This window comes from Rhipicephalus microplus, chromosome 6 (assembly GCF_043290135.1).
Source record: "Rhipicephalus microplus isolate Deutch F79 chromosome 6, USDA_Rmic, whole genome shotgun sequence".
NCBI lineage: Eukaryota > Metazoa > Arthropoda > Arachnida > Ixodida > Ixodidae > Rhipicephalus > Rhipicephalus microplus.
In genome coordinates, this window is record NC_134705.1 from 137,888,455 (window position 1) to 138,014,649 (window position 126,195).

The window sequence follows — 126,195 nt, forward strand, 5'->3', positions numbered from 1 at the left end:
ATACTTACGTGAAAAAGCTCCGCGATGAATTATGAAACCCATACTTCTCTCAATTCATCTAAAGTCTACGTCCCTTGCTCAATTAATTGCAGCTCCTGTACATAGTATATCAAAATCTCGATGAAGAGTGTGCTAGAGGGCAAGACATTTACTCCAATCTTGGCTTATTTTTACTCACAGTGTATGCCTGCTTCATGCACGATACCTTTCTGCGTCAGCCTTGCTTGTTCTTTGTCACAACACCAGTGCCAAATGCATAGAAGGTTACATGTGGTTAAACGTTGTTTCAATTTATCCGACGCACCAAGTTGCCCACAGCGTAGAAGAATTGTTCAACATTTTATTCATACAGTGTATAAGTGTTACGGCTACGGAATGTAGTAGGCAATGAAATTCTGTTCTTTAGAGTTAGCAATAACAACGTGCGACTGCACACATGCTCAAAATGTGAGCACCGTGTTTCCCATTGTTAAATGAAAGGCCTCCGCCACAGTTGTCAATATAAAAGAATTGCGGGTAAAGCAGTAAACATTTGCATCAATCATTTTTCGGTGAAGATTCGGGCAAACGGTCAATCGCCATTGTCATTTCTTGAAATTGGAATAATACAGTTCATGCAAGAAACTACGTACATCATGGTCTCGAGAACTTCCTCCGTATAAAGGTCCAATCGTAGCGCTGATATATGTTTATTTTCGCCTTTTACGACGTGCATCAACAGGAGCACCATGCAAACAGGGAATGGCGTCGTACTGCTCTTGGTTATTTTATCTTATTTGACAGGATTTGGCCAGTCAATATTCATAAAGGAAAATGATTTCAAAGTGGTAAGCTATGCTCATTGTTTTTCATATTTTGCCTCACTATATTAGCACGCATTGTGATGAAGATAACGTCAACTGTGCCAGCACATCTGTTCATTTAGGCGCTGTCTAAAATTTCCGGAGTTCCTAAGCAGTAAGAAGCATTAGGCAGCAAATCGGTGCCGTATTTATATAACGATTGAGTAAAAATGGTACAGTGTAATAGAGAAATAAACACATGTCTCACGTTTCCTTTTAATATTTGGCTGCTAGAACACCAAAAGACAGAACACACGCATTTTTAAACGATGTCTCATTTTGTTCAAAGCAGTTTCAAGAATCATCGAGTCATGATTATTGTGGTAAAGCTTCCATGTTCGATAGGGTTATCACGGATTTGACTCGATAAGCGTTCATGCAAGTCTGCTGCTATTTTTTGGCCATCGTCACCTGCAAGTGTGTGTGAATAGCCTTGATGCCGCAATTCTTTCCTTACTGCACTTTTTTTAAATAAGCATATTTTTCACGCAAAACGTTCCGTGTTCAACCTACACCTTTTGATGCGATAACAGTCGTATTTTATTCCGCGTTGCTATGCGCTTAGCGTCGTTTTTAACTGAAGAGTCAGCCTTTGTTAAGCTGAATGGGTCCGGCTAGTTCAGAATACCAATAAAAGCTTTGAAAAAAAACGTTAGTTAGGTAGCTGTTAGTACCTTTATGATAATTGCACAAGGATACACAGCAATGCTCAGGCATAATCTTAACCACACAATTTATATATTTTTTTAAAACACGTGTTTATTTACCGAATTTACGACACTATTGAACACGCGTGCAATCCGCGCGTGCACATCAGTCTTGCAGCGTTGTCTGCTCATCTAGACATAACAAATCTGACACTGTTCTGGTAACGCCTAATGCATTGTGCTGTGCATTTCACACAAGGATTGATTCCCAAAGGCTGTAACCTTCGTGGGGCCCCTGCGGCTGCTGCATATGACTACCGGTGCGTGACCTCTATGCTTGAGTTGCCATCGTCTGCAGTCCCCCTACTATTTCACATCCACATGAAATGTGCAAGGTTATGTGCGAAGTTGCCTATTTAGACCCCAGAACATCACAAAGTTAGGAACGACTACAGCAAAAGAAGTGAACATAAATTACTAAAACTCTACTCATCTGGCATATACTACGTACCACTGGTAAAGCTTTATTGTCATTAAAAGAAGGCGTGGTGTTGTTCCCTTTGCAGTATTATCACACAATAGCAGTTCAGTTTGAAGTTGGTCCTGTGTAGCATATAGAAATTATCGTCAGCATGACACCACACGTATCACCTTCGTTATCTGCTTCATCGCCTTCCTCTATTTCTTCTTCGGTTTTCTATTAGAAGACGTATGCCGGTTTGTCCGGCAACAAACAAAAACTTGATGGGCAAAGTAATGAATTCTGAGAGACGTAAAGAGAGACAGAGAGATAAATATTTGCAAGAAAGCAAAAGTGATAAGTTTTGGGGTGGATTGTCTTTTGCCGAGTTGAGGTTACGACTCTTGTTTTCACATTTTAAGTGCGTGCGTCCTTACCACTTGGTTGTCTAGACAAGCTGTCATTGCAAAACTATGCCTTGTACATCACAATAGAGCAAAGTTGTGGGAGAGGGCAGTGAGGGTCCACAATTGGACGCAAAAGAGGGTGGGAGACCAAGTACAGCGGGAGAAACAAACTGTTGGATCGAAAAATACTACGATAATATCTGAGATTTCACGCCCTAAAACAACGACCGAGTTATCAGGGTTGCCGTAGTGGAGGGCTCCGGAAATTTGACCATCTTGTGTTTATGAACGTGCACTGTAATCGCTCAATGGACGGGCTTGTAGCATTTAGTTTTCATAGAGATGCATACGCCATGCCCAGGATCTAACCTGTGACAATCGCGTTAGTAGCCGAGCAACGTAACCAGTACACCGCCGCTCTGGTAATAGCAAGAATTGAAACCAGAAAAATGAACAGAAAGGGAGTGAAGTAAAAAATCGGCCCCGTATCTCTATGTTTGTGGTTTGAGGTTTGAGGGTGATTTATTTTCCTGTACATAGCAAAAAAAAACGAAGCAAAAGCGAGAGGCTGTAAAGCCTGACGGAGGCTTCTGCTCCGATATACAGTCTGGTACACAACCACAAATGTCATCGAAGACGATAGTCTTGTGTGTGGAGAGAGTGAACAGAACGTTTATTTGATGTTCTGCGCGAGAAAGTTGTATTCTGGAAGCCCTGCGTTAGAGTCTCGATCCGTGCCCCGAAGGCGAACGAGCACATCGAGGCACGTTAGACACGAGCGCTATCTGGCAGTTATCTTCGAAAACGAAGAAAAGCGTGTGTGCCTACGGAGAAAGATGCGCGCGTGTCTCGGAGGCGATAAGGTGTAGAACGCAAAACGATGGGCAGGTGCCACCACCATGTCGTCTTTGCAAAGCATTGGGAACACTTCCCTTTTTGAGCATCGCGTTGCACTGTAAGCGAAGCGTGATAAACGCTACGGTGCTTAAATTACTAATGTTTGCCTCCTCTAGTATAAGCCACACATGGGAAATATTGAAGTGTGGTTATGGCGCCTCAGATATGTGGAATATTTGCTTTTTAATTTACAATCGCACAATTATGAACGCTGACACTTGAGCAATATTGTTGGGCACTACGGAAGGGGTTGGCCGTTTGGGTATCTTGGTCGCCTTGGTGCCGTTTGAAGTATCCCTGCGGCGGACAAACAGACAAATGTACGGACAAACAGACAAATGTACGGACAGACAGACAGACAGACAGACAGACAGACTAAAATTTTTGCGTCGAAGTATCCCAAGAACGATTATCGTGTTTGAAAAAAACACCGGAGGTCAGAGACCAACTACAAAGAGAGAGACTAAGAGAGACAGGAATAGACACAGGCGCAATTAGAAATGAAACAGAACTTTAAGGAAGACAGCAAAAGATAGAAGGCAAGAAACCACAGAAATATAGATATAAAAGGCAATACTAAATAAAAACAAGAGACAAAGACCTACAACACCTAGAGTCGATCTGAATGTGTAGAGCACAAAAAAAAGACATAAAAAACAGAAGGAAGAAATGAGACAGAAAGTGAGAACGAAAAAAAAAAGTGGCCCCCTATCTGCATGTTACACTGGAAATGTCGTCGAAAGACGACATTCTTTCGTTTGGAGAGAGTAAACAAAACATTTATTTGATGTTCTGCGCAAGAAAATCGGTGAATGGTATTCTGCAGGCGCTGCGTTAGGGTGCCTCGACAGTGCAGCAGAGGTGAACAAGCGCATCAAGGCTCGTCACACGTGAGACATGAGTGCTATCTGGCAGTTATCTTAGAAAATGAAGCACGCGCTCTCTGCGCGCCCATCTCGGAGGCGACAAGGTGTAGAACGCAAGGTGACGGGTAGGTACCACCACCGTGTCGTCTTGGCAAAGCATTGGAAACACTTGCCTTTTCGTGCAAGCGTTGCCTGGTCAGTGCAGCGTGATATACGCTACGGTCCTTAAAATTGCTTATGTATGCTTTTAAGTGTGAATACACTTTATAAGCGACCCCAAACCACCTACCGCCGTCGGCGGCGTCCGCAGTCTTCTCTCTATCTTCAAAAGAAAGAGGACTTGGCGGGCCGCAACGCGACGCTCTACCGAATAAGCCACGAACGCGACGCTGATATCGGTGTCAGTAACGCGCCTTATACCTTTAACGCCGCTGCACGCGTCCCCCTCCCCCTTCGCTCGCTCCTCCGCTCTCCTCGCTCGCTGCAGCTGCGCGCGCTCTCTCTCTCTCTCGCGCCCGCCTTCTCTCTCAGTCTCCCGTCGAGAGCGGGTCGTGCGATGGATGTCCCGGAGGCTACGCTACCATCAACAACGAATTCGCACTTAACCATGTTCACCCTCGGGGAAATGCTTGGGAGTTTTTTTCTAGTGAGAGACTCACATACAGAATATTGACATGTTGTTATGGTGCCTCAGATATCACAATAATTGATATTTAACCGACAATCACACAAGAATGAACGCTGAATCTTGAGCAATATTTGTGGGCGCTGCGGATGGCGTCGGGCGTTTGGAGTATCATCTGGCCATTTTGGTGCTGTTGGGGTACCGTTAAAAGCGCACAAACAGACAAATGTACAGAGAGACTGACAGACAGATCAAAAGTTTTGCGTCGAAGGTCCTCGAGAAAGACTATCGTATTTAAAAATGCCCTCACCTCTCCGAAAGGAATTGTGAGGAAATGAGCGTGCGTTTCTGGCACCGGCAGCAGACGGCGTAGCAATTTTATTGGCGTAAATGATTGACGAGACAAGGATTTGTACCGTACCAATTTATTTACACATTCATCAGCGCCTGTTCGTGTTGTCATTGAACCTCACTGCCAAAATATCTGCGTCTTGTCAAAACAAACGCTACAAAAATGTTACAAACGCATTTCAAGCGCACTGCATTGAGGGGTGACAAATAACGTTCAGCTCAGAAAGTGGTGGGGTGGGAGGGGGCTGCGGTTGCTATGGGCGAGGATAAGCGAGCACCTGCAGCTGTTGCTGACAGCTGCCGACGCCGAAGCGTGACATGGAGGGGGTTCCAATGCTCGAGACGTGCACGCCCACACCTGTTGCTATGGGAGAGGGTGGTGGACGGATCTCGATGGGCGCCTAACATAGCCCGACTGAGAAATGCATTTGCATTTATAAGAAATAGACGGAGACAGGAGAAGGTATAAAGCAACACACACGAATGGAACTTATTTAAAGGGGAAAAAAGGATAGCCATATAAAATACCCAATAGCAAGGCAAGTAGGATTTGTCGTACAGTGTAGAAAAACTCATCTTCGTGCATCGGCACGCTCTCTTTTCGCAATATTCCGCACCTTTGTCCTCACCGGCATTCAGCCCGCCATCTCTGTTATGATTGTTATGACATCACTTATGCAACTTTGTACAAGCTGCGTTAACTTTGATAGTATCTTTGTCTATAGAGTGCACATGGGATGACGATGAAGAGGAAGAAACAGAGTTCAGCGTCCGCACTGTCTTTGTAATTTTTCGTCGCCGTATGGTCTGCGCTGTATCAACCAAGACAAACGCATACCAACTCGCTCAAGCTTCCATTCCTAAAACTTCAAGGGCGCCACACTTTAGGCAGTCATAGGCTGTTGTATGCTGTCATCGTCACTCAGTGAAACGCTCCACTAGAACCATATTGAGAGCGCTCTCGTACCAAAAAGACATCTTCTCTGTCATGCCCTTTGAGCGCCTTCATTATTATTAGACAGTGCGCGCTCACACCGAAGAGATGTCTCCGCTCAGTGTACCACTCGCTCCCCCAGCACATTGATGTTGATTCCCTATCATATTCATCATCAAAAAAAACAATGCCCTTGCATAACACAGGCAAAGCTACATATACAAATAGAAAAAAAGGAGGAGTAAGCCCGTAATTGCAATCAAAAGTGGAATTATGGGAAGAAAAACACGAACAACAAGAACGAGAAAGAAATAAATAAACATAAAGAAGCAATTATTATCGGAATAAAGCCGTGAATGAAGAAAGGAAAAAAAACAGATTAGAAGAAAAGAGAAAGTGAGGAAGGCAGGAAAAGCAAACACGAAAAACAAGAAAGGCTACCTAGCTCCTGAATCCCTTCCGTGATCGCTCTTTTAGTTGTTTTTTTTCGTTTTTTAAGATGCCATTATCATATTTCGATCAACTTCATGTATGAAGTGGATTTACCTACCCTCTTTAGCACGGCGATAATGCTGTAACACGAGTGAGACAAACATATCCTCGCGTTGTGCGTTCTCTGATATTAACTGTTCTCGATATGCAAAATGGGAGTTCCCATGCGCGACATATTTCAACGAGCGACCTAACACTAGTGACACAGGAACCATGAATTTAGATTATTATATACTTAGTGCATGCTGACTTCTTGCCTTTTATCCAAAATTAAATCTTCTGTTGTCCAATGTTATAGTAACTATTTCGGTTCATCATATTATGCGTGTTATCAGCTAAGGTGCACCCAAAAAATGTCTAGGTTTTGTTTCTAGTGCGCTTATTGTATAAACAATAAAATGCGGGCTTTAAAGGTAACATTGTCAAGAACAGGCCAAATTGCAACAAACGAAAATGGGCTTTGATTTTGTTTCAGTTCTTAAACACAACGCAACCCATATGGACCTTCAACACGACAAACAAATACAACAAGAATTACTGCATTGTGGACGTTACAAAAAAACTGCTGGGAGAAACTGTCATGTATACTCACTCCTTCTATGTCGACCCCACGAGAAAACAGAGGTATAGTCCGATTTCACAAAGTCTTCCTCACCACAGTTCACATGTACTTATGCTTCATTTACAGGGTTTCTGTTCATATGGAAGGTGCCTTGAAATATAGCAATAAAATGGTTGCCACGCAAAAAGGTATGACTGTGTGAAATTTTTTCATGCAATTACACTCGCTAACATGAAGTAGGCTTCAACACATGCTCTTTTTTTGTTCTATTTTTTGGCGTAATGCACGTGCACATACTGCATGCTGGTCTAAGATCATTCTAAACAGCTTTCTGGTCATCTGTTTGGTGCGAGGGAGCCAACGAGAGCAGATTGGTTTATTTTCAAACGATTTCTACTACCATCGATAACGCTAGAACCCTTGACGCCTCTTGTATAAATTCCCACGCCCTTTGCCGCAGATCACATCATCGACGCACAACGCTTTGCTCGCCGATATCCGTGTATAGCATACGTATATTGCTCTCGTTTGAGTTTCCGTTTTGCTGCCCCAAGTTCGGCCAAATGTTGGGTTTCACCTTCAACAAGCCTACTTCTGTTGTAGTTCATGCCCTGACCCCATGACATTATTGTATCTCTGCTAGCAAAACCGTGATTGTTAAAAAGATTGTCCGTTGCACGAGCGTACAAACTAAAATACAATCCATAGATGACTACCCGATTAAAGATGTGCCCGTAATTTGTTACCATAACTCACTGTGATACGTATTCTAGATTTAAAACGCCCAAAACAACAGCGTCCAATCGAACAACATGAAAACCTCGAAAGTTCAACGCTTAGGGAGACGCTAGGTGGCGCCCACAAGAAGTGTCGTGCCTGCATGCGCTCCGCAAAGTTTTCAGCTTTCTTGTGGAAATTTTTGTGTACGGCCAATTTCGGCTATTGCCATGGCTTCCTGAAGTTTTTGCGCAATTACTGACACCAACCGCAGCTGTAAGTGACCGGAACGTTTATTTTAGAAGCCCGAACGCACCTGCCTATTGTGCGAGCTCGACAAAGCCATTGCCGCCATGTAGGTGGCTGCAGGAACGCTATCATGGGTCTCGCTCTCTGGATTTCGTGCCGACCGGTTGTGCCCCTGCGATCTCCGATGACAGCGCAGGTCTGGCCGACTGGCCTCGCCCTACGCCATCTCCTGACTCCGACAAGAGCTCTCGCCGAGTGGTGCCCCGTCCTCGGACTCCTGCGACCATGTCCATATTTCCTATCTCCTCTTTACTTCCGTAGTTTTCTGTCATTCGCTGTCCCTGCGCCTCGCTCTCTCCTTTCTCTCTCTCTTTACCTTTTAATCCTATTCTTTTAATCCTTCCTTTACCCCCATCCCCCGTGAGCTACTGTTGAGGTGTCACACTCTGATGCAGACAGTCAAGGGGCTCATTTTTCTTTTCTCTTTAAGAACCACATAAGAACGCTACCGTGCGCGTCGCGCGCGTGCTCGATGGCTCTGGCGAATGAACCCTCAGACGCCATCGCGCATCCCAGACCCTCGCGAATGACGGACACGTGACGCCAAGACCTTGATAATATGTATTTTCAAGAACCTACAGCTAACAGCCTCTCAACGCCAAACGGACCCAGCGATCAGAACGCCGGGTCCAACAGCCCAAACCAAGTGGATGAAGCCTGGCAAACAGTGCTCACTCTGCGGCAGAAAAAAGCTCTTGCAAAAGAGAACAAGACCAAATCCATGGATTTTTCGATGACCTCGAACCACCGACAAATATCCACTGCTGAAGCAACTGGAAAATTTAAATACAGGCCAGCCTACAGGCAGCTACCTCCCTTGCCCAGAGACGACTTCAAAATAGTGGAGCGACCACACGAAGGGCTACCGGTGAAGAACCTGACTAGTCCACTTCTGGTATACGCTGTGATAGCAGCTTGCTGTCAACAACTATCTGGTGAACAATTTTTGCTCATAATCAAGCGAGGTTCCAATATTTTCATTGTTTCGACGCCGTGACTTTTCAGCGCGACGATTTTCGCGACTCACTCAGAGACCTCCCACACCTCCAAGACATGGGAAATACACCGCGGCATAATGGAACCTGGTAAAACGAAAACGGCAGCGAACCAAACTCTTAAGAAGCTCGCCGGGGATTTTCCAGGAACATAAGACGCCCTCCTCACTAAGCTCCGAGACAAGTACATACGCGCAGTCACCACTCCCCTGTGCGCTTTAGCATACTAAGGCCAAGAAAACGCAGTGCTCGACACACCCATAACCAAGGCATAACTACTCACGGCCGCGCAAGCAGCAAAGCGCAATATTGCCCCTAGACCTGACTAGCTAACAAACGCGATGATTTGGAATCTGAGCGACGAACACCTGGAACAGCTTACACGGTATTTTAATTATTAGGTATGGCAAAAAAGAGTGATTCCACAACACTGGAAGGAAACCAAAATTAATCTTATTCCGAAGCAAAGAAACACACACGACCTACAAAATCTAAGACAAATATCAGTAACATCTTGTCTTGGCAAATTATTCAAAGAGGTAATTCACACACGTCTCGCGACTTTCATTGAAGATCGGAACCGATTTCCAACTAGCATGTTTGAATTTCGCCAACATTTGTCAACGCAGGATGTTTTCCGTCTACTTCGGGAAGAGGTACTCTGCAATACCACGGTTGGTGCAGAACATCTCGTCGTAGCTCTTGATTTGAAAAGCGCATTTGACACTATGTCCCATGAGCTCATCTTATCTGAGATAAATGACATCGGTTGTAGGCAAAAGATATATGACTACGTTCACTCTTTTTTAACCTCTCGCACTGATACAATAGGCCTAGGCAATACACGCTGAAATCCATTTGCTATGCCCAATAAAGTCACACAACGAGGGGTGACACTACCCCCTTTTTTTTCAACATCAGCATGACACGTTTACCAAAAAGACTAGACTGCGTTTCAGGGCTAGGGTACTCGTTCTATGCGGATGATTTACCCTATAAGCCAACAGTGGCTTTTTGGGACAAAAAGAGCTAATCCTACAGCACGCATTGACCACTGTTGACGACTTCGCGTATCACAGCGGAATGAGCTGTGCTCCCAATAAACGTGTATTTATTAGAATCCGAGGCAGAGGCCGTCACATTCACGAGCTGGTCAACCTCTTTCTAGGAGACCACAATGTAAAAGAGGTACAAAAAATGCGAGTCCTCTGACTGTGGCTACAAAGCAACAAGCGAGGGGACCACACAATCAAAACTCTTAGAACAACAGTGAAGCAGATCTCCCGTATGATGCATAGAGTCACCTTTACGGAAAAGTTCTCAAGGAATCTGAGACGCTCCAGCTGGTTCAGGATTTTGTCTTCAGTCGGCTAACATATAGTCTTCCTTTCCAAGAGATCAATAAAACTGATTTAGGGCCCTAGATGCGTTGATCCGAGCATCGTACAAGGCGGCTATCGGCCAACCACTTGGAACATTCACAAACGTCTCAAAGCCCTTGGTATACACCATCATTATGAGGAGTTACGCGCCGCGGAGCGCATTTCTCAATAGGAAAGGCTTGCCTTAACCACTGCTCGGAGAAAATTGCTTCGGTGTTATGTTTACTCAGCCCGTCCTATTTGGCGGGAGAGGAACTGGATTCCACAGCTAAACAGCTGCGTGAAAAGATTCTAGTATCCTCTATCCCAAAAAACATGAGCCCACGATATCACAAAGGTCGTAGGAGTGTACGAGCTGGCAAGGTACAGCGGCAATTCGGGAGTAATCCGGACACAGGGAACACAGATAAGACGCGGTGAACACAGACAAAGCCGCTATAACATTCGACAAATAAAGTTCAGTTGAGTCCTTGTTGTTGTTTTCTTGTGGACATGCCTCAGAACCATTTGATATAATTGATCGATTAGTGGGTGAATTTAATTATATTTTTAGTTTGTTTTAGGCAGACGCTATAGTTGGCAAACTGATTCGATGTACAAGTTACGGATATTGAGAAGTTCATAGAAAGGAATTTTGGTAGATTCTATTTTAGTTCTGCTAATGAGTTCCTCAATGAGGAAGAAAATATCCCTAATGCAGCATCCCTGCAGAGTAATGGCCCCGAATGATGCGTTACAGATTCTGAAGCTTCCACACCCGGCTTGCGAAAAGTTGGCACTTTTTTTTCACCAAGAAATGTACCAGCTCAGGATAACAAGAAGTAGCCAATAGTTTCCCCATCATCACAGATGATGCTCATAGCGAACGATAATAAACCTGTTATGCAAATAGAAGTTTAGGGAAATAACATGACAATAAATTTTCATTAAGCCATAAAAGTAGCGCAAAAAGAGACGAGGAAAAGAAAGTGAGCACCACAAGCGCTTACAACTGAAAGCTTCGTTGCTTGCACAAAAAAAAACTTAACATGTAAACTTGACGCTCGCTTAAAATCCGGGCATGCACATCGTGGGTGAAGCAAAAGAAAAACACATGTCCTGCAGCAACTACCCCCCCCCCCCCCCCAACGCGCTATCCCCTTTTGTTGAGTAGTATCACTGCCTTTTTTGAGAAGGCCAAAGAAAAATAACTGACACACATAGAATAGCTCGTGTTAATATGGAAGATCATAGCAAGTTTTCATGTCTCGCTATCATGGTGCTTAAAAAGATTCACACCATGGAGAACTGCACACCGCACTGGCACTTGGCGCAGTGTATGGCCATGTGCGTATAAGGGGTCCCCCCAGCAAGAAAAACTGACGCTCTCTTAGAGCATCCGCTGTCTGGCCGACACGGACACGACCACACGACAGAGGGATGCAATAGACGACGTTGGCCTCAGATGACACGAATCTAACTTTGTGGTTAATGAAACAACTGCGTGACCCGGAATTATCAAGCTTGTTGACGACCATTGAACAGGATCTGGCTAGCTTGTTACTAGTAGAAAAACCAACCTCAGGCCAAACCGCTGGGCTGTCTTTTTAAGCTGATGTTAAAGCGCGTGAACGTATGTTGTAACAGCCATTTAATCATTTTATCATTTATCAATTTGGCACCATAATTTGAAAGACCTAAGAAAAACCATTGAACCCTTAAGAAATTGTGGATAATGCAGAAAGCTTATTTTGGCTGGAGGTAAAGGCGCATGCAGCAAGAAATTCAGAGGATCAAGAAATCCACACTCGACCGTCGTCATTCTCCAATCAACGAGGACCAACTGTGAGCACTTGCTCGCTCGAGCAGTAGCTGTGAATTTTGGTTTAAGGAGTTCGGCAGCGATGACTGGTGCACATGCTATCTGGCCAAGCATCAGCTTTAAGCTCGTATAGTCTTCTACGGGTCGCGCTCTCAACGTGAAGAGACCATACAAAAAGACAATATCTACATAGAGTGGTCATATTTCCTAACAACAGTGTTTTTTGGAGTTGTGAGATATCGGAGTCAAGAGTTGGCTCACACCCTTACATCATGTAACATCACAATTTGCTTCTGTCACATTTATTGCCTTACTCATGTGGTAAAGGTGTAACTTTTTCAGCAGATTGTGCTTGCCGGTCTTACTAGGTTGGTGCATGGTACTCGAAGGTTTCTATTGCATCGAAGCGACCATGTTGAAAATGATTTAGAAGGTGGCAGATCATCTAATAAGGGAAATTATGCCTGGATATTTCTATTAAAGTTCTGATAGAGAATATGACTGACAATATTTCATGCAACAATGGATTGCACCTTCTTGCTCGGGTCAATTGGGAACTACATATTAACTCATTACTCTTGTTTTTTCAGGTTCGAAAGTGACTTTTAAGCACAAGCTCGTGTATCTTGACTTCGACAACATGTGCGCTGTGGTGAAAGTTACTCCAAAGCTTCCTATCCCTGGTTTGTGTTCATGTTTTTTTTCTCAAGCAATGTATCACTGATCATAATGTCACTAGTGATCTTTCGCAAACCTCTTTAATTGTAAAAAGACTTGTTTTGGGCTGAGTTGGTGCTTACATGGTGTAGATGACTGATGTACAAAGAACATTTCGTGAAACAGGGAGAACAGATTAAACGGAAAGAAACGGGAAGAGCAGCGCTGTTCTTTCTACTCTTCTGCTCTTCCCGTTTCACGAAATGTTTTTTCGCCACAGTTATCTGCACATTTTCTACGCTATTATCGTCAATTTCGCATAATAGTATACGCCATATAGCATATTTCAGCTTCATAGACCTCATGCGAAATTTCTGCCATCTGTCGACCACCGTGTGCACATCGCCATGTTAAAGGCTAAGCGCGGCGCATTACGCAGAGTGCGCATTTGTTTACGTATACGTAAGATATATCGACATGATGTGTGTTGGCTGATAATCGCAATGCTGACGTATTGGTGCGCCCTTTGCTTCACACAAAAAAGAACTCAAAATGCTTAAACAAAAAAGGTATAAGCCGTAAACATTGCTTCTTATATTCTCCCGCTGTCAACATTTACAGGATGTGCTCAGGCTACTGCTCCCAGAAGACGTCCATGCGTTCGTTTTCCTAAGCAAATAAGACGTGCAAAATCATTTATATTTTGTTCCCACCAATTGCTGCGTGCTCAATCAGGGCAGTTTTTGCAATTTTCTCACTAGCAGCCGTTTCCGAAGTAAAGGCAACTCGTATACGCTTCACGCAGAAGCCACTTTCACGCAACGGGCTTTATCGCGGCTAGTTGCACGTGCCTGTATTTCGTTGCATGTGCCGAGCACATCGAATGCCAGAAAAAAATACGCGCAGCAATGCGTCAGTCATTCTACTAAACGGCTGCTTGTAACACTCCAGAAGAGAGAACAGAACAGCACGAAACAAGGACGCTTTAGCATTGTTGCTCCCTTCTCAAAATGAACCGATGGCGCCCACTTGCATCTAGTTTAGCGTGTGCCGTTACCCACACGTGTTAAGCAAAACACATTCAACGAAATGTAGGCACACGTAGTTAGCTGCGATAAAGTTGGTTGCGTGAAGGTGACGTCAGCGAGGACCGTATGAGCTGCATTCAATTGGTAAAGAGTTGCTAGCGAAAAGATTGCCAAAACTGCCTTGCTTCGTCGTGCAGCCATTCATTGGAACACGAATACAAATGCTATTGCACATTTTACTTGCATAGAAAGTACAATGCATATACGTATTTAGGGAGCAGTAGCCGGAGCTCATGCTGGAAACGCCATCAGCTAAAAAAGGAAAAAGGGGCAAAGTTTACGGCTCACCTTTTGTTCCTTCAGCATTCTGAGTTTCTTTCTCTGGGCTCAAAGAAACGCAGCAATACGTTGGAACTGCAATTATCAGCCTATTATCGCCTGACGTCGATACACTTTACGCATACGTATACGTAAATACACGTGGACATGTCCATACTGCGCCGCACGGATCCTCTGACATGGCGGTTATGCACACAACGGCTGACAGATGGCAGCAATTTCGCAAAAGGCCTACAGAGTCGCTGCAACTTCCTAGATTCTGCCTTCTTTCACTGGAACTTCATTGCATAAATCTTCACGAAATATCAACACGCCGATGTAACTATTACGTCATATTGCCATATATATATATAAGTTACTTCTACGTATTCTGTCACGTTTCTCACAAATTTGCATGTCGGTATTAACCCACTAGGGACAATTCTACTTTACAAAGTACACTTGCTTATTCGGGCAAAAAATTATAACACAATATTCTGATTTTGCTCACTGTTAAATCGGAGGCTAAGGATTGCAGCTACTAGCTTGGCATATTTACTCTGTTCTATTTTTTCTATGAGTCGTTAATCTTTAGGACAACGATAGCTTGTCAAAGGCACGTGGTCAGTACTCCATTCTGGTAAATGTGTTTTAGGTTTCCGCTTATACGTTGAAAAAGACGAATTGCTTGTGCTTTAGGAATAATAATACATTCTCTGCGTAGCACGAGATGTATACAGAGTGCGTAGTTTTGCTAGGAGGCGTAATGAAATGCAGGTGTGCTTTTTATACTACAATGAGTCTTTGGGAGCACACACATACCTTGTGTTGTGCGCTGCTTCTGAAATTGAACCCACAATATTCTTTAAAAGAATGCTGTTTTTTCTGTTACCTGTGACGGATGCTGCTATAAATATGTGGGAGCCCGTCGAAGCTTTCATTGTATCTTTTGTCCCTAATATAGACACTAGCGAGAAAAGGCAAATGATGACAGTACAAAGGGGCTCTATGACAACAACAAAAAAATAGAAGAAAAGGAACGTGCGGACTATTGTTGCTGTTTTTATACCGGAAGCAGTTTTGTTTGTAAAGGTCGAAGACAAAAGCGCAGTTGCCATGCTGCTGGACAACGCAATAGTTTCTATGTTCTGTAACCACTTGACTATCCACTGAAAAGGAAACAAGAAAAAACATAGGGCCATTACCAACTCTGCTCAGCAGCCGTGAAAATGACATGAAACTGGCTGAGCTCTACGACCGTGCCTGTGATAACTACAAATATTTCATCCCTAAGACGAAGTGGTAGAGGCCCACAATTATCGAAATGGTATAAATGGTGGCAGACAAAGCATACAGAATCTTCAACTGCGCTGTGTGTTTCAGCAGACCTCTCATGCGTTGACTATTCTCGCTCAATCACATAATATCAAGACATTCATTTGCTGTTGTTGTACATAGAAGTTTCAAGAAATCTCTAGCGTCTACTGCGCTTGCAATTACACTCTGTTCATACCTATATTTTCTTTGCCAAAGCATGGAAAACAATGCAGGTAAGCCAAAATACATTGAAATATCTTGTTATGATGAGATGGCTTTATTTAAAGAGATGATGAATGCGAGAGTCCAGGAATCTGGTAGATCACCGCTCGTGCCAACCTCGTTCTTCTCTTCTTCCACGCGTCCCCTCAGTATCGTAGCAATTCCCCCTTTGCAGACGATGCCTACCGGGCGAGTTAGGCTTCATTGCCATGATGATAGCGTTTTAAACGGGCAACATGAACGACGTTGGTCTTGCTTGAGCGGCGGCCAGTTGACAACAGCTGAGGTATCACGTACGTGACATCACTGAGACGTTTCAGGACAACAAACGGACAAGTGTAGTTGACCAGAAACTTTGGGCAGAGGCCGCGCTTGCGAAGCGGCGTCCAAAGCCACACCAAATCCCCTTTCTCAAACAATATGTGCCGGCAACTTCTGTCGTAACAGTTCTTAGAGCGTTTCTGGGAGATTAAAATTTGAAGACTGGCGATGCGCCGGGCCTCTTCTGCGCAGAAAATGGTTTCGGCGAGAGTAGGTTGATCAGTCTCGGAAATAGGAAAGATAGTTTCAAGAGCTGTGAGGAGTTGGCGTGCGTAGAGTAGGTAAAATGGACTGTATCTCGTTGTTTCATGCTGTGCAGTGTTGTAGGCAAGACTTATAAATGGCAAGATCGCGTCGCATGTTTTGTGTCCGGAATCAACATACACGGAAATCATGTTGACGAGAGTCCTATTAGTTCGTTCCGCCAAACCATTAGCCTGTTCGTGATACGGGGTAGTGTGACGAAAATGGCATGAAGAAAGACGAAGGAGGTCTTCAACTACATCAGCAATAAATTGCCGCCCGCGATCACTGATGATGACATGGAGGTATCCATGGCGTAATATAACGTGTGACAGCGTAAACTGTGAAACATGAGTGGCCGTTGCCGCAAGAATTGCCCCAGTTTCGGCGTAGCTTGTGAGGTGGTCAATTCCCACAATAATCCATCGGTTGTCGTTCGTTGATCGCGGAAAAGGGTCGATCAGGTTAACACCAACGACGTCAAATGGTGAACTCGGGGATGCTATGGGATGAAGTGGTCCGGCTGGCGGAGTTGTAGGACGCTTGTGCGTTGACATTGCTCAGAGCTCGCAATATACACAGTCACACTTTTACGCATCTTCGGCCAGAAGAAGCGTTCTTGCATGCGATAAAATGTCCTAGAAGAACCCATATGGCCAGATGTTGGGTCGTCGTGCATTGCTCAAAGTACGTGTTGTCGCAGACTTGTTGGCACAACTTGAAGTAGGTGAGTGCATACGCCGGAATAATTCTTTTTGTAAAGAACGCTATCCTGTACGACGAAAGTACTTTGACCGTTCGTTCCAAAAAGAAAGAAAGAAGCTAGACTGTTGTCACGGCGTTGCTCTGCTCAAAAAGTTGTTAGGTCAGGAAACGGAGTATCCTCTACTACCAAATATTCATCAAAGTTGTCAGCACCACACTTGGTTGTCGGAAGTGGAAGCCATGAAAGGCAATCGGCGTCGGCATGGCGACAACCGCTCTTGTAACAGACTTCAAAGTCTATATGGGGGTCGGGTCAAACGCCATGCCTGCCTACCAGGTGACAAAGAACGAGAGTCTCCCGGCTGCTGAAGTGACACTTCTTAGAGTTCAGGGTGAGCTTAGCTCTCTCGAGGCAGGTGAGAACAATGTCTAGACGATGGTTGTGCTCATAGTGTAAAGCCAAAATTGTAATGTCATCCAGGTAACAAAGACAAACTTCCCACTTTAGCCCACGTAATATAGAGTCCATGAAGTGCTCAAACGTGGCTGGAGCGTTGCATAGGTCAAAAGGCATTACATCAAATGCAAATAGACCATCTGGGGTTATGAAGGCCGTTTTATCTTTGTCATTCGGGTGAATGAGGATTTGCCAATAACCAGATCTCAAATACACGTAGGAGAAGTACAATGCCAAGTGTAAACATCGATGACGTCATCAATCATGGGAAGCGGGTGAACATCTTCCTTAGTAACAGAGTTGAGCCGTCGGTAGTCCACGCAGAATCGCCATGTACCATCCTTCTTTCGGAGAAGAATCACCGGGGCAGCCCAAGGGCTACACGAATCTTGGAAGAGCCTTTTCTTTTTTATGTATTCTACCTGTTGAGCAATGACCTTGCGCTCCGCAGATGAGACACGGTATCGTTTCTGCCGGATAGGGTGAGCCGATCTTGTGTCGATCCCGAGGCGAGTACGCGACTCGGGTACACTTATTTGCTCTTCATTCTGCGCAAAGTCAAATATAGTAGCATGCTTCGCAAGGACTTCAACCAAAGCTTGACGTTTTTCTGATGATAGCGACATGTTTACCATACTCAGAAAGTTGGCTTATATAAAGTGCATTTCACTAATAGGATCTACGTTCTCGTCACCTAATGATGCAATAAAACTGTTCGCATTTTGTTCGAAGAGGGCAAGTCGCAATCCGCTGGGTAGCATGACAAATTCATTTGAATAGTTCTACCCACATGAGGCCGATCGCCTATCACTGATCGAAAGAACACAACGAGGAACGAGCACATTTTTCTTGGCGCAATTGAGAGGATTGGGCTTCACAATAACATCAAACGTGCCGGCGTCCGAGGCAGAGGCGTCAATGCGTACCTTATTCATCGAGTTGGGCGGCAATAAAACATCCTCAATGATGGTGATAGATCCTCGACAGCGCCTGGGATCGCCAGTAAATGCCAATAGCATAATCTCGCCAGCACCGCAATCTGCAGTAGCACCGCACTCGCGTAGAAAATCGATCCTTAAGATGATGTCAGGGGTGGAGCTGGTCAGGACAGCGAATTCAGCCTCGAATACCTTGCCGCTCAAAGTGACACTAACAACACACACACCGATCGGGCACAGCGTCTCCCCGCTCACTGCACGAAATGATGCACAACTGTTCCCGCAAAACATCACTTTATTTCCTAGCCGCAATTTGAAGTTAAGACTCATCACTGAAACAGCATCTCCAGTATCTATCAAAGCCATCATAGGAAGTCAATCAATAAGCGCGGGCACCTTATTTTGCGTCATAAAAATGGTTGGAGGCATAGGTGAATGTAGTGAAAAATGTTCGGTGACCTCACCTTCATTGGCCGCACCACCTAGTTTCCCGGAGGCGGGGAGATGACGCGTTGACCAGGAGATGGGCAACGGAACCGGCATGTTGCGGGGGGCGTCAAGCTTCGCTCGGAGGAAGGCGAGTCGTTGCGTGAATTCCGGCGGAAATTGCGTCCCACTTGTGTATCACTGTGGGTGGTTTGCGGGAAGCCGTCCCCAACGTACGCGTCCCGCATTGAGCTCATACCACCGCGCCAGGGGTTTTGTCGAGAAGAAGCTGATGATCCCTCGTAGTAGCACTGCTGGGGGCGACGCCTTTGACCGCAGAATCGAGCCACATGTCCATGTAGACCGCAGTATTAGCACACAGGGGCCTCACGCACGTCGCGAAACCTTCCACGAGGCGCGATGTGCCCAAGATCATCCCATGAAGACTCCATTTTAGGTGGTTGGCGGGAGGCGTTCTCGAAACCACGGCGATGATGTAGATTGTCGGTTGGGTGCTCTGGTGCTCTTGATTGGAGCACATCATATAGCGTGGAATTAACGGCAGCACACATTGCGTCGTATGGCGGGGAGGCGTTGCTAGCATGTGCCCTTGGTAGGTTGACAGCATCACGTCGTCCAAGTTCTTCGCGTATGATTTGTCTGATCATTGAGGCAAGATCACAGGATGATGTTGGAGGGACGTCGACACTTGCAACGAGGGTGACGTTGGCAAGTCTACCAAATTTGGAAGTGATGCGCCTAGCCTTGAGGGTCTCAAACGTGCGGCAGTGTTGGATTACGTTTGCTACAGACGCCAAGGTGTCCTTGCCGATGAGGAAATTGTAGACATCCTCAACAACCCCTTTGAGGAGACACCCAGCCTTGTCATCTTCTTTCCTGCGTGGGTCTACAGATATGCACAATTTCAGAATCTCTTCAATATACGTTGTGCATGTTTCACCGGGAGTTTGAGCATGCTGCATCAAAGTTAGCTCAGCGCGCTTTTTCTTCATCATTGGGACCCCGAGGCCGCTCGCTATTTCTTTCTTAAACGCTTCCCAGGTCGTTATTGTTTCTTCGTGGTTTTCAAACCACACGAACTCCGTGCCTTGAAGAAACAATCCGCCGTTGTACAACTGGGAGGCCGCATCCCAACAATTGTATTTACTCACACGGTTGAAGTGTTTCAGCCATTCGTCGACATCTTCTCCGACCCTCCCAGAGAAGCTTCGTGGTACCATGTGTCAAGGCCACGTAGCGCTAGACGAAGGGTGCGTGGTGTCGCCGTCAACAATCGGATCCATAAAGAGCGGTGGTGGACCAGTCAGTAGGCGGCTTCGGCGCAGTTCTTGAGGTATCTCTTCAGTAATTGTTCGCCTGGGATCGCTCCACTGTACCCCGCACCTTCCACCAAAATTGTTACGGTGAGATGCCTTTATTTAAAAGAATTGATGAATGCGAGAGTCTAGGAATCTGGCAGATCAAGGCTCGTGCCGACCTCGTTCTCCTCTTCATGCTGAGGCACTTTGTTGCTGACTCAACAAACACATATTTGCGGATTGCTTGATCAGAACGCGTCTCATGGTAGAATGGCAACTGGGTATTCGCATATATAAAAATGTTGGCAGATTCCACAGGAAGAGGGAATTCGGGATATGCAAAGCACAAATGAGGAAGGTTGATATGTCACTTAAAAATCAGCGCATTACGAAGCGGACGTAAATTATGCCGTATATGACTGCCATGTCATGATGATCATATTTAGGCATACCATTTACCATTGGCGTCTATCCATGCCACGTGATACAAAATTTAGTATATGTGGACCTAGCGAAACAGCCACGAGTGCGCTATGAGCCTAGCATGTAGTAATGTTTTACATGACACCTAAATCATGATTATCATGTTTGGATGTGTTATTTGCCTTCATCGTCTATTCACGTCACGTGATTCGAAATTTGGTATATGTGAAGCTAGCGAAACGCCTGCGAGCGCGTCATAAGCATGGTGTTGTCATGTTCTTACACGGCACGCATGCCATGATTGTGATGTTTGCACCAGCCATACCTTTATCATTCATTAACCTCAAGTAACACCAAAGTTCGTATATGGGAAGTTCGTGAAACGACTACGAGCACACTATGAGCGTATTATGTAGTCATGTTTTACATGACACGCATGTGACGGTTACTGTGTTTCGACATGTCATTTCCCTTCATCGTCGGTTCCTGTCACATAATACCACAATGGGTATATGTTAAGCTAGCAAAATGGCCGTGAGTTCACTATGAGCGTAGCATATAATCATGCTTTACATGACACGCATATCATGATTATCATGTTTAAACGTGTCATTTACCTTCGTCTTTCATTCATGTCAAGTAAAATCAAAGTCAGTACATGCGGAGCAAGCGAAACGTCTGCGCGTGCACTGTGAGCGTGGCATATAGATATGTCTTATATGACAAACATATTATAAAGGAGATTTATTAGGCAGAAAGGTTGATGCTTGGAAGGCTTGGAAGGCGATGCACCAGCCGCAATATCCGAGCTCGAGCCGCTGCTGCACACTCGATGCTGCTGCCTCTGCGCCGGAGTACTTCCTCTTCTTTACAATGGCCCCACGGAGAAAAAAGGAGCCATCCTGGTGACTTAGGCCTGGGCAGGCGGCGTTGAACCGTGGTATTGCTTGAGCCTCTGGATGTGTACAACCTCGCGGTTGCGACGTCGCAAGTCTGATGGTGGCGTAAGAGGCTCAATGAGGTAGTTTACTGGCGAAGTTTGTTCGACAATACGATATGGCCCATCGTACTTTGGCAGAAGTTTGGAACAGAGCCCAGGTGTGCGATGCGGCACTGACAGCCATACAAGAGAACCCGGAAGAAAAACGGGAGTTGAGGTGTGGGCATCATGAATTGCTTTTTGCCTGTTTTGGTCATCGCAGGTAAAGCGACGAGCTAACTGGCGGCATTCTTCTGCGTGTGTGGCGGCGTCCAAGATCGGTAGGCACTCGGAGGCGTCTGGTTGATAGGGCAAAATGGTGTCAATGGTGTGGGAGGGGTGACAGCCGTAGAGGAGGTAAAAAGGGGAGAAGCCTGTTGTTTTATTTATTTATTTATTTATACAATACTGCAGACCAATTTAATGGTCCAAGCAGGACAGGCAGAAAAAAAGAATTTTCATGCACATACAATGCAATGCAAAAAAAACAATGAAGCAACAAAACGCAGAATTCACTTAGAACTACAAAATAAACAAGCCACGGTGAAACCGACTTTTCGCACAAACATAGCAGGGTTTCCAATCCAAATAAAACTAGAAAATCACGCACAACTTCAAGTAACATTGCTAAAAACCCGATCGTCAGTAATTAAAAGTTTCTAAAATGATCGTGTAGGGCTGTCATAAAATTTCCACTAAAAATTCTTTCTGGCAATTTATTCCAGTCATCTACCGTGCGTGGAAAATATGAAAACTTAAAGGTATTTGTTCGGGCAAAGTATGGGGATAAATTGTGGCTATGTGTGTGTCGTGTTTTCCTCGTGGTGGACGGACTAATGAATGGAGTGGGTGATAATCCAGTCTTACACTTAATTAGGGATTCCATAAAAGCTAAGCGGGCAATTTGGCGTCTAATGTGTAGTGGTTGGATTTTATTGAGTGTCATGATACCTGACGGAGAATCACTTCTTTTATATTTATTATAAATAAAACGAACAGCCCTCCTCTGAACCTTCTCCAATTCGTTAATGTTTTTGTTTGTGTACGGGTCCCAAACAACCGCTGCATACTCCAGTTTAGGCCTAATTATGGAATTATACGCTAAAAGCTTAACGTTACTAGGTGTACCTCGAAGTTTATGCCGTAAAAGACCAAGTTTTTTTAGCGCTGAAGAAGTTACCTGCTGAACGTGGTCGTTCCAATCTAATCTGGAGTTCAATACGATACCTAGGTATTTAAACTTACTAACCTCCTCGATTAAGGTGTTTTTAATTTTGCTTGCGTTGCCGTATTATAGGCGTATGTAATGAATGGGAGAACTAAGTCCCAGTTAGAGTGGTCAGGCGTCACATACATAGATAGGGGACCACGATAAGAGGTCTTTACAGCTGCTGAGAAGTTGCGTGAGAGGTGATATAATAGAAGCGAAGTTTCGGGCGAATCGCCGGAAATACGAACACAAGCCGATGAAACTTCGAAGTTCTTTGATGGTGGCAGGTTTAGGAAACGCCGTAACAGCTCGCGATTTCTCGGGATCCGGGAGGATGCCTTCCTTGGAAACAACGTGGCCCAAAATGTTCAGTTGATGCATGGCAAATCGACATTTTTTGAGGTTTAATTGCAAACCGGCGTTAGTTAAGCAAGTAAGGACGTGCTGAAGGCGACGTAAGTGTGTGTCAAAGTTAGGGGCGAAGACCACGATATCATCGAGGTAACACAAGCATATCTTCCATTTTAGTCCACGCAGGGTGTTGTCCATCATTCGTTCGAACGTTGCAGGTGCATTGCAAAGTCCGAAGGGCATGACGGTGAATTCATATAAGCCGTCTGGCGTGACAAAAGCGGTTTTGGGGCGATCGGCCTCCGCCATAGGCACCTGCCAGTAGCCTGACCGCAAGTCTAACGAGGAAAAGAACTCAGCACCCTGCAAACTGTCCAAAGCATCGTCAATACGCGGTAGTGGATAGACATCCTTCAGCGTGATCTTGTTCAATCGCCGGAAATCGACACAGAAACGAATAGAACCGTCTTTCTTTTTGACGAGAACCACCGGAGACGCCCATGGGCTCTGTGAAGGTCGAATGACGCCTCTTCGAAGCATGTCGTCTACTTGGTCAGCAATGACGCGGTGTTCTGTAGCGGACACGCGATATGGTCGTTGTCGCAGCGGTGAGTGGGACCCAGTGTCGATGTGGTGTTCTACTGCTAAGGCACGGCCGAGAGATGTTTGTTCAACGTCGAAAGAGTGGCGGTAGCTCTCAAGAATGGTCAGGAGTTGTGAACGCTGTGAAGATGTCAAATCTGCAGCGATGAATGGTTGAAATATGTTTGCCGACGTTGAGTCAGGCGCTGAGACGACAGCCAGTTCACAGACGGAGGTAGAAGGCACCTCATCGGGGACGGATATAATTCTGGAAGAACTGATTGTCTCGACGTGGCCAAGGCACTCGTGACAAAGTAGGGATAAAGACGACGACTCATGATTATAAATTGGCATTGTGGTTGACCCTTCTACAAGATCGAGAGCAGCAAAAGGCAGGGGGAGGGCTCTTCGGGCGACGAATATTGGAGATGGTGTGAAGAAGACCGTGCCGTCGGATATGGCGCTGCATGAAACTGGCACGAACGCAAAAGAGCATGGAGGGATGTAGGTGTCATCGCTAACGACAAGTTTAGCGGCAAACTGGGTGTCGACGGACGCTTGGTCATCCAGTGAGCAAAATTCGACCTCAGCCCTAGCACAGTCGATTACGGCGTTATGACGCGACAAAAAGTCCCATCCCAAAATATTATTATGGGAGCATGATGAAAGAACCACGAACTCTATCGTATACAGAACGTCCTGAATTGTCACGCGGGCTGTACATACTGCGGTCGGTTGAACAGGTTGAGCACTGGCTGTGAGAAGCGATAATACGGAGAAAGGCGTCGTAACCTTACGAATTGAGCAACAAAATCCAGCATCTATAACCGAAACAGCTGCACCGGTATCTACAAGAGCGACAGTAGGGATATTTTCGACGAACACATCAATAACATTGGTAGGTGACAAATGAGGACTTGGGCAAACCGAAACTTGCGCAGTTCTTGCCTCAGGAACTGCGTCGTCTAGTTTTCCTCCTCGTTAGGTGCGGGCCGTCGACGCATAGGAGAAGGCGAGCGGCGGCGTGGAGAGGGCGAGCGAAGACGTCCCGGCCGAGGGCGGTGGTCGTCCTGGTAGCGGGCTGGCATTGGAGTGAAGGAACCGTATCGCGCGTTGGAGTCAAGCGGGAAGAAAGGCTCACGGTGGTTTTCATTGGTGATATGCGTCCGGTGGCGGCAATACCTTGCGACGGGTCCGGGGTATCGACAAGCGTAACATATCGGGCGATTATCGAGGGTGCGCCACGGGTTGGCGGTGTTAGTGCTGATCCAGTGAACTGGAGGTGGGGGATAGCTCGCGCGAGGCTGGAACGGAGGCGCAGGCGCCTTGCGAGTTGGCATGGCTGCAGCCGCGGCGTAGGTGAGAGGAGCAGCCACAAGATTAGGCTCGCGAGCAGCTGGTAAGGCCTCGGCGACCTCTCCTTGAATGACGTCACGTAGAGACGATGGTAAAGTTGTGGTAGCTTCTGGTGTGAAAGGCACCAAGGAAAGCTGTCGTGCAACTTCTTCGCGGACAAATGCTTTTATTTCGGCTATTAGTGACGCGTGGTCATGACCACTGATCACACTAAACAGCGATGCCAAATCCTGCGCTGGAGGACGTCTTGTCAGAGCTCGCTGCTTCCGCAATTCATCGTAGCTTTGGCAGAGGCTAATTACGTCGTTAACAGTGGTCGGGCTTTTCGCCAAGAGCATTTGAAAAGCGTCGTCGTCAATCCCTTTGAGGTTGTGCTTACGTTTTTCAGCTTCCGTCATTTCGGCGCTCATGCGTCTGCACAAATCGACGACGTCCTCTATGTAACTTGTGAAGGTTTCACCCGTTTCTTGTGCGCGTGTGCGTAAACGTTGCTCGGCACGAAGTTTTCGGATGGCAGGTCGATCGAAGACTGCTACAATCGACGTTTTAAATTGCCGCCACGTTCGGACGTCTGCCTGGTGGTTTCTAAGCCAAAGTCTGGCTACACCCGCGAGATAGAACGAAACGCGTGTCAACTTGTCCGCGTCCGTCCATCTGTTTAAAGCGCTCACCCGTTCGAAAGTCGAGAGCCACTCTTCAACGTCGTTGTCATCTGTTCCACTGAAGATTGGAGGCTCCCGCTGAGGAACACTGCCTGGACAGGTGGCCGGAAGAGATGGAAGCGTCTGCTGATCGGCGTCCGGCATAGCAGAAGGTAGCCGTCGAGAACGGGGTTCCAGGATGGTAGCGGGAAGGTGTAAGAGACGGTACCCGGCACGGCTCCACCAATTATAAAGGAGATTTATTAAGCAGAAAAGTTGATGCTTGGAAGGCTTGGAAGGCGATGCACCAGCCGCAATTTGCGAGCTCGAGCCGCTGCTGCACACTCGATGCTGCTGCCTCTGCGCCGGAGTACTTCCTCTTCTTTACAATATGATCATCATGTTTGGACGTGTCATCTACCTTCGTCATCTTTTCACGTCAGGTTATACCAAGTTTGGTATATGTGAAGCTAGCGAAACGACCGCAAGCGCACTATGAGCATTGCATGTAGTCATGTTTTACCTAACACGCATGCCATGATTATCATGTTTCAGCGTGTCATTTACCTTAGTCGTCCGTTCACGTCACGTAATGCCAAATGTGATATTTGTGAACCTTGCAAAACGGCAACGAGCGCATCATGGTCTTGGTATGTAGTCATCGTTTGTATCTCACGCATATCATGATTATCGTGTTTGCAGCAGTCATATACCTTCTTTGTCTGTTCAAAAAAGTTTGGTATATGTGAAGCTAGCAAAATGACCGCGAGCACACCATGCGCTTGGCGCGTAGTCATGACTTACATGACGCATGTCATGATTTTCTCGTTAGGTTTTCCTAAATATGTTTGCCATGCTGTCATGTCATATCATATGAGTTTTGCAAGGTGTCATGTGAAGGTAACCACCGAGAGAGCAGCAATGCCATGAAATGTAAAACATAAAATTCATGACATACATGCAATCATTTTCATGTAGACAGACAGACCGGCAGGCAGGCAGGCAGGCAGGCAGGCAGGCAGGCAGGCAGGCAGGCAGGCAGATAGATAGATAGATAGATAGATAGATAGATAGATAGATAGATAGATAGATAGATAGATAGATAGATAGATAGATAGATAGATAGATAGATAGATAGACAGACAGACAGACAGACAGACAGACAGACAGACAGACAGACAGACAGACAGATAGATAGATAGATAGATAGATAGATAGATAGAGAGATAGATAGATAGATAGATAGATAGATAGATAGATAGATAGATAGATAGATAGATAGATAGATAGATAGATAGATAGATAGATAGATAGATAGATAGATAGATAGATAGATAGATAGATAGATAGATAGATAGATAGATAGATAGATAGATAGATAGATAGATAGATAGATAGATAGATAGATAGATAGATAGATAGATACGCTCAACGTCACCGAAGTTGGCTGAGAAGTGCATCGCATTTGAAATATTAATACGGTAATACTGGGCTAATAACGGTAGTACTCGTTCAATTTTCGTTTTTTCAACTCTTGGTAACGAGCTTTATAACGGGCTGTGGATGCACTAGACGGTAATAAGAGAAATGCGTGAAGGAGTTCTTTGGTAAGCTTTGTGCTCTTGCTCAAAGGTTTCTTTATATAGAAGTAGTCTTACCACGTTACTCTTGCATTCCGCTTTACATTATGCAGTGTCTCTTACAATAAGGTTTTCATGTAGGCGTAAAAAAATCACTTTCTTTTTTGCAGGGCAGCCTTGGCATGACCTGCGAATGTGGAATTCCTCGCTTGTGAGACATCGCCACCCTTCGATAACCTGTTTACACTATTTCAATCTTGAAGCAAAGCATGGACGCCTAACTTATAAGCCTATATGCCAAAAACTCCTTTATCAAGTGAATCCGTATCAAAAGAAAATTCTTCAAGGGCAGAAGACGCCGCAGACATACAGGAGCACGAGCGTGTGAACTGTCGAGCATACTTCGGAAGTATGTAGCACATCAAAGCTTTCTCTAGTGGTTCACGAGAACCACTGGAGGCAGAGATGAATAACTTGTCTAGCCTGTGCTATAAATTTCCATGGGTAAAATGAACAAATCGTTGTCTGATTTCATATGTGTGGTATAATGCGCGCAGCGCTTACATAGATTGCCACAGCTTTCAAGCAGCAACACAACGTGCAACATAAATATGCTGAACCTTACAGATACGCAACCAATAAGTTTTAAATAATGTAAAAATCCACAGACAATGAAAGTACAAACTGTCGTCATATAGCTGACGTGAACGACTAGAGAATTAATATTGTTATTGCAGGGTTATATTGGTTTTAAATAAAACTTTTCGATGGTGCGGCACCATTGAAGATGTTCGTCTGTGGTTTCTCATGAGAATTCAAGCCTAGGCTGTGGCAGTGCCACCACCGAAATTGCTCATTTTTGTGCAGAAGGCTCACATAATCATCATCATCTTCTTCTTCATTGTGCCAGCTGCAAGAGAAGGCAAGCAGGTAGCTAAAGCTTTCTTTTACTTTTGAAAGTACACAAGGAATAGGACAGATATGAGGGGAGGTTACTACACTCGGTTGTGCTCCGCAACCCTCTCAATCCTACTCAGGATGACCTTCTGGATATCGGGTTTCAGGTTGCGCAAGGCAGCCTCCCACTGCTCTTCGTGATCTAATACTTTTCGGAAAGACGAAGAAGGCGGGTGTTTAGCGCACCCCCGCATTTTATGATTAAGATCTGCTTTTTTTAGGAAGAATATTTACAGGAGGACGACAGGTAAAAAGATGGGTACAGGAGGTGAAGAATATGAGAACAATAAAATTTGAGAGTCTGCAGCTGTCGCCACAGTACTTCGCACCTTCACATGGATAAGGCTAGTAGCGGCAGTAAAGTTTCATGGTTAGGGCAGTAGTGGGTTCAGGTGTCGCATAATGTAAGGAAGTGATCCGATGCACCAAAAGATGCTGTTGTAAAAACGGCGCTTGGCTCTTCCAATAAATGTGCATTGACCATAAGCCCTGGGGTGAGGCCCTGGCGTGAGCCGCTTCGTTAACGGCAAGACAAGCGTGCGCGGGAGTACATATTAAAGCGGTGTCTTGTTTCGGGGCATTGACCAGCAAAAAAGAGAGTGCTGTTTTGCACACCATACCCACTTTTGAATTATAGATAGTAATTTTTTAATCGCTGACAATAAGTAAATAATTTGTAATTGTAAAGACCAGAGCAATAGCCACTTCCTCCACCTCCTTAGAAGAAGCTCAATTATAATCAGTTGCTGTTATCTGACCTGCTGAGCTGACAACTGAGAAGTCAAAAAAAACTACGAAAACTGCACTCGGCAGCATTGACGTAGAGCCCCTTTTAGAAGTAGAAAATCGTTTTCAAGAGTTCTTGCAACGCTGTCATCGTTGTTGCTCATAGTGCACAGGGTGCATGCTTTTAGGGAGAGGAGGAATGTGTATTTTTGTGCATTTCATGCAGAATAGTACGTTTGGTATTTGTGGTTAGAGTTATCCTAATACTGAGGACATTGAGAATCTGTCTTTGACTATGTGTGTTGGAGAGACTGGAATATTGTAAGCGTCGGTGCGTTTCAAAGCGTACAAGTAAGGTGTTGAATGTACCTATCTTCATCAGCCGTGAGGCGCACGTTGGAACGGGGACTGCAAGAGCGAATTGGTAGATTTCGCGCAGCAACGTGTCTACGTCATTTTCTTCCCATTTCAGAAAGGACAGTTAAGGGAGAAAATAAGTTAGATATTGAGGACGATGGCTTGGACGAGGCGGAGGAGCTCTGCTTCTTGTAGCTCTCCATGTTTGTTATATATTCTGCATATGAGATGCGGAATGTGGTCCACGGTTGTATGAAGTGCTTGAACGGTGTTCGTGTTTAGTGGATTTCATTGTATGTGTAGTCCAAGCACCCTGAGCCTGTGAACTTTTGATAGGTGTGTATTGTTCAGTATTATTTGTATACCGGAGTAGTGCTTTTGAGAGCTCTGACGAGCAGAGACAAAGAGCCGTTTGGATTTAGTGGGTGAACAGACCGAACAGATATTACCCGCACAAAGCATCACTTGGTGAGAGGCAGTCCGCAGAGCGTCTTCAATGTAACCATCAGAGCTGCTTGTCATCAAGAGCGTATCGTCATTTGCGTTAAGCGGAAACTTGAGGTCTGGTATGGATGTTACGGTTTTAGCCAGAGGCATCATGGTGAGTTGAAAAAGGCGAAGGGCTGAATCTGATCATTCATGTGTGCCGAAACTCTCCAAGGAGCAAGAGCACGAATTTTCAGACCGAATGTGAACAGTCGCCGCACGGCTCGAAAGGAACGTATATATGTATTGTTAAGACGTTTATTGGTGGACACTTGGCGATGATGCGGGACAGCGACAGTCCATTTGAGGACCGACTCCCTGCACGAGCTGTTCCCGAAGAGGGTGAGCCACTAGAAGGCGCTGGAGAGGACAACCCACTGTTCGAAGCCTTCGGTACAACTACACCGGGTACGAAAAGGGAGCTGCCGGGCGACCTAACAGCTGGTTACTATGAGCGGGTCATGGTAGGCCTTGAGGTGCTCCACGTTGAAAATGTCGCGCCCTCGATGGCAGATGTCCGAAGATGATTTCATGGGTTCGATCATGTAGCTTAAAGGGGAAGCATCTTTGACGACACGGTAGGAACTTCGTCTTTGGGCAACAGTTTCGAAGATAGACTAGTTGCAGTGGTAGGGGTCGAGAGCCAGACGAGTGCTCCAGGGAGGAACGTGGGCGCATTAGTGCTGGCGTCTGCGCGAATGCTCTTCTGTCGCTCTTGATCATGCGCAGTAAAGGTCTTTGCAAGCTCTCAACACTCTTCACCAAGCTTGGCTGTAGCAGTAATAGGCGTGCACTCAGATGGATCAGGCTTGGATGGAAGTATTGTGTCGATAGTGTGTGACGGGGGCCTCCCATATAACAAAAATATAGGTTAAAAGCCAGTAGGGCTCTGAGGGATGGTGTTATATGTGTTGGTTAAGAACGGTAGAATGACATCCCAATTTGTGTAATCGGCGATGACGTACTTGGAGGGCATGTCGCCAAGCCTACGGTTGAAGCGTTTGGTGTGGCCTTTCGTCTGTGGGTGGTAAGCAAGTGCTTTGCGGTGAACAACGTGGCACTCTTTGAGAATGGCTTCGACGACTTTGGACAGGAAGACACGGCCTCTATCACTGAGCAGTTCTTGGGGTAGACCATGTCGCAGCATGAATCCCTTGAGCAGGAAGGAGGCCACATCACTCGCTCTAGCCGCGGGAAGAGCGGCAGTTTTGGCGTATTGTGTGAGGTAGTCTAAGCGACGATGGCCCAGCGGTTACCAGCCGACATTAGTGGAAGTGGCCCATACAAATCGATGCCGACGCGCCCAAATGGCCTGGCAGAGGAAGGTAGAGTCTGCAGACCTACCGGTGACAGGCGCGTTAAAGACGCTGACAATCTGTGCAGGAGCGAACGAATATCTGCACGTAGCGGTACATGCCACACCAAAAGTAGCGTTGGCCAATGCGGTGGTAAGTCTTCGATACCCTTGAGTGCGCACATTGCAGATCAGAATGAAATGATGCGCATATGTCAGCGCGCAGACTGCGTGGTATGACTAGTAGCCAGTGGCGGCCGTCAACGTTGTGATTGCGTCGGTGGAGGAGGTCGTCGAAAACGGCGGAATGGTGGGCTTGACGACGCAATGCGCGAGTGGATGAATTGGATGGATCAGTCAGAAAGTCTATCAGTGAGGCAATCTATTGGTCCTTGTGCTGTTCAGTATGCGATGGTATGAATGTTGATGGAAGAAACGGGAAGGTGATCTGCTGAGTTTAGGGCATTGTGGTCAGGCAAGGAAGAGCGTGGCAGAGCGTCAGCGTCAGCATGTTGTCTTTCGTTGCGGTATAGCACGCGGATGTTGTAGTCTTGTAGGCTATGTGCCCAACGGGTGAGATGGCCTGAGGGATCCTTCCATGATGACCACCAGCATAGTGCCTGATGGTCGGTGACATCAAATGGGTGACCATACAAATAAGGTCGGAACTTCGTCAGGGCCCAGACGATTGCCAGACATTCTTTCTCAGTCATGGTGTAATTAGTCTGAGCTTTTTTAAGCGTACGGATTGCATACGCCACGACATATTTCGGGAACCCTGGTTTGCGCTGCGCAATCACAGCAACGAGGCTGACACCTATGGCCTCCATGTGTACCTCCGTAGGGGCAGTAGGGTCGTAGTGGTGGAGTATGGGACGCGCCGTCAACAAACGAAGGAGCGTTGTGAAAGCGTCATCGCACTATGGTGACCATGAATAGAGAGGCCCACTACTTCAGAGGAGCTTCGTCAGCGGCGATATCATAGTCACGAAGTTCCGGATGAAGCGCCGAATGTAGGAACACAGTCCTACGGAACTGCACAGCTCCTTGACGGATGTCGGCTTGGGGAACTTGGTCACGGACCGAAGCTTGGCTGCATCAGGAAGAATTCCGTCCTTGGACATGACGTAGCCGAGTAATGTCAATTGCCGAGCTGCAAATGGGCACTTTTTGGGGTTCAGCTGCAGACTGGCGTCACTCAGACGCGTCAAAACATGCCACGGTCGTTGAAGATGCGTGAAGTCCGGAGCAAAAACGACGACATCATCAAGGTAGCACATGCCCATGTGCCATTTCAGGTCGCACAGAACGGTATCTATCATGCGCTCAAAGGTGGCAGGTGGGTGCATTGCACAGCCCAAACGGCATGACGTTGAATTTGAAAGCCGTCAGGGGTGACAAAAGCGGTCTTCGCTCCAGCGTCCTCAGCCATAGGCATTTCCCAGTAATCTGAGCGCAAATCTAGGAATAAAAAGAATTCGGCTCTTTGCTGGCTGCCCATCACGTCATCTATCCGCGGTAGTGGGTACACGTCCTTACGAGTGATCTTGTTGAGGCGTCGGCAGTCCACACAGAACTGCACAGAACCATCCTTCTTCGTGACGAGAACGACAGGAGACGCTGTTAAAGGGTCAAATAACATCGCAGCTAAGCAAGTCGTCGACTTGCTCGATCATTACACGGTGTCCTGTGGGAGATACGCGATATGGACTGCCGCAGTGGTGGTTGTGCGCCTGTGTCGATGCGATGCGCAACGTTATATGTGCTGCCGAGACAAGGGTGAGCGACATTGAAAGAAAAGCGGAATTTTTCCAACAGATCCAGAACCTCGGAAGGTTGGCCCGGCATAAGGTTGTTCAGATTGAAGGAACCGAATACATCAGCGGATGATGAAGCAGATGTAGAAACATCACTGAGCCTGCTGGAACTTGGGCAGTGCGCGTCATCGGGTTGATCCTTACCTTGTGCATCTTTGATGGGTTCCACGCTGCTGACACATTCCCCTCGCACCAACGTAACACTGTAAGGGGATGAGTTCAGAACAAAAGTAGTGGTGCTGCCGTGATTGACTTGCATGGTCGCGCAAGGAACCAGCAAGCCTTTCTTCATAAAAGCACGACGAGATGGCAAGAGGAGTGCAGCAGTGTCGGAAAGACTTGCGCAGTAGACCGACACCGCCATGTATGCGTTTGAAGGCACTTGCGTGTCTTCTTTGACGAGTCCAGCGCCTTGCTTGCAAGCGATGAAATATCAGCCGGCGTCAAAGAAGAAAACTTTGAGAGCTCTACTTCGGCTGGTGCGCAATGAATGACGGCGTCCTGGCGGGAGAAAAAAAATTCATCCTAGGATGACGTTGTGAGAGCATGCAGGAAATATTATGAATTCAACGGCATACCTCATGTTCTGAATCATGAGGTGGGCTGTGCACATTGCTGTAGGTTGAACGCTTTGGGCGCTGGCTGTACGGAGGGACAGCCCGGAAAGTGGTGTGGGCACTTTGCGCACTAATCGGCTAAGTTTTGAGCCCATGACAGATACGGCGGCTCCAGTATCTACAAAGGCAGATTCACGAACACCATCCATAAGCACGTCTATTACGTTCGATGGGCTTCTCCGAGGGCTTTCGCTGCTCGACAGGGTCACAGCCCTTGCCTCGTGGACTTCGACTACTAGTTTTCCGGGTCGCCTGCGGGTGGACGTCGCCGCATCGGCGACAGTGAGCGACGTCGCGGAGATAGCGAACGGCGGGAAGAAGGAGCGGGGCGGGACGACCATGACATAGACGCGGTTCGTATAATAAGGGCGGCTAGATTACCTGGAAAAGTCGGATGCGACCTGTGGTTGCTGCACACAATTTCAATAGCGTGCTACGTGACCGATGCAACCACTTGCAAAGCAGATGGCGTGATTGTCTAAAGTGCGCCATCGGTTCGCGGGTTCCATCCATGTCGCAAAACGCGATGGGTGAGCCAGCTGCTGATATAAATGCACGATGGGTGGCACTAGAGGCACGTGGATGACGTCGCCATATGTATGCGGCACAGTTTCTCCGAAAACCCGGTGCGTGACGATAGTTTCGTTGTAATTAAGGTGGCCAGCCACCGGAATGTGTGGGGGTGGCCTGGCGACAACTTGGGCGTACCTTAGCGGCACAGATACAGGAGGCGGCCAGTCGTATTCAGGAACGACCTTCACAATTTCCTGCTGAATGGCTCAGAAGGGGAAGCACAAGTGTAGTTGACGGCTGTGGAGCATGCTGCGGGGGAGCAAAAGTCCGTAAAGAGACCTGGTGGGCAACTTCCTCACGCACGAACGACTTGATTTCGGAGAGCAAAGTTGATTTGGTCAGGAACAGCTACAAGGCCGAGAGATCAGCGTCACGTGATGGCAGTTTACGGGTCATCAAGCGTTGCCGCTGCAGCTCCCCGTAACTTTGGCATAACTTTGGCTCTGCCACAGTGCGAGGGTTCCTGGCCAGGAGCAAAGTGAGGGCATCGTCGGCGATGCCTTTCAGAACATGCGGGATTCGGTCAGCCTCTGGCATGCTCACGTCCACTTTCTTGCACAAGTCAAGAATGTCCTTAACGAAACTTGGGAAGGACTCGCTAGTCTGCTGTGCTCGTTCACGTAAACGCTGTTCGGCTTGCAGCTTATGAACGGCAGGATGGCCAAACACGTCAATGACGGCGGTTTTAAAAGCGCATTAGGTCGGGAAATCGGGTGCGTGGTTGTCGTACCACATGCCGGCCAAACCCGCGAGGTAGAAAACCAGGTTCCCGAGTTTACCTGCCTCATCCCATTGATTGGGGATGCTCACGCGTTCGTACATGGCTAGCCAGTTCTCGGTGTCGGTGCCATCTGCGCCGGTGAAGACAGGAGGGTCGCGGATGCGGGAGACACCGGGACATAGTGTCGGCACAGGAGGAAGCGTTTGCTAAGCGGCGTCTTGGAGCATGGTAGATATCTCGGTATGAGATCGAAGCTCGGAGGGCATTGAATTTGAACCGAGGGTGCTTGAAACGCACAGCACTCTCCACCATTTCGTTAAGACGTTTATTGGCGGACACTCGGCGATGATACATGACAGTTACAGACAATGCGGCGACCGACTTGCTTGCATGCTTTCTTGATCCTTTTTTGTGGCTCTCACTCACTAAGGCGGATTGACCAAGAAGCCGACGGTTAATGTAAGTCAATACCTTAAGATTATCCAGGCTAGGGAAATATGATTACTTTGTTTTTACATCAAGGGATGAATTTGATACAATGTGAAAAAAGGGGGAAAGAAGAAAATTAATAGAACTTGTTTATTACCTGAAATGTAATCGTTGTATGAAATGCTTCTGAAGGTTAAGTTATTGCAGTTTATTAGTTAAATAATAAATGTTAGGTTGGCCAGTAAAAAAAGAGAGCTGATCAATGGCTCCAGCAAGTTAATCATCTTGTGTTACATAGGAATTCACAGAGAGCCCCGCAGATGTTCCTGTCACTGAGTCCTAACGAAGTAGCCCCAAAGGACAAACTATTAGGAGTAGTAAGTGACATTTCTGTTTTTTAAGTAAAATTTTGAAACAATGCTTTCTTTTTTTTGCAACGGTGACAAGTGAGAAGAAAGTGGCCGAAATTTTCGGGTTCATTACAGCTTCAGCAAAGAGGAGATGGCACCAGACCAGACCTGTTTAAGTAGAAACTAAGAGGTGGTACTCAGCGATGTAATTTTGATGGAGACTTCCAATTTACACGTGAGACACCATTTATTATTCCATGCGAAGGGCAGGTGTAAAAAATATAGATTCGGTATTGTAAGCTTTCATGAGTCTTCAAGAAAGGAAAGTTTTCTGAACCTCGCTGCTGTTACATAAGCTGTAAGAGGCATGATTGGCACAATAGGAAGATCAAGAGATGCTCGAGTGAGTGAGTTTGTCATCTCCTTTATAAGTATACAACGATGACCTGGCACCCATAGCTTTCGCACTAGACGAATGTTTGCTGGGATTAATTGTTTAAAAGTTTTCGCACTAGACGAATGTTTGCTGGGAATAATTGTTTAAAAGTTTTTTGTACTGCTGATGCCGAAGACGATGATAAAAATAAACCCACGCAATACGAGTCACTCACTATCACAGCTGTCGAATGAGTCGCAGGATGTTTACGAAGAGCTAGTATAATGAGTGTTAATTCCGCTTCAAATTTAGTGCACAACCTGGGAGGCGTGATGAAAAGGGCCAGAAGAATGAAAGGGAAAAATACGCACACCTGCTTTCTCGCCACGCATAGATGCATCCGTTCCAATTACTATATTAGTACATGATTGAGACAGGTGTTCTTCTATTAAGCCAATCAAATATTTAGAGGGCAAGTGTTTAGCATTTGTCGGGAAGGTGTCGTCAATTCTATTTGCACCTAGCCGATTAATTTGTCAGAAGATATGATCTCGAATATATTAGCATTTAAAGCATCTAGAAGTGTTTGAACGAATAGCACTTGGGGTTTATATACATAGGACAAATGCTCATTGAGAAAATACCGGGCTCAGCAGAGAGCATGGCCTATCGCCTTCTTAGAGTGGCTTCAGAGTGTTTTAAATAGGTTTTACCTGTTAGAATACGGAATGTGCAAGCAAGAGTGGGTATCCGACCTTCTTGATACAAAACAATGTTAGGTGTGAATTTTAGCACACCTAAAAAACTTCGAAGAACTTTCCGCTCTAAGAGTATCAAGGGGTTTATTTTATATGCTAGTCCGCCAGAGAATAGTAAACACCGGAATTCAAGAACCGGACCAACGTACATGCGGTAAATCATTACCAGCGTATCTCTGAGAAGACCGGAACCGAGCCGGCCAAGCCTACCTCTCACTGCAACAGCGCGTGTAGCCTTAATTTTATTATGTTCAATGTGATCACGCCAGCTCAGGTTTTGATTGTAAAATACACCGAAATGCTTAATACAGTTAACAGTTAATTATTTCTTGATTGTACTGAAGAGATATATTAACTGGTACGCCCAATAGAAAAACTATTAAAGCACTTTTAGTTACGTTCAGTTTCATACAAATTTCTTGAAACCAGGTTTCCAATGTTGCCCATTAAAACTGCAAAGTTGAATGTGGTAAATGAATATCACAGTCACATGCAAAAAACGCAATATCATCCGCATATACATATACTTGTACCTTATCACTCAGTGGTATTGAACTTAACAAAATGTGTAATAGCACTGGCCATAGAACAGAGCCTTGAGGAACTCCTCTTGATTGGCTATACTTCGGTGATGATGATGACGTTTGATGTTTTGTGGCGCAAGGGCCATTTCACGGTCAAAGAGCACCAGTTCATCTTACTAAAAATATGGACAATGATTGTGATAAGCGGCTGTATAAGGGCCATAAAATTCATCCCTGTAAGGCGGGTAAAAACATGCAAGTAATAAAATCATGACCATGCCGTGAAAAGTGTGCGTGGTGCGAATAGATGACAAAAGTTGGTGATAATACAAACGATGGTGGACATGTGTGGCATTAGCACAAGTGCCTCACTCGTTCATACCCTTGCGTCCAAGGGCCGTGAGGCAAGTGCTTTGTTGAGTAGCCACCGCAGCGAAAACCTCTCTAGCTGGAGAGGTCATGCTACGGAATGCCCGGGCATATGATATGAAAACTATGAATTTCTTTTAAAACGCTAACAATTATTTTTTACTAAAAAGCGGTTCCCTACCAACGAACATTGCAGGGTGTAAAGGTATATGTTGTCGGTAGGGTAATGGAAAGTGTTGTTTTCTTAGAGTTTCTAACTGTTTGCACTGGATTAACATGTGAAGAACTGTTAATGCTTCACCACATCTGTCACACAATAGTGTATCGCCACCGAACAGAAGATATGTGTGTGTCGTGTATGTGTGTCTTGTCCTGAGCCTCATTAGTATTACCTTGGTATGACGCGATTTTGATACTGGCAGCCAATGACCAAGGTGTGGCTTAATAATGTGTAGTTTGTTTTATGTGTGTCTATCCAACTTGCTCGGCCAGTAGTCCCTGAGGTTTCGTTTGACAGACGACTTAAGATCTAAGGTCGGGATTGATATGGGTGTAGTGGCAGTGCTTTCGTGGACGGATACAGCAAGCTGATCCGCCCTCACGTTGCCTTGGATCTCACGGTGCCCTGTCACCCAGCCCACTACAACATGTTTGAGTCTGTAGAGTGTGCATAAAATGGAGTAAAGTGAGACGATGACAGTTTTTTTTTGTTTTTTAAGAGTGTTCAGAGCCATTACCACACTGAGGGAGTCCGTATAAATTACTGCTTTTTGTATTTGTAATTGCTTGATGTGTTTGGCCACCACAAGTATTGCATAAGCTTCTGCTTGAAGATACTTGTGCCTGGATGGTAAAACACCTTACTGGATGTTGAAACACCTGGTGGTTTAACACCTTCGGTGTTAAAACACCTCGTTGGGAGCAATAAAAATTTCTGTTTTAAAAATTTGTAAATCCGATTTTTCATGTATACTGCAGAATGTTTAGGTCTTTTAGGGCATTGATGAGAATAGCATGTTCAACATTATCCTGTTGCTTGGCTAAATCAAGGGTTACTAGGGCCGCATATTGTCGTCTGTGGCAAACAAGCTTTATACAAGCTTCTAAACCAACGTGCGCCCACCATATAGAGTAACCTGGTCTAAATAAAATCTGGCGTGTACTGAGCATAGCATTATCTTTTATTTATTTATTTATTTATTGATTATATTTATTTATTTATTTATTTATTTACAGTACCTACAGCGCCCGCGAGGGGCATTAGTGTAGGGGGGAGATAACGATTTCGAAATGCAGAAAGGCGACAGTCCATTAACACTGAGTTGAACATAAAAGAAATACAGATACATAATAAAGCATCCAATGGTGACACGTAATAAACATTGACGTGTGTGAAGGTACGGCAGCAAGAAAAATATATATGTATATATAAAATGTATTCGCACACACATATATATACACACACAGATAAAAGCAGGCGGAAAGTGTAGGCAACTTTAATGTGTGCTCAGGCTACGATAAAATATGATGTTCCAACGCAGTGGCGAATGTTTCCCTGGACGCGGCTACAATTTCATGAGGTAGTTTGTTCCATTGCCTAATTGATCGCGAAGAAATGAATATTTAAAAAGGTTAATTCTGGTAGCGAACTCACGCACTTTAAGGGGGTGATCAGTACGAGCAGATATATACGTAGGCTCCGATATGTAGTTTTATTTGTGAATACCCGTTAAGCCATGGAATATTTTGTGAAACAGAGATAAAAGTAAATCCTTGCGCCTGTCTTCAAGAAGAGGCCATCCTAAAGTACTCCTGATTTCGAAAGATCTTTTAGAAAAGTTGTAATCACCCGTGACGAAACGGGCCGCTCTCAGCTGCACGCGTTATAGAGCGTCGATGTTCACCTTAGTAAAAGGGTCCCACGTGCTGCATGCGTATTCCAAAAGTGGGCGTACATTCGACATATACAGGATTTCTTTCAGGCTGGCCGGTGCTTGTTTAAAGTTACGTCTTAAGAAGTTTAATGTGTTGCTGGCCTTTGTTATGATGTAATTTATGTGGGCATTCCAAGTCAAATTGCTGGAAAAAAAATGACTCCTAAGTACTTATATTCTGTTAAAAGGGACAGCTGTGTTGTATTCATGACATAGCTTGCCATCAGCGGGTGTCTTTTGTTTGTGAGTCTTAAGAGGTTGCATTTGGACAGGTTGAGTGTCATGTTCCAAGTTGAACACCAAGACATGATTTTGTTCAGATCATTCTGTAGCAGTTGACTATCTGGTTCACTTGAAATTTCACGGTATATACAGCAATCATCTGCATATAACTTCACACGGCAAGACAAGTGTTCAGTAAGGTCATTGATAAATATAAGAAAAACAGGGGCCCTAAGACGGACTCCTGTCGCACTCCAGGTAATACAGAGAAATCAGGAGAGCGGACACCATGAAGTATCATGCGTTGGTTTCTATCTAACAGGTACGCTTCCAACCACTTCAGGAGGGTGTTCGGCAAGTTGAGGTAGGATAACTTTAGTAGTAACAGGGTGTGAGATACGGTATCGAAAGCTTTCTGAAAGTCTAAAAAGATGCAGTCAACTTGCAAACCTGAGTTAATAAATGCTGCGATGTCATAGCAAAATTCTACAAGCTGAGTGTCGCAAAAAAAGCCAGCCCTGAAGCTACATTGCGTTGGAATAATGAAGCTATTTTCTTGAAGGTGTGCCATTAAATTTGTATAAACAACATGTTCAAATGTTTTACAAGCAACGCTTGTGAGTGAAATGGGCCTGTAGTTGCACGTTCTTGTTTTTGAACCACTTTTGTGAATTGGAATAACATTGGCAGTTTTCCAGTCCGAAGGTAGAGCACCAACTTGAAGAGATATTTTAAATAACAGTATTAAAAAAGGGGTGACAGACAATGCAGAGTTTTTTAGGACAAAATTTGAAATAAAGTCAGGACCGGTAGCCGAGTGGATGTTTATCTTCCGTAGTAATAATGCGATACCATCTTCAGACAGCTCAGTTTCCCTCACCTGAGTAAGCTCTCTGACGTCATGTGATTACAAAAGTGCGGCTTTTGAGCATGAAAACACGGAGTGAAAATAAGCATTGAAGGCCTCTGCTTTTGCCAAAATATCTGCGCCGTAGGCTTTTTCATCTATGACGTCAGGGATAGCGTAACCAGAGATCTTTTTGCTCTTGACATATTTCCACATTTCTTTTGGATTAGTTTTTACTTTGTGTCCTAGAGTGAAAAGAAACTTTTTATGTGCATTGCGCATCAATCTCGCTATCGTTTTGCTCATTACCTTCATCTTTGCGAACAATGTAGGATTCGGCGAGTGGCAGTGCTTACGAAAGGCTCTATTTTTCCTGTTTAACATCGTAAGAATCTCTTTAGTAATCTATGGTTTATCGTTTCGACGCTGGGAAGTACTGACATGCGAGGGAATGAAGGTTTGTGTCAAGGACAGTATTTTGGTCTTAAAAAGATCCCACAATGCATTTATGTCTAGACACGAACATTGAGCCCTAAAGTCTGGGAAAAAATTGCCTAGTTCACATGATATTGTTGCGTAATCACCTCTTTCATAAAAAAAGACCTTGCGAGGCTGCGCAGAACGACAACTCTTGGTGGCACAGGACAACTTAGCGACGACAACATCATGATCACTAATACCAGGAATCAAGGTAATCGATGACACAAGATCAAGCACATTGAAAAAAAAATAAATCAAGTACATTTGCACTACTAGCCATAATTCGCGTTGGTTTTTGCACAAACTGTAGCAACGAATGGGCATTTATCATTTCGCGGAAGGTCGTGTACAGGAGGGATGAATTGACTAACACTGGTGTAAGCTGCTGCCATATCACATCTGGTAAATTAAAATCACCTGCCAAAACAATATATGTAGTTTGTAGTGTCAGCAGCACATTGCTTAAATTGAAAAGGGGCTGAGGGGCTCTCGTGCTGGGTGACCTGTAGAAGGGAACGAATGCCACAGACGAGCCGTTCTTCAAGAGTACTTTGCAGCAAACAATTTCGGTTGAGCCAGCTTCAACGTCAACGAGGAAGCTAGATATAGTATTGTGAATCAAAATGAAAACACTTCCCCCATGCGCGTTTCTGTCCTTCCTGTAGACAGTGTAGCAGGTTGGAAAGATTTTATTGTCATTTATTGTGTCGTCTAACCAGGATTCAGAACCAAGTACTGCATGTGGCTTTGTCGTTTCAATGAGGGCGGCAAGTTCTATAATTTATTTTTTACGCTACGACAATTTACCACAATACACACGATGTCATCCGGGCTGGTTGGTTGTCTAGAAGTTACGAGGGCCTTTTTTAGTTGCTATGTCTTGGTTTTAGTCACGCTGTCTGTTTCAGCATTATAAACAAAAGTTTCCTTGCCAATCTTTAGTTTGTTATACGATAGTCTGAAGTCCCCTCCCTTACTCTTCGCAAATTGAATTAATTTCCGCCTCTCTTGTCGAACTTTGTTGCTATAGTCTTCGCTAATAGCAAAGCTTGTACCTTTCAACCTCGAAGTAGTTGATAAAACACGCTGCTTTTCCTTAAACGACAGAAACCGAACTATAATAGGCCTGTTTTTTGTAGCCGAGAAGCGACCTAGCCTGTGGGCCCTCTCAACCGCATCAGCCGAAATAGCGACTTTTAACTTTTCCTCGCAAGAGGCGATCACTTTAGTCTCCGTATCTTGCCAGATTTCACCAGCTGCATCTTGAAAGCCAAAAAAGATAAGGCTGTTTCTTCGAGATCTATTTTTCATATCATCTTTCAATTCTTGCAGCTTCGAAAACGTGGCAGCAAGATTGTCGGTCTCCGCAGTTAACTGCATCACCTTGTCCCTTAATGGAAGCACCGATAGCAATGTGTCCTCAAAGACGTTCAATTTGTCCTCTATCTGCGAAAACGTTTGCTCGAGTGCTTCTTGCGGTGACGCTACGGAACAAAGTTCCCCAAGAATTTCCGTCTGCTTTTGCAGTACCGTGGGAATAGCCATGACAGCGGTGAACATTTGTTCTTCTTGCTCAGAAGTCAGAGGGTCTGGGTTTTGTTTTACATCACCTGCAAGCTGCTGTAGTTTTCGCAGATAACGTACACATAACAAACATTTGATTCGAACAAAAGTAATGCTGCGCGTACAAAAGTTCAAGGCGGAGTTGAGATCTGGCGCCAATTTTCGAAATGGTTTACCGTTAACCGGGCGATATAAAAAACCAATCTGAAGAAGTACGAGGCGTAGGTGACCAGCAGCCATGTCGGCGCCAGATCCCAAGATGGTATGCAGGGGCGGTAGCTTATGTAGTGTGACGTTGAGTTCCGATGTGCCAGGTTGCCAGTCAGCGTAGCGACAGTCGAACAACGACGGTAGCGCCGTCATATCCAAAGGAAGGTGCACTTCAGTGAAAACGTGCATGGCAGGGCATACATCCCAGGCGGCACCGTCTGCGTGGTCGAAAAGCCGCTCCGCTCCGGATACGTGGAAAGTCGACACCATCTGCAGAACCTGAAGAAGTACGAGGCGTAAGTGACCAGCAGCCATGTCGGCGCCAGATCCCGTGTTATGAACTTCATAATTCTAATGTAAAGTATTCTTTCTCTTAACAAAATAAGATGTTAAAGTGATTGACCTAATGTTATCTATCTGCATTCCTGGTCCCTGTTTTTTAAGAAGCGGTATTATTTTTGCAAGTTTCCAGTCAGGAGGTATCCAACTATTTCCAAGTGAATGATTGACAACGTTAAGAAGCTCTTCAGGAGAGATCTCTATCAGGAGAGATAATATTTTCAACATTTATGAAGTGACAACATCTGGTCCAGGACCCGTATTTGGCATAATACGAACGACGTGCACAAGTGCATCTCTGCTTACTTTAATAAAATTATTTCCGAATGAAGGTTTTTTAGGCTTTATTTGTATTTGTGATGTAAATCTCTTCTCTAATCCTAATACAATTTCAGCTAATATATTTTCCGACTCCTTCGGAGAAAGAATACCTGAGTCAATATTTACTGGTGCTGCCATAGCTTTAAGATTACAGAAAACTCTGAATAGAGCTTTTTTTTTGCCGCTCTCGGATAAATAACTATAACGTTCTTTTTCATAGTCGGCTTTCGCTAATGCAACTGTTCTCCTATATGTAGCTTTAGCATATAAATCATTTCTCAACGGAGCACACGGAGGCCATGGAGCGCACACGCGTATCGCATCGCTACGTTATTATCCTACGTTTTTTCGGCGAATTTTCGAATGTTTTGTAGAATCTGTCTCACTAGTCATTGATGGAAGTTACGAGGACCTTTCTGGTACCACTTTTCTGCAGGTGGGCCCATTTTCCGGTCATTTTTCTGTGTTCTGTGCCACCGCATCAGTGGCGAAAAGAAGCCTAAATTGAACACATACGATACCATTGCCAGGCCGCTTAGGCGGTAGAGCGAACTAGGCTTGACGTGTCACTGGACTTTTTCAAAGACCCCCGCAATTCATCAAAGTCGTTGGAGGCCCACTTAGGCGTAAATGGAAGTTGTACAATTCGAAGGACAGGAGTTAGATCCTGACGAGTTCCGTGGGGGCTCGTGATGGTGTGAAATCAAAAGACACAACAAAAAGCTTCAGCAAGGGCTGCAGCAGACGGCTACTTCATTACCACGGAAATCTCGACGGCTACCGGGATGGCGGCGAAGTGGAATAGGAAGAGCGCCCGCCAAGTTCGCAAGACAGTCAAGGCCAGCCGGATGTCAGATCTACCGACGAACGACTATAAAGTCGTCGTGCGCCCTCGAGGTGGCTATAACGTATCCGACTACAAGACGGACCCAATCTACTGCTGCTTGCGCAACGCAGTGGAGATAGGCCGCGAAGCAGTCGAAGAGGATAGCATCTGCCTCAACTACAAACAGAACACTCTGGTGCTCAGCACACCGTCGGAATGCCGAGGCAAAATATACGCAGCAATCAGCAAATTCCGAATGGGAAATCGAAAGTTCGAAACGAGCGCCTACAAAGCCGCCCCTGAAAACACTTCTAAAGGGCTCGTCATAGACATTTCCAATGAGGAGAGCCCAGAGAACATCGTCAAGAGCTTGGTCATACAGCGCAATCCCGGCGTGCTGCACGCCAAACTCATAGGAAACACCGAAAACGTGATAGTCCTCTTTGATGGTTTCTACGTGCCGAGATACGTGTACTACGGAGCTATGCTCATCAAGTGCAGCCTATACAGAAAGCATATCGACGTTTGTTAGGAGTGCAGCAGGCTGGGACATAGAGCCAACGTGTGCCCTAATCCAAACAACAAAAGGTGCCGTGGATGCGGCTAAGCAACCCATCACAGGAACATCGATGCGATCCGCAGTGTCAACTATGTGGCAAGGGTCACCTCATGGGAGACCGCCAGTGCAAGGCCAAATACAAGATCCCTTAACTGGTTAAACGGCGGCAATGGTAACGAGGAACGTGTGACGAAGATGACGCCGCGTTCGAAGCTTACGGCAAACGCTATGACAGCAGCGATAATGTAAGCTACTACCACGCCTGGCAAAATCGACACCTGAGCAGAGAAGGACGTTCGGCCAGCCGTGGGACGAGCGGTGGTGCCAGAAAGTCTCGTTCGAGATCCAGCGCACGCTCACATTCTCGATCGCTAACAGGTTCCCGTACATCGGAGCCGAAAAGCAAGTCGACAACGTGGAGTGCAGCCGGCCCAGGCATCGCCGGCTTCGCGGACTACGGCAACAGCAGCCAATGCGGTACCGGAAGCCACTCACAGCGACAACAGCAGCAACAACGCTACAATAGTAACGTACAGGAGGTAAGCTGGACGGACGTTGCTGCCTTCGCCGGCGCCAGCGGCGTTGCCGGCCGCCATGATGGTGTCGCGGTAAGTGGTGTGGGTGGCCCCGGTCCCGGTCGCATAAGTGGTGGCGTGCTTGAACGAGCCATACAGCAGCGCTGAGGGCCTCTAGAATATACAATTAGTAAATTCAATTCAATGTTACGAAGCCTAACATTTAATTAGTCAATGTTAGGCTTCGTAACAGTGGATGGCAGCTGTGGGATCGGCTGGCGTCAGCGACATCGATGCGGTGAGTGTCTGACGTTTTCCCCTCAGTTCACCAGGCTACCATAGCACAGGTTGCAGTAGTTTAGAGAAGGGCTGTGTGAAGCATTAGATTGAGCTTTGATCGTTTCAAGCCAAGTCGGAATGCTTTGAAACCAAATTAATGAGGAGGGTGTAAACCTGGCAGTGTTAAAAATTGCTTGCGCGTCTTGCTAGTAGACGTATAGTGGGTACGGCAAGTAGACTTTTCACAGGAGCAAAGAGCAAGAGGCTAGTGTGAACGATCGAGAACCTTAAAGTGAAGGAACTCATCGAAATTTGTGAGGAACTTGGCATTACTTTGGGCTGTACGAAACAAAAGCAAGTGGTCCTTGAAATGATGAAGGATGAAGGGGTGTCGGCCGAGGAAGAAGATGAGACCTGGGTGGATATCAAAGCAGGCAGCGAGGAGGATGAAAGGCGAGAAGTTCGCGAACGTAAAAAGCTGAACGGCGCGAACGTCACGAGCGTGAAGAGGCTGAGAGACAGAAGCGCCTCGAGTTGAAACAAACAGAATTGCCAATCCTACAGTGTTCGCAGGAGCTAGTGCAGCTCCTGCGATGGTTCAGGTCAGCGGTCATAGAATTCGGGACCAACTGCCACCGTTCGTAGTCGGCGAGGATATGTCCAAGTATCTCGTCAATTTTGAACACGTCTGTGAGCGAAATGCTTCGGAGCGGTCTCTTTGGGCGCAGAACCTGTTAGCTCTTCTTCCCGGTGAAGTGTCCGAAGTGATAACGTGCTTGTCGAGGGAAGCGTTTGAGAGCTATGCCGAGTTTAATGAAATGCTCTTGAGACTTTATAAGTTGTCACCCGAGGCTTTCAGGCAAAGGTTTTGGTATGCTAAAAAGGGAACGAGTCACACTTTGACTTCGCGTTTCGTCGTAAAGCCGATTTATTTGAATGGCGCAAGGGCGAAGGTCTTTATGACTATCGCGATGAAGTGGTAGAATGCATTGCATTGGAGCAATTCTACCTTTGCATCGAGGAAGATGTCAAGCTTTAGCTGCAGGACAAGCTTGACAAGTACAGCTAAACAAGGCAGCAGAGTTAGCTGAGGGGTAATACACTCGCCGAAAGTTGCATAGTAGGGCAGTGTGCGTTGAAAAGAATGAAAGAAAAGAGGGCTTTTCAAAGAAAACTGATCAGCGGAAACCCATTCCGCACCGTAATTTCAGGAATAACCTGTTTCTCACGAAGGACACTGTAGGGGAAGGGCAAATGGAAGCAAAGAAATCGAGTGAGAATCCTAAATAACGCACTGACAGCACACGGGCGTTTGAATCACGAAAGGCACTAATCTGCTACAACTGCAAAAAGGAAGGGCACATCGCGATAAACTGTAAGCAAAAGTTTGCTTTTGCAACTATCCGAGAATCGGAAACGAACTTGCGGTTGTTAGAGCCGTATCTTCAAGAAATTAGTGTGACTGGTAAAACGCGTCGAACACTTCGAGACTCAGCGGCAACCATGGACGTTGTCCATCCTTCGTTGTTGTCTCTGGATGACCTTACAGGAGAATGCGCGTGGATCGGGCAAGTCGCCGAGGAGCAGAGTGCTTGCTTACCAATCGCTACGGTTGTCATTGAAGGCCCGTTCGGTAGGCTTCGCACCGAAGTGGCTGTGTCTGCTGCGCTTCCCGATCGTTTGTCTTATCTTTTTTTTCTAATAACTCAAAGCAGCTTCTCAAAGAGCAGGGTAAATTGTTCTTCTCCAACTTAGCGTACATGGCCCTCACGTGATCACAAGCGCGAAAGCTTTCGTAGGAGCTTGATCTTGTTCAATGTGTTGAAGCACAAAGTTCAAAAGCTGCTGATTTGTGTGACCTTGGCGGCGAGTCGACGGAACCTCAGACAGAAAATTCTTCGTGTGAGTCATTTGAGCAGTCACTCGAGCGGCCCGTCGCCGAAGCGACTGGCGTGGTCTGTTTTGGCGGAGGCGACGACATAGCGCCATTAAGTTAGAGCGAAAGGGGTGCAACGCTCTCGCCTGTAGCTGAAAGTTAGAGTGAGTGGTCAAGGGTTGCTCGAGAAACGCTCATTCGAGAGCAGCGTGAGGACCACTCGATTAAAGCGCTAATCAAAATCGTAAGCTTGGGAAGAGAGGTAAAGAATGTTTCTTTTTATGAGAAATCAGAACTCCTATGTTGTAGTTACAAAGATTTGCAACGTCAAAAGCATTAGCAGATTTTGGTACCGCATAGGTATCATTGCCTAAAAGTGGCCGGTTACTGAAGTGGAGCATGATACTCCAACAGCACAACTTTGACGTTCGCTACAAAAAAGGAAAGCCAAACAGTAATGCAGACGCATTGAGCCGTGCGTTTTAGTTAGTACCTTCTCCACTTTTCGGTTTCTCGCTGGCGATTCGGGCAAAATTTTGTCCTCATCACGGCCTTAGCTGAGCGCTCTCGTCTAGAGTGATCCCAAGGGGCCAACTTTATGTTGCATTCTATTTCATTACGTTGTTGTAAAGGTAAAATTTGAGTTCTCAGTTTAATAGTCTTGTGTCTCACATTTTTGTGACCATGCTGGCATCTCGGCTTCGTAACAGGGGACATGCCAGATGAACTTCTTGAGGCTGCTCGCGAGCGCAATTTTAGAGCAGGAGAAACAACACAGCACGCAATGTATGAGGGATACAACCGTTAGAAGCTAGACGCGGAGTTTGGTGAAGCCGAAATTAGGGCGGTCTCAAGCAACCTCGACACCAGGTCTGCCCCGGGCCCGGATAGGGTAACCAACAAGACTCTACGCAACCTGGACGATGATTCAATTACGTGACAGACGAAATACGTTAACGACTGCTGGTGAGAAGGCTCTTTCCCCGATGCGTGGAAAAGAGCCCGCGCGGTCATCATTCAAAACCGGGCAAGCAGGTGACAATCAATAACCTAAGGCCGATCTCGCTCACTTCCTGCGTGAGTAAAGTTATGGAACACGCTGTCCTGACTGGCGTTACTGATTACCTAGAGGACGCTGAAGTCTTTCCAACCACGATGGTTGGATTTCGCCGCAGCCTCTCCGCACAGGATGTGATGCTGCAGCTGAAACAGCAGATTGTAGACAGCACTTCTAGTTCCACCAAGGCGATTCTCAGTCTTGATCGGAAAAAACCTTTTGGCAACGTCGAGCATGTGCGGATTCTTGACCGTGTTTGATCGCTGAGATTAGACTAAATATGTTATAACTATATACGCGACTTCCTCACTGGCAGGCACACGAGCATCGTTGTCGGCAACGCAGAATCACCAGAATTCAAAAGGGGTCATACGGGTACACCACAGGGCTGCGTCGTGTCGCCCATGTTGTCTAACATCGTCCTTCTTGGCCTGCCCGAGAAACTAGCGACAATAAAAGGTCTGCATCACAGCCTTTACGCGGACGACATCGCCCTCTGGCTCAACGGAGGAGGATATGATGGCCACGTTTAGCGAACGCTGCAGATGGGCGTTCACGTGGTGCAGGGATTCTTGAAAGGTACGGGCATCGAATTTTCGGTGGCTAATTTCGAGCTATTCATATACATACCCACGAGAAGGTGTCGCAAAACCGTCCTTCCCATTGGAGGGAGATCAGAAATCACAGTAATAACGGCAGACGATGTTCTCATACCAAGCGTAGAGAACATAAGAATATTAGGACTACATCTACAGGCCAACGGCCACAACGGTAAGACAGTTCGAAAACTTAAACGTTTGGTAGAGGACACGATTCGACTACTACTACGCATAACGTACAAACGCAGCGGTATGCGGGAAAGCTGTGCGATCCGCCTCGTACAGGCGTACGCGATCAGTCGCAAAACGTTCGTCGCCCCTTACCTAAAATGGCTGGCGTCCGAACAGAACAAGGTCAACTGCATGATTCGCAAGGCATTCAAGAGGGCGGTTGGCATACCTGTTAACACGAGCACCGACATGTTCTTTGAGCTGGGCCTACATAACACCCTGGATGAACTGATCGAGGTGCACAACTTTGCGAAATACTAGCGATTCTTCAAGTCCTAGACGGGCAGGCGCATCCTCGAAACTCTAGGTATAACATACCACACGCAATGCGGGGAAAAGACTATGGTTCCTATCACGGTTTGCGACTGTCTCATCGTCAACCGCTCCCCAGGATCATGCATCCGACACACCACGCCGGGCACCACAACAAAAGAGCGAGTGACCTCGAAAGACGTATGGAAACAGCGACGAAGCGGTGTACGTGAACGCCGCGCGATACCCAGAGGGAAGGCGTGCTCGCGTTATCGCCGTTGTGAATCGCACAGGAAAATACCTCGCGAGCGCCACTGTGCGTACGGAACAAAGAGGCGGCCGAAGAGGCGGTGATAGCTCTTGCACTGGTCGCCACACCGGAGGCTGCCATCGTGATCAGCGACTCGCAAGCTGCCATCCGTTGCTTCGCGCGCGGTCGCATCTCGTGTCTGGCGGCCCGAATACTACTATCATGTAATGAAACAAGGACAGGGGCAAGTTTCGAGGTGCGATGGCCTCGGCGTCGTCGTCCTCGTATCTCAAAACTGATACTGCGAATGTCTTCCTTCTGTGAACCCCGGCTCACACCAGATTCCCGCTCACAGGTAACCAGGGAGCCCACACCGCGGCTCGAGATCTCACTCACCGAGCCGCGGCTGATTCGGTGGCCTCCTTCACCTCCGAGAGCGAGGTTATGGCACTATTCATACGACAAACCAACTGGAACAGTCATGGGGTGATCGCCTGACCATATTCAACATGACATAACATTACAGACTAAACCGACGCAAATACCCACCACCACACAACAAATTAGACAAAAAACAGGCCGTAGCTCTGAAGTTATTGCAAATAAATACGTACCCCAGCCCTGCAAACCTACGCCTGTGTTACCTTCGTCTATACCCGACGGACACGTGTAAAACGTGCGGGGGAAGGGCCACACTGCAGCACATGATTTAGGAGTGTGTTGAAAAAGTTTACGTTACTGCCGCCGCTTCCTTCGTGACGCATGTTAGAAAGGGACGAAATCCGAGGCCAATTGCTGCTGCCACCACCGCGCGAGGGCAGGGGCCGGCCTCCGACGCGGCTGCGGTCACTGTCGCCGATCGGCGGTGTCGGCTGCGCGGCCGCTGGAAGGCGGCACTCACAAGCGACAAGCTGGCCAACCAGCTTTGGGCCTTCCGGCAAGCTGAAGATGCCGCCCGGGTGCAAGGACTTCAAGCGGTCATCTGGGGTACTGCCATCATAATCAACGGAGAGTGGGAAAGGACAGGCGTTTATCCCCTCTTCCCCCACCTCGCCCAGTAAACCGCCGGACTTCACATAACATCTATCCATTCCAATTAGTAACACATAAGTTGGTAAAGAGTTTTTTCCATGCAGATTTTCAGCGTCTATAATCTCTAGCACAATCCATATTCCACGAGGCAGATAAGAATTGTCCTTTTGTTGAAGATATTGTGAACTATAATTTTTATTTACACGCTTTAGAGTGTAAAAAAGGCTCCTTGTTTTACATTTGTTTCCATACTGGGCAAGGAAGACAACGTTGACTGTGAACTCTTATTAACTTCAGAGTTTTCTACAAAACCTGGTGCACCTGGTGGTCTACCTTCACTAAAGGAATGCTGACTTCAAATGTCAAGGGGCACTGATTACTACTTGTAGTGGTATCAAGAACAGTTCAAGACGATATGGTCACATCTGAGCTAGCAAATGTCAAATCTATCACGGACCTTGAATTACATCAAAGGAATGTGGGAACTCTGAAATTCAAACAAATAAGGTTATTCTGATTAGTCCATTCCGACAACCGTTTTCCGGATGAATCAGTGCGGAATCCCCACGACACATGATGGGAATTGAAGTCTCCCGAAAATATTATACTGTTTCTGCAAAAACTCACAGTTACATCCAGGACTCGTCCACCTAGTATCCCAGCTGGAAACTAGTTAGTTAACTATAGATAGTGGCACGCATTTGGCAAAATAAATTTCCAGATCCAATACTTCATAATCTTGTGATATTCGTTTGCAAACTATACGTGCTTTATGATAAAGTTTTGATGAAATGTAAAATAATAATCCTCCACCACGTGGGTCTCTGTCCAGTCGAAAGCACTGATAGCTTTTTAGATAAGAGTCTTGATCTACTGACAGCCAAGTTCTTTGTAGCATTATGCCGTCTGGAGATTGTTGAGAAATTAGGTATAATAAGTTTGTAGTTTCAAAGAAAATTGAACGGCAGTTCCACTGAAGTGCTCTAAGGCACCCTATGATGACAAGCAAGAAGTAGCAGCTGCTTGATCTAAAATACTGTCGTTTAAGAAATCCGCTGTAGTCCTAGGTTCCGGCACACAATTTTTTGTTTTTGGTTGAGAAGAATTATGAAATTTGCTAGTAGGTTATCTGGTGCTTCCTAACGTGAGCATCCATATCTACAGCCCGACTACTTATTGACTCTGAATCGGATTACTTTCCTGGTCAGTTGAGTTAGATCAGGAAGGTTTTGCTCCATTATCAATACGGACTCTTTGCACGAGCTGCTCTTCTTTTTACGAAGAGGGAAACCCACTAAAAGGCGCTGCAGAATACGACCCGCTCTTCAATATATATATATATATATATATATATATATATATATATATATATATATATATATATATATATATATATTTATATATATATATATATATATATATATATATAATGCAACAAAGCCTTCGAGCAGTGGGTCGTATTTGGCCGGTTTGGTTCCCGCCCACGGCAAATTATCTTTTCACCCACATTTCTTCAAACTTACATTAAAATTGGGTCTAGTAACTTCCCCTATACATTCCTTGGCCGTATTGTCTGTTATATCTCTTTCATATTGTGTCAAAAGACCGAAAACGGAGTCCTTAAGTATACACTTCTTTGCCCTCTTTATTAACGAGGGTCTCGTACTGGCAGACTTGGTGCCGTTACGTTGAATACTAGGGACTATTGGTGAGCTGCCAGCGCGTAATGAGTTCACGTGCTACGTGACGCCAAAAAGGCTCATAAAAAGTGTGCCACACTCACCGCTACGGCTACAGAAGGTGCCAACTGACACTCCCACGTTTAAACTCCGATATAAACCCAATGAAGTGTCTGGGGGATAGCCGCCGTGGTAGCTCAGTAGTTGAGCATCGAACGCGTTATTCAAAGGTCGCCGGTTGGGTTCCTGCTCACGGCAAGTTATCTTTTCACCCGCATTTTTTTCTTCACATTTACATTACAATTGAATCTAATAACTTTCCCTATACAATATTTAACAGTATTGTCTGTTAGATCTCATTATTATTGTGTCAAAACACGGAACGGAGCCCTGAAGTATACAGTCTTTTCTCTTATTTAATAACAAGGGCCTCGTACTGGCAGACTTGGTGCCGTTAGTTTGTATACGAGAGACCATTAGTCAGCTGCCAGCTCGTAATTAGTTACCGTGCTATGTGACGCCAAACATGCTCATAAAGTGTCTTCCACACTTACCGCGATGGCTACAGGTGGCGCTCACTGACACTCCCATGTTTAAATTCACATATACACCCAATAAAGAGCAGCGATGGCGTAGTGGTTAGAGCATCCGCCTTGCATGCAAAAGGTCCGTGGTTAAAATCCCGGTGCCGCGCAGTTTCCAACTGGATAAAAAAAAAATCCACGTGGTGATGGAACTGCATTAGGAGGCCTGGGGTGCGTCTTCAGCGGTAATCACCGCTGGGAACGCACTCCCTCACCAGAGAAAGTTTGGCTACCCTGGTGCAGTATCTGGTCACTACTTCCCACATGCATACGTAAATAACTCACGGCCCTCAGTCCCCAGCAGCTGCGAAGCAACTGACCACGGCAGCGATCAGATCTGCAACGCAGGAGAGGGTGCTAAGAATCTCTGGATCCGGACAGGCCGCCATTGGAACCTGAACTTGGCAACATTTAACGCTAGAACCTTATCTAGTGAGGGGAGGAGCTAGAGGGTGTTAAATTGGATATGATAGAGCTCAGGGAGGTTAGAAGGACAGATGAGGCCTATACGGTGCTACAGAATGGGCACGTTCTTTGCTATCGGGGCTTGGCTGACAGAAGAAAACTGGAAGTGGGGTTCCTAATTCACAGAAACATAGCTGGCAACATAGAGGAATACTATAGCATTAATGAAAGGGTGGTAAGTATTGTAATTAAACTGAATGAGAGATACAAGATGAAGGTGGTACAGGCTTACGCGCCTACATCCAGCCATGACGACGCTTCAGTTGAAAGCTTCTATAAAGACGTGAAATCGGCAATGAGTAAGGTAATAACACAGTATACTATAGTGATGGGCGACTTTAATGCAAAGGTAGGGAAGAAGCAGGCTGAAGACCAGGCAGTAGGATATTATGGCATCGGTACTAGAAACGCCAGAGGAGAGCTACTAGTAGAATTTGCAGAACGCAATAATTTACGGATTTTGAATACCTTCTACCGAAAACGAGGAAACCGCAAGTGGACATGGAGGAGCCCTAATGGCGAAAATAAGAACAAAATAGACTTTATAATGAGTGCACACCCAGGCATCGTGCAGGATGTGGAAAAGGTTGGCAAGGTACGATGCAGTGACTATAGAGTGGTACGGTCTCGAATTCGCCTAGACTTGAGAAAGGAACGACAGAAACTGATACGCAAGAAGCCAATCAATGACCCAACACTGAGAGGGAAAGTACAGGAATTCAGAGTTTTGCTTCAGAACAGGTGCTCGGCTCTTAGTGAGGAAACCAACCTTAGCATAGATAGAATGAATGATAGTCTGACAAGTGTCATTACGGAGTGTGCAGTGGAAGTTAGAGGCAGGGTAGTTAGACAGGACACTTGCAAGCTTACCCAGGAAAAAAAGAATCTCATTAAGAAGCGTTAAATCATGAAAGTATCAAGTACAACAGACAAAATAGAACTGGCAATGCTTTCGAAGTTCATTATTAGGCGTAAGGTATCCCATGTAAGAAGGCATATCATGCAGAGAATCGAACACGCTCTGAAAAATGGAGGAAGCGTCAAAGCAGTGAACAGGAAACTTGGGATAGGCAAAAATCGGATGTATGCACTAAGGGACAAAGAAGGCAAAATAACTACCAATATGGATAGGATAGTTGAAATAGCGGAGGAGTTCTACAGAGATCTGTACAGTAGCCGAGACAACCACGAATTTAATACTATAAGAACTAGCAGTAACCCAGATGACACCCCACCAGTAATGATAGAAGAAGTCAGAAAAGCTTTGGAGAGCATGCAAAGAGGCAAAGCTGCTGGTGAGGATCAGGTAACATCAGATCTGCTGAAAGATGGAGGACAGATTGTGTTATAAAAACTAGCCACCCTGTTTACGAGGTGTCTCCTGACTGGAAAAGTACCACAGTCTTGGAAGAACGCTAACGTAATCTTAATACATAAGAAAGGAGATGACAAGGTCTTGAAGAATTACAGGCCTATTAGCTTTCTCTCTGTAGTATATGAGCTATTTACAAAGGTAATTGCTAACAGAGTAAAGAAAACATTAGAATTCAATCAACCGAAGGAACAAGCAGGATTTCGAACAGGCTACTCAACAATCGACCACATTCATACTGTCAATCAGGTAATAGAGAAATGCTCAGAATATAATTCACCACTATACATAGCCTTCGTAGATTACGAGAAGGCGTTTTATTCAGTAGAAATATCAGCCGTCATGCAGACACTGCGGAATCAGGGCGTCGATGAAGTATATATTAACATTCTGGAAAAAACTACAGGGGATCAACTGCTACCATAGTGCTTCATGAAGAAAGCAACAGAATACCAATCAAAAAGGGTGTAAGGCAGGGGGACACAATCTCCCCGATGCTATTTACCGCGTGCTTACAGGAGGTTTTCGGAAGCCTAGAATGGAAACAGTTAGAGATAAGAGTAAATGGAGAGTACCTTAGTAACCTGCGCTTCGCCGATGACATTGCATTGCTGAGTAACTCAGGCGACGAATATCAACTCATGATTACGGAGTTAGACAAGGAGAGCAGAAAGGTGGGTCTTAAAATTAATCTGCAGAAAACGAAAGTAATGTACAACAACCTCGGAAAAGAGCGGCGCTTGGAAATAGGTAATAGTGCACTTCAAGTTGTAAAAGACTATGTCTACTTAGGGCAGGTATTAACCGCGGAGACGAATCACGAGACTTGAAGTAACTAGAAGAATAGGAATGGGGTGGAGCACATTTAGCAAGCATTCTCAAATTATGACAGGTAGATTGCCACTATCCCTCAAGAGGAAGGTATATAACTGCTGTATTATGCTGGTACTTAGCTACGGAGCAGAAACCTGGAGAAGTACAAAGAGGGTTCAGCTTAAATTGAGGATGACGCAGCGAGCAATGGAAAGAAAAATGGTAGGTGTAACCTTAAGAGACAAGAGGAGAGCAGAGTGGATTAGGGAACAAACGGGGGTTAAAGATATCATAGCTGAAATCAAGAAGAAGAAATGGACATGGGCCGGGCATGTAGCGCGTAGACAGGATAACCGCTGCTCGTTAAGGGTAACTAACTGGATTCGCAGAGAAGGCAAGCGGGTTAGGGGGAAACAGAAGGTTAGGTGGGCAGATGAGATTAAGAAGTTTGCGGGTATAAATTGGCAACAGCAAGCACAGGACCTTGTTAACTGGCGGAACATGGGAGAGGCCTTTGTCCTGCAGTGGACGTAGTCAGGATGATGATGATGATGATGATGATGATGATGATGATGATGATGATGATGATGATAAACCCAATAAACTGGCTGGGGGATAGCCGCCGTGGTAGCTCAGTGGTACAGCTTCAAACGCGTCATTCGAAGGTCGGAGGTTCGGTTCCTGCTCACGGCAAGTGACCTTTTCACCCACTTTTCTTTCTTCACAATTACATTACAATTGGGTTTAATAACTTCCCCCACACATTCCTTAGCAGTATTGTCTGTTAGATATCATTATTATTGCGTCAAAACACAGAAAAGGGAGCTCTTAAATATACATTTCTTTCCCTTACACACATACACTTACACACACATATATATATATATATGTGTGTGTGTGTGTGTGTATGTGTGTGTGTGTGTGTGCGTGCATGCATGCGTGCGTGCGTGCGTGCGTGTGTGTGTGTGCGTGTGTGTGTGTGTGTGTGTGTGTGTGTGTGTGTGTGTGTGTGTGTGTGTGTGTGTGTGTGTGTGTGTGTGTGTGTGTGTGTGTGTGTGTGTGTGTGTGTGTGTGTGTGTGTGTGTGTGTGTGACGTAAGAAGGCAGGGTTGGTTAGGAGGAGTAGATGAGGAACAAGTGCTTTATAATAAGCATGGAGTTTGAGCCATGCCACGTCTGTCATTCATTATAACGTCACACGAGTCGACAGGATCAAGACCTCGCAACGACTTCATCAACCGGCCATCATCATCGAAGACTTCGGCGAGACGCAGTAACCGAACGTGGACCACAGAAGTACAGCGCTACTGCACACCGTTGCAACCATCATGACGGAACCATCTACTGACCTACCCATCCCAAAGTACACCGGAGCAGCGGACGATGGGCCCGTGCAGGACTGGTTCTACCTGTTCAAGCTCCACGCTACCGCTGCATCATGGTCGAAACGGGAGATTATCACCAACTTGACTGACTGCATCTCCGGTGAGGCTTTCAAGTTTTACTTGACACCCATATATGAAAACGATGAACGATGGCGAAATATCAAAAAAAGAGGATCACCCGTTTTCGCGACTATGATGAAGACTTTATTATTGCTAACCGTCTGGAAACAATTGCACTCGATCGCTACAATAAAAAGCACTGCTCACGCACTGAAACACCAAGAATGAATCGGCCTTTGAAACAAGACCAATTAAAACAACCTCTCACTGATAGGCAGCCAGATATGTTTGCAGCAAGAGTGTACTCTCCACAGCACCGCGCTTTGCAAATGCCTGATCGAAAACCAACCTTTAAGTCATCACTACACCGTAGCACTCACCTTACAGAGCCAACCTGTGCACTGCACTCTCCGTCTCAGGCACTTCGACCACCTCCTGCTTTTCTGTTCCTAGGCTTTTCATTTGTTCACAACGCTCATGTTGCATCTCCCATGCTCACTACAGTTGATATAGAGGAGAGGAACTCGGAAGATACTCAGCCAGGCTCTGGCCCTTCTCTGCAGATGCATGCGTCAGAACAGCTTAACTTGTTAGTTACACACAAAGACAAACATTTCCGGCTAAAATCTGACCAAACCAAACCATCCAGTGCACGGACACCTGAGAGACTGAAGAACACAGAAGGCTCAAAAGCATGAAATCACACATGTTACCGAGAGCCAGAAGCATCCATTATGAACGGCGTCACTAGAGCCTCTGAATATCCTCCAATAAATTCTCAAGCACAACCTTGATTACCCGAAATGCCGCACAATATTCCAGAAACTACTATCTGCATTCTGGACACCATATCAAGTTGTCCAGAAAGTCAGTGACATGGTCAAAAACGGCTGGCACCTCAGCTATTTTCGCAGCAACACCATCATTGCCAGCAAAAGCGAACCCAAGAACAACAGTCTCCGAAGGCTACACTAACAAGGATGGCGATGAACAAAAATATCTTTGAAAAAAAAAACACTCAAGGAATAAACAAAGGCGTCTAAAGCGGGTCAAGTGAAGCGACGACAAATTCAAGATGTCTCGCTGAAGACAAGCATGTCAACTAATTCACGACATTTTCGTAAAAAGGAACATCGCACAAGTTTTCTCCAGAAGAGACCAAGACTCAGTCTACAATCAAAGCTGTTGAGACGACGTGACACAAAGCGACGAAGAAGCTGCAAGATCACACCCTGTATTCAGAAGGACGCAGAAATCACCGCATAAGTCTTGTTCGACAAACACGCATACGCGTGGTGCTTCATGTGTACCAACTAACGCAAAGAGCATGAAACCTACGCAAATCATGCTGCAGGTGCTCCAAAGCCTTCATACCACGTTCGTTCCTCGCAAGAATACAAGCAGTTTCATCATCTGCAGTTTGCATGTTCAAGATGTACTTGTGTTTTCCAGTACACTATAGTCAGCCTCTAACACCAGAACTTCAGCACTTACCGGACTGCTGCACTCTTCTGTGAAGCTATAGTTTGTTTACGTAAACTTCCTGGGACATGAAACAATGTTTCCTTTTTGACAGTGTTCACAGCTAGGCTGTGAATGTTCAGCTTTTGTTTTTGTTCGTCTGACGTGACTTCTTTCGGGGGGGGGGGGGGAGGCAGAATCCTGTGACATAAGAACTCAGGGATGGTTAGACGAATTAGATAAAGCAAAAGGTGCTTAACAATAAACACGGCGTATGAGCCAGGCCACATCTATTCATCATAGCATCACACACACACACACACACACACACACACACATACACACACACACACGTGTGTGTGTGTGTGTGTGTGTGTGTGTGTGTGTGTGTGTGTGTGTGTGTGTGTGTGTGTGTGTGTGTGTGCGGGGGCGGAGGGCGTCTGTGTCTCCCTCCTCTCTGGCTTTTATTTCTTGCCCTAAAAATCACTTACCCGTGCTCCCGCATGGCTGCAGAAGGTAGTGCATTGTTTTACTTTACGACCAAGCACGTCTTGTTTTCGAGAAGCTTGGGAAAACTACTTTCGCTCGAACGTTTTTTGACCGAGCAAGGGTTTTCGTAATAAATTCAAGCTTCTGTTTTTTCTCAATTGCTTCTACACATGAATATGTGCTGTCCGTAGATCGTGACAGTTCCCCATTTGTTTATTTACATTTAATAGGGATGGCATAAAGGGCTAAGTTTGAATTATACAGTGCAAAAAAGTTTTATCTTTTGCAGTTCCCCGTATATTCGAGTGTCCTGTGAAATGTGCCAATGCCTCGACCATTTCTTTGATTTTGTGATCCCTACGACATTATAATTTTATAAAAAGCAGTACAACAGGCACGTTGCGCTATGCGCAGGATTTTATTTGCAAGCATGAATGCCGCTCGATTCTTGCACTTGCACCACCCACTCCAGTGGTCTGGTGCTTATAGTGCTCAACTGTCGACCTGCAAATCGCACGATCGAATGCCAGCAGTTCATGGGGGCCCCATTTTCCGTCGAGGCGAAATTGTTCGACACCTGTGTAGTTACACTTAGGTGCATCTGAAAGAACCCCTGGAGGTCTAAATTTCCGAAGCCTTTCAGTACGGCGCCTCTCATAATCATATCACAGCTTTGGGAAGTTAAACTGAACAATGGCTATAGTATTTAGAGGTGTACACCTTTCAGCTCTTTCACGAACACCCTCACGAACGGCATAATAATACCGTTTTGTCACTTACACCTTTCTCATAGGGTGTACAATCAAAGAAACGAGTGTTAAATCAAGTAAAAGGCTGTAAATAGGTGAAACAAACTTTTGACACCCGTAAGGGTGTAAATCGTTTATTGTGTATAGCGTTCGTTGTGTCATGTTATTTCTGTGTTGTAATACAATTTGGCCCCTTTTGTGCGACGTCCAATCGTAAATAAAAAGAAGACACTTGGCTGTGGGGCAGATGACTTGCTTGCTATGCAAGACCTTGGTTCAATCTTCTATTGTTCCCATAAATATTTCTTATTTATTTTATTTGGATTCTCAATTTTTCAGGGACAGACAAGATCATCACTTTTCGCGCAGAACTACGTCGACGCCAACCGCAGAATATTTGCAAATCGAGCTCTTTAAAGCTGTCACGTTAGCATAGGTGTAATATTCAAGCCTTGTTCGACACGATTTATTTCTGGAACACTAATTTTTCAAACTTTTCGGAAGCAAAAATAAGAGACTATACCCTACAATTACGTCTCTGTGTTGCTATGCAAAGTCCAAACATGAAATGCAATAGAGCGTATGCTTCTTGCTGTTGGTTTTTGCCTAGCGGCCACTCTCAGAAGTGCGTAGGTCAATATATTATAAGAAGCACGGAATAGAATATAAAATTCTATAAGCGTACAGCACATTGTTGTTTCGCCCACCACCTAAAGCATATAATTCTGTTGTCTCTTAGAACTTTTGTCTCTACGTCTACTTGATGTCCTATGGGAAGGATTTGAGAGAAACGAACTTTTGGCTGTTATGATCTTCAGCACTCATTTAGCCATTATAGAGTGTGATTAGAACAATCTCTCATTGAGATATGACATCAGAAAAGTAGCACACTTTTTCTTACGTTCTAACCTTTTTGACCTCACGCAACAATAACACGAACGACTAGCTCGATTGCTGACAAAACATCGCGATCAATTCACACGAGAAGTAATTGAGGCTTATAATATCAGAAAAAGGGAGTAAGCTGCACTAGCGTACCTTTTCTTGATCTGCATAATAGCGAGTTCTTTTTCTTTGATAGAGAAGTATGATGGAATTCGTTGTCTGGGAAAGAACACCTCTTCTGCTTTCCTGTTTTTTTTTTCCTTTGGAGATGCAATGGTGGTTGCGGTTTCTTTTGCGCTATTCGTTTGCTTTAATGAGGTCACATGAGTGTGCGGGGTGTAGTAGTCTTCTTTTTCTTTCTCTTTGATATACTTTTATTAAGTGTCGATTTCCGAGACAACGCTGTAGTCTTTCTTTTCTCTTCATCCGCGTTGTCGTTGCACGGCGTCAAATGTGTTCAAGTACGGTCACCAACTAACCATGAAAAAGCATAACAAACAAAGATGAGCTCGAAAACTCCACAAGACACTACTTCATTTCATACACAACACCGGCTTAACGGCGCACAGTTAACAACATACCTGCAAACATGTTATGCCTTAAAGGCAAGTCTTTGTCGAAAATAAAAATATCGTAAAACATAATTTAGGTGAAAGCAAATTTTAAGCCTATAAGGTCATTCTGGCGGGAACATTTTATGCAAGCCTAAATAGAAAGCGCACATGATTTGACAACGCGTTCCCCGGGTCATCATTTAAACATTTTGAAAACTTTGACATGTGGCTTGCGGCTATAGAACATTTCATCTATTCAATTTTTTGCATAAAATAATTGGTGGGAATAATTCGTGCTTTATATGTACAGTGCACAGGTTTTTCAATTGAATCGCTGATGTTTGAGGACAAACATTGGTAAAGTTTGCATGCAATGATCCATGTGTCTTAGATTTAAAATACTGATCTCAGAGGAATGAGGGGCGAATTCTGCAATGACAACTAGTCGACAATGTATTCCACTTTATCTGCCGTGCAGAAGCTTCATCGCAAAGGAAGCTATTGTCTAGGCACGGGCAAAGAATATATGCGCACTGATTTAAGCGACGCCAGTAGAATAAGGTTGGTGATACTTTTGTGAATTTTATTTCTGACATTCATCTATCACCTTTGTATCCTACTATTCTTAAAATGTACTCTTGGATTGTCAGGGCTGACGCTGTTATTAGAAAAAAAAGCGGCACCGAAGGTAATTGCACTACGGTTAAATGCAAGCCTAAACAATGACAGCTTTAGCACGAAATAAGTGCTTTGAAAATGTCCATTTAGGAAACTGAAAAGATCGCACATAATGTAAATGTACTTAATACGCTATAGTTACAACGGTGATAGGTCGAAATGACGCTTGTTGGTGTTAGGTTTAATGCTTAGTTTTTTTTCTTCCAATAAATTCAACCTGTAAGGTCGTACCCACTTTATTGGCTTTGAAAATATCGTCACACGTTTGAAACTCTCACTCCAGCACAGGCACTGAAATCGCATTCAGCGCAAGAAGACGACAATTCGATTGTAGTGGGTTGAGAGTTTGCGGTCCGGGTCATATATATGCAGAGCCTCCAGAAACTGCGATCGTCAGTTTCCCCACAGATTTCCAGAATAAACCGGCAATGTAGAGTGGTGGCGGTGAAAGGAGCGTGATTGGCAACCTTTAGGTGAGAGAGAGTGGCTAGACTAATTTCTCTGCGCAACGACGTCAGTGTAAGACGCTTCGGAGCGCAGAAATAAACGGCAAGATTGGTATTTATATAAGAAGGTGGTGAATACTGTCCTCGGTCCTGATGGCGGTAATTTGCAAATCTTAGACTGGAGTACCGTCTGTTGCGATAATGGCGAGAAATGTGCCAAACATGACTGCTAGAAAATCAGATAGGTTTATTCTCTTGCGTGGCCCTCGCATAATTTTGGCAGCGTGGTGGAAACGTAATGTTTGGATCTGCAGACTCTTGAAATTACTCAAAAAGCTTGATATCGCTAAAATAAAGCAATGTAGTTTTTTAAGCGGCTTTAGGTCCTTGACGTCACCGTGCGAAGTGCTGATAATAGGTTGCTTAGATGTACTGCAGGCAAGATGGTAGCGTGATTGATTAAGGGTTTTTTTTTTCACTTCGAATTGCACAAAATTACCCAGTACATAAAATCATTTCAGCGCCGTTCAACTTGTTCAGCACACCCAAAAAACCGAAGACATAATCTTTAGAGATGCAGGCTATTAAGATTGCAAGTTTCAAGTGCACCATGACCAATTCACGCCTTCTATTGGTGAGTCAAGTGGACTGTGTAACTGTACTTGATTGCTGACAACAAAACATACGTGACTGTAGTCCAAATTTAACTTTTCAATTTACGTCTGTGATTCTGCCCTATTATTTACCTTGCTGTTGAAAACCGTTTATCTACGTACTCGAAATTGTTATCTACGTACCCGAAACCATTATCTACGCACTAGAATTGCTGCTATACGCACTTCCTACGAATTTAACGCTTAGTGCACTTGCGGGCATGTTTTAAATTGGTCTAAACTCAGTTCACCTTTCACGGCATTCTCCTGCACAAGCTGTGACAAAGGCTCCTGTGCTTGCTTCATAATGTATTTGGACGATATTATTTTGAAAGACGACTAAATAGAACCTATAAGGTTTTCACAATGCGATAATAACTAAATAAGAAACGAACTGTGGCTTTTCGACTGTGCATTCTGTAGCGTGAAGTTCAGAATATATTATCGTTTTTTTTAATACAATTGCACTCGGAGGAGATGAAAAGAAAACGGCCATACAATGTTGTTGTTCACTTCTCCTGCTCTCTATAAATATACTAGCCCGACACTCGTGCTATTCCAGGTGTCTGTCTTCACCCGGTGCACTCAGGACCATGAAATTCAGACCACGATTTTTCCTATTTATATTTCTACATTTTCTTACGGTCACGGAATGCAAGCTGCCATCAGTAAAGACGATTTACGATATAAGGAAGGTAGTGTACATAACAATCTACATTTTTCCATTATATCATGACCAGCGGAGTGGTATCATCCCAGAAAGCTCAGCTCTACTGTGAAACGCACTGTGATACAGGAAGAACTAATTCATAAAATGTTGATTGGTCAGTAACCTGTGACTGGTGATTTATCCAACAAAATATATTATATATTTTAGGCACATTTCAAGTACCTCATTGTTCTCACTTGTGGATAATTGTCATCACTGCTTTTGTTTTGTGTTCAGTGCCGACGCAGACACTACAAAATAAGCAGTTATGCTGACTTTGTTTTGTGAGGCCATCTTGCATCCTTCAGAGTGGGGGAGGTTCGTTGCGATACTGACATCCTCCTGAGTTCGAATCCTACCAGGAGCTACGATCCGGTCTCTGCTTGCTCCCAGCCGCCCCTACAGCTCTGCAGTCATCGAACCAAGCAGCTAGCACTAAAGCTCCGGCACCGATGCAACCGGCTGCCTTTCCTTCGTACACTGTCACAAGCCTTTTGGGCGAAGCCCCTATGTTCGTGGGTCTTCGTGGCGACGACGTTAAGGACTGGCTCGACATCTACAACCACGTGAGTTAAGTCGATCAGTAGACCATGACCTAAAAAATGACTCAGGGAACCCTTTTACCTCACCGGTATCGTAAAAACCTAGTATTTTATTCTCAACCTGGACTTCATCGATTGTTCCGTTGACTTTGTCGAGCAGTGAACATCAATCTGCGACATCTGCGTAATTTTTTCCGGCCGTTTCAAGATGGCGAAAGAAAAGCTGGCTGTATGTGCTCAACTAGCACACGTGTGGTACGTTTTCTACCTTTAGGATGCCCTACGTCTCTTTGCCATCGTGTGAATAGTCAAATGGCGGAAGCCGAGCTTGTTCGCGTATTTTAAAAGGAATGTAAATGCTTGTATTCAGCACCATGGCTGTTCACAACCCTACCACTATTGAAGACATTACTTCGGCATTCCTGCGGCTAGACGAGCTGCGGCCCCTTCGTTTTCAGCAAGAGTGATTATCACTTAACTCCACCCTCAGGTTTACGAGCGTTCGTCTACACGATGATTCGCGAACAATTTCAACAGCAGGAACAGAACCGATCCTCTGCCGGCTCCACTCTAGTGCTACCTTTCGACCAGCACAACCTTGTCAAACAGGACCTGGTCGTCTTGACGTCATCAATGGTTCCTCTTGTCTCACCAGCATGTCCCTTGTCCACATATGCTGATATGACAGCCTTGGCAGCACCGACGGCAGCGGTTGCACACAGTGCTCACGCAATACCACCAGCTGCTGCCACATGTGAACCTTCTGACGTTTCCTGTAGCCATTTTGCTTTTGAGGAAGGCAGAGCATCTGTGGCGCCCTCGTATCCTGGATGGCATTCATCCTGTCCCGTCTCTTTTTACTGTGGTATACGGGTTCACATATCTCGTTATTGCCATCGCCGCCTACAAGATTAACGACGAGGCTGTGCTGACTTCGACTGAGTCCGCACCTGACGATCCGATTTTCATAGCCCAGAATTCTACCCGTACACGCATCACCGGTCACCGTGACCTGACGCGTCGCAGCGTCAGCATCAGGGCACTCGTTCCGCTAACGCTGGTCTCCTTCACCATACCGTCGTTTCGCATCACCGCTTCCCGCCACCTCCTGCCTTGTTGACCAACATCCGGAGAACTAAGGGTTGCAGTTTTTAGAACTAAAACTGTGTTCTGTCAACCTTGAAAATTGACTTCGGTTTGCCCAGGCATCATGCTGTCAGTGCATATTGAATGTATTCCTGCGCAAGCTACTATTTACACCAGTGCCGTCTTTTCGGTTTTCTGTATTGACTTGTGCTAGCGGCTCCGCAAAGTCAGAACACCTTATGTGGGACCGGTGTTGCGGGGCGCAAATACAGTAAGGATGCGTCCCGATGCATTGTGTACGGCTCGCGTTTCCATCAACAGCATTTGTCACCACATCCAGGTGATTGCGTTGTCGACGTTCGTTCATGAAACTATCCTTGGCCGGGACTTCTTACACCCCGCTTCCGCTACTGCATTGAAATCGAAATTTTCGAAATTGTAACTTCAGTTAGCAAATCGATAAAAAATACATACGCAGTAACAATAGTGGGTTAAAATTAGCGTATAGGCCACTTGACAAGTCCCACCTTCCCGTACAATGACAGTATACTACTAACAAGAGTTTCCACCTGTGTAAAAATCAACATACAAACACACAGAGGAAATTGATAAAAATCAGCAAGTAACTTACATTTTCGAGAAAAGCTAGGTGATAATATAACATAACTTCAAGTAATGCGCATTCATAAAGTTCACGTATGCTTTCATGAGGTGATGTTTTTATATTTCTTTGGTTTGGAGGAAAGATGATAGAAAAGTATTTGACGCCCATAGTTAGTGCGTGGTCGTTGAACTGCTTGAACTGCCGAATATTTGGTGTGTTGGTTTAAGCGAGATGATTTATTAGTTGACAACGTCAATGATCCTTGTGTACTGTTCGATAATCCTTAAAGGAGTTTTACCCTTAGTCGTTTCACGTTTAAAAAACCAATAGGCTTATACTCAAATAGGTAGTCAACACGGATAACTTTGAACCAAATAAACAGATCACGCGTATGTTAATTGTAGGATACATCACCAATAGCCCGTGATGCTTGCTTATGCAGTGTGAACAAATTATATAATGACATTTTTGTGCAGTTTCAGCAAACGAGGTGACAATGACACATATGCGAAACAAATAGTGCATTATGTATTATTTGTTTCTGTTGCAGTTTCTGGCATCTGCCCAGCATTTCTAGTATTTAAAAAGCTTAAATTTTAAGTGACCAGTATGGTAGTCCAAAGTCATAAGTTCATAAAACATAACGCCCGGGGCCTTAGCTGTATCGGAAAGTTTTACTTTCGTGTCAATTAGTGTAATAGACTTCGTCCGATTGCAAGGCCTGAATTTCACTCTAAAAAGCAGTGCCTTAGTCCTAAAGCAGTGAAGCTGAAGCAAACTTTGCACCAACCAAATCTTTAATTGCCATAGTACTTCATTTGGCGAGTGTACAAGCTCCTAATTCGTGGTTCCTGATATGAAGAATCTAGTATCAGCCACGTGAATATTTTAAGTTATTGAATCATCAACATTTTCAATGTCATTTATATATATAACAAATAAATTTGGACCCAGTATACTCCCGCAGGCACACCCTGCCTAAAAAGTTAAAACGAAAAGTGATGGCTAATAATTGATACACACTTATTTCTATCTGCTATGTAACTTCTGAAAAAATCTAATACTATTTAACGAAAACGTCGTTCGCACAACGATACGATGAATGCACCCATTCCCGTCTTGTTACTCTCGAGACTCAGCTTGGTCTTTGCTGAAGACTACGTCATGCGCCCAGGTCACGAAGATGTGTTAGCTGTCGCGTCTACCCATGTAACCGATGGTGATGCACTACTAGCGCCTTCTTTTCGCTGCACTTCACGTAGAATTCTCGTCGCCTCTTGTCTCCTCTGGCTTTCCTGTGGCCCCGCATTTCTGTCTGGTTGCACCACAGCTACAAAATCGATGCTGTTACACTAGAAAATCACGGTGGTGACGATCGACACCTCTTCATTGACCCCGATCACAGCACTCCTTTGTCACCAGTACAAGCTTTAAGTTTGAGTGAATAATAATGTTTACTGAAACTCCATCAACAGGTAATTATTTTTTTCTTTTTCGATATTCAATACTGAGTTTTTAGGTATTGCTATACTTTACTACTGCGTGAAAACATGTGCTACAACCACTCAATATCAGAAAACGGTTGCTTCACCGTCGCGATTTTTTGATGAGCAGGATGCCTAAATTTTGCACAACAGATATTAAAGCATGTAAGCAACTTCAAACTAGAGTCGAGGCCATGTGACCGAAACTGGTACAGCAATGGGTACTAACAGTTCTTTCTGAACATTTTTAGATTCCAATGCTTCTCGGACATTAAGTTCTTAAGTCCTAAGCATGTCGTAAGGAGTTCTATTCAACATAGCTAAAACAGCTTCCATTTCATGTGTTGATTTGTTTTCCTTTGCATTGGAACAAACATTGTTAACGGATTAGCACACAAGTTAAGGAACCCGTGAATTCTTCATATCTCGTTCTTCAAAAGTATACTTTTGACATCAATGATTGACAACAAAAGAAATTAAGAGGAGAGGTACTGAGGTGCCCTAAAGTGCCTCAAAATATCGTTCGAGATTGCACTTCAGGATTAATACAGTACGTTATTGTTCTTCACACTGCTTTACTGTTTGCATTGCTGAATGGTAAGTTATACCGGCGTTCACATAAGCAGTAGCCGGTGATATGTTTTACTTTGTGAACTACACTAAAAATTTTCCGATGCAATGTCTTAAGCTTTTCTAACCGATGCAATGTTAAGCATTTCATAACTAATCTACAGACATGTCACTGAAATGCGTATGCCTAATACTGTTTCAGTTCTTGTGGACAAAGGGGCCTATATGGACCTTCATGACAACAGGAAGCACACACTGCTTATGTCAAGAGGATGTGACTCAATATATTGACGAAACCAAAATTTTGTACACGCATTTCTACCTCAGTCCTGGACGCACAAGGTACTTCCACTTAAGATATGTTAAGTCTGGCTTGCTCAAGTCTGGATTGCTGATATTCATTTTCGTTTTTTCCAGGAAGCACACCCGAATGAGTGGATCGTTTCCTAAAAAAAACTGCATGATTGCGCAGCCTTACGGTAATAGAAAAATTATTACATAGCATCTGCTTTTCATCGTACCCGCAATATGTAATCATGCGTAATTCTATCGGCAGTTATATTATATAATATAGTTGTAAATCTATGTTTAAACACTTCGGTAGCTATGTACGGACTTTTGTGCATTGATTAATAACACTTTCATGACCACGAGAAATTTAGCTATTCATGGGTAGTCCAGGAAAGGGTAATTTTTGTGGTGTCTAAACCTTTTGATGTTAATATTTGTGATACAAACTTGTACATCAAGAAGTTGTTTTCAAACGAAGCCAGTTTCAAAGCAAAAATTTATTACCAATAGTACAAAAATTATTCAACAAAGAATTGTAACAAAAAGAAATTTTATAAAATTACTACCACTGCTTTAAATAGCCTAAGCATAAAAAGATCGGAAATATACTGATGCACAAGAAACACTATTGATTTGATTATCCTGTAAACATCAAGATAATGTATTTAAATAAATATATATATATATATATATATATATATATATATATATATATATATATATATATATATATATTTCAAAGGCCTTTAGGCTTGAGCGCGAACGCTAACAGCTGAGTTTATTGTAGAACAAACGTGGTCACTAGTGGCTGGAATGTTCAATGCCACAGGTGTAAATGCCAACGTGCCTCGGCCAACGATCAGTTGATCGACGGCCAAATAAGCATTTTTATCTAGCACATACAGACTACGGCCTTCGTCAACGTCCCGAGCACGTGGCAATACATTGGACGATTTTACGGGTGCAGACACCGCTTTCATTTCCATTCATGACATCCCCCACTGAATATTCTCATTATCGTTTTCGTCTCTTTCGTTATCGTACACAATTCATTTACTATTTGTCTACATTCGAGGCTTTTGTGTAGTGCGGCAACGTTTACGTACACACCGATAACGAAGGCAAATGCTGTCCTGGTCAAAAAATTCCAATTTTTGGAAAGTCTGGCAACTACAACATTTTCAATCAAGCATTTTTTAAGTCCGATGCACTTTAGCGGGCCAAACTGTCCCATGTTTTCACCGTACCATGGGGCTTGGCGTAACACTGGCAACACCACGGATAGCCTAGCTACTTGTAGCATACCGAGCATGCACTCTCACCAAAGTGGGGTCTTCTTCATCTCTTTAATCGCGCACCATGATGATAATATCAAGTTTGTAGCACTTGAAGTGCCCAGGGTTTTGTATGCTGTCGTCGCTTGACGTAAGACAAACAAAACCACGCGTCAAAATAAAAAAATAAGGAATTAAGTGAGAACAGGAGCATGTCTGATAAAGCAAGACGAAGAACTGAAAGAAAAATACGTATCGATAGAAATGAAGAAAGAAGAAGAAAGTAAGTACTGCAAAAAACAAAAGAAAGAAGAAGAAAAGGAAGGATATAATATATATATATATATATATATATATATATATATATATATATATATATATATATATATATATATATATATTAGGAGGGAGATAGAGAAGGCTGCGTAGCTCCTCTATTGCGAAGGTGCCTCCACATCTTTAGATTTAGAACTTGCTGTCGCCATATTTCTTTAACAGTTCACCTTTCAACTTATGACGTTGGTGAAGTGTTTCATCGACAACTATTTAAAGCAAGTATAACTTAACAATGCAAAAAGTAACTACGCTATAATAAGATAGTCAAACCTCCAGGAATTCCTCACAGCTTTAAAACCGATAATTCAGGTTCCGCTATCATACTTGGAGTACTTAAACCAAATCCCATCATATTGGTTGTAAATAGCACCACGCATTATTCAATGATAGTGAGTGAGTGAAACAACTTTATTGACGATCCGGCATAAAGGGGTAAGGGGTAGGGGGATTAAAGCGAGACACTAGCGTGCTCGGACGTCCCGGAGCAGCAACCTACTCGCGTCAAACCCGTGGGGGCGCCGCTTTCGGCCACTGGCATTCCAGGATGCTAAGCACGTGCTGGACCACGTCTCTTTGATTGCCTGGCTCTAGGCTGATGATTTTGCTGCTTATGGCAGTTGGCATTACGAGCACGCTAGTGTCTCGCTTTAATCCCCCTACCCCTTCCCCCTTTATGCCGGACAGCGTTTCAATGATGAGGTTTGCCTTTTCTTGGATGCGTTAAGGTAATGGGCGAAGAATAAATAAGGGTACGTTAAATAAATTGGGGAACAAGGCGAGTCGTAAACGTGTAGCGCAATGGACGCTAAGAGTTTAGAAAATTGACAGCACGAAAACTACTTTGGCCCTCCGAATAATCTTTTAAACGAGCATTTATTTTGCTTTTATTGTTTTTGAGTTGCACGAGATCGGATATATAAATGTAAGCTGCTAGCCTTAGTTGCTATAACATCACAGTTTTTTTTTCTTTTTTTTTTGCTGCAGCATTCATTTTTTTATCATAAGCAAAGTTGCAATTTTTAATACTGAAGATTTATTGAATCGTTAAAGTGGCGATTTGTAAGTTTAGACTACTTTCATTATGAAGTGTCATTTGCAGCAAGTAATTTTGCAATGTGGTTGAAAACTTAGCTTATTGGATCGTTCATTGGTTTTCATTTTCCTAGAATAGCCATGTTTTCGTGAGATGACTCAATCGTCAAAGTGCGCAAGCAGATTTAATGAAACCTTGAAAAGTTGAGTTTTTCTAAGCCAAATGACAGCGTTTTTAACTTACGTCTTTGTTCTTTTTTTAGGTTCTTCGAGCCAAGTAACACACAAAGTTATATATTACAATCACATTTTTAAGTGTGCTGTGGTGAAAGTCTCCTCAATGATTTCTCCTGGAGGTTGGTGCGTTGTAAATGTTCCTCTTTTCTTAACCGGTTCAACACTCTTTGTGAATACTCTTCTTAATCGTGATTCAGAGCTTACTTGCTCATTTTGTAGTTTTATATTTTCTCTCAAATGGTATGCAAAGATTGTACATTTTCTTTCTACAAACTGTGTCATGAATTGGTGATCATGAGAATGGTGATCAATTTGTGATGCACCTAATGGAACAGAAAACTGTGACATAGTTCTCAAATACAACGCAGAATTTCAGCAGAATTTCAGCAGAATTTGCTGAAATTCAGCAGAATTTGCTAGGCTTCTTGTATATTTTGAGGTTAAGATTCTTCAGAGCTGTATATTACATACAGTGATTTCGAAGAACGTCTAGTGCAAAGTAGGTACACTGAAAAAAATTGCTTAGAGATAATGTAATGCTGACTTTACTGCTATAATTTCAAATATTACAAAAACAGGAGAATTGTTTCCCTGCGTGCCTCCGAACTATTTCACAGTAATTTGTCTACTGCGACTAATTTAAACATTTTTTGTGAGGAATGGTACTTCAGCACACGAGAGAAGCTGAGAGAAAAAGAGAAGTTTTAACAGAGTGCTGTAGATGGGAGCCTGACTTTGTGCCTTACATGCTGCTCGAGACTCTGCCTACAGGGAAAGTGTTTGTGACTAGGCGCCAAGCAAACTTTTTGCGCCCCATGTAGGTCAAGTCTACTAGAGAATGCGTGACAAAGCAATCGGAAAAACCGTACTACTCCCAACTAGTCTGCTAACGATGAAGAAAACGGTCGTGGGCTAACATGCATGTGCCTCAGACATTGGTCGATTCTCACTGCTTTCTACTAGGCCACTAAAATTTGACAAAGGACCACAGAAGCGGCAAACATGAATTAGGACTTCTCAACAAAATTTACAACAAGTCAGCAACTTTTTTGAACCTTCACGATCAACACAGTCGATAGAATGGAGAACATAGGGGGGGGGGGGCATGCCGTAGATTTTTTTCTTAAGGCTATCAGCTGGGCAAGTTTTTATGGACTGAGGGCAAGAGAAGGTGCCAAAACAATTGGTAGTCAATCAAGGTCTTCAGGCACTTGTCTCGAGATCGTCAGTCATCCACAGTGTTCTCGTGCTGCCCTGACTGCTGGCGCTAGGACTGCTGAGTAATGAACGTCTTTACACCCATTCTGGTAATATACGCTGCACTAACCTAACTGCTCGAAGGCATCCTATCAAAACAACTTGAGTGTAGTTAGTAAAATATTGAATGGGAAGCAGTTTTGGCGTACTCAAGGCAGTTTGAGCATTTCTATCACCTCCATGACTTAGGTTTGGTAAAAATTAGCATGAGAGGGTAAGAGAGCTTTAGTAATATGACTCTCTGGTAAGGACATTAAAAATAGAAAAGTCTCGATTGTTATAGCGTAAGCACAGAACGACGACAAAGAGAAAAGAAGAAGACGAGCGCTTCTTCTTGTCCTTTTGTCGTAATTCTGTTCTCGCGCTACAACAATCGTCACGTCATACCAAATAGACCAAATCGCCACGCTTCTAAATGAAAATGTCGTTACAATTGCGTCATGTCATTCCCTCCGGACACATACGATATATAACCGTATGCCATGGGCCGCGATATGTGAATACGTCCTGCAGGTGTTTGACAGTTTATATATACCAAGCAACGACGAGAACACACACCGTTAATTCAAATGCAAGAGCGTTGAGAAAAAAAGACATCGGACACGGTGAGCTGACGAATGCAAAAAAAAATAAATGTTATGGTCGCAGCCAGCCACGCACCTGGTCATAAATTATAAAATGACAAATCATCCTCGACCAAATCTGCTTGCCCAAGCACTACTTCAAAATGAAGTGCACCCCCCCCCCCTTAAAGATATCACAGCATATCCACGGAATGAATGATCAAGAGTGGGGCGAAGCAGTCGTCCGTCCGTCCGTGTTTCTGCCTGTTCCGTGAGGATACAATTATTTTTATTTAGCAGTGCTGTGCTCAAACAGCCATCGATCGCAATGCGCTAAAATTCCATGCGCAAGTGACAATGTTCAGAGCTTGACCCATGAACGTGCGAAGGCCCCCGCTGCCCCCTGATGCTTCCATCACTTCGCGAAACTCAGCTGCGCGATATTCGCCCGTCGCCATCATTATCTTTCGGTGGCACCTGATGCAGCAGCTCCTGCAGTTGGTGCCACAACTTTCGTATCAGAAGGCAGTGGAGATACACCATTGGTGCAAATAGAAGCTGCACTACGCTGCACAAGCTAGCACAACGCGAAACACGGAGCACATAACTTACATCCCTACAACTCGAAAGACAGAGCAGGTAACAGCGTCGTCACAGAGTCAAATCGGTACGCAGGGCGTGTCGAAATAACAGCATCCGTTTGTGGGCTCCGAAATTAGCTACAAAAATTTTTGTCGGGGCTTATTGTGGAGATAACGCTACAGTGTGCTGGCAGGGCGCTCTCTAGCCAGCGTCTTTTCGAATGCTGACATCATGGCTGGAATCAAGGCACCGTAGTGTTGAGACTACTGCATCGTTCTCTGTCGGTGTTAGTGCAATCAGCGCCTCCTCCATTTTTAACTCTCACCTTAAACTCTCACCATGTCTGTCTTCGTCGTAAGTCGCCGGCGAGCCGAAACACGGGTGTTGTGCACATCGCATACAAACCATTCATAGCGCACATGAGGCTTAAAATGAACCGTACAAAGGCGCCCAGCCGCAAGCCATTCAAAAACAAGTGCATCAAATAATGTCATGATGTCGTGCGCAAAATGATTTATTGAGCGCGCGGTGCGTACATACTTTTTCAAAATAGAGCATGCGCCGGTGCGAACTTGCTCGCAAGTTCTTCAACGCACTATAACATAATTTCAATCCGATCATGCACGCACTTACTAAAATAAATTATAACAGTGTGGCTTCCATTTGAGAAACCTCACTCGCTTGACCCCGTGACAACCCAATACCGCTAGAAACTGCTAATAAAGGCGCACACATCATAGCCCTCAACACAGTCCTGCAGGAGCGCTAATGTAGGGTGCCTGCAGCAGCCCATCGACAACGTCATGACTCTGACTACGAGCTCGGACGTTGAAAAGCGGCGGCCAAACGACAACGCCGCGAAGCTAACCCAGAGCTAAGAGTGCGGTAAGCTGCGACTCGCCAACCACGCCAACAGGACCCGACTTCTAAAGATCGAGAAGCCGTGGCTCGGTGAAAACAACGCTATTCTAATGGCATTCTTCTAGATCTTCATAGGTCCTAATGGTACCTTTCCAGGTCGACATATTCGACTACGAGTGGTTAGTCAAACACATGTTCGACACTTGCTGGCTCTGATGCATGTGCAGCAGACAACCAACCTACGTCCAAAGGCAAGTGCACTCAGCTAAAGTATGCAAACTTTCATGCCGACATGATCAAAACACGATTGTTCTTCGCAAGCTAAACGCAGACCCCAAATTTGGGTATATAAATAAACAGTGCAAAACTGATTTACATTTAACAGTCATTCAATAAACATTCCATAATCGTCTGAAGAGGTTTGATTCATCTTCAGCATTCACTTACTGAATCTGTTTTAACTTCTCAAGGCCAGCCAGATGCGCCTACTCCAGCCGTTCACTTTTACAGCTCTTTCATGCTCTCCCCTTACGCGTAGCCGACGCGTGTGCTTTGTGGTCATAGGGGGGAGACCCCTTCGTGTGAATCCTTACGACGGAAACCATAGGAGGTCATTTGTGCAGCGAATGCTCTGTATGGCTAAGAGGAACGAAGAACTGTTCGGCATTGGTGTCAGGAGCGCTCTTCACAGGCTGTGCCCTTTGTTACATCGTTCACAGCGTCACACCCAAGTACGCACACCATTGACTGCGTTGTGCGAATTTATTCTTACACCGTGGTTGGGAGTAACATCGTCCATCCCGTCACAGCCTTAGTGCCCAACACTCTCGCATGATTTTCTACTGGGAGCTTCCATATGAGTAAACTACCAAGAAGTCTAGAAGAACGCCGAAAGTGAAAACTTGAGTGAGCTCGTATTCGCCGGGCCGATGCTGAAGCACGGGCACAAAAACAGGCTCGTGAGGCCGAATGTTGGCAGCAACTGCGAACCGTTGATCCGGCAGCCTTCCAAGCCGTGCTAAATCATGAAATAGAATGCAAGTTCCGTTGCGGGTTTCACAGCGTCAACGTAATGAATACAGGAGCGCATTCTCTGGAGCGAACGCCTGCACTCGGCGGGACTACAGCGGCACTTTGCCTTCGGTTGCGTTGTCGCAACCGCCTGTGGGTCGAGAACAGACACTGTGAATAACGCATTGGGAAATCCATTTAGCTGCTCACTACACCCCTCCCTGTCCGTGATCATGCGAGGTACAACGCATGACATGTGAAATAAACACTGTGGTAAACCCAAGGCAAACCTGTGTCTAACCTCATTCAGAAGCACGAAGAAGCAACTAATAATTGTGAAAGTCTTTAGTGCAGCGTCGGGTTGAACCCACTGAAAAAACAGGGGTTTCAAGTTTGATCTTTCGCTTGTTAACCATTTTAGGGAATGCTTGGGCGGTGATTATTTCTAATTTTGTTCACTTGAATACAGATCTGAAGAGAGTCTTGAATTCCTCGTGTTCACAACGTTGGCGGTCACGCTGCCTCTGTAAGAGAAACGGTGTTTCAAATAGCGCGTCACCGTTCATGGCGCTATGCAGGCGACCGTTGGCGAAGCCCGATTGCAAAGCGTCACTTTTAACAACACTGTGAGGTGGCAGCAGAATTACTTCGAGCCACAAACAATGATCACGAAGGAACAAATCACGCAGACATATGATATTGGCGAGGCAAACACGTCTTTCGTGTCTCTGTAGCAAAGCACTCGGACGCACGTATGACGCAGGCAGTCTTACCCTTTATGTTGTGTCAAAATAGGACCATTCCCTGAACAAAGGTGGACCGACGGCTTCCGTTGAGAAACGCGCATTTGCACTGACATTGAAAAAAAAACGAAGGCGTTGTTGTCATAATGCAGTGCTTTTCTTCTCCCCTAGAAACGAGAAACGCCGGTACAGATCAAATGAGTGTGACATGTATAAGGCACGTTTAAAGCAAATGCAGGAAGAGTGGCGATCGTACAGTCGGTTCAATTCCCGCTTTCCATCGCCATGGACCAAGGCGTCATGGATTCATTCACGAGACTTGATATTTTGCGTAGCTTTTTTTCTGCTTTCTTACTTTGTATTGGGTTCATGTGCCTTTTATCCACGTCATTTTCATGACAGAAATATGTTAGTGAAGTTTTCGTGCACCCCGGCATAAATACCTTTTTATTGTTTAACGTGACTGGAACACTGCCCTGGTAAAACACAGCATCACTGTCCACAAGCAGCCACAGTTTGTCGCTCAGCTCGGTTCTTTGCAGTAATCGGAAAACCAACCTGAGAGCGGTTCCTGTTGCAGACGAGGTGGGCCAGGGCCTCAGGAGTTTGTTCTTTTTTAAGCAGGGCTTGTCCATCTGCCTAATCACGTAGTTCGGTTATGTCTCTTTCATGTGCAAGCAGGATGGTACAGGAGCACGCGCTCCGGGTCACCCTCAATATCGCCCTCTTAATTGTACATCCTCACTTGCCGAAACGAAGCGATCAAGCCAGGGAGAGACGGAGTAGTGACTCGTTCTTCTATTGCATCGAGATCATGAAGACCCCTTTTTTATCTAGTGGAGTATCATTGTCTGTGGAAAGCAGTATTGAGTGTGTCAGCAAGTAACAGCAATGACGTTCCTCTAACAATATTGTAGGGCAAAAAGCCTCCCCGAATAAGCCTTTTGGTTAATCGTTGCGTTTGACCTGCGGGCTGCTGCCAGTGTTTATAAACCACGTTTTGCAATTTAAATCTTAGGTTTTTTCTATGTGATCTTTACGATCTTAATTTGGCGACAAACGGTTCACTGAACGCATTGTTGTCCGCTCCTGTGTCATCTAGAGTGTTGACGTTGAGGCCACCGATATGCAGGTTGATGTGGGTGGTTCAACATGCTTCACGATGGTTAGGTTACTTATGCCTTCGGAACGGGTTGCATCTATTCGCTTCAATGCTGCCACGTCATGCCGTTGGCAGGTCTTGCTACGGTGAAGTCCTCTCAAGTGTGCCACTCTGGGAGACATGATGATGATATTTATGGAAAAGGACGAAGCTGTTTCTCATACATGAGCGTATGTTATCGGCCAAATAAATACAAAATAACAGGTGACCAAACAAAAACAGCGTTTTTGTCAATTACACACTTGGTGCATTTAAACAGTTAAAAGAACATTTTCTAATTTGATCAGCCTCTATTATTTCAAAGTTTTGGTTTTTCACCCACTTGACAAATGTCACACGATGAATATGTGGTGTGCATTGACACTTGTTGCACCTGTCTGCAAGATTTCTGTTTGATTTCTTACTTGCAGAAACAAAATGCTGAATATGAGAGCACGTGAGAATTTTCTTTAATCTTAAGAACAAATCAGGCCAACATGTTGGAAATTGTAATCTTATTGCTTTCCTGCGCACGTGTGACCAAGAAATAGTGAGTGACCAGCCGGTACTGCTTACGAATTTAGTTTCTGAGAAAACTGTATTCTACTCAACAAGATTCTGGAGGAACAACGGAACGAATGACAGAAATGCGACACGCAAGAAATGAAACCCGACGTATACAAAAGGGCAGGCACTTGCGCCCACTACAGGCAAATTACTACAAAGCTTTAACATTTGTGACCAATATGTACCGAACGCAACACCGTGAGATATGCCTACGCTATTAGGCCCGTCATATGGAACCTGCATAAGTTACACGTGTACAGTTAGCTTGCCCGAAATTCACGAAACTGTTTTCTAGAGAAATTCATTTCAAAACAATGAAATATACGTAAATTGCAAGGGTATGCACATGTGCTATGGGGAGACAAAAATTTAGGTGGCAACAGATTAAAGAGTTTGTGTGCAAAGGTGACCGCATGAAGCGCAGGACCCGCTTTATTGGCGGAACAAGGAAAAGGCGTTTGCCCTTCAGTGGGCGCAGTCAGAGTGCCGAAAGGCGTTGGTGATGACAAACAGATAGCTGCGTGAGGAAACAATAGCATCTATCCCCCAAACTGGAATGTTACACTGAGTTTTCCTTACTCAACTTTTTAGGATTCCACAAAGCGTCCACCAACCGGCGTGTTACCGGCTCTCTTTGCACTAGAATATAGTGTAAACTGGTGCGGGAGGCAGAACAATTCAGGCATTACAGAAACTGTGAAAAATTAACAGGGACGTTCACTCAAAATTGATTACAATGTCAAGTATGTCGCATTTATTCTCTTTGCCAGACATCCATAACCGTCATCTCGCTTCCTTGCATTTCCTATCTTGAAAGGTTCACTCTAGGTATTTTAATATTAGATGTACTGTGTTGCTTTGATGCCCACTCCCCGTTCGTAGAATAACAAAGTGCATGACGATGTAGTAAAGATATCAAGAGAAACTGGCTAAGATTATTAGGTGAATGACACAAGTGTCGCTAATACGTTCTTTTTGAAGGTATTCAGTAGGTAATCACAATATACAGTCTTCATTGCTGTCTTCCTTTTTTCATTCACAGGAAACATGAATATTCTTGATCTGCGCGTTTGGAACTCATCCGACATAAAAACCTCGGTCGAACGTTGCCTCCCTGTGTTCAGGAAGAAAACGACGAGAGGCCACATCGTTTACAAAGACTTTTGTCAGCGACAGCTTGATGAAACGCGGCCGTCGCAAGACCAGGATCTACAGGGAAGAGGAGACCCACAAGACTTCGTTTGCCGCTATTATGGATAATCTCTGAAGGGCAAAATCGCAAGCACACAAGACACTCCACGAGGCCATGAGGAGACATGCATGCAAATACAACACGTTGGACTCACCCTTAAGGTTATCTTTACTGCATCGAGTAATCGTAACTCGCGTAGCAAAAGGATAACGTAGCAGGACTAATTAAAAAACAAATAAAAACATCCAATGAGACTCACCCACTGACGTCTTTGTTTTAAAAGAGTCCTGGAACACTTCAGCGTAGCAATAGTGTGGTGTCACTAATGCAGCTTACTTCGAGTGAAAACTTTAGCGCGAACAAGATGAACAACAAAGAATAAAAGATACGAGCAGTGGAGCTTAAAGCCTTTTGAAATACGATTCCACCATCCTTCAAAGAGTTGGGCATCGAGGTGAAGAAAAGACCGGTATTTTTTTTACAGCCAACTAACGCCATGTACGCACCAGGCTCCACCGGAAGGTTTAAAGGAACTTTTTGCCTAACGAAGTGACATCCACGTTTATTTTATTTGCGAAGCATTTCTTAGCGGACTTCGACGTCTTTGAGCATATCTATCTATCTATCTATCTATCTATCTATCTGTCTGTCTGTCTGTCTATCTATCTATCTATGTATCTATCTATCTATCTATCGATCTGTCTCTATATATATCTATCTGTCAGTCTGTCTATCTATCTATCTATCTATCTATCTGTCTGTATATCTATCTATCTATCTGTCTAACTATCTATCTGTCAGGGCATATTTGTGTAATTACGGTGACTCAAATACTCGTTTCTGAAATTGATGAGGACATTTGTATGAGGATGAAAAGATGTTTATGACGCAAGAGAAGACGTAGGAGTTGCGCGGTAATGAAGCGATGCAAAAAGACTACAATGACGAGCACTGTTCTAAAGTCAGATAACGCCGTTCCATACTACATTAAACAAAGCTGGCGAGGTTTCACCATATGCGGGTCGAAGGCTGCTTGGTAGACGAATCGCTCCATTGAGTCTCACGCCGACAGCAGTGACAAGCCATGCGTGGTTGAAATTTAGAAGAATCGATGTCAGTGGGAGAACTCGTCTCAGGGCCAATGGTAGGCCCAGGTCATGAAGGCACCTGGCTCCCAACACAAGGGACCGGCACCGGCTACTGGGACACCAGTCGAAGTGAACTAACTACCCAAGGACCGACTGCAGGCAGAGGTCTGTTTCGAGACCAGGACCCGATGAGCGCCTCGGCCTACGACTGCCTTCCCGTCACGTTCACCAACCCCCGTCTTCTTTCTTCACTTCTCTCTCTGCCTGTTCGGCTTGGCCTCCGATCACGATTTCGGCTCCCAGCCTGTGTTGACGTCGTCTTCATTGACGCACCACAGAGCACAAATCCGCAACAACCGCCCGCCACACGAAAGTACCACGCACAACATGACAAAAGCCCTCCCTCCTCCTTTTCGAAAGGATATTTTTCAAAAAAAATCTGCCTAAAGTGCGCGGGAGACAAGAGTTACGACAAAAGGTGTCTGCGAATGATTGACCTACATGACACTATATCTGCCCGCAAGCTCTAAGAAGTCCACACTGCCTGCCATATTGTTAGCGCTTCCATCTGCAACCTGAACACATACGCAACATTACCGTTCTCTTAACTTATATCATACGCGTGACAGATGCGAACGCTGTGCTCGTTGTGCTAGTGTCTCACTTTTACATCCTGAGTGACAATAAATGAGCAAAGGGAGTGTCGGGTTGTCCTTCCGGGACGACACCGACTGAAGTAGCCCGACACCCGACCCGGTCACCAAGTGGGAGTTTCTACGAAAGATTCGAGCACAGTACTTCTGTACATTTAGGAATCGAGAAAAAGTTCCTCGTGCTAACCTCAAAGTCTGTTCAAGACGTGCCAAGCACACATGCCGACGTGGTCTTTACGTCTTCCAGGTTTTCCTCTTGTTTTAAAGACGATAGTCTTTCCTGGGGACCTTCGACACAAAACGTTTGGTCTGTCTGTCTGTCTGTCTGTCTGTCTGTCTGTCTGTCTGTCTGTCTGTCTGTCTGTCTGTCTGTCTGTACAATTGTCTGTTTGTCCCCTCTTACCGGCATCGGGTACTTGAAACGGCTGACCCCATCCGCAGCGACCACCAATGTTGCTCTAGGTTGAGCGTTCATGCTTGTGTAATTGTCAATTAAAAAGCAACTAAGCGCATGTCTGTGGCACCATAACAACACGCATATATTCTGCATATGCATCCATTACTAAAAAACGCATACATAAGTAATTTTAAGAACCGTAGCACTTATCACGCTGCGCTTAACATGCAACGCTTGCACGGAACGGGGAGTGTTTCCAACGCTTTAAAAGACGAGATGGTGATGGCACCTACCCGTCGCCTCACGTTCTACTGCTTATCACCTCTGAGGCGGGCGCGCACGGCCACGTGCTTTGTTTTCCGAAAGAAACTGCCAGATGGCGCTCATGTCTCGCGTGTGAGGTGACTTGATTCCCTCGTTCGCCTACGCTGCACGCTCGAGGCACACTAACGCAGCGCCTCCCGAATACCATTCAATTTTTTTGCGCAGAACATCAAATAAATGTTTTGTTCGCTCTCTCCACACGCGACATTTGCAGAGATCATGCAGATACGGGGCCAATTTTTGGCTGAAATACTCCTGAGTATTTTCAATGTTTGCCAACTTCGTTGTCCTCAGCTTCGCACAAAATCCTCTGCCTGACACACCGACTGTCGGTGCGTTAGTCGTGCCGCCTTCTCCCTTGGCGCTCTTCTCAGACTTCACTAACGTATCAATCGCGGACTTCTTGATCGCGGACTTGTTCCAGGTTTAATCAGGGTCCTTAGCGTTACGGGCACTTGGTACAATTCCAACGACACCATCGTATAGAGGTGGTGTCATGCGTTTTATTATCACATTTCCAGAGAAATAGGCTGATAAAATCCGTACTTCGTCTTCCGGTACCTGAATTCCACTACCATAGGCCAATAAAATAGCGGTGGTGGTACCACTCAGCGAATACTTTGGAACAAGGTAACGGCGCACAACCAACATGTTGCTTCCAGTGTACAGCTAGACGTAAACAGTGTGGTCAAACACCTCTCCCTGTAATACCAGCGAATTTCGGGCGAATGTGGTGGAGCGTGTTCTAAGCACAATGGCAACGTATTCATGACCTCCATCTGGGGTTAAGTCATCTGCATAATTGGGTGGGTCCGACTTCTGGTCTGTTAAAACAATGCAAGATGTCACCTCTTTTGACCCACCAGTGTTTGGGCATGCTTTTGAATCATGACCTTACTTCCAACAATAACCACAGAAGACTCACTTGGGTTTCATGCTGCAATCAGAACCTCTGTGGCCACGTCAATCACAGAGGAAACACTGAAGTTGCGGCTGGGTAGAACGACCCCCCGTGCTCTTTGGGAGTATTATTTCATGACAAGAAACGAAATAGCAACAAGTTTCTTTGCCGTTGGCCCTCCATAAACGTATATACCTCTTCTGCCATTTCATGGACTGTTTTGCGTTCCTTCTTCCTCAGGAACAGAGCCAAGCGGTCGTGACAGTTATACAGAAACTGCTCTGCTATGATGAGGTTGCGCACGAATGTAAAGTCTTTGTCCGTTTTTGACATTTACATCAATATATCGAAGACGCTCTGTAATCGGGTGGCGTACTGCTTACCAGTTTCGCCATCTTCCGGCTTGCTTTGTGGAAACCTTTCGCGATGGCCTTCGGCTGTGAAACGAAATCTCTGGAGCATGACCATTTTCGTGCTCTGGTAATCCATAACCACTTCTGGTGATAGACGACTGAAGACCTTCAAGGCTTCCTCACTTAAATATAGGCTTAGTGCTGAACCCCACTTATCCTCCGGCCACTCTTGACTCACAGCTACGTGTTCAAACCTATTGAGGTATGCATTCAGATCGTCTCGCCTCTCGTCTAACACCAGAATCAGATTGTGTGGACACGTCCAGCACGGGCGGCTTCGACTCCTCTCAGGTTCTCAGTCACGCGTCACTGGTGCTCGACTACTTTCAACCTAGGCTGACCGAGTTCGCAACTGAACAGCTCTCTCTTCTATCTCTAGGCGTTCTTTCGCTGCCTGCCTTTCAGCGGCATGTTCTTCACGTGCCTGCATCTATTCCTCAAGAGCGCGCTCTAATTGTGCATCTATCCACGTCTTTAACTCGACTCCTTCAAGGCCCATGCGTTCAGCTAACGTTATCAGCTCTTGCTCAATCATCTCACCGCAAATATTTCAGCTCAGTGCAAACCACTTTGTCGATTCTGCTGCACTGGACGCCATTCGTGAGGGCAGGCTTGTGTAATTATGGCGACTCAAATACTCCTTGCCGTGATTGATGAGGACATTTGCACAAAGACGAAAACATGTTTATGACGCAAGAGAAGACGTAGGTGTTAGCGGTAATGAAGTGATGCTAAAAGACTACAATGACGAGCACTGGTTAAAGTCAGTTAACGCCGTTCTTGACTACACTAAACAAGGCGGGCAAGGTTTCATCATATGCGGATCCAAAGCTGCTTGGTCGACCAGTCGCTCTGTTGAGTCTCACGCCGACAGCAGTGACAGGCAAGGCGTGGTTGAAATCCGGCAAAATCAATGTCGGAAAGAGAACGCATCTCAGGGCCAATGGTAGGCCTAAGTCTTGAATGCTTCTGGTTCCCAACACAAGGGACCAGCGCTGGCAACCGGAACATTAGTCGAGGTGAACGACTCAGGTACCGACTGCCGGTAGCGGTGTGCTTCGAGACTAGGACCCGACGAGTGCCTTGGCCGGCGACTGCCTGCTCGTCACGTTCTCCAACCCCGTCTTCTTTCTTCACTTCTCTCTCTGTCCGTCTGGCTTGGCCTCTGATTACGATTTTGTCTCCCAGCCTGTCTTGTCGTCGTCTTTCCTGGCGCACCACAGCGTACAAAACCACAACCACCGAACACAACATCACACTATCTATCTATCTATCTATCTATCTATCTATCTATCTATCTATCTATCTATCTGTCTGTCTATCTATCTATCTATCTATCTAGCCACCTACGACAATTAGCTCTGCTGTCCGCCTCGATAATGGTATCTATACCAAACTTGGTATAGCACAACATGACAGTATGACGAGCATAACTGACCAGTCATAACATGAAAATGATGATATATCATGAAGTTCATGATATTTATTTCATGGTCTTTCTGCTCTTGGGGTGGTTTCATTCATATTACATTTTGCGAAACTGCTATGATGACTGCAAACCCTAAAGCGGAATTACCGTGACATAACTGCATACCTTGTTACATGACTGCATATCCTATGACGTGACATGACAGACCATAAAGCGGAATTCATGACAAGCCAGTCATTATTTTCATGTTGTGACTAGTCATGACTACACGCCACGCTCATGGCGTGCTCGCGGTCGTTTCGATAGCTTCAAATATACCAAACTTGGTATTACGGGGCGTGAATGAATGACGAAGGCACATTACTGGTGCAAACATGATAATACATCACATGCGTGTCATGTAATAACATCGCAAACTGCCGCGCTCATGATACACTCGCGGCTGTTTCTCTAGCTTCACACATACCAAATTTAGTGTTACGTGACGTCAATAGATGACGAATAAATGACTGGTGCAAATATGATAATCATTACATGAGTGTCTTGTAAGAACATGACCAAACACCACACTCATGTTGCGCTCGCGGCCCTTTCGCTAGCTTCACATACCAAATTTGGTATCAGGCGACGTGAATAGACTGCGAAGGTAAATGACACGTCCAAACATGATAATCTTGATATGCGTCTCATGTGAAACATGTTTATATGCTACGCTCATAGCGTGCTCATAGCATGCTAGCTCGATATATACGTAATTTCGTATCACGTGACTTAAATGGACGATGAAGGTAATGACACAACTGAACATGGTAATCATGTTATGCGTTTCATGTGAAACATGACTACATGCTACGCTTATAGCGAGCTCGTCGCCATTTCGCTAGCTCCGAACGTACCAAATTTCGTATCGGGTGACCTGAATACGCGACGAAGGTAAATGACACGTCCAAATATGATAATCATGATATGCGTGTCATGCAAAGCACGACTACATGCTACGCTCATAGCGTGCTCACGGCCATTTTGTTTGCTTCCCATACGCGAAATACGGTATTACGAGAGGTGAACAGACTACGAAGGTAAATGACACTTCCAAACATGATAATCATGGCATGAAAGTCATTTACGGCATAATTTACGTCCATCTCATCACGTTGCGTTCATTTTAAAGTGGCATATCTACCTTCATTATTCGTGCTTTGCTTATTATCGATTCCCACAGTACGTGAGATCTGCCATTTTTTTAGAATTTGTTCATTATGAGCGGAGTTGCAAAGAATTGACGTACGCTGTTTTGCTGTTTTTTTTTTCGCTCGTCACGACAAAAGCACTAGAAACTAAGCAGAAAGCGATGGCACTGCAGAAGGCATGTCACGCGTTTCTTGATCCTGAACACTTTTTCTGTTTTTCTTTTCTTCGAGCTCACAGTTTTTTCGTTAAAATGCATGCGCACGCATCGACATGTGGCGGCCTTCCGCGGCGGCTGGAGTAACTCTCGACACCGCGTGCTCACATTAGCCAATGGCATTGAACTTGAGGCTATTAACGCAATGATAGCATTGTGCATAGAGCTGTTAGTGTATAGCACTGTTTGGCAAGAGAACAGAAAGCAATCTTTAGCTGAATTAGAGGCATACTTGTAGACAAAGTCAGTTCGCTTCCTGTGCCCTTATAATATTTGGACCCAGTGTCACTTCCCTGGCCACCCACCGGTTTCGAATGGGTAAATATGGGCTTTGTGGTAGTGCTACGACGCCGTAGTGGATCGAAGCTTGCAACACCTGGAGGACTCTATACCCTCTGCGTGGTATCAGTGGTCTCGGTAGTCTCGCCTACCACTGCGCAATGTTTTCTGACCATGGTAAAAAATACTGCACATAGCCTCTCAAAAGACTAGTCTTAAACTCCTCATTAAGCGTAAAAACTTGCCGGTTGCCCTTGATCGTATCTACTATCGGCGTCAACATGAATAACAATAAAAATCAACATTGATTGATCACGACTCCTTGCCACGTCATTATGACGGCACAAAATGCTAAGCTTAGTGCAATAATTATTAGATCCAGATGACATCTCTATGACGTCACAGAATCGACACATCACGACGTCATCATAAGACATCTTAGTTTGGCCAATGGTGGCCCAACAACAGAGACATTGCTACACCACATAACACGCAGAAAATTTTCACGAGGTTATGCGTCAGGAACCATACCTCGAAAAAAAAGTGGCCCCGTATCTGCATGTCTCACTGCAAATGTCGTCTAAAGACGATAGTCTTGCATGTGGAAAGAGTGAACGAAACGTTTGTTTGATGTTCTCCTCGAGAAAATCGGTGACTTGTATTCTGGAGGCTCTGCGTTAGAGAGCCTTGATCTGTGCCTCGCGTGCCTCGAGTGTGTAGTGGAGGCGAACGAGCGCATCGAGGCACGTTAGACACGAGTGCCATCTGGCAGTTATCTTCGAAAACGAAGAAAGGCCTGCGCGCCCTCGGAAAAAGATGCGCGTCTGTCTCGGAGGCGACAAGTTGTACAACGCAAAGCAACGGGCAGGTGCCACCACCGTGTCGTCTTAGCGAAGCGTTGGCAACACTTGCCTTTTTGATCATCGCGTTGCTTTGTTAGCGCAGCGTGATAAAAGCTATGGTCCTTAGAGTTACTCATGTGTGCCTTTTCTGGTTTAAAGGCACACATAAAAATATTGACGTGTTGTTATGGTGCCTCAGATATGCGCAACGTTTGCTTTTTAATTGACCATCGCACAAACATGGAGTAGAAGTAGAAGAAGAAGAAGAAGAAGAAGGAGAAGAAAGAGGAGGAGGAGGTGTTTAATGAGAAGAAGAAGACGGCCTGAACGTGGGTTTCTGGCCTGCTACTCGACAAGGGGGCAAGGGGAAAAGTGAAAGAAAGAGGAGGGTATGATGAGGGGTGATTGTGGTATAGCACAACGAGTCACTGCACACTATGTCCCCTTCAGTGTAGTACACGCACAAAAGTCTCTCCATTATCAGATATCTAAAGATGGGAATCTAAACCTGTCTTGCTTAGAAATGCGAGCAGGCCCTTCAAACTGCGTTGAGCATGATCCGCACGTTCCCAAGCACCCAAAAGTTTCTCTTCCGAAGAGGGTCGACAGTCTAGGGCATCTGTGAGGCACTTAAGAGATTTTCGCTCAACTGTGTATAAAGGGCACACACACAAGATATGATTAGTAGTTTCTTGCGTGTTACACAAGTTGCAGTCACGAGTTTGCTTTTGCCCTATCATGCATAAGTATCGTCGCGTGTATACAATACCCAGCCGCAATCAATGTAACAGAGTTTCTTGGTCTCTCCTCAGTCGGAACATAAGGCAAAAACCACAAAATTCTAGCCTGTAAAAGCGCTTGTGGCGATATTCCGGATCATTTTATAGTTCTTGTATAGATGTCTTTACACCTTTAGACAGCAAGGCGTTGATGTCATATCGGTAAAAGTGAATTGACATCACTTTGCCACTGGTGTGCGCCATTTTTGCTTCTGCATCAGCTTGTTCATTCCCGGCTATGCCACAATGACTTGGAATCCATTGCAACGCAAAGGTATGTCCGGATTGAAATGCCTCATTCAACATGTTCATTATGTCCCACACCAAAGGACTGTATGCAGTGTCTTGTTTCATGTAGTTTCAAATTAGCTGAAGTGCCAGCTTGGAGTCGCAAAATAATGCTCATTTCGCTGGACTCTGCTGCAAAATGTAGCGCGCAGCTTGTCGGATGCCGGTCAGCGCGGTAGCATGATGTCCGGTGTGCTATTTCGAAGCGTCGAGTGATTCCCATTTGAGGCACAGTGAAAGCTGCTGCTGAAGAGGTCTGCGTGACAGAGCCATTTGCAAAAATGTGTACTGTATATCCGTACATATAGTCAATATACGACAAAAGAAACGCTTAAGACCAGCAGTTCATATTTTTGATTTTTTAGGGGTGAAGCTCCTTAAGGCGTTGGTCTGTCCATCCTCAGTGTACGTATGTAGCCACCTCCAGTTTGTAATAGAATCCGTTCGCTGTTGGCGCGCGCTCGGAGTTGCCCGATGGATAAGGCCACCTCTAGTTTGTAATAGAATCCGTTCGCTGTTGGCGCGCGCTCGGAGTTGCCCGATGGATAAGGCCACCTCTAGTTTGTAATAGAATCCGTTCGCTGTTGGCACGCGCTCGAAGTTGCCCGATGGATAAGGCCACCTCTAGTTTGTAATAGAATCTGTTCGCTGTTGGCGCGCGCTCGAAGTTGCCCGATGGATAAGGCCACCTCTAGTTTGGATTGAATCCGTTCGCTGTTGGCGCGCGCTCGAAGTTGCCCGATGGATAAGGCCACCTCTAGTTTGTAATAGAATCTGTTCGCTGTTGGCGAGCGCTCGGAGTTGCCCGATGCACAAGGCCGCAGAGCGGAGAGCACGCAAGGCGGTGGCAGCGCGTGCTCGCGGACAGAATCCCGATGTGCGAGCCCGCGAGGCAGAAGCGCTCCGTGAAGCTGCGCGACGCCGCCGCCAAGATCCTGCCGTACGAGAGCAAGAGGCCGAAGCGTGTCGTCTGGCTGCGCGACGCCACCGCCAAGATTCCAGCATTCGAGAACGAGAGGCCCAAGCGTCACGGCAACGGCGCGAGGACCCTGCCGTACGCGAAGCGGCATGGCTGCGGCGCGAAGAGAATCTCCAAAACGTCAGAGAACGGGAAGCGGCGAAAAAGCGCGCGTATCGGCAGACAGACCCTGATGCAGTGAGAGCTCGTGAGGTGTCTGCAAAACGCATCAGGCGAGCTCAGCCCCAAAGTGCTGACGCGCGATTTAAGCGAGAGTTTCTAGACGTTACGTTCGGACACAGTTCCAGTGCGCGCGACAGATTGTGGTTCTCAAACAGTCTAGTCACAATATCTTCCATCAAGAACGACCAGGCTCGCGCCGATGCCATCGCCGTGCCGTAGCGCGAGTATATATACACACACAGTGTTTCTCACGTCTTTCTTGATGATGTAGTGGGCGAACTTTCACTGAAGAGTCGTGGTTTTACCGATGATTTCCCCTCAGGAGCTTCGCCCACTCATCATCATTCACCCCGTGGATATGCTGTGAATTTTTTTTGTTATTCCTGGGGTAGAAATTCGCACGATCGGCTTAGGAATTGTCCAGAGAGGTATGTCGGAGATAACATGTGCTGCATAATTTGAAAGCCGCCGATCTCGGTGCGACATGACGGCTTCTGAGTATGCAGCATTGGGTCGTGTGTTAAATGTGCCTGCCAGTGGATGGTATCGATGCCTCGCAAGTATGAACTCTGAAACTTGAGCAATATTGGTGGGCATTGCAGATGAGTTGGCTGTTTAAGGTATCGTCTGGTGCCGTTTGGGGTGTCGTTACCGCGGACAAATAGAAAAAATTTAACAGTCACAGACAGACAGAAAGATAGACAGACAGAAATTCAGAAAGACCGAAACCTTCGCGTCAAAGGCTCCCAAGAAAGACTATCGTCTTTAAAATACAGGTGGCTTTCATCTTCTATTCCTGTTAGGTGAGTTGACCTTTAGGGGCGAAGCTCTTTAAAGCGGCACCCGTTCGTTCCTCGTAGTAAACGTAGTCGTAGTCGTAGTGTGTAACCAGTCTTACGTTTTGACCAGCAAGGTGGTGCCGGTGGAAGATTTCTCCTGTGCGTTGTTGAACAATGAAAAATTAGCAGCATGCGCGTTAACTAAAAGCCGAGTTATCCTGTGTCTCATTCCCCAATAGCAGCCATTGGCATGTACATTGAGCACTATCTGACAAGAAAGGGTTGCTACGTTATACCCGTTGGGCGTAACCTCCTTGGTTTTAGTAAGGTTTAGCGAGCGTTGAGCAACAGTGCCATGAATACAGTGAACTAATATATACCAAGAACTCGAGGTGGTTTAAGGTGGCAAGTAGACACGAAGCGCAAGTCGTAAGAAAGTAAAAGCCGAATTCTCCAGTCTCTCATTCCCCATTAGCAGCTTTTGGCATGTACATTGAGCTCTATCTGACAAGAAAGGGTTGCTAATACTCGCTGGGCGTAACCTCCTTGGTTTTAGAAAGGTTTAGCGAGCGTTGGGCCGCATTGCCATAAATACAGTGAACTAATATATACCATGAACTCGAGGGGTTTAATGGTGTTAACTAGACACGAAGCGCAAGCCGTAAGAAAGTGTGCGTGTGCCACCTCTCGTTTAGTCCTTGGAATGTCCGCTGGATGGCTGTGCTTCTATATGGGGAATATATGATGGAGAGATGCGAGATGTGGGTACTTGGAGTGTTGAATAGATGAACGAACGCACACACAGACAGATGCATGGACGAATGCACGGATGGCTGCACAGACAGATCAACGCATGGACGGACGCAGGGGCGGATGCATGAACGAACGCAGAAACGGACGCACAGATGGACGTATGGACGCACTAACAGACGCATGCACGGGCGGGCGTATGGACGCATGGATGGTCACACAGATGGACTCATGGACGGACGGAAGCAAGAACGAATGAACGGATGGATGCTTCGCCCCACTCTCCATCATTCACTCCGTGGATATGCTCCCATTTTTTTTTTCGTGGTGTTTAAGTATAGAGCCCAAGAGTCTTAGACAGGATGCTTACCGCAGGCTGCGCCTGAAGTAGTAGTAAAATTGTTGTTTTTTTTCTGAACATTCCGCTTAGATCACGTGTGCGGCCAGGGCATTAGGGTCATTGTAAAGAAATGTGTAAGCGCCGAAAAAGGCGCTGGTGTGTAAATAACCTGTTTATAAAAGACAGTGAATAGAATTAGAAACTCAACGTTACCGCAGTCCAAGCGAGAGCTGTACTGAGAGTTGCCTCCTATGCTGGGGACATGTTTGACTTATACAAAGTGCAGTGCTTACTGATGAGATAGCTGTATTCTTCCCTGCGACAACTACCTCTCCTAGGGGCAAGTTCATGCCCTTTCGTCTACGCAATGCTCAAGCTGCTACTACGCCCGAACTGCAAAGAAGACATTATCGCGATAATCTTAATACTGCAATCAGCTGGCTTCAGATATTTCCGTCTCAGTATGGGCCCAAGTGGGTCCGACAAAAACAGCCACAATGGCCATTCTGCGGACTGGAGCCATCGTGATGCAGCACCTTTTAACAGCTACCTATTTTGTGTTGATTTTCATGGAAAGAACTGGCCAGGTGTTCAAGGCATACCTGCGGGTCCCCTTTCTGGACTACGTGGACTGCGACGAGAAAAAAAATCTGTCGTATTGAAGACGACGCCAGCATCTTGTACAATAATCGAGAACCCTTACTAAATATTTGGCAGATACCACGTACCTGTCGACGCTATGCGAAGCATGTTGAGGGAAGGGGACCATGTGACATTTTTTTTTATTAAGCGACACGTCATAAAATGACGCTTAATATATGTAGCAATGTTGCACCCACAGACATATGTTCAAGAATGACAGATTTTTTTGCATTCTTTTGCATTTATTCTTTGCATTCGTCGGGTCGACGCTACAGGTGTCGGGTATTTCTTAACGCTCACGCGTTCAAATTGCCCATCTGTGTTCTCGTCGTTCCAGGGTAGATCCAAGTGTTCATCACCTGTGGTACATACCTGCGCGTGGATATGGGTCACTGTCTGGCGGGAACTGTTTGACGACAAACGTGATGGGATTGTGACATTATTCATGTCTTGACCAGCACGTCATATTTGTCAAACCATCTTACCCTCCCATGCTAATTTTGGTTCACGCCAAGTTAGGGGGTGACCACGAGTGCAAGCAAACGTAAGCGGCTAGATAGATGGATACGCCTAGAGTCGCCGAAGTTCAGTAAGAAATGCTTCGCATTCAATACAGTGAACTTCTTTCGTAATACAATGGCTAGTACTTTCACGGATGCTATATTCAACGCCGGAGCCAAGTACTCAAACGCAACAATCTGCAGTTGCCTAATCAGACTAATTCCGCAAACTAGAAGGTTCGAATGCACAAAAAATATAATGACGTGTACCGAATGAGAATACAGAGCTTTTCTTCGTAAAAAATGAGTATTTATTTAACATTGCTTGAAGCCTTTCCTTCTATCAACTGTGGCTTCAGTTTAAAAGTATATCACCCTATAATAGCCATCTTTTATTATAAAACAGTTGTCAGCAGCAAATTTTAACACGAAGCAATGGTAGAAAATTAATATACAAGCGAATGGCTAATGAAGGGAAATGTGCTTAAAATAAAATTAATCAGTATAATCCAAGAAATTATTAAGTATAATCTAAGAAGTGTTTCTGTCCACAAAATAGCTCTAAACCCTCATTTGAAAACCGCTACCAAACTTGAAGGTTGAGGTTCTTTCATTAAATTTCATAAAATTTGTTTTAAATATCTCACAGCTCAGACATGGTTTCCCTTCTCTGCAACCTTGTATCTCTGCCCCAACAATATTATACATATACGTTCATATCGCTAAATTCTTCAAGAAATGTTTCTAGGGCTCATTTGTTCTTCGAGACATGCAGGAGTCAACCCCATTTTTGCAACAATCACAAGTATTTGGTATATTTGGCGGTATTTCAAGTATAGTCGTTTCTAAAAATTATCTGCTTAAAATTTATAACTAGGAATCATCGTGTACACGACAACTTCAAGTAAAATGCCATGACCTGTATTGTAACAACTGAACTAATACTCTACAGTTAATACCGCGTAATGTAACTCGCCAGATAATTACAATTACTTTTATAAGTCGTGAAATTCATTTACAGTTTTTCAAAGAATTTCCGTATTTTCAAAGTGCCATAGCGCAACTGGGAATAAAGCCATTACTTTATAATAATTCAAAGATCGCAGCTTCACAAAAGTACACGCATTTTTATTTCAGCATTTTAATGTGTTGTTGGGACGAGAAGGGGGAGACGGGTAATGCACGAAATTGAGTTATACGTGAGACCATACGGTAAACAACACCTCAATGCCTTGATAAGCTTGTGTGTTTATTCCACGGAGGCATGCATACTGGCCGTGCCAGTAGTTCTCACGTGGAATTCTGGACGATGTTTCGGTGTAACCTAAGTGACCAGAAGTCACTTGAATATGAAATGCTTCCGAATCCTTTTCACAAATGGTGCTGGTATGAAGCGCAGGTACGCAATGCCAGCTGAAAAAAAAGTTCTCGTATAGACCGTCGTTCCGCAAGCAGGTTTATAACCTGCGACTTTGGTAACGATAATGCGCTCGCTTTCAGCGACGAGGTCTCTTTTCTTCTACTTTAACCCTTCACATATACATCATTATTCCAGTAGACGACTGCTATTCGCTATACCTTTCCTGGCTTTGTTATCGGCTGATTTTCGATGAGATCCCTTGAAACAGAGAACTTATCCTCATGAATTTTCTTTCATCATACGATTAGTTGCTTCAACTTGTGGCACATAAACACCATCAAAAACATACTATGTGTTTTTGATGATGAGAAACCGGATATTTTCATCCCCCTTACTTCAAGTAATGCTCTAATAAACTCATATGTGACTAAGCATTGAACAACTGATAAAACATTGTCTTTTTATTTGTGCCTTTAACAGGACATTTGTGTCTTCATCAAAATATACAATATTTTAACCACTGTCAGGTAATTAAAACACTGTTTTCAAAGGAGTCATTTATGCAAGACACTGAACATATGGGCTGCTACCTTTCGGTGGGGTTAACTTTAAATAATTTTGCGTAAATACCAACGTCGCGCATTCTTCAGAGGTGCATTATCTCGTGACAACGAGAGTCTCTTTGTCTATTTAGACTTGTGGTCCACAATATGGTCACTACTCTCCAGACGCCTTTGTGTATGGTTCTTGGACTGGTGAAATTTCTCACGAAACGGCTTCCATCTCTAATTATTGATGTATACGCCAGCGCAGTCGAAGACCAAGCATAATGTTCAAACCATTTCCGTTCTTTTGTTTTATACAGCGGCACGACATTGTTGATGGATGTGTCCAAAATGTAGAAAAACAGAGAAGAGAATCGTTCTTCCCCGCGTGATTTTTCTTCCGCGTGATACCATGAAAAACATGTTTCTCAGAAATTGCTGAGTCAGCGTCAGTGTTGTTGGCTGTGATCTGAAAATCAGTGATGTCCGTAGGCAAAAAATTTCTATAAATGCAAATAACAAAATAATAAGATATTCTTGGGTTCGGTTGTGAATTGAACCCACGAAATCTACGTAGAAGGCCAGCCCTATAACCGTGCTCGAAATCTCTTCGGGAAAAAAACAGGTGTCGCGTAATTCAACGAGTATTTTCCACACGTAATATGGCGTGAAAAAGGCGCACAACCCCTTCAGGCATCCGCATATGAGAATTGAGAAAAAAGAGGATTCTTTAAACGCATCAATTACAAAGCAAAATAATAGTTAGCTCTCATTTTCACCATCAGTGACGTGTCCTGCTGCAGGTGCACGTGTTGTCCTACTGATCCGTAGAAGGTACCTCACAAACTCGCAAAAGGAAGTCCATGAGTAAAAGCCTCTGGCGACGTAACAGCTGTACCTGAACTAGGAAATCTACGATATTTTGAGAAGGCCGATATGTGAACGCACACATGTTACTTATTTCGTGACACATTTTTGGAAACCATCGAGAAGATAAGCCAGGCTAGTGATAGAAAGGGCGGCGCGAACACAGTTCGATTGCGCTATTGCATTCTACCTTGAAATTTCCTCAGAAATTTCAAGGTAGAATTTCAAGGAGAAAGCGTCTTCAGAAATTTTATGTACTGAGAGGTATTTCTCTGCTTAGGGAATGCAATGAAGTCAGGCTAAAACAAACTGTTGAATACCTCAGCCAAAGTAAAAACAATAAAATCGGTATGGCGCTTACCTTGGGAATGTACGTTAGAAAAGCATGTGGAGTGAAGGTAACCATGTTGTAACTTTTTATTTAGCAACCCGCTATAAAAATGCTCTAAATATGCATACACATGTTGCATGCACAGACATATGTTGAACAGTTTCAGATGTTTATATAACCAGTTCTTCTCCCTTACACAATGATGCAAACAAGAACATGATTATTAGAAACATCACAAGCGGTAAGCTGATTTGAAGGGCCGTTGCTCGTGACTACGGTAGCCCGAGACATTGCTAAATAAATTAAATTCAGTGAGTGGCACCTATCTATAAGTCATGTTAACCCTGTGTGACGGCTGCGTCATAGGAGTACATAGGTAATCTTTATAAAATAGAATTGCCACCAGTGCCACCAAGATTGATATTTCATGAACATTAAGGTTTCTTTGAAAAGTAGTCCTGAGAATTGGCATAGCTCTGTCGTAGGATACTTGGTTGCCACGCAGAATGCTGATGTTCAATTCTTTCTGGGACCCTGACATTTATTCTTTTCAGTCATCGAGTCAACGCTGCCTATGTCAGCTTCTTCTTAAAGCTCAGTGTGTGTTTTCGCTGTTTTGGGGTAGATGCCAAGTGTCAATTCTCTGTGGCACATACCCGCATACCAGTGGCACATACACATCTATGTGTATGTGTCACTATCTGGCGGGAAGGGTCTGACGACGTACCTGACTGAATTGGGACAACAGCAGCTGATTCTACATATGCTGCACGAACGATACAAACACCACGTTAAACGTTATACGGATGATTCCACAAATGTTAGCGGATCTGCAGGAGCTGTGATATTCCCAGGAAAAGCCGAAACCATTCGATTCGGAACGTCTCACAAAACAATATCGACAGCCGCCGAGCTCGCGGCACTCTGCTGTGCACTCCACAAGATTGATCAAGAAGCACCTCAAAAATGGTGCATTTTCACCGATTCGAGAACAGCTCTGTACTGTATTCGAACTGAACTACGTCGTGGACCTCAAGACCGATTGGTGCTGGAAACAAGACAATCGTATCAGCAAGTACTTCAGAAAGGACATGATGTAACTTTTTGATGGTTACCAGGCCACGGCATACTTATCGATAACGAGCATGCCGACGCTGCAGCAAAGATCGCTCACGAAAATGGAATGATGGAGAAGCGACGCAGCAGCAAAGGTTCATACGCTCGCAAATGATGTCACCAGGTCTCTGTGGAACACGCCCGGATTTCTACACACCCGTCTTCACCGTCTGAACCCACAGCAAGGTCTTTCCATTCCATCTGGGTTATTCATATCTGAGACAACCGTTCTCTGTCGCATGTGGCTCGGGGTGTCTTTTACGAACGTCTTTGCATGCCGCATCAGATGTGCCGACAGTTCTGTGTATGGTCATTAACCATCGAATATTTTGTGTGTCAGTGCCCTCAGTACAACTGTCAGAGACAGTCCCTGTCAGCAGTGTTTGCACGCCTCGACGACCAGCCGCTTTCTGAAAAACAAATTTTGAGATACCGGAAAGATCGAGCTTCACGCCAAAAAGTGACGAAGGCCCTCCTGAAGTTTCTGCGATCGACATGCCTCGTCAAGCGTTTGTGATGTTTTAGTGTGTTTGTGTGTTTTCGCTTCCGTCCCACTCTCTTTCTCTCATTCCCTTTTCCTCACTTTTCTGTCTTCCATTTCCCTTTCCCCAGTGCAGAGTAGCAAACCAGACACTTGCTTTCTGGTTAACCTCTCTGCATTTCTTCGTACAATATATATCGCTCTTTCTCTCTCGAGTAGAGCGTCGTAGTCGTCACGTAAAGTATAGATAGATAGATATACAGATAGATAGATAGATAGATAGATAGATAGATAGATAGATAGATAGATAGATAGATAGATAGATAGATAGATAGATAGATAGATAGATAGATAGATAGATAGATAGATAGATAGATAGATAGATAGATAGATAGATAGATAGATAGACAGACAGACAGACAGACAGACAGACAGACAGACAGACAGACAGACAGACAGACAGACAGACAGACAGACAGACAGACAGACAGACAGACAGACAGACAGACAGACAGATAGATAGATAGATAGATAGATAGATAGATAGATAGATAGATAGATAGATAGATAGATAGATAGATAGATAGATAGATAGATAGATAGATAGATAGATAGATAGATAGATAGATAGATAGATAGATAGATAGATAGATAGATAGATAGATAGATAGATAGCGGATGGGCGGACGGACAGACGCACGGATGGATGGATAAGTGGGTTGGTGGGTGGGTGGATGGATGGATGAATGGATGAATGAATGGACGGATGGATCCCAAAAGGGCTTCCCACTGGTTAATTCAGCGCTGGATTCCGTGAACTTTGTGGTTGTCTCACGAACGGGATCACCTTCACTGGACAAGAACTACTCGTTTGTGATATTTGTGGCCGATGTATATCATTATAGGCAAGTACCTACTAGGCCAACAATCAGTCTTGTAACAACCAGTAGAGAGCTGTTTTTTTAGAGCAACTTGGAAATTCATACTTGGAAAGATAGCGCCAGTGGACACGTATGAAGAGAAGGCAAAGAGACACACGGACAAAGTCGCCTTTTTTCTCCTACGAAAGCGTTTTCATATGTGGGTCATTTTGCCTTCCTTTCGTCCTTGTCAGCGCTACATTTCCAAGTTGTTGTTAAAGTTCACAATTTTCAATGAAGTCCCTCCAACTGTCGTTTTCATCACATCCGATCTCAGCCACAACCGCCGCAATATGTCACTCTCATCGCCCTATGACACTTTGTACACGCAGCGTTGTAAGTGTAGGATGGCTTGGTTCACACGTCATACCATAGCCCGCCAAGTATTTGAGCCACACAACTGTATCAAGTTAATTTTCATATCCTGTACGGAAGCGAAAAATTTTCTACAATAAACTTAAAATGAATAAAAAGTCACAACAATATTTTTTTTTCCTCTCTGCGGCCCTAGCATTCACCCGGACGGAGCACTCTTCAGGTTTTTATAGTCATCGAAGAACATGCTTAAGCTATCGAACACGGTTATGTTTACACCTGCTTGATCCTCTATAGGTGGTTGCCCCGCCACGGTGGTCTAGTGGTTAAAGTACTCGGCTGCTGACCCGCAGGTCGCGGGATCAAATCCCGGCTGTGGCGGCTGCATTTCCGTTGGAGGCGGAAATGTTGTAGGCCCGTGTACTCAGATTTGGGTGCACGTTAAAGAACCCCAGGTGGTCGAAATTTCCGGAGCCCTCCACTACGGCGTCTCTCATAATCATGTAGTGGTTTTGGCACGTTAAACCCCACAAATCAATCAATCAATCAATCCTCTATAGGTGGTTCTGGTCTTTAGCTACAGAAGTAGCGGCTTAAAACACATCAAACAAGCGTCATACGTGTGTTGGTTAAGCTGATTTTCACCTAAATAAACAAGGGTCGTCGGTTACCATGTATCAATCAAGGTGACTTTTGAAAATTTTCTTGAGAAATACAAAGTAGGATTCAAACGCACGCCGTATAAAACAGTTAGGAAAATTTCCACTACCTGGCTATCCTTTGACGCGCTGTTGAAACTAACTACACAAGCCTCTAAAATTTTCACCGGCACCGCAAAGACCCCCGCCTTGGCAACAATCCAACCCACAAAACTTGAGTCATCAGCGGAGCCCTTCAATCATTGCATTAGCGTGGTGGCTTTTTTATTGCACAACATTCACATTAAGATGGCTAGAGTTATGCGTCGATTTTTTTTAGTGGCGAAGTTCCTTATGGCATGGCTTGTGGGTCCCTCGTAGTGCGTAACCACCAGTGGCACAAACTCGAAATAGGTATAACATTTCACCTCCAAGGTGGTGCCGGTGAGGGACTTCTTCTGTGCGTTGTTTAACAATAAAAAATAGTGCTCAATGTACATGCCAATGGCTGCTAATAGGCAATGAGAGAGGAGCATTCGGCTTTTAGTCAACGCGCACGCTGCGATCACCATTAGCAGCCATTGGCATGAACATTGAGGGCTACCGGACAAGAAAGGGCTGCTACATTATACTCGCTGGGTGTAACCTGCTTAGTTTTAGAAAGGTTTAGCGAGCGTTGTGCCGCAAGGCCATGAATACAATGAACTAGTATATACCATGAATGAATTCGAGGTGGTTAAATGGGGGAAGCAGATACGAAGCGCAAGCCCTAAGAAAGTGTGCGTGTGCCACCTCTCGTTTAGTCCTTGGAATGTCCACTGAGTGGCGGTGCTTCTATATGGGGAATATATGATAAAAAGATGCGAGATGGTGGGACTTGGAGTGTTGAATAGATGGACGAACGGACACACAGACACATGCATGGATGGACGCATGAACGGACGCAGGGGCGGATGCATGAACGAACGCAGGGACGGGCGCATGAACAGACGCATGGACGGTCACACAGACGGACGCATGGACGGACGAATGCTTTGCCGCACTCTCCATCATTCACTCGGTGGATATGCCGCCATTTTTTCTTAAAAGCTTCTCTATATTGCTGAATACTTCGCCCGCAAAGCCCATAAGCCTTATTGTTGTTCATAATAGAATTACGATGATTAGATATCTCTAGCGATTCTCGCTAAACATTGTGCGCATTTGCAAACTGTCAGCAGTGTAAGGATGCACCATTGTTCAAGGGAATCCGTGTGTTATTGCTATTCGTAACAAATTGTTCCGTTGGTATGGCATTCAAACTGTTCTTTGTTTCTAAAACATTTCTCAAAACAGCCATTCGCAATCACTCTCTAGAACAACAGGTCCAAGAAATTGTTAAGAAGTAGAAATTTGTTTTAAGCACCGTATGCTTGATATAAAGACGGAAACATTGTGCTGATACCCGTTTATTTCTCGCCTTCACAGTTCGCATCGGCAGTACTATAATAATAACACGGAACGTACTCTTCGTAGTTCTACTTACCACAAATTATAATTTTCAATACAGTTTTACAATATTCATAAAGGAAAATGAATTGAAACAGGTAAGGTGCACGTTTTTTTCTAAATCTTTTGCTTCACTTGGTCAATAGGTTTTATGAACACACTAAAGGCCACTAAGATTCAGCATATTAATAACAAAATTAGTAAAATACACTGCTTACGAACCTCAGTGAAAGCCTGCGGTGAAGTGGAGTCGAGCGGTTCAATGCATAACTTTTAATATTGTAGCGAGAAAATGCAATATGCAGTTAGGTAGAAAGCTATTTTTCACTTACACATTATATATACAAATAATCTCATTTCTAGCCATCCCAAAACCAAGTACTGCGTAAAAGTATCCATATAAGCTTTTTTGGGTCGGCTTACTGTACTCTGCAATCTAATGTCCTTGAAAATACGGCTGCCACTGTTGTACAGCATGCGTAGTGGGCTTTTTGAAATGGTCTTTCAGTTTTAACAACATATCTAAAAGTATTCATGCATGGTCGTCACCTCGAATGGAACTGTGCCGGTGTAGCCCTATGATTGCAGAGAAGTTTTATTCCCACTGCCCGCTTCTGGAGTATTGACTTGTTGTTTACACCCTCAAAAATGGGAACATCTTGAATAACAGAGTTTGATGACTTCTCATATGACACTTTTTTGGTTGTCTAGTGTGTTCTTTTAGAAATTTCAAATCATTTTACAATGCCACTGGCTAAGGTCACATTGTTCCATACTTATATAGCAAAACATGAAGTGACTTAAGAGGTCAAGACTCAGTTGACTCTTTTATGTTTCTCAAGACGTTCTGGTGCATTTTCATGTGATGCAAAAACAGAGCGCGCCCGCCCATAATGACATGTCGTTAAGATTAAATTGCTTAGAGGTATACAATTATGAACGATAAGGACCCTCAGGCACTATATCGCATTGTGCCCACCATTATAGATAACTTTCTAATAAAGATATGGTTACTTTGCAGGATAACAATACAGTTTTTTCTGTCATAATATTTGATGATTTATTACTTGTATGATGTAGCATATTTGTTGATTATACGTGAAATTGGGCTGCGCCGTAGGTTAAATTTTGTGTCTCATGGGGCATCTGTGGTGTTGGCATTGTTAATTCATCGCATGCAACCTGAACGCATCCAGCATGCAAGAACGAGACCATCGCTGTCAATGCACACAAGAAGGAGAATTTAAGTGCTCCTTTCACTGTGCTACAGTGTGAATGAAAACCATAAACACAGACATGGCAAGGGAAGTGTATAGAATGTTAATTCTAATAATAATGCTATAAATGACAAGAAATAGAAGTGGTTCTCAATTGCCTCATGAGCCCCTGTACCACACAGAGGGTGCAGGGATCGCACGACTGAACGAAAACACAAAGCATGTGCTGAGTTGCGGGAGAATTGAATTCTCCGTAGCTCTTCTTCGCCTGCGGAAATGGCAATGGTATCCTTCCGTTCGAATGGTGTTTTACTAAACGCAGACATTTAGCTAGATGCAGGCGTTCAGCTGGACCGAGGAAACAGATAGACGTGGAGGTTTATGCGTGCGTCTTTGAGCGTCACAATTTATGCTGGCTGCACGACTCAACAGACAGAAGTATCATTTTTAACTGAATAAGTGCGCGCTTGGTATTAGGGTTAACTAATACCAAACCAGCCCAATTATCCACGCTACTGCTACACAGAAGTACGTCGGCTAAGTACTTATAATCCGCCGATCGTAGTGTGCCCTACGTACACATGCACAGCGCATACAGCCTTTGACACGACTGAAATTCACACAGCGGCTTCCCGAGGGCAAAAGATTTTGCATAATATGCTCATTGTCAATTCAGCCGAAATGTTAGCTATCACTAATCATGGCGCTCAAAAGCGTACAGGTGGGCATGTCACGTCTTATTTTTAAAGGTCAGACCCTTTTTGTCGAGAATTTTGATGTCCGGAATCTGTGATAACGCCTGTGGCCATCAAAATTCGGAATGTGCCACGCACAACGAGTAACTCTTGCTACTGACTGCTGGTGCTGTAAAAATTGAAGCAGCTGTTAGTTCAACAGAGAAGTGTGTGCCGCAGAAATTTATGCGGCCTATAAGAAAGCTCGCAGAATCTTAAACGCGAATGTCTCACAGAAATCGGGTAAGTGTTACTGCATACAACTTGCAATAAAATAGCTAATTCCCCAGGTTGGGTGTGAGCCAAAAGTTTAGAATCTACATCTACACCTACAATTGGCATGCAAGTTACGACCATCAGAAAACCTTCAAGTGCACCATCGTGGTCATAAAAGGTATTGGCTGTATCACCACCTCAACACTTCTCAAAGAGCGTATATTAAAGAGTATCAGTAGAGCATCTCTGAAAGCCTTGCAAAACATGGTTATCTGTTGGTCTGATTACTATTCTGAAAGTGTAATATACTCTGTTATGCCAGAAGTCTCAGACATGGAGGCTGTATGGTGCAAGCTACAGTTACCCGATGGCATTGCTTTTGTCGGAGCTCTGTGCAGGCCTCCAACTAGTGATAGATTGCGCGTAGACCCTTCATTGCACTACATGCTCAGGTATGCCTCCGGTGGTAGAATTATCACAGCCAGAGATTTTAATCTTGCAGAGTTAATTTAGGGCTGTCTTAATCCGTAACCTCTACTAATAACCATAGCAGATAATAGATTTCATGTTCACTTTCACTCTTGCTGAAATTTTTGACACGCCTTCTCGTGTTGGTAGCAACAGCAGTTCAAAATAAGGCCTAATTTTCATTACTCACAACCAACGAAAATAGGTATAATATTAGAAATTCGAAGGTCGCAAGTTTGGATCCGGCTAGTTGCAAGTTAACTTTTCGTTCACTTTTCTTTTTATATATTTGCATTACAATTATTTCTAATAACATCTTCTATACTTCAACAGGCATCATCGTATGCTCCTTCTCATTAACGTTCCAAGCAGTAACACCACAATGGAAAGTATTCAAAGTCTATCAGATCGTGATTTAATATTCGGTAAACTACCTTCAGTTGGTCTCGCTCGTATAAAATGAGCTGAAAAATGCGTTTTAGTTTGCAACAGAGCAAACGATGATCTATCATGACTTGTCTTTCTCAGGAATATGACAGTTTTACAAACCATGTATTAATAAACAGTGAAGCATTGACCCAATCTGGATGCATTTCAATGATATTATCATATATTGCACGGAAACTATCGTCCCCATGGTTAAGAAAACTACTCTGGAACAGCATTCCTCGATAACACGAGAAACAAAATTCATGTATAGCGACAGATTTGTAGCCTTGGCAGCACAATAAGCCTTGCATCCCATAGTGATGTTTTCTCCATTGGATAAAAAAGCAGAAAAAAGGCAAGGAAGAGTTGCGGAAAACAAAATTTCCGCAATAATACCTTACATACCATTATTAAAACATTGTCGAGAAACATCTGGAGGTGCCTGAAGAGAAGGTAAAAACTAGATGTCCCAATGGCAGGCATACACGAAAAAACTGAAGTAAACTGTTTTAACAAATACTTTCTATCCGTACTTTTTGTTAACCATAATAAAAAGAACAATGTTAGCCAGACTTTTACGCAATGATTTGAGCATGAAAAACTATCCGGTAGCCCTACTGTCACTCAGACGGGAGGGCTATTTCTGCTTATTTATTTATTTATATCGACATACTGCCAATCCCATCAGGGATTTTAGCAGGAAGGGCGTGAACATAAAAATTCGAATAAGTACACAATAAAGACATACATCGCGATAAAGTACAGAATGAAACTAACAGAATCGGATCATTTAACAATTTCAGATCAAAGAAGGCATAAAACATTAGTGTAAAGAAAAGTTGTCAGAAGAAAATAAATGAAGCGACTTGGTTGACACATTGGTTGACATATTGGCATATGCATCAAGAAACACAACAAGAAATTACAGCAATAAGATACTACCTTACAATATGGCGAAGTATTTCAAGGAAAGGCAAATTTATACACACTGAAAAACAGAAATATGTTCAAGAATCAACAGAGCGATTTCTCTTCACCTGGATTCAGTATTAAAAATTGCTTAAAGAAAAAATATGATGACATGATACTTCGCTCGTACAATGTTCACACGAACCCTCATATTAAAATCAACCAGGTGATTCCGTTTGCATAATACAAAGTTCATTTTCGACAAGGGTTAGAAATTTTGCTAATTCGGTAGTGCTGGAGATACTCGGATCCAGTTTATTCCATTCATTAGTGGCTATCGGAAAGAATGAGTACTTAAAGCAGTTTGTGTTGAAGGAGTATTCGTTAAGTCTCATTGGGTGTTTTTGGCGTGTTGTTCTAGTTTGATTAAACGTAAGATAGGCGGATACATCAATGTTTAAATGACCATGGATTAATTCATGTATGAATTTTGCACGTGATAACCTTGTTCTATTCATTAGAGTAAGTAATCCAGCTTTTTTAATTAGTTTAGTCGGAGAATCTGTATGTCTGTACTTGTTGTAAATGAACCTCATAGCTTTACTTTGTATTCCTTCCAGTTGCGTGATTTGCTGCTTTGTGAATGGTGACCAAATAATATTACCGTATTCAAGTAATGATCGCACAAGGGAAGTTATGCAAGCAGTTTTAGAGAAGGCGGGGCCTGACGAAGCCGGTATCTGAGTGCAAACAAGCGGCGTAGTGCAGCTGAAGTAACGTAACTTATGTGTGCGTCCCATCTTAGATCTTCAGTTATAATAACTTCAAGATATTTATGCTGATTTACTCTAGTTATGGGAATGTCATTGATGGTGTAAAGAAAGTTTGACCTAGTTTTTTTTCGACTTACTGATAAAATTGTACACTTGTTTGCATTAAGTGACATCTGCCATTTACGGCACCAGCAGGAAACATCTTGTAAAGCACTATTTAAAGCTACATGGTCCTCCGTTGAGTTTATTTCTCGATATAGCACGCAGTCATGCGCGAATAATTTGATTTTTTCCTTAATATTTGTGGGCAAATCATTAATAAAGAGAAGAAATTAAATTGGCGCCAGCACACAGCCCTGCGGAACTCCAGATGTGACGGAGGTGGTAGCAGAGGTTTCATCGTTAAATTCCACATACTGTGTACGATTAGTAAGATAATTTTTGATCCAGTTAAGAACAGTAGAATTTCCTAAGGTGGCCTCAAGTTTTTGAAGTAGTTTCTTGTGTGATACCTTGTCGAATGCTTTGGCAAAGTCGAGGAAGATTAGATCAGTTTGTTTTTGGTTGTCAATACTCTGGGATACCTCATGTGTTAATTCCACTAATTGGGTTATGGTTGAAAGACCTCGGCGAAAGCCATGCTGGTAGGGAGATAATATACGTTTTTCTTCTAGTAAAACAGTTATTTGTTTAAGAATTATGTGCTCCAAGATTTTACAGATTGTACATGTCAGGGATATAGGTCTAAAGTTAGATATATCATTTCCGCTTCCTCCTTTATGCACAGGAACAACTTTGGCCTTTTTCCACACCACAGGTAAAGAGCACCTTGACAAAAAACCTCGACAAAAAAAACTGTGGTATAGATGACATTTTAATGGGTTTTTGAATCACTACGCTGTGTCTTGCCGCAAATATTTTTTATCATGTCCCAGAAATAGTCGATAACTGTCGAATTTTTTTCAGATTGGGAAATCCACAAAATAATTCTAGTGGACAAATCAGGAGATAAACAATGCCCAAACGACTACCAGCCTACCTTTCTAACATGCGCAAGCGGTGAAATTATCCAGCGTATAATATTACAATATATAACTAATTATGAAGAAGATAACTAAGCAGCCTACGATCAGCGTAGAAATGAATTATTGCCTGTTATGAAGCTTGTCGAAATAATGCATGGCCTTGCATAAGATATCGACAAGACGTGGCGATTTCATACAATTTCTCTCGCTTTTTCTAAAGCGTACGACCATGTATCATACTAGGAATTGTTCTGGTGACTATGGACCTGTCACAAAATGGCCAAGGCAGTGTCACCGATTTGGCAATGGGCCTGCAACGAAAATGTATCACACATTTTTATTTTTAACAGACTGCTTCCAATTTGCCTACCGTGACGGACACATTTGGTGTTATTCTCTTAGTATCTGATGTTCCCTAGGGATGTGTGTTGGCACCATATTATTTTTCTTCGTTAATGAATATTTAGCTAAGCAATGTGAAATCCAAATGAGATTGTTTGTAGATGTCTGCGTGTTCTGCCACTAAGCCAAACACCACTCAGACCAAATTAAACTTCAGAATTTCTTAAACAGTGTACGTGAATGGTGTCACGATTGGAACTTGATCGTTATCAAAGATCAGACAGTTTCGATTCCCGTCACCAAGACAGCATTTACGCCCTATTTCACTTGTGGTTCCGACAGCACTGCGTTTTGTTAACAAATACTAATATTCGAGTGTTACCTTTGCATTCATATTGAACTGCACACCACACGTTCAGCATATAAAAAAAAATCATCAAGAAGCACTTTCGAAAAGACTACTTTCTGGGCAAGTTGGAGCTCTCACAGATGATGTCCGCTCGACTGTGTCGCAAAGTTCATTTCGTGACAGTGTCGGCACCTAACTTTCTTCTACACTCCGCTTTACAAAATTTATTTTGCACCACAGTCGAATGTACCTAAGCAACATTAACAAGGTCTTGTTTCCTAAACGTGCTTTGAATTTCTCGCCGTCAGAGTATGCAAATATTGCGTCATTCCCTAACAAGTCTCCTTGCGCATCTAGGCTTTGAAGTGGGCTGCGTAAAGACGTATGATTAACTTACAGCGAACGCCGGCGCACAGATAGAGAAGCGCAGCTCGCTCCTTTATCCATCATATCGAAGCTTCACCGTCTTAAATTTATTTACTTACATTCGCACAATTTATTCAAGAATAAAACGTCATACTGGGTGAACATAAATAATCTAGGATCACCGGACATAAACACGCACTCACTCTTGATTATTTCTTTTAAGGCAACACTACTAATTTCATTCTGTTCATTTTTCCTTAATTATAATGTGAGTGAAATGCGCTAGACATCCCAACAGCGCTGAAAAAGACGGTATAATAGAACTGTCCGAGCTCATCATCACGAGTCAGGTCTGATGAATGGACAGTGCACAGGAGTTAGATGATTTGTGTCATCACATGGATTTCTAAATGAATAATCTGCTGCTTTTCCGACGCTGTAACCAATGTCTCTAACATATGATGTAACCTAAGTAAATATATGTGCGACTGACGCATATCTTTATGCTTAGCACGCACATTATTAGCGGCGTATCTATGTCATGTCACTTGCCCCACTGCGGTGGTCTAGTGGTTAAGGCACTAGGCTGCTGACCCGCAGGTTCCGGGATTCTATCCCGGCTGCGGTGGCTGCATTTTCGATAGAGGCGAAAAGGCCTGTGTGCTCAGATATGGGTACACGTTAAAGAACCCCAGGTGATCGAAGAAGCCCTCTACTACTGCATTTCCAATATTGATAGGGTAGTTTTGGGACGTTAAACCCCACATATCAATCAAGTCAATCATGTCATGTCACTTTCGCATAAATTGTACCAACACTTGCACTGTAATATCTGCGTATCTTGTACTGTCGCTTTAAGTGTACCCGAGCCTGTAAATAGCCTGCTTGGAGTGGACAGTATACTAGAAAACAAATATATAAACGAATAAAAAGATAAATGGTAAATGTAAAAATTTATATCACTATTCCCGTCTACACCGTACTTTCTCGCGTATTGCCCGCCTGTGGACGTAACCCTGCAACCCCGACTACAAATCACAAAAGCTAGATAAACGTACAAAAAAGCGGCGTGGTGCCCAGAAGTACCCTTGCACATGCCGTCATGAGGGTGTAATGTAAATCCATCTTGCGCACTGAATTTCGAACATTGAATACAATAATTTCAATACAGCGCATGCATAAAATAATCCAAGATATTGTTGTGATTGTCTTCTTTATATACTCCTAATATTTATGCAGGTTCTACTGTAAAATTCACTGCAGCACCACAGTAGCTTGTTTATCAATCCGCGAGATTGCGCAATGCGCCCTACACGTATCTAAAAGCGCAGTAAAAGGACGATGCACCACCTTTATTGAGTCACGTCGCTTCAAGAAAGCAGGCAGAGGATAAGCTGCATAGTGCCGCTAGAAAGTCTTTCACTTAGAGTGTGTGGTCGACGGTGGTTGCACCCTAATCTCTTGAGGGGATAACGAGATAAATTTTAGGCTTGCACATTTGGTAGTCTCACCAGAAAGTTTGGGCTGAAACCATAAACGGCAGGAAAGTTTGATTCGTTTGGTAATGTATCCGCGTTTTCTTAAAGAGTGAGCGGCTCTCCTTCATTCTTATGACACAATGTTTGGTTGTTGTTACATTTCTCTGCTATTGCATTTATCTCTGGTTGATCATGCCATTCTCAACTATTCATTTTCCATTTTTCGTAGCTGGTAAAAATCTAGGCAAATGAATATTAGCTTTTCCAAGACTCGCATTATGTCATTTACCAGGCGTTCATGCCCGTTGACTTTTGACTATGGTTTTAACGACGTCAGTCTGTGTATGGTGTCAAAATATAAGTATCTTGGTATTCTTATGACACATAATTTATGATATTCTAAACATATTGATCACACATGCAACATAGCCCTTAAGAGTTTAGGTTATTTACATCGTACGCTCCGTCTTGCTCCTAAGGAAACAGAACTGCTTACCTACAAAACTCTCATTCGCCCCGTTCTTCAATATGGTTAGTGTGGTTTGGAACCCCCATAAGAATTGTGACTTTAACAAACTTCAATCTGTTCAAAAAAGAAACTTCAATTTGTTCAAAAAAGAGCCGTGCACTTTATATGCAAGAGATATGACAGGCATTTTTCTCCAACAAATTTTATTTCATAGCTAGGGTTTCTACACTTGCGAAGTGTCGCCATGTTGAATGTCTAAAATTTTTGCACAACATAATCTATTTTTCTCGCTTAAGCACCCTAGAATCATACCTCAAACTTTTCAGATCTTTGTCTATGAGGAGTAACCATGCTCTTAACATTGCAATTTTTTACACCCACACTGTCACGTTCACATAAAGCTTCCTTTCAACTATAGAAGCCTGGAATATGCCGCCCGGAAGTGTTCGTTAGCTATCACTTCAAGAATTTTTGGAAGCCTGCTCATGAATGTGGATTTGCTCGACTTCTTTTTGTTTTTTGTTTTCACTCCTGCAATAGCCTCATTGAGGCTGCAGTATGGAAAAATAAATAAAATAAATAAAATTTGTTGCTTCGCCATCAGGGAAGAACTATCACCTTCTTTTGCCAGTGTTTTTTTACTGAAAAATTTTCTTTCTTTGAGTTGCATTCGTAATGAAGCACCCATTGATGATGCCTGATATGTCCCAATAAATAATGATGTTATTGCGGTATATCTAAGACGTGGGGTTTACAATATATTGAGGGTACGCTGACCGTGTCGTTCCCGAAAATTAGAAACACGTTTTTTTTTTAAGTTAGCCCTTAATTCGCTACCGCGCGTTGTCTCTAGTTCAGCATAAGTATTGACATGACACCTCTACGTAGGCTTCAGGAGCACTTGTCGTATTTAGAATAAAGCTAAATCTATGAAGCAGCACAGGAACGAAGAAAAGATGTCGGTCATAATCATGTTTTACTTCTTTTTCAGTTCTTGAACACAAATGAACCCATATGGACATACAACACAACCATCAAATCGCACAACCATTGGTGTGTGGTAGATACGACAAAAGTGTTACAGGGAGAAAATATTAAGTACCAACATATGTACTACGTCAAGTTCCCTCTAAAGGATAAGTATGGAGAAAAATTACGAGGCGTTGCACTGCCCAGCTGATAGTCCTATCTCATTTGCAGGGTTTCCGTTGAAATGGAAGGTTCCTTTCAATACAAAAATAACTTGGTTACCAGCAAATGTGGTAATGAACACCATTTCATATTACTTCTTCAATTATATCTTATAATGATATGTGCTCCGTTTCACAAGCTCTTGGTGGCCCTGGCAGAGATAAAGCTCTCTCGTTCAGTCAAGGTTATCAAAGCATAGCAAATAGTTCCTCAAATAATTTAGCCTTCCTGGTATTTTTTTTGCGAGTTACAAAAATAAAAAGTGACAACGTGGTTAGAATTTTATTTCCAAGCGTGCTTCGTGTATTAGTCTCTAGAGAAATTACTAGAGAAAGCCCGCCTGAACGCATATTTGTGAAGACTTGTTGTGAGGTGGTGATGCACCGCCTTTTAGCAGCATGACGTTGCTTAAGTTATTGTGCCTCAACGATTATGAACAAAATTTATAATGCTAATTCAAAAAAAAGAAACTGGCTCGGTGACGTCACTTAAGTTGTTGTGGCTCTACAATGATGAACGAATTTTATAATGCAAATTCAAAAAAAAAGAAACTGGCTGGGTCACTATTCCAGGATACCCAGGTCAAGCTCTGCGACAGCCCAGGCCAGCAGAACGAGCGCCCGGCAGCACTCGGGGGCACCGTCGCGAAGGTTGCCTTCCCACTGCTCTGGAGTACGGAATTGTAGGGAGGAGAGGGAAGTAGGCAGAGCGCACTATATATGGTAACGTGAAAAGTGGTGGAGATAGCGCCACAGCCTGGGCAGGCATGAGTACAATGAGTCGGGTATATTTTATCAGTGAACGGGAGCTTCGGGAGAGTTCAGGTCTGCAGTCGGCAAAGTGTGACAGCCTCCTCGCGTGTCAAGGAGTCTGGTGGCAATTGGTATTGTGGTCATTGGCGTATGTAATGTTGTCAGACTTCGTGATATGATAGAAGGGGGGAACCTGGCTTTGTATTGGCCGCCTCACTGCGCGGGGCTTCTCGGAGGGTGGGTTCTCAAGCGGACGCATGAGCATGCTCATTAGCGGACAGTGGGACATGACCCAGAAGTGCAGAGCAAGTGTATGATGCGGTTGTTGTGTGAAGCAGCTTTGAATGTGCGTAAGAGAATAAAATGAGAGGTTTCGGGAATGCCGCGACCTGTTAGGAAAGCCTGCCATGCCGTTTGCAAATCAATGAGTGTGTAATATGTTCCCGCGGGGTGGCTCAAGATGTGTTAGATTGCCGAGATCTTGCCCGAGTTGGTGGCTGAAGATGGAGAAGAGGTCAAAGCAGCACTTACGATTTCAGGAGTCCTCCACCGCTGTTGGTCCGTTTGTCGTGCGAGCCACGTCCGTGTAGTAGACCCTATTCTCCTTAACGTATCTGAGAATTCGACTCAGGTACCTCACCCGCGCCCTCCGACGATCGATGTTACGCTCAGAGTGCATGTAGCGTGGCAGAGTGTGTGTCTCTAAAAGAAGCTGCTCAAACTGGGGCTTGAGTTAGCCATTCATTGAATGTGCATGGTACTTACAAGCAATAAAATCAGATAGCCTTAAGTATTTAAAAAATCGCATTGAATGCGGAATCAAAGCAAATGTGGATTCACTTATCAAGAGGATGGCAAAACCAGTGACTGATTCATTGATTCCTTTACTATTTGAAGAAATAAATCAATGAAATTTTGATTCAATGACTTAAGCAGATATTTTATAACCTTTATAACCCGATCGTATTAAGCCATCGCTACCAGACCTTGCACTCTTTTTGTGTATAAAATTTGAGTGGAAACCGGGCAATGCTGCCCCCCATGCTGTCAGAATGTGCCAACAATTCTCCTAAAGTCACCACCACTCGCAATGTGCTTATAACGGTGGGCAGCACTAGCGGACAGAAAGCATTGATATAATTCGTTCTCCCCGCAGACTCGGCTGAGGAGGGCGAGAGGGATATTTTCCATCAGCGACGCTGCCGTTGCGAGGCGGCCTTCGAGATCTCTGAGCAGAATGATCACCTATAGGCGGTTCGACAGGCTCAGGGTGTGACTCAAGCATGCATAGGGACTCCAAGCTGGTTCCTTACGCCACCAAACCCAATCACATCACTCATTTATTGCCATAGTATTGTGCTGACTTTTACGTCCCAAAACAAACACATGATTATGAGTGACGCCGTAATGGAGCACTCCCCCATTTTCACCATCTGATGCTCTTTAACGTGCAAATACATCGCAAAGTAAATAGCCCTCTACCATGTCGCTTCCATTTATATGCGCCCGCAGCGACCGGGCTCGAACTCATGACCTTAGGGTCAACAGCTTAGCACCGTAACCATGGCGGAAGGAACCATATATGGCATCAATCATGAATAATGAACTTCAATCAGATCTCTAGTGATTTCATTAACCTATACAATCAGATAAGCACGTGTAAACTCACCGAAATGATGGCCTTATTCTCAAATTGTTCACGGAGTAGTGAAAGCCAACTCGTCTCAGCAATGGCTGAGCCAACTCGCCTGAGCGATGAACACCCTCTTTGTCCAGTGAAGGAGTGCACCGCTAACCCTTCGAATGCCGGATGCCGCACTAGGCAGCCCACCAATACTTTGTAAGAAGATGCTATGTGAGTGTATTTCTTTTAAATGGACCATTGAACTGAAAGCAATTGGATATGATCAAATAATTTCTTGAAAGTTGCAATTGGGATCGCATATATTGACTATATTCTAGACTACCAAAGCCAGGCGCTGCGTATAGCCCTAATTTCCTCTACAATTCACCCTACGGTGTTTTTTTTTTGCGGCATAAAATTGCAACGAATATGAATGTCATTTACATTTGAGGAAACAGTTATTTGACATTCTTGCCAAGCAGCTTATGCTTTAGATTACGTAAAATAGGTGCTCTAGTGTTCTTCTTAATAAAAGCTCTGAATGCACAAAAGCCATCATGCAGATTACGTTTGAAATGAGCCAGAAGTCACTATGAAACATATATTATTCTTTGCGCCATCGCTCAATTTCTACGTACTTGTATAGGGCAGAGCAATCTAGGTGAGTAGGACAGCTATTTTGGAGTGAGTATGAGTTCACTTTTTAATAACATTCCCATCGACCCATTTTGAAAATTCTGTATATTACAAAAAAACTAAAATGACTTCCTCCCCTCTTTCAGGTTCGAAAGCGTTCTTTAAACACCATCTTGTATATCTTGATTCGGACTACGTGTGTGCAATCATCCGGGTTTCACCGATGTTTACCAGTAAACGTTAGTACGCAAGATTTCCTTTTCTATAAAATTTTAAAGTTAGGTGAAAGAGCAAGGTTTATAACGTTAAAACTATCAAACTAGAATATCATTACATTCTTCAAAAAGTCCATATAGTCGATAGGAGTTCTCAAACTTATGCAATAATTGAAACCCGCCAGAGTGAACGTATTTTAATTGTAATTGAATTGAATGGCTCCTGATGTTTTATTTCGAACGTGGCGTATGACGGTATTAGTAAGCTGCCAGTCTTCTTTGTCCGCCACACACGAGCGCAAGCGTTTTATGGGGATACACACAGATCTCTGTAGATCAAAAGAAGCCCTACGCGTTGGGGACCCCAGCTACATCCGGAAAATCTAATACCTATACCTGTTTCTATTGAGTATGTGTGCTATCAAACGTTACATTTTTTTCAAGCTAAGTGAATAAAAGATCTATGCGTTTGCAGAAATTTCAAAAGTATTCAAATAACGGGGTTTCGTTTTAAATCGACGCATTTTGCCTATAGAAGCAACTGTAGAAGCAACTTGGACAGCAAGAATACCGGTGCTTATATTATATTTGGTAATACATTGGCATCTGAAACGCATTTACCTATGTAAGCCCCTTGCAAAAACGGCGGCAACACTGGGCGGCGGCGTCCATAATGAAGGAAGAAACAACAGCAAAAAAAAAAATTCCGCCATATCCACGAAGTGAATGATGATGAGTGGGCGAAGCTCCGGAGGTAAACCTGGTAAACCATGAATCCTCTGTACATTTTGCCCACTCGATTTTATTACATCGCTCCCCCTAGCGTACGTCGCCGCACTAAATCGAACGATTGCCTTCAACCAATGACACGCGCCATATGTGACATCATTCCTATTTTATAAGATCTCGCGTCTTTCATCAACTACAAGTACCGCTTTCTAGTTTATAACATCTTGCATCTTTTCATCACCAGCTACAAGTACCACCATCTAGTAAACACTACAAGAACTAAACGAGAGGTGGCTACATACAGGAGACGGTACCGCCATCTAGTGAACAGTGCAAGAACTAAACTAGAGGTGGCTACATACAGGGGACGGTACCACCATCTAGTGAACACTGCAAGAACTAAACTAGAGGTGGCTACATACAGGCTACAGGGGACGCACAGCCCACGCCCTAAGGAGCTTCGCCCCTAAAAAGCGTGCGTCCACCGGGCTCAGTTCTTTTCTATTCCGTCTTTGTTATGACAGTAGCGTCCCACGCGATTCTACGCTGCAGTTCTAGCTGCAGTCGTAGGAGCTTTCTGCTTCGGTAAAACTCAACTATCTTGTTGTCGTTTAGAGGCGGAAGGCGTGAAGGATCACTTTTTTACCTGTTCGTGAGGAAAACAATCGCGAGAGACGCCGCTGCCATAACGAAGGCGGAATCGACAAGAACGGAGATGGTGGACGCCCGCTTTTTGTTGTCGTTTTTTCTTCCCTTACCATAAACACCGCCGCCCAGCGTCACCATTGTTTTTGCAAGGCGTCTACTTATTGCGCGGCTTATGGAATAAGGTTTGTTTACCTGATGTAGTCTTTTCTTTTTCCCCGAATGTTCGCATGCAACATAAGCTTTGCGCAGTGTGAATGTTGTTGCTGCAGGTGCGCAGGCTTAGCGAAATAAGCCAACAACATTTAATGGTATGTCTGTCACTACCCTTCCTCGTGTTTCCCTTTGCATCCTTTTACTGTATTTAGACGTACATGAAATATACTAGCAAAGACTAATATATAGTAGGATAAAGATGAATGCTTATGCCTGTAAACCACTAGCAACCGTGAGCGAAAATGGTCGTAGTAATGACTGACGTAGTCAAAACACACGAGCAGTATAACTTCTTCCTAAATTTTTTTTTCAAATAAATTGTTAAATGCTATTGCTGGCCTACCACAAAGAGTAAGTTTATTTCCGCTGTTTAACTGCGCGTGTTTGTATTGCGTGTTTTTATGAACGAACCACAAATACCCCTTCTCCGTTCATGAACGCTATTACGACTAGGTCATGCTGATGTCGCTTACAGTATGAGTTTTCTAACTTTCTATCTGTCCCAGATTTACGAGAACGTTTGAATTTTGCAATATCGAAGCCGCACTGTTTCATTCAAGCTAGATACACTTCAAGTGCCTTTAGCAGAAACTGAGCGCAGACAGACAAAGCACGTAGCAGACTTCTCTCGCTACTGGCACTTGTCAAGAGCACAAAATGTCCACACGTGAAACGCAGCATAGGTATTTGCTGGTTAGGCGCAGCATAGGTAAAAAAAAATATTTTAGAAGATGATAGATAAAACACCTTCATACACAATACTTCAACACCAGAAGAGAACAGAACAACTCTCATAGAGGCACCTGAACTTGTCAAATACAATATAAAAATGTGCGAAGCCCTTGTCAAAATAACTGAAGCGATAACATCACGACGAGAGGACATTGTTGTGCCAACCCCTTTCGCGCAGTTTGCCATGATAAGACAAGCACATCACGTTCGAGCACATTAGTGGGCTCTTATAAATAATGCTGTTATTGAACTCACTAAAAATGAAAATTGTTTGCATAGATTTTTGCTAATTGTAACATGGCACAAAATATGATCCTGTTGGTGCCCATTTAACTTTTAATGTATACGTTGGTCCGCATTGGAGAACGCTTACACAGCATTGTTTTCTTTTTTCCAGTGAAGCCTTGGTACGAGCTGCGAGTACGGAACCCGTTCCTTATAAGATATCGCCGTCCTTCGATCACTTGCCAACACTATTTCAACCTCGAAGCAAAGCAAGGACGTCTTATTTATAATCCTGCATGTCAGAAAATCATTTATCGAGCAAATCCAACCCAACAGAAAACAATGCCATTGCAGAAGCCAAATTTTTCGAACTCAAGCGTCTGAAATTCTAAAGATAGAGCGCAAGCATTCCTTTCATAAAAGGTTTGTTTAATTTTGCACACTGCATTCTTACTTTAGCCGCCTAGAGAGACAGTGGCGTAAAACTGTCTTCGCTGTGCACCTAAAGCATATGATTATACCACCGAGCGATATCACACACCTTTGCATGCATAAATACTATATACTACACCTATGGCTTCAAGTGAGAGCACAGCGTTGATTGCCAAGATATGAAAATACAAGGAGCATGCAGAAAACTCGGAAGATCCCTCGGACCTTGAGAATCGATGTTATTCAAAGCATACAAATGAAAGGTGAAGGTTTTTGTTTTTTTATATGGCAAGGCGTTATGAAATGGTGCCAAATATATGTGCCAATCTACGCGCACACATACGTTAACTAGAGTGGAAACTTGGGCAAGTTGGTAGGACATAACTGAATGTATGAACAGCGCAACCTAGAAGTAGTTACTTCGTAACTACTTTTCTGCGTGCGCTCTTTTCTGTCCTTGTTTTTTCGCTTTCGTAGTTACGAAGTAACTACTTCTAGGTCGCGTGATTCCTACATTTAGTTACGGTAAGCCGCCGCATATGTTTCATATCAGCAGTTGTTTACAGTTGCGTAACGATGCCAACAGAAACATGCATATTAGAAATACCAGAACTGGCAAGCTAATATGAAGCGCTAGTGTTTGCGCTGGTGCACGCGAGTATGGTAGCCCTCAAGAAAACTTCAGCGGATGGCGCCTAAATACAATTTTCGTTGACGCGACATCGCGGCTGTATCATGGTAGTACATATGTATCGATTATAAAGTTGGATAGTCATTACTGCAACCACAATGAACGTTACACGAACATTAGGATCTATTTGGAAAATATATTCGAGACTGACGTGGCTCTGAGGTAGAATACTTCATTGCCACGCAGAATGCTAGCGTTTGATTACTGCAGGAACAATGCCATTTATTGCTTGGATTCGTCCGGTCAACGCTGCTTATGGCAGCATTTTCTTAACGTTCCAGGGTTAAAGCTACTCATAGGTGTGCTCGCCGTTCTCTATCACCTGGGGCACATAACCGCATACCAGTAGCACATACCCGCTTCCGGGAATGTGCCACTGTTTTTTGGAATTTTTACGAAGATTGCGACATTATTTATGTCATGACCAACGAGTCGTAATCGTTAAATTATCTTCCCGTTCTGTACTGAATTAGGTGTACGTCAATTTAGGGAGTGATCATGAGAGCACCCAGACGTAGCTGGATAGATAGATAGATAGATAGATAGATAGATAGATAGATAGATAGATAGATAGATAGATAGATAGATAGATAGATAGATAGACAGACAGATAGATAGATAGATAGATAGATAGATAGATAGATAGATAGATAGATAGATAGATAGATAGATAGATAGATAGATAGATAGATAGATAGATAGATAGATAGATAGATAGATAGATAGATAGATAGATAGATAGATAGATAGATAGATAGATAGATAGATAGATAGATAGATAGATAGATGTCAGCAGTGTTTGCCTGTCAGCAGTGTTTGCACGCCTCGACGACTAGCCGCTTTCTGAAAAACAAAATTTTAAATACCGGAAAGATCGAGCTTCACGCCAAAAAGCGACGAAGGCCCTCCTGAAGTTTCTGCGATCGACCTGTCTCGTCGAGCGTTTGTGATGTTTTAGTGTGTTTGTGTGTTTTCGCTTCCGTCCCGCTCTCTTTCTCTCATTTCCTTTTCCTTACTTTTCTGTCTTCCATTTCCCTTTCCCCAGTGCAGAGTAGCAAACCAGACACTTGCTTTCTGGTTAACCTCTCTGCATTTCTTCGTACCATATACATTGCTCTTTCTCTCTCGACTAGCGCGTCGTAGTCGTCACGTAAAGGATAGATAGATAGATAGATAGATAGATAGATAGATAGATAGATAGATAGATAGATAGATAGATAGATAGATAGATAGATAGTTAGATAGAAAGATAGATTGATAGATAGATAGATAGATAGATAGATAGATAGATAGATAGATAGATAGATAGATAGATAGATAGATAGATATATAGATAGATAGATAGATAGATAGATAGATAGATAGATAGATAGATAGATAGATAGATAGATAGATAGATAGATAGATAGATAGATAGATAGATAGATAGATAGATAGATAGATAGATAGATAGATAGATAGATAGATAGATAGATAGATAGATAGATAGATAGATAGATAGATTCTAAAAGGGCTGGCAGTATACACAAAAAAAAGTTTCGCATATAAAACAAGTTTTATATGCACGTTCACGTACATCATATGTTCACGTGGCGTTGACGGTGACAAGAGCGCACTGCAGCGCAGACAGATGAAACTTTTCGTAGGTTTAATTTGTACCGAGTAACAGAAATAACACTACAAGCGTCTGTAAAGTGGCAGGCATAGGCGTCAGTCGTCACTAGTCTGATCGTGGACAGAATGCGTCGACTTTTCTTCTAAAGTTATCGAATATTGCGTCAGATTCAGCATGAAATTGGTTATGTTTGTCCTGCGCGCAACTTTGTAGCAATGGCTACGACAATCGATATCTTCATTAATACTTGTTGCAGTTTTACAGCGCAGAACCATGATATGAGTATGAAGAACACCACAGTGAAGGGTTCCAAAAATTTTTCCACCTCTATTTTTTTTTATTCTCGACTCAAGATAAGCACATGGGCCTCCAGCATTATTCGTTCATCCGAAAGCCACAATAAAAGTTCATCACGCGACCCCCCACAATATTGTTGCCCGAGCAGACATTTGGTGAGTATAGCGTGATCATGAACCCTAGCCGACGGGCGGTTTCAAATTCCTCCCCCGCCATGACTTACGTGGCTTAGCCGTGTCCAGGGAAAATAAAACCCTGGTGGTAAGTCGACGATGATTGAACTTTTATGGCCCCCCGGCATAAGAAACACACCCCTTTAGCCCTATAGCGTCCCGCAGGCGGCACACCTGGGGCTGACGCACGAAGCCGAAATCGGCAGTCGCCCTTTCCTCTCTTTCTACCCAGATGATGATGATAATAATAATAATAATAATAATAATAATAATAATAATTGCCATCTTTGTGAGATACTGATGGGGGGATTGTAGAAAAAAAGCCATCTCCAGACAGCTTGACTAGCCTTTAACCCTATGTATTCGGCAGCGCCGCAATATTACATAAAAACATAATACATATTAATATCATTACATATATACTCCTGCACTGTTACATAATTATACAAACACAAAGCCACACACACACTCATATATATGTACAGGTGCATGCTACTGCTTTAACATATTTCAAAACACACTTTCCTCTCAAAAGGCAGCAAAATCAAAAACGTGTCTGTATTGCACATGAATCTATGCAGAAACCACATGCATCCTTTTAAGATCTTTGAAAGAGGCTGTAAAAAGATCAAACTGCATCGATTTATAGCTAGATCTTTGTCTTTCCCTTGTTTTTGATCTTTCTTGTCCTCTACCCTCCCCAAGTTCTAGTTTTCCTGGCCGCAAGGGTTAACGATGCGTATATACGCTTTCTCAGGCAGCATACATTAGGTCATAGATTGAGCTCCGTGTCTCCGGATGTCTGAAAAAATCCAATGGACACACGCTGTTAAAATGTCTGACCATTCAGGTTTATCGAATAAGCTCTCATCGTGAAAGGGCATTTTCTACGTTTGAAGGTCATATTTAAAGCTGGCAATCGTCGACCGGAGTTATCAGTCATCAACCTCTATTAGTGGCTATAACAACCAGCTTCGAGGGTGCAATATGCACCAACGCAGGTGTTTTGTAGTCAAGTGTTGCTGCTTGTACGTAGATGTGTTCGCACGTTCTATAGTCTTCCAGACATCTGAAGTGCACGTGATGTGTTCACATGTTTTCGCGTTCAGATATCATTTCATGCCACATTTTGTGTTATTATTATTTTTTTTATCAGCTCCTTCATTTTTCGTCAAAGGATGAGGGAGGTGGGGAGAAAAACCGGCGAAGCAGCTAGCTTGATAAGATCAAGCTCACCCCAAAAGTACACTTTGGTGAACTTACCCCTGTGCACATCACCAGCTTAAGTCTCCTAACAGTGAAAATTAACCAGTTAGCAAAAATAAAGGTCTTTAAAGACAGCACTATCTGCAACAAATCAACGTGCTTTAACAAAAAATAAATAACTAAGCAGAGATAGGAACATCCTATTATGCCTAATTAGACTCCTAATGTCAGAGAATTAAAGATTTAAGCGAAAGAAACTCCCACAAACACCGATGTTTATCTGTAAAAATAAACCCGGGAAAACACCTTCCCAATTTCAAGAAAATAAATTCCGGAACACGGAGACCACTTTATGGTGACCATGTACAGCAGGCATTTGTGCTTCTCTCGCGTGTAGCGGCGTCTTCTTATTGGACTCCGTGATGGGCGGCTGCACTCTAAGTCTAATTTGCTCGAGCAAGAGTAACCAAGGACTATAGCCGCGTGCGATGAACGAATGCGTCTCCGTTGAAAGAGCAACGGCAATGAAATGCGTGCCGTGTGCAAACCAGCCAGTCTGCCAAGAGATCAACCGCGCGGGAGATGCAGGCCATGTGTAGAGATACGTTCTGCGTGCAAACCGTTGTCGCAGGGTCCGACAGTCCTCCTCTCTCTTGCGTTAGCTGTCCCACTTGTGTCACGTCATGCACAAAAGTTTATTTCGAGGAGTAGGAAGCATGCCGCGGTGCCTTCAATAAGCACGTGGAGTCACCTGAATATTTCAAGGAGCCCTGCAACACCTTTTGAGCTTGCTCAGGAAATGCAAACGATTGGTAGTCGAGCCTGTCGAGAACACGTGGGCCAAATAATATAACTCAGAACGTGGGGTAAAATTTAGAATAAATTCTCAAAATCATTAGAGAATCGCTTTCTCTTTTCTCGAGAAATCCTGTTATATAGTGAAGAATTACTGCGGCACCGGACCATGTATCACGCCATCATCATTTTTTTTTTTAGCAAGGTAGGCTCGGGAGTCACTGGGGCCGCCGTGGTAGGCCTCGAAATAATCCCGCGTGCTCGCGTGACGTACCTTCTTCTCTCGTGCCATTCATCTCTGCTTTGCTTCTTGCGCTTTCGCCGGGCTGAGAGAAGAGAGAAAGCAATAAAAGTGTGGAGCAAATCTCTGTTACTCCACTTGTACTTGACGGATTCCAAAATTTTTGCGGGTGAAGCTCTCCTTAGTCTAACGTTGTCACGCGTCACACGCAACGGGCAGTATGCGAGACAGTGGTATTTGAAGTGTTCGGTAGACAGACAGACAGACAGACAGACAGACAGACAGACAGACAGACAGACAGACAGACAGACAGACAGACAGAGGGGCGCATGGACCGACACACGGATGCACGGACGAGCAGACAGACAGACAGACACACGCGTGGACTAACGAACGCACGGGCAGACTGACGCACGAACGAACGCAAAGGTGGACCGACTGACGCAGGACGGACGCATGGATGAATGAATACAAAAACGAACGCACGAGCGGACGGACGGACGGAAGCACAGATGGATGGACCAATGGACGCACGAACGGGTGGACAGACTGCCGGACGTATGGACGGAAGCACAGATGGACTGACAGACGCTTCGCCCCACTCATCATCATTCACTGCGTGGTTATGCTGTGATTCTTTTAGGGGCGAACTTCCTTATGACTTCACCTAATCGTCCCGTTGTCGTAATAACCATCGCTCGTTGAGTCTCCAATTGTGCCATCGATGGAGCTACCTGTACTATAAAACGAACGCATATACGCTGAGAAATGCAAAATCTTCCCATACGAGAGAGCCAAGTCTTCCCAAGGAAGGCGGGAAAAGGTTCGTGCGTCTAGTGTTGTCGTGCGTAGCCGCCGGTGGCACATACTCGAGATAGCCGGTATGTGCCACAGCAGATCGACTTATAGAGGGTAGGTGGTAAGTCCGCTTGATAGTTTAGTTCTTGGAATGTGTGCTAGATGGCGGTACTTGTATACAATGAGCATATGGTTTAAAGATGCGAGATGCTGGTACTTCGAGTGTTCACTAGACGGACACACATACAGACAGACGGACGGATGCACGAACAGACAGATGTGTGCTTCACCCCACTTATCATCATTCAGTACGTAAATATGCTCTGATTTTTTTCTCCGGCAGTAAATTCGTGAGGCTATAACCTCCCTAACCAGATTTGTCTGTATAACTCTGCTTTTCGTTTCTTGTCTGTCTACGCACTCTAAATACCACTTTGTTCAAGTAGAAGCTTACCCAAATTTCACGCCTTCTAGGTCCATTTTATGGCTACTTGAAAAAGTGTTTCAGGGCTCTTGCTTTTATTCTGGGTGAGCGGCAATATTTCCTATGTATCTTCGTCGTATGAGTAAATAAAGATTCAAAACGATTGATATGTGGGGTTTAATGTCCCAAAACCACCATTTGATTATGAGAGACGCCGTAGTGAAGGGCTCCGGAAATTTCGACCACCAGGGGTTCTTTAACGTGCACCCAAATCTGAGCACACGGGCCTACTACATTTCCGCCTCCATCGGAAATGCAGCCGCCGCAACCGGGATTTGAACCCGCGACCTGTGGGTCAGCAGCCGAGTGCCTTAGCCAATAGACCACCGCGGCGGGGCAAAGATTCAAAACGGGTGAAGGCAAGTACATACATGCCGACATACCACGTACCCACAAAGTAATGTTTAGGAACTTCGTTCTATCATGTGGCGCTCACACTCGAGTCGGAAGTCGCTGCGCAGGACAGTTAAATCTTCAATTGGTTGTACGTACATGCGTGGATGAGTGCGTAGTGGGGCTTCTACTTGTCGCGGCACGCATCATGTCTGTAACTTCACACGCTACGACGGCGCCCTGTACTTTTCCGTCGTAATCTCGGCAGTGTGACGTCACCGTCTGGGAGAAGCAGCCTCGAAGACGGTAGTCCTACAGTATCCATGCTTTCAGTCGGAGTCTGGGCATAAATCGGTTTTAGATTCTGTCACAAGTAAGTAATACTTCTTTATTCTGTCACACCTGCCATGTCCGCAAAAGACAGTAGTAATAATAATAATAATAATAATAATGATGATGATGATAATGATGATGATGATGATGATGATGAAGGAATGATGACAACACCAGGGAACAGCAAGCATCATTGCAGAGTAAGGAACCACGAGATCGGCGCTCGAGCTCCACCATCTTCCTCGTTCTGTCGCCATCTCGAATCTTGCACCTGCCCGTTAGGTTCGCCCAATAAACCTCATTTGGTGGGTTGTGCTGGGTAGCCACATCGCATACACCCTGGAACTCCGATCCCACAACCTGCCGTCGACCATGCAAGTTGACGCCACCCAACCAACAGTACCTCTCGCAGCCGCTACTTGCCCCGGCCTGGTTCACAGGCGAGACCCCCCAATTTTTGCGGGCACCGAAGACCAGGATGTCGAGGACTGGCTGGCGTCTTACGAGAAAGTGAGTGGACCCAACAGGTGGGATGACGCTGATAGGTTGGGCACTGTCAATTTTTATCTTACCAACGTGGCCAAGCTGTGATATACGAACCACGAAACCGAGTTCGCGAACTGGAGGCGTTGTGCCGTTTTTGGTCGCCCGGCCTTACGGAAGCCACGCGCCGAACAACGTCTGAGCACACGGGCACAGGAGCCAGGTGAAACTTTCACCTCGTATATAGAAAATGAGATCGATCTCTGCCGGCACGTCGATGCTTTCATGAGCGAGAGTGCAAAGATACAGCACTATATGAAGGGCGTCGACGATGACGTTTTCCAGATACTTCTCGAGAAATCTCTTAGCACTGCGGCTGAAGTAGTGACTTTGTGTCAGAGCTATGATGAATTGCGGAGGCAACTAGCTCAGATGTGACGCTCATTCCAGACAATCCAACCAGTGACCACACTAGACGTCACGACTGACCAGACGAACCTTCTCGCACAAATAAAAGACTTCGTGCAAGAGGAAGTGGCCCGGCAGCTTTCTTCGCTGCCTTTTGCTCAACGCCAGGATCTCTCGCAGCAACAGCCACTGCGACACCCACCACCATTGGCTTCCATGCTCCGACATGTGGTCCAGGAGCGGATTTCTGAGGCTATGCCGGTGCCCGTGCAGCAGCCCCCCTTCCCCGCGCCTCCTATTTAGGCTGAGGCACTAAAGCGACAGCAGCTACACCAGCCCCTGCTGTTCCAGGGACTGCCGCATACCTCAGCCCCGACTCAGCCGTCCACCGCCTGGGTTCCTCCAATTGCTACCACAGCCTCAACTCGCCCGTTCACCGCACGGCCTGCTACCCTCGTCGTGAATACTTGGAGGACGCGCGATAACCGGCCCATCTGTTTTGCGTGCGGTGGTCCTGGCCATATCGCCCGATACTGCCGTCGTCGCGTGCCAGGATACACAGACACCCGGACACAAAACAGCTTCATGGACCTTCCTCCATCTCGTCTTGAAAATTCAGATCCTCAGTCAAGCTCGTCTTCACGGGAATGTCCGCGTACTATGTCTGGTCGCTCACCTCCACACCGTCGTCACTCCCTGTCATCAATGCGTCGTCGGCCAGCTCCTGAATACGAGGGAAACTAACCGCCACAGTTCAGGAGGCAAGAACTGCGCTGTAGAAATGCTCAAGTCTTCGGACATTGCCGGCGAATATTGTCGAAGTTTTTGTAGAAGGTACTCGAGCATATGCTCTAGTGGATACAGGTGCTGCCGTTTCTGTGGTAGACGCTAAACAATGCCGCAATCTCTGAAAAGTTACTACGCCTCTTGATCTGATGTCATTGCAAACAGCGAATGAGGACCCGGTAGAGCCTGTAGACGCCTGTACTGTCCGACTGATCATCGCGAACGACCACTACACTGTAGAGTTTATTGTCCTTTCGTCATGCTCACATGACATCATATTTGGATAGGACTTTTTATCGCATAAATATGCTGTTATTGATTGTGCAAGATCGGAACTTCAACTCGTCCCGTTTTGCGACCAATCAACCAGCCACATTCAGGCCACCGTACACAAACTCGTCGTCAAAGAAGGTACTGAAATTCCTCCGACAGCAGCTGTGTTGCTCCCCGTGTTCTGTGACGGCATTAGGGACGTAGCTGCATTTGAACCATCAAGCCTCTTCCTTAATCGAAGATCACTTCTTCTGCCTTATCAACCCTCTCCATTTCTCAAGGAAACAGTGCTCTTTGCCTCATCAATCCCCCTCCATAACCCATCGAACTGTTTCAAGGTGAATCTCTTGGACACGTGCATGCCATTGATAAGGAACAAATTTTTACCATGCCGCCAGATTGTTCCCTCGACTACAACGCCATCAGTGCCCTTAACCCTTCCAATGTACCACCTTCCGTGCTTTTCGATTCATCGATCACTGACGGACTATCGCCATCTGAACGCTCTGAGCTTCTTCAGCTGCTCTACCAGTTCCGTGAATCCTTTGACGGTCCTCAACCTCTGCTTGGCCGAACTCCCAGTTTTTCTCACTGCATCGACACAGGTTCCAACGCGCCAGTACGACAGCGACCATA

The 126,195-nt window shown here is 44.5% G+C and overlaps 2 protein-coding genes and 1 long non-coding RNA gene across 3 annotated transcripts; all 3 read left to right on the plus strand.

Annotated features, from left to right (window-relative positions):
* Positions 1–624: 624 nt before the first annotated feature.
* LOC119167324 (uncharacterized) lies at positions 625–27,878 on the plus strand. Its single transcript, XM_037418793.2, has 5 exons — positions 625–827; positions 6,997–7,145; positions 7,210–7,271; positions 12,878–12,970; positions 27,531–27,878. Exons 1-5 carry the CDS (start codon positions 729–731, stop codon positions 27,746–27,748), a joined length of 621 nt encoding a protein of 206 aa, XP_037274690.1. The 5' UTR covers positions 625–728; the 3' UTR covers positions 27,749–27,878.
* Positions 27,879–63,931: 36,053 nt separating this feature from the next.
* Positions 63,932–79,726, plus strand: LOC119167325 (uncharacterized). Its single transcript, XM_037418794.2, has 5 exons — positions 63,932–64,073; positions 68,576–68,715; positions 68,791–68,852; positions 71,570–71,662; positions 79,311–79,726. Exons 1-5 carry the CDS (start codon positions 63,972–63,974, stop codon positions 79,526–79,528), a joined length of 615 nt encoding a protein of 204 aa, XP_037274691.1. The 5' UTR covers positions 63,932–63,971; the 3' UTR covers positions 79,529–79,726.
* Positions 79,727–100,383: 20,657 nt separating this feature from the next.
* On the plus strand, positions 100,384–116,651 carry LOC119167330 (uncharacterized). Its single transcript, XR_005109206.2, has 5 exons — positions 100,384–100,569; positions 110,238–110,386; positions 110,447–110,508; positions 113,596–113,688; positions 116,384–116,651. It is a non-coding gene; the product is annotated as an uncharacterized LOC119167330 (long non-coding RNA).
* Positions 116,652–126,195: the final 9,544 nt, after the last annotated feature.

Excerpts from the sequence above, each read along its gene's own strand:
- LOC119167324 (XM_037418793.2), top strand. The coding sequence starts at position 729 with ATGCAAACAGGGAATGGCGTCGTACTGCTCTTGGTTATTTTATCTTAT. Across the intron at positions 828-6,996 it reads AGGAAAATGATTTCAAAGTG|TTCTTAAACACAACGCAACC; the intron begins GTAAGCTATGCT and ends ATTTTGTTTCAG. Across the intron at positions 7,272-12,877 it reads AATGGTTGCCACGCAAAAAG|GTTCGAAAGTGACTTTTAAG; the intron begins GTATGACTGTGT and ends TTGTTTTTTCAG.
- LOC119167325 (XM_037418794.2), top strand. The coding sequence starts at position 63,972 with ATGAAATTCAGACCACGATTTTTCCTATTTATATTTCTACATTTTCTT. Across the intron at positions 68,716-68,790 it reads CTCAGTCCTGGACGCACAAG|GAAGCACACCCGAATGAGTG; the intron begins GTACTTCCACTT and ends CGTTTTTTCCAG. Across the intron at positions 71,663-79,310 it reads CTCAATGATTTCTCCTGGAG|GAAACATGAATATTCTTGAT; the intron begins GTTGGTGCGTTG and ends TTTCATTCACAG.